The sequence below is a fragment of the Pseudochaenichthys georgianus genome, chromosome 12, assembly GCF_902827115.2.
Source record: "Pseudochaenichthys georgianus chromosome 12, fPseGeo1.2, whole genome shotgun sequence".
NCBI classification, from domain to species: Eukaryota; Metazoa; Chordata; class Actinopteri; order Perciformes; family Channichthyidae; genus Pseudochaenichthys; species Pseudochaenichthys georgianus.
In genome coordinates this window covers 13,050,281-13,194,459 of record NC_047514.1, presented here as the reverse complement: position 1 = coordinate 13,194,459, position 144,179 = coordinate 13,050,281, and the positions used below count along the sequence as shown (strand labels likewise).

Below are 144,179 nucleotides of genomic sequence, written 5' to 3'. Positions count from 1 at the left end.
ATGACATTTGACAGACCTCTGCACAGACAGGCAGTGGGGGTGGCGATGGGGACAGAGGGCAGGAACGGCCTGTTCTGCCGCTGTCAGCAATGAATCTCCATATTGGCCATACATTGGCGCTGCAGTGAGAGTGCTGGGTACACCATGCTGCGATTGCATAACTGCTGCTCCTGAACGCACCCCTCCCACATGCTAAAGCCGCTCCATATCACACGGGCAAAATATTTTGGCCAGCTCGCCTCTATCCCTCGCAATTCTCGGCTCGCAGGATATCAACAAAGCCATCCACCTTAACCCTGAGCTGAGACAGAGCTCCTTAAAGCAAAAATCAATCGTCTCAATCAATCAAGCCACTGTTATTATTGAAGAGCTGGACATTTGCTAAACCCTTCTCCTCATGAATGTTCTATGAGGTCTGTGTCAGCCAAAGAGATGATGGTTATAGCGTTTTAGTTGTCTGCCTGTGTGCAGCTCTGCTTTGTTGCTGTGGGTAAAACATAGACGAGAACAAAGAGCACTTGGCTGTAATGAATTGCGAGGCAAAATGGCCGATGTCTGCCATGAATGGCAGCGGGCTGAATTATTAAAAACAACACCTCCCCACATACTAACTTAGCACTTTCTGCACCTGAAAAAATCATTCTGTCATCACACAGAAGCCTATGGAACAATTAGATGTAATCACAGCTGTAAATATAACACTTACAGACAAATATCATTTCTATATCTGAATCCAGGTGAAAGACATGTAGATGCGTTTAAATCATAGCATTTACATAGTGACAACCAACTGTATGTGGAATGTGAAGGAGATATCGTCAATTATTTAGAAAAATGATTGTAACCCCATTGAGAAAAGCATGCAATAATACAAAAACAACCAACACAAAGACACCAGAAACATAAAAACAAGTAACACACCAATTCCTATCCGTCATCTGCATTTATACAGTACTACACTAAATACACTTTTCAAATCACAAATATGCCACAGAAGCAAATCCCTCGGTCTTTCAATAACACCCAATATTTCTCTGAATCCATGCAAGTGCCATGTTTCTCTGAGCTGCAACCAACACACATCGGGGGATTTGTCCTCAGATCACGCTAAGGTCATGACACGTTATGCAATCAAAACACAATATCCCACGCGGGTCAGATCAGAGATGTGTAGCGATGCTTTTGACCGGCCGAGGCATGAATGTGGATACACATCTCCACATAGCTGGCATACCTGACATACTGCTGGTATGTGGTGTGTCGGGGCACCATCAGACCAACACACGGCTCACAGACAGAGGGATGGATGAATGGACAGCAAGAGACAGATCTTCATTGAGAGAAAAAGAGGGAGAGGCAGGCATGGAGACAGACTGATGGGCAGGGTCTGACTCATTCAGAACATGGTGCCCTTCTCCTGTGTGAGTGTGATGGAGACGGAGCAACACAGTGGGAGTGTGAGAAGATAGGAATGTTCTTGGCGTGTGCAGCGGTGTGTGTTTTCCTCTCTTCAGGTGTGTGTCAGTAGTTTAATCTGTAACATAACTGATAGTAGACACATTTAAAAATATTCCTTTCAAGGCTCCTATCTGTTTGTTTGTGTGTGCGCTGGAATGTAAAGGGTGGTGCCGAGGACATTGTGGGGAGTCTTCTGAGGGTGAGAACGATCTAGGATGTGTGTGTGTGTGTGTGTGTGTGTGTGTGTGTGTGTGTGTGTGTGGTGTGTGTGTGTGTGTGTGTGTGTGTGTGTGTGTGTGTGTGTGTGTGTGTGTGGTGTGCTGTGTGTGTGTGTGTGTGTGTGTGTGTGTGTGTGTGTGTGTGTGTGTGTGTGTGTGAGGAATTTGCTGCTGAGACAAACTCCTCGGCCATCCCTGTGGTCAGCTCTCCTCTTCCTCCTCTCACTTGTGATGATGAGGTCAAATGCCTGCCATGATTTCATTAGAGTAATAATTCCTGTTCGGGGAGAGGATCCAGAGTTATGTACACACACACACACACACACACAACACACACACACACACACACACACAAACACAAACACACACACACACACACACACACACACACACACACACCACACCAACACACACCAACCTAACTCCTACAGGCCAAAACACAACACCACACACACACACACACACACACACACCCACCACACACCACACACACAACACACATCACACACACACCACACACACACACACCACACATCACACACACACACAACACACATCACACACTCATATAGTTGTGTTGTGTGTGTGTGTGTGTGTGTGTAGTGGTGTGTGTGTGTGTGTGTGTGTGTGTGTGCCTGTGAAAGAGCTGCAGCACCGTGTTAATATGGTGGATGGGTCGGAGATGAGCTCCTTACATAATCACAGGGCTCTGTCGATTAGGGAGAAGAGGCTGCGTCAAACGGCCCATCAGCAGGCGGCCTTGCATCAGTTATCAGCCCTTTTCATAGCACTGTCACAAATGAGAGGGGAGATTTAGCTGCTTCATCTCCCCAGGCTCCTCCTGCAGACTGTTTGCCTTATCAAATCGACCCCTGCCCAAAACCAGACAGACACAAACTGTTTATATCCACAAAGTGTGTCTAGACGTTTAATATACAGGTATGTGATGATTTTTGAGGCCAATACCAATATGGCTATAGGAGAGTTTTAAATAAATCTTATTAAGGATGTATCGACTTTTTGCAGATGTACTGTACCTCCTGTATATTATTCTGGCAGTTTCAACTGTCTAACTCTAATTCAATCCATCAATTCTTATAGTTTGAAATGAATGAAAGATCAAGTAACACTCTTTCAATTAAACCCCAGCTAGGAAAACATCAATATGATATAAGATACTTATTATATATGGTATTGTCTAAGGAGTTGGATGCTTATATGATGTTTTAGTTATTTATTTAGGATAGTAATACCAAAATACTAAATATTTTATTTATGTAACATATTTATTCTAAATTAAACGTTTTTGATTTAAAAAAAAGAAATAAAAAAAAGTATGCATATTAAATGTTGACTAGAAACAAGAATCAGTCTAAAAGGGGCAACACTTGGATTTAAACCAGTATCATAGAATAAGTAAACAGTATCCGATCAGAAAGGTAATGGTACTTAAACGTGTTACAGACATGTTTTTTTTAAATGCAGCCTTAATTTACAGTGTTGTTTTTCTTTTTTTTTCCATAGGTTTAAATGAATGTGTGCAGGGAATTTACAAAATAGGTTGAATGTTTTATGTAGAATTTTGTAGAAACAGTGGAACACAGTCATTGCATTGAATATCAATTTGATTATTTTTGCCATCTCCCGTAAAGGGATTTCATATAGATTCAACTATAACATTGTGATATAATGACAATGTTGTCTTTTTCTCGTCATACAGATCGAGTTATTGCTGTTCATTTTTGAATGCACTATGAATGCTTGCACCAAGGCCATCACACATTCATTCAGATTTTTTCTCTGAAATGTTTTGCATAACTATCTTTTAAAAGCACCAATCATCTCCCCAGAAACATATCCCCATCTTTATAGAACGCGTATGAAGCATACTACGTGTGTGAGAGGATGAAAAAGAGGCTATTTTGAGAGAAGAGTTGCAGCACTGGAGGAACACATTCGGTGAGATTGTGAGTGATTCTCGCTAACAGCTCTGTGTGTTTGAGATTGGGGCGTACGAATATGTCAACAGATTCATTGAGAGAGGATAAAGGGGGTAAACAAATGTCTGCTTGCTTGCCCAATATGGCTTGTTGCATCACGTGGAAGTAATAGCCGAAGCACCTCCGCCTGTACGGTACATCTCTCTCAGTCGGGGTGAATCTTCAGCAGGGGTTGGGGACAGGAAACCTCTGAGAAGTGCATAGATAAACAAACTAAAAATAGAAAACCAAGACCAGCCCTCCTCTCTTTCTCTCTCCCTCTCCTCATCGCCATGTAGGTCACCTCCTCTGCACAGTTTCTTTTTTCTCTCTAATGAATCATCACTGTTGACAGCCGTGAAGAGAATACAAGATGTGTCATCCTCCCTCCTCTGCTGGTTGGCAGCTATTGTTTTGGTCAAGGAAAAAAAAGACTCCATCAATACACTTGATCCTTTTTTCATAATCCACACACAGTTACGATAGAAAACCCTGAATGCAGAGTGTAACCTGTTCCCACACATGTTAGCCTCGCACTGACGCAACTAAAGACGTGCTGACAGGAAGCAGCAAGTACAACAAGAGCCAGACCGCAACATGTGTCACAATCACCTGCTCTCACCACACACTCTGGCTGACTTGAATGACTATCACATTTTAAACAGTCTTTATTTTTGAACCAATCATTATCGAAATGTAGTTATTTTGGGAGCTCACATGCAGAATTATGGACATCACTAATAATCTTCACTAAACTGAATAAAACAAGTCAAGCTGCTCTCTGTTATACTGGACAATCACTGGTGCCATTTTGTTGGGAACATCTTTATAATTCTCTCTAAGAACTGCCCTAAAAAAAATAATTCATAATGTTCTGAGTTGCATCACAGATATAAGAGGCGCAGTCGGTGTGCTGCATTTGTTATTGTTACGCCTAAGCACAACACATATCAACATAATCTTCTGACTTTGTGGCAAACTGCATGTGTTTATTCCAAAGAGAGGTGAGTCACAAAGCGTGTGTCGACATGATAATCGGCTCACTCTTTTATGAAAGACACCTGGGCCGAGGCCAATATGCAAAAGTGACGGCCTCTGTCATCACTCATCTCATTCAGCTACAATAGATCCTTTCCAAGTTTCTGAAATATCACATCAATCATACACAGAAGCAGTAGGTCAAAGTCAAACTAATACTTCAAAGCTAATATTCTTTTCATGAAACACAATGGAAATGGCACACCTCTACCTAGCATGTTATTAACATTTTCCAATGTTCCAGATCTCTGTGTGGCATTTGAGACATTTGCAGTTATCAAAGCAATTTATTTTATAAATCTCTCTACTCTTTTCCCAGGATGGACGGAAGGATTCCTGAGGACACGGTATGAGTCTGATTAACTGAAAAAGGGGAGCCAAGCACAGAGGCATCCTTCAGACTGTTATCACTGGGAGGACTGTTTGAAAGGAAAACCCTTCACCACAACATCTGAGGAATTCAGGAACCTTGGAGCCTGAAGGAGTCGTTCTAACAGCTTCCTGGAGCATTAAAGGACACCTCCCTGTTTCTTATCAACCAAGCCACTGAGAAGGTCACACAGGTCACCTGACCAAACTGGACTAATAGCAGAGAAAAGACTGGAGGGTTTTCTTTCTTTCTCACACACTCAAGTCAATATGTAACACACCCCCAGCAAAAAACAGGAAGTTAAGCGAGTGTTGAAGTGAGAACCACATGTAAAAGCTAGTCAGAGGCAGGCCACAGGATATAGTTTGGGACAATAGCTCTCAGAGCTTTCTGTACTGCCTGAACTCAGTCCCCACCATGCTGTGAATGCAGAAACACACCAACCTGTACTGTATGTATTTATGTGAGCATCTGTGTGCATATGAGATTATTTATTAGTGTCATCACTGAGTGAGAACATATCATTGTGCTAAAGTCGTCCTTGTGTGTGAATATATGTGTCTGCAAATAGCCATCAGAGACGACTGCACAGCAACATCAGCATACGTGAGTGAAAACAACAAAATAAGCTACCTTTAAGTAGTCAACACTGGTCGGATACTGTCAACTGGACTCTTAAATCATCTGCATTCTGCACATATCAGCAGTGACAGAACAAGAGCTGCAGATTGCGGTGCTCTGGCTAAGCTCTTCTATCAGTCTTCATAAAGACACAGGCTGAACTCGCACAAACCAGGGGGGATCTCTGGGGAAAACATGAGGCAACCATCCGTCCCCATGTTCCCTCTAATGGCTGACTTTACCGGAAGAGCCTAATCTTTTCCACCTTACCAGAACCAGGCGGGGGGGGTGTCCAGCGCTGACTAGAGCTGCAGTCACTCTCTCTACAACCTCCAAGAACGTGTGAATGTCCTGCCTCAGATTTCAGCCGTCGCCATCCCCATGGACACCGTGAAGATCATCCAGTCGGAAAGTTCCCCAGAGAGTGTCCCCAAGAGAGTTGCCCGTGCCCGTCACCCAGCCGCGCTATGCCCCGCCCCCAGAGTGGCGTGGACGGCGGAGGTTGAAGGAGAGATCATCGTCAACCAGGCCTGCAAGTGCGACATGACCCTGGACATCACAGGGTCTCCCCGGGCCATGTTGTCCCCATCTGTGCCCGTGACTCGCAGGAAGCAGAGCTTCCTGGCACAGCGCAAAACCAGTGCCACACGAAATCTGCTACCACCAGTTCCACTAAAAGGTGGAAGACGTCATCGCAACCAGTACGTGCTGCGCTCGTCGTCCACCTCCTCGTCCACCTCCTCGTCCTCCTCCACGTGGCCCGTCATGCCACTGCGAGCCCCTGGACTGCCCCACCGCGGTCACACCTACAACTTCGCCGGAAAGCGTCCGCGCATCCTCTCCTGCCTGCACTCGGTGTGTGAGGAGTGCCTGCAGATCCTCTACGAGTCCTGTCCCAAGTACAAGTTCATCTCCTGCCCCACGTGCAGGCGCGAGACGGTGCTTGTTCACTGACTATGGCCTGGCTGCTTCTGGCCATCAACACCAGCATCCTGAGCCGCTTGCCCTCCGACCCCAACGGGCCCGTGCAGTGGGGGGGGGAGGCCGACCGCAGCTGCTACCAGACTGTGCGCCAATACTGCCAGTCAGCCTGCACCTGCCAGATCGCCACCCCTTGTCCTCCTGTGGCATCATGTAGACAAGGGGGGGACACTGCAGGCATGACTCGGACTCAACGCTCCCCTCCCCACTACCACTCTTATTCGTCTATAAGCTATTCCCGTTCTGCCAACTCCCCTCTCACACACACATTCAGTAAATAAATCCCTCCACAGATGTTATCTCTATATATTTAATAGCACAGATGGATGCTATGTGGGACTAATGGATACTGATGGTTCAATAAATAGTAAATAAATGTATTTTATGTATGGACTGGAATCCTATTCACCCTCTCTTGTTTGGTTGGACGTGTTTGTCATTGACATCTCTTCACATGGGAAGGCCACGGGAGGTCTATCCCCCCAACCTCGGTCAATTGAGATAAATAAATGATAAAAGGAACTCTGGGTGGCCTTATCTGTCAAGCTACAGAACGGATTATGGGCTTTCCTTTTTCAATTTAGACGAGTAAACTATGAATCTGGTTTTAGGGGGGTCTTAAATATGTGAAGACTCCTTGAAAGTAACCAAAAACCATGAAGGCCATCTCTTAATCGCACACTTTTTTTGCAATTGAGATGAATGTGGCTTTGATGCTCCAAAAATTAGTTCAGGTTCAGAGATGGTTTTCATTGTATTGGGAGTTATACCACAAAACTCCCTAATTCAGTCCCCTCATTTATCAATCAAAAAATCACCAACAAGTTTGTCATTGTAAAATCATTATGCAGTATTTTGTATGTTTTGGTCAAGATATCCTTTTTCAGACTAAAATTTGGGCTCTGGAAATCTAAAACAGGCCTTTTCTGACATTTCAGGGATTTCATATTTAATAAGATGTCATTAGATATTTGCAGAAATCCACAAAGTCAAAATGAAGGAGAATTTCAAAGTTATTTTCAAGTGTATTACTATACAGTGCATTACTACTGCTTGTTCGCCAATCTTTTAGCTTATTACAGAAACAAGTTTGATGTTTGGACGTCAAATATTGCAGTGCTATCAAAGAACGGAGAAACAACAGTAGAAGAAACATTATTGATCAGTATAAAAAATATAATACAGTCGACAATAAATAAACGATGGCAATTGCTTGATCCAAATAGCTGAATATGAAGTCAGTTCGAAAGCAGTGTCACTTCTCAGACCTCTGAAGTAACAGCTTCCTCTTCAGAATTGAAACACAAATATCCACACAGACGCTCTGGTCCGTTTACACGGTTACAGCCTTCGTAGTCTTCCTCCTGAACAGCTGGCTCAGCCGTCGTCGGGCGGAGTTTCTCTCAGATGACTGCATCTGTTGGCTGCAGAGATTACAAAATAATTTAACAGAGCTAAAGCAGGCCACTGTAGAAAGTTGGAAGCAGCATGTAAAGGTTTCATGAGCGAGGGACAACATGTTCAGGAGGAACAGAAGCACAGGCTGAAAATGAACTCCCCCCAAAAAGCCCTCTGCATCTACTGTGCATTAGCTCCGGACCACTGCGTCAGGGTGGCAGGCTGCCATGTTGGAACAGTACACACATTTCCTCAGAGCATCATGCATCATATGAGATTAATAACACTGCCCCCCTTGAGGTCACAGCTACAAACACACTGTCTCACCCCTTTGAATCTCTCAGGGAAGACTCTCTTGTGAAAGAGCCAAATTTCATCTTCCAGTTCTTGTTGGTTTTAGGCTTCTCTTGTTTTTCAGACTCCTGAAAAGACACAATAGAATATGCATTGATAAAAGTAAAAGTATATTATGAGGAAGAAAGAATGTATATAACTCACTCCAACAATGCAAATGGAATACTGTTATTGCTTTAGCTGTATTTAAGTACAAATGATGTATTTATGTGTGTTTATTCGAGTGTCTTCTACCTGAATTTCCTGGTCATCCTCTTCCTTTTCCAGCAGGTCATCTTTACTCCGATGCTGCCCTCTGCAGTCTGCATTCTGCTTTCCTGCACCAATCACACACACAATAATGAATATATTTTGAAGACTGGAAGAATATATCCATGAAAAAAACAAAACAAGAAAAGGTGAAAGTAGATGATATGGTGCACTCTGACTCACTTAAATGCACTGATGAAATATTTGTCTCTGAAGCCGATCTCTGCCGAAAAAGTCTGTAAGGATGATCTCTACGCTGCTGAGGTTCACTGGAGATTTGCTCTGAACTTTCTTGAATTTCACAGGAAATCATATCCTCCTCGGAAGGTTTAGAGTCACTCTGACAAGCGTCGAGAGCCTGAAAGAAAGTCATTGGCATTTTTGTATCAGGTTTTGACTCATGTGAGCCCTCAGGCAGCAGGAAGACATGATGTCATCACTAGCTTGACAAGCCAATAACATGTAAACTGTAACAACTTTTTATTGCCTTGCTAATATGTGATACATTAAGGTATTCACCTGGCTCTCCTCCAGGTCTTGATGCTCCCGCAGAGCATCCGTCTCCATCTGTAACGCTCGGCTGTGCATCTGCTGTTTGGCAATCTCTTCTAACATTTGGCACACCTGCTCCAAGTAAAGGAGCCCAGGACTCAGCTCGTTCCCCTCCTCTGCACCAAGGTCCTGCACACATCATCAAGCAGAAAAAGCTTTGCGTTAAATGCAATGACAACACAATGTGTACACAAGTTGTTATTCAATGTTGCTCTTCAAACACTCCAGGATAAATTGCAATAATGTGGGCTAAGTACTCAATAGAAATTGTTAGCACGGTGAGGTTCAACATTATAACCATTGCTTTGTCATCCACAAGGTATCGTTGTTGTGAACATTTTAGCATGCCTAAGTTAGCATTGAGCTCAAAGCACCATTGTGCCAAAACACAATATTATCAGCAGAATGTCCGAACATTTTGAAAAATATCAATCACAATCTAAGTTGAATGTTCTATCTGACAAACAGTCCAAGCCTTAAATATATTCAATATAATATATTGTAATAAGTTTATTTATCACTCCCTAGTTTAGAAAAGAACACAACACAACATAATTAGAGATAATGATCCAAAAAAAATGGTACTGACAATAGTTATTGTATAACAGTTTCAACTTTATAATATCAGAATATATATATATATAATATTTTTGAGCAATGCCATTTACTTTTACCTTCCCATGAACCTAATGACCAACTTTGAGATGAACAATGCGATCCTCGGCGCGTATGACAGAAAATCTAGAACTGACAATGTTTCTCATGATCTATTATGCATGTTCCCTGACATCACATTAACTTTTGAAGAGAATATTAGAAGTATAATTGCATTTAATTACAGACTTATCTATAGATTTACAGATTTATATAATTGGCTAGTCATTAGGGTTAGGGTTAGGGTTATATACCTCATACAAGGCAATGGAAAACATTAACAACCTAATAAGATAAAAACCAAACAATTAATCATGTTTTCAAAATATGGCACTGTGAAGAGGAGTGGATTCAATGTATTTTTACTTTGTTGGTCAGAATAAAGTTAAAAAGTCAATTCATCTGGTTGACAACATGTCTGTCACATAATGCAGGAAACCCCCCCCAGAGTGCTCAGCTTCCCCCGCACCACATCCATTCCTCTCGTGCCTGTGGGGCTTAAGTCACCTGGGCAGACTGGTTTATGATCCCTCGCACCGCAGACGGGCTCGTGACAGGTCGCGAGCATGAAAGAGACCCTGTGTGTGAGTAATGACATGCCTATCCTACTTTTAAATTTGAGAGCAACCGGATTTGTTGGCACCCTTTAACTACTGTAAAAGTAGACGCCTTGTAGCACTTCTGGGACTTTCGTTTGAACTTTCCTTCAACATTCACAAGCCTGTGTTTTGCAAGACCATACATGTTACTGTGAAACTAATGTTGCCCCGAAACTAGTCCCAAGGAAGAATCATGAAACAGAAACTGAAATTTGGCTCCTCCCCTTCGCAAATAAATACATAATTCTTGGACATTTTAAAACAGTTTAGTTTGTGCCATAAACAGAATCTCACCTCTGTTCTGGTCTGAACTGACGGCTTTATACAACTCGCAGACCTTGGCCGTATGTATGATTCTGAAAACTGCCTTGTGGGCACTGCTGAGTTCGCTGTCCTCCAGTGGCTAAAACTCTCCGACCTTTGACCTCTTAATAACTCCGATGTAGGCCGTTTGGATACAAAAGATGCTCCAGGTCGCCACCTGAGCACCACATCCGCTGTGAGGAGGTCTTTAGGGTTGTTCTGCAGACATTTAGAGTCAGTCTTCTTTATTGCTTGCTCCAATTTTAATTCCAAGGCTGTGGAGCTCTCCTGGGCTCTGCTGGGTCGGAGGTGCGGGGAGGAAGAGGAAGAAGAGGGAGGCACAGGAAAAGAGAGGATAGGAGACTGTGATGTTGAGTCGCTTTCTCTTTCTGGTGTAAAAGAGTCTAGTTCTGCATGATCTGCTGAGACAGAGGAAGGGGTAGGAGGTAAGGATGTGACAGAGCTGGCTGTCTCCACTCCAGAGTCCACAGATTCTGTGCGTATGTTCGTTCCCACGTCAGATGAACGCATAGAAGGGTCTTCATAATTATTTCCAAGCCATGCTGAGTCCGAACCCTGCGCTCCCTCGGTTACCCATGCCTCCATGAGGTTTCCAAAGCTCCTGTAGAGATTCATCTTCCCTCTGTGTCTCTGTGCTACTGAACAGCAGCGGGAGAATGAACAAGACGGCCTACGTAGTCTTAGCTCAGGTGAGGTAGAATTCAAAACATCCCGTCTGATCCGCCTCTGTTGCTTCACCACGCCTCTCCCCATCAACTGTCCTGTCACAGCGCAGAGCTACATGTCCGTACTCGCTGTCTGCTGTCAGTTAATCCTGGGAATACTGACTCATCGGCACCTTTATTGGAAATGTTTGATTTACACCTGTAAGAAACATAACAAGAACAAGCCTTGACATGGACACATAGATGTATATGCTGCATTCACTGGTGACATTCAGATTGAAATAATACAAAACATTTACATTTTATAGAGCTTTTTTGAGAACAAGGTGTTTCAAAGTGTAAACAATGGTATATGTAAACTCACAACACGTCTCAGAACTGCCTTGAGAATGTTTCCCACAACTTGATATGGTAACAAAATCACTCCTATGACCTACATGAATCAACATACCTAACCTATTCATTCATGAGTGTCAGAATATGAGAAGGGAAACACAATATGTTGAAATTCTTCAGTGGATACAGTATACAGCATTATGGTATGTGTGTGACGCGGAAACAGTAAACTCTGTTTCGTCATTTAAAAAAAACAAGATTTATCTGTGAATGCAGGAATGTGTAGAGTGGACACTGCTGTCTGCAGATATGATCTACATTCCCCGGCTGAGCAGCATCTGATCAAACACGCAGGATCATTCACATTCCTGAAAAAACAAAAGAGCTATTTTGAGTCTGTGCCCACAGTCACATAATGTTGTCCTGATGAAAGGTAACAATTGTTCGAATTCTTTCAGCATTTTTTCCTAAGCAGACTTACAGTATACATCCATTATCTTACTGTACATACAGCAACAACATCTGTGATACATTCCTATGCAAGTACAATTAGCCCTATCTTCCTGTGATGTTGACCCCAATCAATGCATCCATGTTTACAGCAAAGTGTACACTATAACTTGTCTTATTTGAACAGCTTTACAATTGTCCTCTATGTTAGATAAACATAGATAGTATGGGTTTATATATATTTTAAAATGTGTTTTAAACGTTACACATTATGTTCATATCAATACTACAATTAAGGATACTGAGGTTGTCATCTCTTTTTTTTGTTAAAATAAATAACACATATTTGATGTTTAATGCTCTCGACTTGTAAGAAATGGCGTTGAAACTTTTCAGTGTATTCCACTGTATAATTCTCTAAACGGAATTGAACAAAAAAATCGAAAGTGAACTTTTAAATAAAAAACGTATGTAGTGTAAGGGGACAGTTACAAGGAGTCGGATGGGACCCACTTGCAAGCCTACATTGGGTTGCTCATCTATCGAAGGAGTGTGCAAAAGGAGAAGCAACAGAAAGCCTTTGGTATCTGACACTGGAAGGGCAATATTTCGCTTGTTGACCCCAAACACAATACATGTAACTGTCCTTGATAATATCAATAATTTTTTTAAATGTCAAAATTGTATTTGGAAATAATATTGGTCCTTTAACAACAGCAAAAATATCTTACTTTAACATTTTATTTCAGTGAGATGTATGGTTATTTATACATTTTTCGATAGTCACATAATAGGAATTCTGGATGTATGAAGGGGTCTGTGGGGGGGGGGGGTATGTCAGGGTAATGTTTTATTTAAATGATTATTTAAGTAGTCAACAAAGACACCTAAAGCACCAGAAACATACATTTTGGTTAACATTGGGAATATTATGATTTTCTTGAGTTTTAAACTACTGGGGTCAAATTGACCCCCGAGGATAAAGGGTGTAAAGAAGATCTGAGGATAACAGGAGGGTTAAAAAATATCTAAAATGTTTGCTTTAAACCCATGGGCTGCATTGGTACCAGTCTATGATTGGTACAGTAAACCTTCCTTCTCCCCGTAATACCACATGACGTCACTAGAGGGCGTCGTTGAGCATGTCTCAAGAATAAAAAGTAGTGTACCGTCAACCACACTCCCTTTTAACACTAATCACATCACTGCAAGTGATGTTATTTAGTGTTTGTCAGTCTGTCCAAATGGAGGACTTAATCGAGAACACAGCATCTGCTTTGGTAACTTTTCATGAAGATATGTTGGACGATGCAGCAGGTAACACAAGCTGTAAACCAGAGTTATATTATTGCAATATTTGACAGAAATTAGATCCAAAGAAAGTTATAAAAGAGGGACAGCAGAAGCGTCAGTAACATGTGAGCTCCATCAGTGTGTGTGTGTGTGTGTGTGTGTGTGTGTGTGTGTGTGTGTGTGTGTGTGTATGTGTGTATGTGTGTGTGTGTGTGTGTGTGTGTGTGTGTGTGTGTGTGTGTGTGTGTGTGTGTGTGTGTGTGTGTGTGTGTGTGTGTGTGTGTGTGTGTGTGTGTGTGTGTGTGTGTGTGTGTGTGTGTGTGTGTGTCTGACTGTAGCAACCAGCAAACACCGCGTGCAAGAGGGCGAGCTGCTTCAGCCTGATCAACATGGAGAAAAACGTCCTGCTGACACCTGATCCACATTATATCCCAGGGCAGACCCGGCGGCAGACATACGTCTCTGGGCGGGAATTTGATTTACCAAGGGCGGGCGGGCCCACCCCGAAACTTACATTTCCCGGGAAATCTGAATTGCTCGAGGGGATTGTCCCAAAGGAGATTTTTTGAAATACTAACATAAAATACACATTCTGGTACTCTCTTGAGAAGAAAAATAAATAAATCTATTACTACACGACATATTTAAAAAAAAAATGAATGCCATTTTAGTTTTCTGTTACTTTGTTCTGAAAGCTGAACCTGCTGCTCCTCACTGAAGAGGGAAGAGGCTGTGTGAATTACTTTACTTTGTGGATAAGGGTGGATAGCCCCCATTGTTCTGTGTGTCAAAATGAAAGACAGCCCACACACCTATCAATCATCAAACCGTGGGGTCTTATTTCATTACGTGTTTTCTATCAACACGTAATGTTGTATCGATGTATATAGAGATGTACTACAGCAAAAGTATTCTCCGTCGGGACTTCCTGCAACAACACCACGCCGTTATTCTGATTGGCCAGAAGACATTATCAAAGATGTTCTATTAAGAAGACGATCACTACGTGACAAAAGTTTTCAAAACCGTTTCTAGTCTTCGGTATTTCCCATAGACTGTATATGGACGTAGTGTCCGTGACGTCACCCATAGGATTCTGCAGAGTTGCCGTGAAGCCATTAGTAGGCGGAGTCGGCCACTAACGGCTCGACTGTGACGTCAGAGTCTAATCCCGCCTGCTCCAAATAAGGGCAAAGAGGCGGAGCCGAGGCGGGACCTGCTGCCTCCGAACTGGAAGTAAACAGAGCTAGCTCAGGCTAAGAAGCTAAGCTAACATGAAATACATGCATACCAAGTTACTGCTAACAGTGTAGTTCCCCTATATAAACGTTACATTCATAATCAAATGAGACAATCTGCAAGAGAATTAGCTATATTTTGTTATTCTTAATGCTTGTCATTCACACGTTGAGAAAAGACGGACTCCACCGCCCGGATCTAACGGAGCCGCAGTGGGCTAGCTCCGGGACGCCGGCTGGAGCTAGCCCCCTGCGGCTCCGTTAGCTCCGGCGGCCACCACCGGGATAATTGGGTCCCCTATTAACATTTGCTCCCGTTTAGCATTATGGGCGTCATAGCCATAGACTATAAAAGTCTTACCCAAGGCTGAATCATAAACTAAAGTGTATATGTAGGCCTAAGCATAAAGGGTTACGTCCTTAGCTGGCTAATAAGTAACAAGCTAAGCTACCAAGCACACAAACACCTGCGAACGGGGTTAACATGTATAATATTATCATTTTAGACTTCTTGGAAGTTCTGTTAGTACATTCATGCGCACAGCACGACATTTGAATTGTCTGGTATTTGTAACAATATTCCCTAAAAGGCACAATCACCAAGAACACGGCTAAAGCTAAAGGGTCAAGTACAGTACTATGACTAACTAACGTTGTAGCCTATATGGTTGTAGCCTAGCAGAGTGGACAAGTTGCTGTTAGCTGACAGTGAGGCATGTACGTGTCCATCAACGTGACCACGCCCTAATGTATGCAAAAACTTTAAGACCTAATATAAATAAAAGGGTCGTGTTAGAAAACAATTCACTCACAGATTCATAATCATGAAGGTGGAATCTAACTATATCGATAATAATATTTATTGCATCCATGGGTAGAAACATGTTTTTTTCTGCTGTAAAGTTGGACATTTTAACATGGGGGTCTATGGAAATTGCTCCTTTCTGCAGCCAGTCCCTAGCGGCCCATGTATGAACTGCAGTGTGTGGCACTTCCGTATTGGCTTCCCGGCTGTTCCCCAGAGTTTGCCGCTTGGTATTTCCAGACAAGTGACTACTGAAATCAATCTTACTAACTGCTGTCTGTGCAATTTACTCCGCGCGAGTTGTCGGGCTTTATTTTGCTTACTTTAACATCATTTTTCATGGTGGGCTAAGCCATTTCTTGGTATGGCTATACCCAGTATACCCTGGCGCCGCCACTGAACATAATCATAAAACAATTAAAATGTTGTATTCAGCCCTGATTTAAACAGCGGGCCCAAATCCTGGATGGGCGGGCCCAAAACCTGGATGGGCGGGCCCGGCCCCATGGGGCCCGCCCATGACACCGGGTCTGTCCCAGGGTAAGTCTCCTGCCACGAGATTTGGTTAAAAAAACAACTTAATAAAGATAAGGTTATCTAAGAAGCATGGCTGTTCAGCGTTTAATGATCTGTATTAAGGCTAATAAGGAGTCATTGTGGCGCAGTGCATTGGTGTTCTGATCAGGGGAGCACAGGTTCAAACCCCACTGCAGTCAGCATGTCGTTGTGTCCCTGGGCAAGACACCCCAAATTGCTCCTGTGGGGATTGCCCACAGTATTGAGTATGTAAGTCGCTTTGGATAAAAGCGTCTAACAAGTAACAAATGTAATGTAAAATTGGACAACCATTTTTTTATTTAAAAAGGGGTTGTAAATTTGTCCCCACCTTTTTTGAAGTTGTTATTGTAATTTACGGAATTATTAAGAAAGATGTTTCTGTAAATTCATCCCCTCAAAAACGGAATTTCTCTTTATACTCATTGTCACAGAATGTGTGTCTAAAATATGTGTAAGTGATACATGAAGTTCTATCTTCTTCTTTTTTTACTGAACACCTGCTTTGGAGGCCCTCAGATGCTGCAGTGTGTGTTTACCCCTGCCGCCCTGTTGTGTTCAGGTACGCAGGGTATTGCCCACAGCTCAAGTACAGAGTGGGGAGATCCTATGGCCAGCTCACAGCTGAGCTGCTGACCAGTCCCCAGGAAACACTCTGATCAGCTGGTCCTGGGCAGGGGTCATGTCACCTCCACAGGCACACTGAGAAGCACCTCTGACAGTAACTTGAATAGGATACCAGGATACACAGGCAGGTATCACACTGGGGTCAACAGTGTAACTGTACACCTCATGGAGAATAATGTCATATTAGGAACTTAGTAACATTTTACAAGATGTTAAGGACATTTATAATGTTAAATAAATATAATTCTGGCAATAGGCTGTACAATTGTTGTTATTCACAGCACAACAAGCTGAGACTACTAGAACATGAGAATAATGTGTGTCGAACTTCTAAATGATCAAGTAGAGCAGTTAAGTGGACCAGGTTTAAAACACGAGATAACATTCACCAAACAGCCATACTTGCAGAAATGTAATTTCAAAGTTAAAGTCCTTTTATTTTATTATGTACACATGCATTTTTGCAATGCATTTTACAGGATCAGTTCAACCAAATTCCTTCGTATCTTTCTAAAAACAATGGTGCAGTCGCTTTGCATTATCCACAGCACTATTTTATTTGATATGAGTAGTACCAATGTAATACTTTCATTTAAAGCTCTTTAAGCAGTTCCAGGGACACTTTTTCCAGAAGAAGGTTGGTGTTAACTTTGTTTTAAATTTTATATTTACATATATTCACTGCTGTGGTATTGTAGTGAAGACAGACAAAGAAAAAACACAGTGAATGAAATCCAAAACTATTTTCATTGCTTGGCAGAAATTCAGGTGAAACTGATACTGTATCTCATTTGTTGCTGTTTTAGGCTTCATTCCAAAAAGCCAGAACTACTTTGCCTGCACCTACTCAGAAACATGCCGTAAGGCGCTGTCAGAGTTTCACCAGGATGGGCGTGCCAAGATCCAACGGGAATCGACAGAGCTGCCAGCTGTTGTCAACTACACCAACACACAGGTTGAAGTAACTCTCTCTCTCTTTTAAACCCACCCGCATGCACACATACATGTTGACATTGCACCTCTGAATAGATTCACTCTTGTTTAATTATCCATAGTGGAACTCTAGTGTCAGATCACTGTAATGTAAACCACCCTGAAACAGACCGAAGCAGAACTGGTCAGCTCTCCAGAAGGGCCTGACACAGATTCACCAATTCATCTGAGATTCACATGAATAAACAGAACACAGCAGTAATCCACTGTCTTATTAATGTGTTCTGTTAACTAGCACAAAGTTACTGTCTTCATTTATTTTGCAATAGGTTTAAATTCAACTTTTGTTCATTGGCATTACATTTACTTGAATATAGAATTTTAGCTGGTTGGATTTCTGAGTCATTTGTGTTTTTAACTGTTCTCTGTTATCATTTGGCTCAGAAACCAAGACCCCACTTGAGAGAAATCTCCAACAGGCCCTTAAAGTCCTTCACCCCCACAGGAAAACCATACTTCATGGATGATGATAACCCACACAAGTACTTTAAAACAGGTACATCAGAGAACTTAACCATTTGTTTCCTTCAAAATGCATTAGGCCACTATAGTTGATATGAAAAAGTTGTTATAGAGAACAATTGCCAATTTACACATCCATCAGATACGTAAAAGGATCAAATTATAATTTTTATTTTGGTCTCCACTTAGAGGGAAAATTAGGCTGTTTATATTTTCCTAAAGTACTCTAGAAGCTCACTGTGATGTCTTTTAAACAGGTTTTACAGGGCATGTGCCAACATCTTGCTTCCTAATTGGCAAAGGCTTCCCTGTCACTACAAACCAGGCACTGGTCCAGTTTGGGAAACAGCAGCAGACTGATCCCACTTCCCTAAGCATCCCGGGAAGGAGGGAAAGTAAAATAACTCCCATTGCTACCATCTATCCATAAGACAGGGGTGTGGTGCCATCCTTCACAGGACACATCCCAGGTCAGTGTCAGTGCTAGCAACACATTTGCCTTGTATCGGCTATTTTATAAATAGTATTGAAGAGATGTAATCTCTTAGCATCAAGTTTAAGCATTTCTCCCTCTGTGCCATCCCACAGGGTACCAGTTCATGTATGGACAAACCTTTGGCCAACTTTCCCAGAATGCACTGGAAAAGAGCGGCATCAAGAGGAACCGTCAGCCAAAATCATAAAACTATCCACTTCAATACAAGGAACATTACTGGCAAGATGAAGTTGTGACATGATTAGCTCCATGGCATAATGCCGAAAGCCGCAAAATAAAGCAAAAGTCTAGACAACTTGAAAGGATATGGCGTTCCACTAAACTTGAAGAATCTCGTTTAATTTGGCATATTACTCTCAATGAATATAAGAAAGCACTGCGTAAAGCAAGAGCAGCCTACTACTCTTCATTAATAGATGAGAATAAGAATAATGCAAGATTTCTTTTCAGCACTGTAGCCAGGCTGACAGAGAGCCACAGCTCGATTGAGCCTTCTATTCCCATAGCACTCAGTAGTAATGATTTTATGTGCTTTTTTAACGATAAAATTGTTACTCTTAGAAACAAAATTAATGACCTCTTGCCTTTGACCAGTATAGTGTTATCAACAGCTCCCGGAAACGTAAGTTCTAATATTACACTAGATAGTAAACTAGAATGCTTTTCAGCCATAAACCTTGAACAATTACATTAAATGATTCTCTCTTCTAAACCATCAACGTGCATGTTAGACCCAATTCCAACTAAGCTGTTGAAGGAAGTTTTTCCATTAATTAGCACTTCTTTATTAAATATTATGAATATGTCTTTATTATCAGGCTATGTTCCACAATCATTCAAAGTAGCAGTGATAAAACCGCTTCTTAAAAAGCACAACCTCGATCCAGAGGTTTTAGCCAACTATAGACCTATTTCTAATCTTCCGTTCCTCTCAAAAATTCTTGAGAAAGCGGTCGCAAAACAGCTGTGTGATTACTTAAAGAACAATGATTTATTTGAAGATTTTCAGTCTGGCTTTAGAACACATCATAGCACAGAGACAGCTCTGGTTAAAGTCACAAATGACATTCTAATAGCCTCAGACAAGGGACTTGTCTCTATTCTTGTTTTGCTCGATCTCAGTGCTGCATTTGATACTATCGACCATGATATCCTATTGCAAAGACTAGAGCACTTAGTTGGCATACAGGGAACTGCTTTAGGCTGGTTTAGGTCCTATCTATCTGAACGCTCTCAGTAAAGTACGTGTCAGCGATGAATCTTCCACGCAAACCAGGGTTAGCCATGGAGTGCCACAGGGCTCAGTGCTCGGACCTATTTTGTTCACATTATATATGCTTCCGTTAGGCAATATTATAAGGAATCATTCTGTAAACTTTCATTGTTATGCGGATGATACTCAACTATATTTATCAATCAAGCCTGATGAAATTAATCATCTAAATAAAATTCAAGACTGCCTTAAGGACTTAAAAACGTGGATGACCTTAAACTTTTTGATGTTAAACAAGACCAAAACTGAAGTTATTGTACTTGGCCCGAAGAATCTACGAAACAAATTATCTAAAGATATACTAACTATGGATGGCATTAATTTGGCCTCCAGTGAGACTGTAAGGAATCTTGGTGTTATATTTGATCAGGATTTATCCTTTAACGCCCACATAAAATCAATTTCAAGGACCGCCTACTTCCATCTACGTAACATTGCAAAAATCAGGCATATCTTGCCTCAAAACGATGCAGAGAAACTAGTCCATGCATTTGTTACTTCTAGGCTGGATTATTGTAACTCTTTATTATCAGGGAGTACCAAGAAGTCAGTCAAGTCGCTTCAGCTGATTCAAAATGCCGCAGCTCGTGTACTAACCAGAGTTAGGAAAGTACAATGGGAGCCAGAGCCTTTTCTTATCAAGCTCCACATTTGTGGAATCAGCTTCCAGTTTGTGTTCGGGCGGCAGACACCCTATCCGTTTTTAAGAGTGCGCTTAAGACCTTCCTTTTTGATAAAGCTTATAGTTAGGGCTGATTAGATTCAGCCCCTAGTTTTTCTGATATAGGCTTAGTTTGTCGGGGGACATCTTACTTCTTCCTTCTCTCTGTCTATACCTGTGAACTCTCATGTTCCGATTAACCCAGCTTCCCCAAATGTCTTTCTTTTTGGTGTTTATATACGCCGGGATCCGGAGTCATGGATGATCCTGCGGTCCTGTGTCCTGGATCGCGAGCCCTGGATCGCGAGTCGTGGCTGTGGTCCTGGATCATCGGTCCTGGATGGATATCCTCGTGGATTCATCTTCCTATTATACACACATGCATTTCCAAACATTTGGACTACCTATGTTGCAAATGTAGTATCTTTTCAATTTACACACGGCATCTATTGCCTCTCTGAAGAACCAGCACCTTACCGTGGTAGAGAGGTTTGTGTGCCCTGATGAACCTGGGGGCTGTGTTGTCTGGAACCTTGTGTTCCTGGTAGGGTCTCCCATGGCAAATTGGTCTCAGGCAAGGGGCCAGACTAAGATTGGTTCAAAAGACCTCATGAAAGGAAAAACAAGAAGTGAGGATACCCGGCCCGGAGGAAGCCCGGGGTCCCCTTCTGGAGCCAGGCCCAGAAGGAGGACTCGTCGGCGAGCGTCTGGTGGCCGGGCTTGCCACGGAGCCCGGCCGGGCCCAGCCCGAAAAGGCAACGTGGGCAACACCTCCGCTTCTCTGTCCCGCGGGCCCACCACCTACGGGAAACATCGATGGGGTCGGGTGCGCTGCCAGACGGATGGCAGTGAAAGCGGAGGGTCTCGACGGACCAGACCCGGGCGGCAGAAGCTGGCTTTGGGGACGTGGAACGTCACCTCTCTGGGGGGGAAGGAGCCGGAGCTTGTGCGGGAGGTGGAGCGGTACCAGTTGGATCTGGTTGGGCTCACCTCTACGCACAGCGTCGGCTCTGGAACCTTACTTCTGGATAGGGGTTGGACTCTATTCTTCTCCGGAGTTGCTCAAGGTGTGAGGCGCCGGGAGGGTGTGGGGATACTCACAAGTCCCCGGTTAGGTGCTTCGTTGTTGGAGTTTACCCCAGTGGACGAGAGGGTCGCCTCCCTACGCCTGCGGGTTATGGGGGGGAAAACTCTGACTGTTGTGTGTGCTTATGCACCCAACAGCAGTTCAGAGTATTCGGCCTTCTTGGAGACCCTGGAAAGAGTCCTGTATGGGGCTCCTGAAGGGGACTCCTTAGTCTTGCTGGGAGACTTCAACGCACATGTGGGCAATGATGGAGACTTGGAGGGGCGTGATTGGGAGGAACGGCCCCCCTGATCTGAACCGGAGTGGTGGTTTGTTACTGGACTTCTGTGCTAGTCATGGATTGGCCATAACAAACACCATGTTCGAACATAAGGATGCTCATAAGTGTACGTGGTACCAGAGCACCCTAGGCAGAAGGTCCATGATCGATTTCGTTATCGTATCATCGGACCTGAGGCCGTATGTTTTGGACACTCGGGTAAAGAGAGGGGCGGAGTTGTCAACTGATCACCATCTGGTGGTGAGTTGGGTCGAGTGGCGGGGGAAGCCTCTGGATAGACCTGGTAAGCCCAAACGTGTAGTTCGGGTGAACTGGGAACGTCTGGAGGAGGCCCAAGTTCAGGAGGCCTTCAACTCACACCTCCGGCGGAGCTTTTCGGGCATTCCTGTGGAGGTTGGGGACATTGAACCAGAGTGGTCGGTGTTCAAAGCCTCTATTGCCGAAGCCGCGGTGGGGAGCTGTGGTCTCAAGGTCTTAGGTGCCTCAAGGGGCGGTAACCCTCGAACCTCCTGGTGGACACCGGTGGTCAGGGAAGCCGTCCGACTGAAGAAGGAGGCCTTCAGGGATTTGTTATCCCGGGGGACTCCCGAAGCAGTTGCAAGGTACCGACAGGCCCGAAGGGCAGCAGCCTCATCCGTGGCCGAGGCAAAGCAGCGGGTGTGGGAGAAGTTCGGAGAAGACATGGAGAAGGACTTTCGGGCGGCACCAAAGTTGTTCTGGAAAACTGTCCGACACCTCAGGAGGGGGAAGCAGGGAACCATCCAAGCTGTGTACAGTAAGGATGGGACGTTGTTGACCTCAACTGATGGAGTGTTGGGACGTTGGAAGGAACACTTTGAGGAACTCCTGAACCCGACAACTCCGCCCTCTATGTTAGAGGCAGAGCTGGAGTATGACGGGGGATCAACGCCAATCTCCCGGGGGGAGGTCACTGAGGTCGTCAAACAACTCCACAGTGGCAAAGCCCCGGGGGTGGATGAGATCCGCCCGGAAATGCTGAAGGCTCTGGGTGTTGAGGGACTGTCATGGTTGACACGTCTCGTCAACGTTGCGTGGAAGTCGGAAACGGTACCGAAGGAGTGGCAGACCGGGGTGGTGGTCCCCCTTTTCAAAAAGGGGGATCAGAGGGTGTGTGCCAATTACAGAGGCATCACACTACTCAGCCTCCCCGGGAAAGTTTACTCCAAGGTACTCGAAAGGAGGGTCAGGCCGATTGTCGAACCTCAGATTGAGGAGGAACAATGCGGATTCCGTCCTGGTCGTGGAACGACGGATCAGCTTTTTACTCTCGCAAGGATCCTGGAGGGGGCCTGGGAGTACGCTTATCCGGTCTACATGTGTTTTGTAGACTTGGAGAAGGCGTATGACCGGGTTCCCAGGGAGTTACTGTGGGAGGTGCTGCGGGAGTATGGGGTGAGGGGGTCTCTACTCAGGGCCATCCAATCTCTGTACTCCCAAAGCGAGAGCTGTGTCCGGGTCCTCGGCAGTAAGTCGGACCCATTTCCGGTGAGGGTTGGCCTCCGCCAGGGCTGCGCTTTGTCACCAATCCTGTTTGTAATATACATGGATCGGATTTCGAGGCGTAGTCGTGGGGGGGGGGGTCTGCAGTTCGGTGGACTAAGGATTGCACCACTGCTTTTTGCAGATGATGTGGTTCTGATGGCTTCATCGGTCTGCGACCTTCAGCACTCACTGGATCGGTTCGCAACCGAGTGTGAAGCGGCTGGGATGAGGATCAGCACCTCCAAATCTGAGGCCATGGTTCTCAGCAGGAAACCGATGGACTGTCCACTCCAAGTAGGGAATGAGTCCTTACCCCAAGTGAAGGAGTTCAAGTATCTCGGGGTCTTGTTCTCGAGTGAGGGATCAATGGAGCGTGAGATGGGCCGGAGAATCGGAGCAGCGGGAGCGGTATTGCAGTCGCTTTACCGCACCGTTGTGACGAAAAGGGAGCTGAGCCGGAAGGCAAAGCTCTCTGTCTACCGGGCCATTTTCGTTCCTACCCTCACCTATGGTCATGAAGGATGGGTCATGACCGAAAGAATCAGATCGCGGATACAAGCGGCCGAGATGGGTTTCCTCCGCCGGGTGGCTGGTGTCTCCCTTAGAGATAAGGTGAGAAGTTCGGTCATCAGGGAGGGACTCGGAGTTGAGCCGCTCCTCCTTCGCGTCGAAAGAAGCCAGTTGAGGTGGTTCGGGCACCTAGTTAGGATGCCACCTGGGCGCCTCCCTAGGGAGGTGTTCCAGGCACGTCCAGCTGGGAAGAGACCAAGGGGTAGACCTAGGACCAGGTGGAGGGATTATATCTCTTCGCTGGCCTGGGAGCGCCTTGGGATCCCCCAGTCAGAGCTGGTTGATGTCGCCAGGGAAAAGAAAGTTTGGGGCTCTCTGCTGGAACTGCTACCCCCGCGACCCGACCACGGATAAGCGGGAGAAGATGGATGGATGGATCTATTGCACGTCTGTCCGTCCTGGGAGAGGGATCCCTCCTCTGCTGCTCTCCCTGAGGTTTCTCCCATTTTCCCTTTAAACTGTGGGTTTTCTTCGGAAGTTTTTCCTTGTACGATGTGAGGGTCTAAGGACAGAGGGTGTCGTATTGTCATACTGATATTCTGTACACACTGTGAAGACCACTGAGACAAATGTAACATTTGTGATATTGGGCTATATAAATAAACATTGATTGATGATTGATTGACATGAGTCAAGTTTAAGAACTATTTAGGAAATCCTCATGACATGAAACGCATGAATAAACATTTGTAATGTTTACTGTTGGCATACAAAGAAGTCTTTATTGACAGACTTTGATTGTCACTGGCATTAGAGGAAACATTCAGAAGTTGAGACAATGATGCTGGGTCAAATTATTTCACAGATTGCACATAATTACATTAATGTTCTATATATAAACACACGTTCTGTTCTTTCCTCCTTATTAACTAACCTCTAGTCTATCAAAATGTAGCTGACATACATTAAAGTACCTGAAACAGCCACCAGATGGTTTATATTGTGCAACTTAACAAAATTCACTGGAAGACATCCTACTGCAAACTATTTCCACACTTTCAGTGCCAGAAAATGTACAAAACCTAGCTCTTCACCAATAAAAACATTAAGGGGGAGTTATAGGAAGAGATATAGGAAGTACTAAAGCACCTTTTTAACTCATGCAGAACATCCATGCTGGGGATTTGCTCAAACAGGCTACAGGAAACCAAACACCACTGACTATCCATGAGGCTGGTGTGTAGGATATTTGGCACAATTACGAGTGTATTTTCTGGCTTTTTTCCCACCTAAAGATAACATGTACAGCTATGTAGAGAATGACAGATATGTAAACACTGATTTTCCCCCTAGGGGGATTAATAAACGTTCTTCTTCTTCTTCTTCTTCTTCTTCTTCTTCTTCTTCTTCTTCTTCTTCTTCTTCTTCTTCTTCTTCTTCTTCTTCTTCTTCTTCTTCTGCTTCTTCTTCTTCTTCTTCTTCTTCTTCTTCTTCTTCTTCTTCTTCTTCTTCTTCTTCTTCTTCTTCTTCTTCTTCTTCTTCTTCTTCTTCTTCTTCTAAATAGATAATTTTGCACCACAAGAATGTCCAACAGGTCAAAATGCACATTTCATGATTTATAATTGCCTCTAGGGAATATAAAGGATCAGTTTTTGAGGTTGAAATTGCAAATGGAGGAATGACCCTTAATCATCAAGCTGCTTCCCGGTAAAGATCTCTGGATCTTCTGTGGAAATGATGCTACAGTTAGTGGTGCTCCACCAGCTTAAAATTAATTACTTTTAACTGGATAGTTTAGGGTTCAATGTTGCAACCTGACTTATGCTGCAATGCTCAGCCTGATGAATAAGGGCCATTGCTAAAGCTGTGATTCATTTAATGTATGTGCTTTCGGTTCAGTTGAGCAAACTATTATCATGCAGGTTATTACAGTAAATAAGCCCAACTCTGTCCTCCATCCACAGAGGATTTAGTTTTCAGTAGTCCTTGTTAGTCTGAGCTTGCTCCTCCCAGCGTCATTGACCTGATGGATTGAGCCAACAGTCCAAGATGGGATCTGTCAAAATTCAGCCAGTGCGATGGTCGCCTGGACCTGTGAAAGCAATGATATATATTTTTTTTAAAGTAGTAAGAAAATCACACAGCAACATCTTTACCAGTTATCACGGCTGGTTCTTACCTTCTGGTTTGTGCTCCACTGTGACTCTGGGAAACTGTCTCTGTCTTGGTGGAAGTATCAGCGGCTCCAAACAGTTTGGCCCAGCGCAGCCCACCCTGATATGGACTCTCAGCCTGGACAAATGTGGTCGCAATTGGGGCCTCATTTTCCTTCTCTCCCATCCTGTCTTCATGCCTGCTGTCCATACTAATTTGAGACCAATTTTCTGCACAATTCTGTCTACAGTCCTCCCCTTCAACCACACCATCCACAAGGTCAGGCATATTCGACCACCACTCTTGAATAGGAGCTAATGGACTCCTGTTAGTCCAATTCCCTTCACAGTCCTGCTTGATGCAATTCTGAGACATAGGAGAGTCTTGGCAATGAAGGCCTGTCTGCTGTGAAATGTTGTTTTGCTGACTGTGGCTGCTGTAGGTCTTTTTGTCGGCTTGCAGTAGTGGCCAGCTGGTCACTAGGAGGGCTGAGCATGGCTGAGGAGGAGAAACACCATGCTCCTCGGAACACAACTGTCTGTTACGTAACATTCGAGGCTCCAGGAGCAAGTTGAGGTCAAAGGGCATCACAGTGAGCGGCTGCAGCAGAAGCAGCAGCTCCTGAAACAAGGGCTGACACTGACCCAGGGACATGGACAGGAAACCCCATGAATGGTAGTATGTCGTCACTAAATCTGTGGAGAAGTAACAGGTGTAAACAAAGATAGAAACAAATGCATTAGTGATCTAAAACTGGGCTAAGTGCTATTGATAGCATGCTAACATGGTCAATACATTCAGTGGGGAACTTGAATCATATTTCATGACAGTCCTTTCAATAGTTGTTGAGAGGTCTGAGGGTGGACCATTTGCCAGGATATGTATTGGCACTCACCTGTTTGACTCTGAAGGTGACTGAGCCAGAATTCTAAAGCTCTCAAGCTGAAAGAGAAAACAAAGAAACCAACACAGGATTATAGCTTACATTCATTCATTACCTTTGAAAGTGTGATTAAAGAGTATCTTACTTAAGCAGGCCCATGATGAAGGCTCTCAGTCTCATGCATTGGCTGGAGAGTTGGGGAAATGGTCTGATTTTGGAGACCAGGCTGTGAAGGACCTTGGTGGATGGACCTGTTTGAGACCAAAAATACTTCATCAACAAACAGTTTACTACAAACAAGCTGCTCCATCGGTATGCCACTATATTCATGGCACTTCCTTTGAATCCTCTTCACTCTTATGCATTTACCTATCCTAGTAGAGACCTCCACAACACCCCAGGAGTGATTGCGACGCTGCCCAACAATGAAATCCAGCTTGTGATCCCTAAGCCCATCCTCTAAAATATTCTGGATCGCCGGACACAAATGTTCGAGGACCAGGCCGCCGATTTTGGGACTGCATGAGCTGTTACCCAGTCGCATCTGCAGCAGAAGGAAATAAATATAATACAATATATTTCCTGCTGACACAAGTTATTTGACTCCTGTCCTGCAGTGTAAGTAATATCAGTTTGGCGCTTTTCCATTGCGAAACATAGTTGCTTAGTAAATTCAGACCTTTTCTTCAGGGTCTCTGCTGCTGCCAAAATGTGCCATGATTAAATCCACGGCCCTGCTCACAGACCTCAGCAAACCTGGGGACATTGGACAAGGAGAGACATTGGAGATTGATGTATTACAATATACAATATGTGTTACATTGTAAATGCTATATTACGTCATTTCAGTGTATCATTTGTATGTGAAAACGTCCAGTGTGGTGTAGTGTTTGTTAATTGTTATGTACCTCCCTAAGGACTGGATGGAAATGAACTATTAGTTCAAATCTGGGATCTTTTCTGAGATTAATTTATTTGTATGCATGGTTCTTGTTTAAATAAATATATAAATATAAACATTTCGAACCAACCTGTTTCCAGTACAAATCAATTAGTTTCTTTATTTGTGATTCTATAGCTGTAATTTCGATTGTCTGGTCACTTTTAGAAAATTATTTAAGCATGATTATTTGTATTGGAAACAGGTTGAAATGATGTCATATGTTGTACTCGTTTAAAGAAAATAGGACTCAATCATGAACACGCTCCATACGATTTCCACCTCCCTAACTGGGTCACTGCATAGAAACATGAGAGATTTCTTTCAGGGTTCATTATCATATTGCGGAAATGTGAAAGTGAGCCAAAGATAAAAGAGTCCATTTTAGCAGCGTTCCTCATTCACTTGCTTTCCCTTGCCTGGCTTTCCTCATCGCATATTGGCTAGCCTCTGCAAATGTCATGGTCAATTCTTTATGCATGTTGATGCTGCCTGCAGTGCTGCACCACACTGATGGTTCACCACAGCGTCTCCATCCTTGGTTATCCATCACAGAAGGCTCACATTTATCGAATCAAATGTGCACGTGTGGGCCATATGGAAACACTAAATGAATATGTGTGTCTATAAATAATTAGTACTGTTTCTACTGCATCGTTCTCTCCTCTTGTCTTCTCTTGAAGCGTGCAGTCGCACACACATAGGCTACAGAGCAGCAGGCTTAGCCAATCCCGTGCAGGGAGAGTTAAAAATAGGTCATGTTTGAGAGGAAGCCCCTTCAGGGTATTGAAAGCACAGTGACTTGTTTTTTTACTGTTCTCAACAGCTCATCACTGGCTAGACAATCCAATCAAGAAGGAATCCAGTCATTGCCGTTACTGGGTGACTTTGTTTTACTCCATTATGATTTCAATGTTTTTCCATGTAATTAATATGTTTTACACAAAATATATATCAGTCATTCAGTGTCCTCACCTCTCCTCTGAAGATGGCTGATAGACATGGACTCATAAGATGTATCGGGTGAGAGGCAGAACTCTGTGGGCGGCCTGTCACTCAGGATCAGAGTCTCGCTGTGTTGATTCTGACTCTGCTTCCCACTGAGCCCAGCAGAGAGCTGGATTTGCAGCCCAGAAGAAGCCATGGAAAACAGAGAACTCAAATAGGAAAGAGGAGCTACAGAGGAGAAGGCAGCTGTAAAACTATTATCAAAAAAGCCAAAGTCAGCTGCAGGTGCAGCGCGGCACCGAGGGAGCTCCTGCTCAGGTTGTACGGCTGTGGGAGGAGACAGGGAGGCCTGCAGGTTTGGGTGATGGGTGTCAGTGGTCAGGAGTAAAGTGGGTGGTGTATGAGAAAATGTTGAGGGGGTCTGGGTCTGATAGGGACTCCTGGGCTCTGTCTTGGTTTGGCCCTGCTCAGGGGTGAGGTTAATAAGGTCCTGGTAGGCGGGACTCTTAACAAGGTGGGACTTAAGTGGGGCTACAATCAAATTTGAAAAAGTGGTACTCTGAGGTGGGCTTGTGTTATCTTGAACCAGTCTCGACGGTGGGCTGTAGGTTGGATCCTGGCTGCTTTTTAATGTAAATGGACTTGGGCATCCTTGGCCTCTGCGGGACTGGCTCCATGCTTGACTGAAGCACTCTGGGCTCGGCGTGCAGGTGGAGCAGGTGTCGGAGCTCGAGGGAGCCTCCAGGAAGATGGGGCAGTGGTTGCCCATTGGTGATGCCTGCAGATTAGAACAACCTTGGCTGCTTTTGCCCTTGAACTTGTGGCCTGGTTGAGAGCTCTTGCTGCTCTTCTGGTTTATGTACTGCTCCAGAAGACAGCCCAAGTGCTGCATCTGGGGTTTGCCTGCAGGGACCAGAGAAATAGGCTGGATGGGCAGCGAGGTCGGTCTCTGGGCCTTACTGTAGCGCACCACTGCATTTTCCAATGAACATGCCCCTTAGATGGAGATAGAGGATAAGACAAATTATTTAGACAGATGTTAGATTCCCTTAATACTGAAATAAATACAATGTAAGCAATAAAGACATAAAAACACTATTTGTATCGCTTTACCCTTCTCAGTAGCATCAGTTTCACAGTGCTCCTGGTGCAGAATCACAGATGGCTGCGTGGACGCAGTGCTTGTGCCTTGGCATTGACTGCCATGTGGGCTACACTGGATGGGGCACAGTGAATAGGGTGATTGGTAGAGAGGGTTTTGGAAGCTGTACGATTGCTTCTTTCTGTAGAGGGATCTCTCAGAAGAGGTCGTGGCAACTTGGTCATCATGGGTCTGAAACTCAGAGCAGTCAGCATGTGCGGAGGGGAGCCTCTTTTCCTTTTGGAGATCCTCTTCTTCCTGATGATGAAAAATATAAAGAACTGCTTAGGTTTACACAAACAAATCATAATGTAGTTTCACAGAAGATGTTTATAGAAAATCTATATCTAGGAGAAGAGCTGTTTTATTACAACATTACCTTCATGACTTCTTTGTGTTGTGCTTCTTTCTTATGGTCAACAGAAAAGTGCTCAGAGGGAGGGAAGGGGCTACTTCTGCTCTGACCCTCAGGACAGCTGGTGAGGCTGGACCAGGCAGGACTGGGAGACTGGGAGGAGAGGTCACATGACACAAGCTTGTAGTACTTCTGGTTGGTCTCCATGGGCAATGTGGCTTGGCTTTGCAGGCAGGCAGCCAGGTCTGATACCTCGAGCGAGGAGAGACCCGGGGGGGGCGGCTCCAGGGAGTAGAGATTGCAGTTTGAGTCGAGACCTTGAGGAGACCAGCAGGAAGCAGAGGGCGTTGTGTCAGCTTCCTCTTTAGGGGGAGAATTATCTGCCATGTTATCATGTTGGAGACCCTCTGCTGGAGTCTGAGGAACAGGTTGGAGGTTGAGGAACACAGACCCCTCAGAGGACTGATAGGGGTGAGCTGCAGGACTGCTGAGGTCATGCGGTGTGGCAGGGTTGTTGCTCCTGTTATAGATAGTGCAGAAATTAACCAGGACGCCATCAGAACTGTTACAGGAAGAGTCACTGACATTCTCTGTGTGAGTGTTGGAGAAAAGCTCTGGAGAACATTTGTGTTGGCGGTGGATGCAGCGGGACATGTTATCCTTCCGTCTGTCTGAATCCTTCTCTTTATGAGCCCTGATGCCAGATCTGCTCACATGGAAGCACTGGCATTGGGTCTGCAGTGAGTCCTGCTGGTGGAGCTGGTTAGAGATCCACTCATGGTCCCTCTCAGCCCCCAACATGGTTCCTTCATTGCCCCATTCACCGCCCATGTCCCCGTGAGATATAGCACCATTACTTAGAGGCCAGTTGGAGTTCCCATGCAATACAAAAGACGAGTCCTCGTGATATCTGTGTAGATTATCACCTTCACTATCTTCCTCTTCCTCATCTTCATCCAGCGTTCTGTTTGGTAGGAATGAGTTGTGTGAGCGTAGGGTGTCTCTAGCTCCAGAGTTTTCCTTCTTCAGGTGGGAACTGGCCTCCTCCGGTGACGAGTGGGAGTCGTCCCTCCCACTGCTGTCGCTGCCCCCCTCCTCCTCCGCTCGGTCCTCGATGAAACTGCCATGGCTGCTAGAGAAAGGTCTTCGGCCCCCGGTGAACGCATGTTCTCGGTTCAGAGAGTCTCGCTCTGGGAGGGACACTGCTCGGGTCAGACCCACTGGGCACAGCCGGCCGGGCCTCTTGGCCGAGCTGCACAGGGCCTGGACAGGAAGCTGCCAGGTGGGGAGCTGGACCACAGGGAAGTGGCACGCTATCAGGGTGTCACCTGAGTGACTGGATGCTCCAATCATATTGCTGGATCAGGCTGGATCATGGAAACGGTCTCCATCTTCCAAAATTGGAATCCTTAAAGAAAAGAATTGAATAAAATCAGTTATTAATACAATACTGATTTAAATGTTTTATCAGAAATTAACAGCATATTTTCAGCTTTGGAGGGAGATGCATACGGTAAAAGACTATGTGTGGATATACAAAATACATATAGATAATTACTATCACTGCTACTGCGTAAAAATTGGGCTCTTTATGTGATAATACAGGCAACATTCTTAGCAGTTAGACTCAAGTTTAGACCTAAACTCTGTCCAAGATCCAAGATCAGAGGTACCTTTATAAAGCATGTATATTTAAAAGAAAATGTCTGCATTGGTATATGCATATGAATTGTTTATGTTGATCTCCCTCGGGATCTGCTTCTTGGTGTTTGAACTCAATGGCCCTCCTAGCTGTAATGCTTTGTCAGGCTTGAATCTTCAGGGACACAAGTTAAGTGCATCTTTAAAGTTAGGGTAAAACATCCCAACAGAGTTGGAGATGAAGATGAACCATAAAGCACAACTGCAGGCTGCTGGTGTCTGAGTTTCCCTCACTTCACATCACTGGTCCTGCAGCCAGAGTCCTACTGTGTTGTCTGCTTCTGGCCCTCAGCACAGCCTCCCCTCCATAATTCAGTCAACCATTAACAGAGCCCTCCTCTCGCTGCCTGGGCCAACCACAGTCCCTCTCAGTTACTCAGCTGCTCTGTAACTAGGGCATCTGCACTGCAGTGATGCTCCACTGGCCCTGCTAACAGTAAATACAATTTGACATCAGTGTAGTTAATTTAACATGTTTTATACGCATTTGAGCTGACCTCAAAACACAGGCAGAAAAAGAATGATTACCATCCCTTCATTAAACAGCTATGAGGGCCGCTAAAAAAAATTATGTAAAAGCACATCAAATATTTAAACACTGGGGATTGTCAAAAAAGTGATAATGAATGTTGCTAGGATACACCATTTACTGCGTTTTTGCCCTCTGTAATGTTATATGTTGAAGATTTTAACAAGACTTGTGTTAAGAAATTCATTATTTTAGATTTTGTTTTGGGCTTCATGTCCCACATCACAAGGCGGGGGGGGCACAACGTGGGTAAACAAACAACATCTGTTACAGATTACCATGAAGAGGTAATCCTCTTTAACATCACATGGCAACAATAAACAACAGCCTTACCATGGCAACAGAAATAAATCACATTGAAATCTGCTCAGAGGCAAATAACAATCTCAACATTAACAATATACAAAGTTGCTTATGGACTTGGTGAACCTTTCTATAAAGCCTTAATATAAACAACACAAATACATAAAATATATGTAAAATAAATCAAATGAAATCATATTAATTTAAATGTAAATGTGTCTAGAAAGCTATTAAATAACAACAACAGACTAATGTTTGCCTTTGGTTGTGTAACTTCACAAAGCTCAGGAGGAAGTGCAGGTAGGAGCCTTAAGCAAGACACTAAATCCCCAAATACTCTCAGTATAGTTGTTTGGACAAAACTGTCTTATTTTATTAACTAATCCAGAAATACAATATACACACATTTCTGTGGAGCAAGTCCTGCTCTTCTCTTTTTGATATAATCATTTTAAATCCTTAATGCTATCTCAGAAATAAGATTAGTGTCTCCGCTGATGCAATATGTGGGAATATATTGAATCTGTATTGTTCCTGTCCTTGCTGATTTTCAACTGTCCAGTAGTGCGATACCACATGAAAGTAGGCCAGTGTGACCGCCTAGTTGTCAGCAGAGGACTAACATTATCACTGCAAAGCGGATGTGACTCTTGCCTATTATTATCACGGCTGGAGGTCCCCCCGCTTGCAGCTCTTCCCCCTGGGCACTGGAGCAAGCTGAGATGGTTGTGATTAACTGAGCTGGATCATGGGAAACGTCTGTCAGGTCATGTCAGGCCGCTCACATGAAAGATGGGACTGTGTGGTTCTGCTGAAGCAAAGAGTCTTAGGTCCACTGTGGTTGTTTCTGTGCTTGAAGAAATAATAAGATGTTGATGCTGATCTCTTATAATAAGATATCATTACATTTATTCATGTAGTATCAAGAAATATTCATGATATGAAAAGCTCAGTAAGAACTCAACATAACATGATCATATTTGATGTTTAACCTGCATCTAGATTAATGACACACAGACAGGTTGAAGAGGAAGGTCACAAATGGACTATATGTGTGTGCGTGTGTGTGCGCGTGCGTGCGTGTAGTTAAAATGAAATATTCAAAGTGGCTGAAGTAGGACAACATGTCAGACACAAGAAGAGATGCACACATAATAAAATAACCACCCATAACAGAAGTAGCATCTATTTATCTCTTCCACAAACACTATCAAATAGACTTTACCACAAATTAAGTAAAACAATAGAGCAGAATCAGTTGGATAATTGACATCAAGGAAAAGTAAATAAAGCTAAAAAAACACTAGCACTTGTGCATTTGGGCCATTTCCAACTTGTATCCTGAAATGCTTGAATATGATCACTTACTTGATAACAGTCGTCAGTCAAAGGCGATGTCCTCCATCTCCTTCCAGGTGAAATAAATACGGGGTTTGATGCAAAAACATGCAACCAAACAAGTCTTTAAATAAAAAAACACGCTAGCCTACTCGACGCAGTTCTCCCATCAAAGATGCATTGGAAAGCTCATACTCTCATCTATATTAACGGACAACCGCCATTTAAATCTTTAGGTTGGTTTCAGAGAATAAATAAGTGTATCATAGAGTAATTTAAACCCGGTTCGACACCGGGGTCCGTACAGATAGAGCGGACCCCACGCGCTGCTCCAGACACAGCTCAGCATCCCGGGGGTATTACGTCACGCAGGCTTCAACCAATGAGGAGGGAGAAGTGCCTGCCAATCAAGGTATCAAAACATCTGGCAGGCAGAGTTCAGTTAAATAATAATACAAATAGACATCATTATGAGTTTTAAATTGCACATTTCCCTAATGATATGATTTCCTATAATTTTATAATGATTGAGAACAGAAACACACATAATTCATTACACCAAAATAATATTATGGCCATGTTATCAATTATAAGAGACCACATTCCCAACTGGTCACCAACGTCAATATCACAAGGAATAAGATTAGGGTTGCAATAATAATTTTCATTAGTGAATAATCTTTACTTTATTGGTTATAATTACTAATGGTTTCATAGTTTAGTGAAAGGTCAAACATATGTCAATTTCAAATCCTCTTTTTTAGAAAGACTGAAATCAGAGTCTATTGGCAATTTTTCACTATTTTTGCTTGAAAAAGACAGTATAAGTAGGCTACTAGAAAAATGAACCCCCACCTCAGAACCAACTCATTGTACAATGCATTTAGAACTATCCAGTGAGGCCTTTTATAAATAACTCTTTACTATAGAGTTAAACATTGTATCAGTAATATTTTATAATCAGTTTACCACAGATATAGGTAAAATCACAAATGAGCTGGTGGCACAGTCATCTCCCTAAACCTGGTTCAGATCGCCCTCCAGTGGTGAAAAAGAACAGACTTCAGCTTTTGATGCATCCATTTTCTAGGAAGGTTGTAAGATGTATGACACACGAATCCCTCGATTAAAGGTAAAGCATCAAAGCATAAAACAGTGCATGTGTGCATTAATTCCAGCTTGATAAGAAGGAGGCAGCCTCACTAAATTAACCTTGTTACCTGTTTCAGTGCTGGAATGAGTCTAAAACATTCATTCATGCAGAGCAAACATATTTTTAAATAAACAGATCAGCTCTGCTCATAAACAAGAGCAGGTTTAACACATGTTTCCTCTGACCCATTCATGTCATGTTTCACACAGATGGGCCATTTCTTTTTTTTCACCAACCAACATAAACATCCATTGCATTAAAAGAGTAGAATGAATTGTGAGGAACATTTTTAATTTGTTCTGAACTTTGTAAAAAAAAAAGAATGTGGACATACAACCTCTTGTAAAAAAACATTTAAGTGTCTATATTGTTCACACTATTTAGAAATACAAATATAATAATAACAAGAACAGATAAAGTATATTTATATTTTCTTATTTAAACATTTCAGCATGTCTGATAATGTACTGCAATTGTTATAATGCAATTGTAAGAAACGATATTGCTCTAGATGGAGCCATTTTTATTTGTTTGTGTGAATTCTGCATTTACAGCTTTGTTTTTCTGCAGCCAGATCAGAGAACTTGAACTGAATGCACAGTCAGGAGAAGCATCAGCAGGTCTTCAGTTCAAACCAGATTATTACAACATTAAGGTGATTTATGATTCATCTTGAGACTGGTCACTTGGGTCCATTAGGCAGATGTTTGTTTTGTCACATTGAAGGGGTTTTATCTGTGTTTCCTCTTCAGAAGGAACATATATGTCTCCTGTAAAGATAAGGAGCAACTTTATTGCAGGGTCATAACTGTCTGACTTTGTCCAAGCCATGCAAAACAGACGTGTACAAAACTTCACACGCTGCACAAATACAGCACAGAGAAACGATTGCATGTTAAGTCTGTGAAAACTCCAACCATGGTCACATGTCTGTTAAATATCATTGAATGTTATATCTTATTTCACATTAGCGACAAAACAATTAAGAAATACAGACCCTAAAATTGTTAATGAGCAACACATCTTCGTAATGTGAAAGTAAGTTCCAAAATGGGTCAAATGTCTGATTATGTGTACAATTTCAGAGGAGTGTTGCCGTACCTGCAGTAGTTTGTGCCACACTCTGAGTGGTCCCTGCAGCTGGCCCCCACAGGCTTCATGCTGTTCCAGCGCCACAGGAGCGACCGCTTGGTCCGCTGTATCAAACCATTCCAGTCTTGAGGCACAGGCGCTGAATCCACCTGCAATAACATATACGATTGTTATAATAGCTGTGATGACACGCATGATTGATGGTGATCGAATCAGAAGACATTATGTTCTTTATTAGCAGAAAATAGATCAAATAAACAGTAACAGAAGGATATTAACCCATACACATACCTGGATGGCACATATCAGAGACAGAAACATTGAAAGAACGATGATCTTTTCTTGAACAGTCTTCATGCCGTTCGCAGATCAGGTTCAAGAGAGTAGAAGTTCTGCGGCGGGGCTGGTGTGTTGTGTCATGCAACGTGTATTAAAGGCTTTGATTAGGGTTTGGGAGGAGTTAGCTGTTGACAGATATCAAAGATTAATACTCCAATTTAGCTACTTTAATGACTCAGGCTGAGGTTTAGGAGCTGATCTGAAGTCATTGCCAATTATGCAGACCTCGTTAAACAGTCGAATGTATCCGTTTTATAATGACAGACAGAGTCAAAGTTTATCTAGAGGGAGCCAAAGTACACTTTAACCCTGCAATTGAGGACAATTCCACGTCGGAGAGTTGTAACTGAAACCTCAACATGGGTCTCGGTTGTAGAAAATGTATCCATCCACCCATTTCACCCGTGGAGCTACATGATTTTGACTGTGGGAGGATGCTGAAGGAAATCCATGTGAACGACACAACAACTCTATAGTAGAGATTGCTAACTTTTAAGCCATTTTAGTGAGAGTTCTGGCCAAAGTGGCATCTTTTTTGACCAGGCCAGTGACCTGCAGGAATCTGGCTTTCCCGACAACCTCACTGCACCCGGACAATAAATAGTGCCACTAGTGTCAAGTAGAAATAGTTCCACACTAGTATATCAAGTAAGAACATGGAGTGAACACAATATACATCAATTTATTTGTTAACAATTGAGGGTACATTTCAACCTCAAAATGTGTTCAAAGCAGCAATGGAAACGGGCTGAAATGCATAGTATAAAATAAAGTAGGTCATTTAGGATGTTGACCATCCTAAATGTAAGAAAAATGTATGGAGTAAAAAAAATATAATGATGCATTATCATTATGTAAAGCTACATCTATGAAAACGAAAAATGTATTTAAAAAAATCTGAATATCAAATGCAACCATTATTTTACTTATTTAAAGCAGGTGTGATGTCAGTTTTTCAAAATACTACGGTGCACAACTATTAGTCATATTGGTTAATCTGTTGAAATCAAGAGAGGTGTGTGAGTGTGGTTGTAAGTCTCCATGGATGTGTGTGTGTCTGTGTGTGTACTAAGGTCATGTGATAAGTATCCGACTTTCTACATTTGCCAGTAATAAATTAGTCAGACTAATCCCTGAAGTTTGTCATTAAGAACATTCTTGCTTAACTGCAGGGTGACATTATACCAACTATTCACTTTATCAAATCATCTTGTCAGGAGGAAACACAAGGAGAGGGTTTAAAGCACAGCAGGTTTATTAAAGGTTGCAGCAAATGTTAAGACAATGTTCAGCTTGTTAGATATTTGACCTATTGACCTATTATGTAAACAGTGATTACATATTGATTGTTACTTTGTATGGGTAGCAGTGTAAACAATAATCTGTAACATGTGAAACGAAGACCACAGCAACATTAAAACAAGTCAGCCTGTCAGTTGTGTTTGTGAAGTAGTGGTTATTCAAATAGCAAATTACACATTGTAATGACATTCTACAGTACTTAGTTCTGGACACAAAATCTATTTCATTTGAATCCAATAGGCTGTTGCCAAAGAAAATAAAGAAAAACATGTATTTTTTTATCCAGATCCTAAATAAAGTAACAATAATCAGATACAATAATGTTATTTAGACGTGCAGAATTGAACCATATCATTTATGGACAATTCGTGGTGGTTAAAAATAAATACATAACTTTCTCTTTTGCAGTGTCAGTAGCATCAAGCTATCAGTAGGAGAACTCATGGAGACATCAAATCTAACATGGTGCTTTACACCATCATGGGACAAGACATTGTACCTTGCACAAGACATGCAAGTTCCCTTTACACTGCTTTTGTTGAAGTAATACACATTACGATATTTGCATATATTGGGATTAAGTGGATTTCCATTTAAGGTTACAACAGACTAAGAGTACATGGTATTAAAAGGAAGCCGAGATGACTATATTCATGACATCAAGAATAAAACATTATGCCAGCAGTCGTTTTACACAGCTTGACCTTGTCATTCACTTAGAGACAATATGGAAAAGTGAAATGTTGGTGTTAAAAAAAAGAAGGATGTGTCTCTTGCATTAAAACAGTGTTGCTAACTTTCTTCCTATACTGATGCTTCAACAATCTCACTAGAGCAGGCTGAAAACAGGCCTATTTTATAAACACACGCCGACAGTATTCCCTTAACAGTATTTCAGTTCTGCAGGCATTCATATCATGGACACACTGTCTCTCTCACTCACACACACACACACACACACACACACACACACACACACACACACACACACACACACACACACACACACACACACACACACACACACACACACACACACACACACACACACACACACACACACACACACACACACACACACACACACACACACACACACACAATATGGACTATAATCAATCAGTGACATTATATTTTGTCATATCATATCAATTACTGGGGGTTTGTTCATTTCAGAGCCCATAATTAAAAAGGTATAAAAGACAATCTTTAAGATTTAAAAAAAAAAAATAGGATTTCATCATCAATACAACTTACTTGTAAGGGAGACATTAACCTCATCCCTGTAACAAACCTCTTCACTTTGTTTTCCTAAAAACATTGGATTAAAAAGCTGGATAAAAGATGTAATTTTGGTAATTAATTGAGTTATTACTCTGGGGTTACTGGTAGGAATTGCAGCTCCATTTAACACGTGAATTATTATGCAAATATGGCAGTCCTCCTTCTTTAAACGTACGGTTTGGTGCTATGACGAGAGCAGGGGCTGCCGTTCAGCTGTGGTGCTCTGAAAGAGAAAACACACACAAAAGAGTTACCTTAAGAAAATTATGAAAACCATGTCCGTTTATTTACATTTGCACATAAATATCTAAAAAATGTTATGTACAATAATACATATTCTATAGAAAAAAATATATAATGTATTTTTTTTTTATTGATGGGCAACGTTTATATTCTCACTCTTCTGTTTTATGTTCTATTTTGAGATGTTTATATTGTTTAATTGTTTATTATTACTCTTTTTATTTTCTAATTATGTGCAATACTTTGTTTTAATGCTGCAACAACAACAAAAATCCCAATTTAGGGTCAATAAAGTTTATCTTATCATATTCAACTTTGGCAATTGCCACTTCAAATAATATTAGAGTAAATGATTTATGCTCTTTTTCAACATAACCACTTGGTCTGAAATGATTATTCAATTAATCAATCATTGATCGCAAGAATATAAATAATTATTGCTAACAATTCTGTTAATTGTATTTTTTTAAATAAATATCTTTGGATTTCAGACAATAAGTCTGACATAATGATTTATTTTGACACTCCCTAGACCTCACTATGAATCTATAAAAGAAAAACATTACTAACTGATTTATTCTGAATGAAAATAATAGGTTTCTGCAGCTCTAACGACCACACAAACTCATGAATGTCCATCTGAAGCGCTCACCTCGGAGACGTTCTGCCGACACATCAGGAACATGAAGATTCCTCCCATAATGATGGCGATGCCGATCAGAAAGAAGGGGATGTTCTCCACCACGTGCTGCTCCACGATTATCTTCCTCAGCTTCGCGGCCGACGCGTCGTCAATGACAACGCTCTGTGTAGATGGTAGCAGAGAGAGATTCAGCACAACCAACAAGACGGTAGAAAAAGAAAAGCTAGGTTATCGATGTAAGTAAAAAGTATTTCTTATTCTGCCATTTAATGTGTGCAATTAATGTCTAAATTATTCTGTGTTTGTGTACCTCATTGAGATAAACCACGGGAAGGATCACTGTCCTCACGTTTCCTGTTTGACTGAAGGAAAAAAAAGGAAATTATTCAAATGTTTTGCATTTCGTTCCTATAAATTAAATGAATAAATGGCAAAAATACATTCAGACAGCTGTTAATATTGCAATGGCTCTCCGTTTAAAGTAAGTATACATTTAGTTGTCCTACATATCATTTGACAACTTGTACATCTATTATTGACTAGTGCTGCTCAATGGTTCAATACATATTTTATATCTTTTTAACAGAACACCAACATGTAGTTCAGTTTAATATCTCTCTATTTATTGCTGATTGTTATTCAACAAAGTGATTGGATATTTTCCACATAATGTGCAGCCCTTGTCTAGACTCATATTACATCAAGATTGTTTTTTCGTCAAGTAGATCCACAAGCCACGAGCGTCCAAGAGTCCATTCATAGTGATGATGCTGGCATGATTGCTTTACTGTTATTTTAATGGCAACCCTTTCCTGGACCTAGGTAGTCATACATCTGTCACCGCTGCATTAAAGCCAACAAGGGGGTGCCGTGACGTGAGACTGATGAAGATGTGAGCTGATTACCTGAAGTAGGAAATTTTCTCAACAAACACGTTGACCTGGAGCCGTTTGGCAGCTTGAATAATGATTCCAGTTAGCTGCAAAACAGAATGACATTTGTTAGGAATGTATGGTTAAAAGACACACCTGTCAATCCTGAGGAATGAACATTTATGGCTCATTATAACATTTAGCAACACAACATATTTGCCAAGACACTGTGTTGTATATGTTTGGGGACAGGTGGCGCAGTGGTCTGTGTGTTTGATCATCAGATCAAGGGGGCGTTGGGGAACTCCAGTTCGAAACCCGCTCCCACTCCACTGCGTCAGGCCGTTGTGTCCTTGGGCAAGACACTTCACCGGAATTTGCTCTTGAGGGTATTGTCCACAGTAGATGACCATTACATATCTGTATTTGTAATGTGTATTTGTAAAGCGCTTTGAGAGTAATTGATAAAGCGCTATAATAAATATAAGGATTATTATCATTATTATTATAACAGCTAATACTGCACATACAACAGAGATGCATCTACAAGAGGCAAAGGTAAAATCATAGCCTGATGCTGGCAGCGGATGAGGGTTATTCTACCAGGGAAGTCGTACAGGGCACCACAACCCAGTATTTATGGCAAAAGTCGCAGTACTTTGACCAATCCCAGTGATCTCATGCAGTCACAATGGAGATGATCATATAACCAGGAGAAAACTAGACAAAACAGTAGCTTAACAGGGTTCAAAGACTGATTTCAATAATAATGCCACCACAGTACATGTCTGAGTTAACTAAATATAAGTGAATTCAATTGCAACAAAAGTGTGATTCAGAAATGCACGCTGAGCAACGCAAATGGATTAATGTTCTTCTGCATGTTTCTTTCCTGAACTATTTTACTGTCTTTGATAGTAGTGCATCACAATGTATATTTACTTTTTTCTGAGACTAAACTTCAATTTACAAGATGACACATTCAAAGCTATGTCAAGGAAGACCTGTAAAAATCAGCATGAAGAAAAAAGTTAAATAAATACTTCATGCAAAGCAAACACTACATGGCTGCCGGAGAGAGCCATGAAGAAAGCCTACAACTGAACTTCATTAAGATGGTAGCATATATCTGCAGAAATTGAATTTCCGGGTTATACACGTATAAGGATGAACAATAGTGCATCAACACTTTGTGCTACTGGAGTGTTTTTCTCAGTCTGCTTCCTTTTATTATGGATTTATTACTGGCTCAACCACGTTATTACAGAATTACACATGATAAGAGCTGTTAGAGCTTATCTTTGGCGACAGCTCCGTTCCACGTACCAATGCTTTCATTTTTAACCGATTTTACTACTGCTTTGTGGGTATGGCAAGGGCTGGGCTGGCAGTCACAAAGCTGAGATACTTCACCATCTAGTGGTAAACATTAATGATACTGTTTTTTTGTAATGTACGTTTTCATAGCAGCTTTGTACATTTGAACTATTTTTTACAACCTGAGTATATAAAGTAAAGAAAGAGTTTAAACATTGTGTACACGGATAATTGTCACGGTTTTCTTTGAGTTTAATAAGGAGAGAGTTCTGGTCTGTATGCTGTATATCCAGTCAACCTTGAATAAAGGTTATTTTATGTTTAAACCATTGTCCGTCTGCACTTTGGATGAACCTGCTCTGCTCACCGCTACTACAACTACATTTCCAAAGTCCCCCTCTACTCAAAAATGTGTTTGTTACTTTACGGCAGAGGTGGGGACTCGAGTCACATGACTTGACTCGAGTCGCATATTTTTTGGCTTGAGACTTGCTTGACTAACATTGATAAAAGACTTGACTTGACTTTGACTTGGTATTCATGACTTGAGACTTGACTTAAGCTTGAGATAGATGACTTGAAAGGACTTGACTGTTTAAAATTCAATATTTGCGTTTGTTTTTGTAGTGAGATATGTGGAGTCTATTTTTATATAACATTACAAGATTCTTATTATTACATTATTTGCTTATTGTATGTGCTGTGATTTAGGAATAAATGGACCCAATCACCCCCCCCCCCCCCCAAGTTTTGATGGGGTGGACAGGAACGTAGGGAAAAGTTACATGAGAAAGTGTTTAGCTTGCAATATTGAAAGTAGCAAGTTCAGGTGCAGAGACTGAGAGAACACAAAGAGGTAGTCAGAACAGCACATCGCACCGGCCTTGACTCTGTATGGGAGCCGCGCTCCCCCGCAAAGCTAGGAAGCAACATTATGGTTTCCCGCTATATCTGAAGAAACGTTAGAGAAAACAAATTACGTATGACAGAGTAGGGAGGGACTTTGCCAGCCGGCCGAATGATGATTGGAGGATCGTGTTGCCAAGAGACTCTATCTGAGTCTGTGCACCAACCAAAGAGAACCAAGTCTAAACCGCGGTATCTCTTCAACTAGTCTTGACCAATAATAAATGTACGGGCAACGCCCTGTGTAATAAAATGTATTGTCGCACGAGGTTCGAGGCTCTTGACGGATTTGGTGGTTACAGATTACAGCTTTGCTGCCTGTGATTCCCAGAGACGTGATGAGTCCTTGGCCAAGTAATATATATATTTTGCTCTCTTTACAATAAATAGTTAAAGGTGACCTATCATGCAAAATGCACTTTTGTACGTCTTTTATACATGAATATGTGTCCCCGGTGTGTCAGGGAACTCACCAAGTGTCAGAAAACACAACCCTCTCTATTTTCCTCCATACCCAAATCTCTTAAAAAGGGGCTGCAATGGATCTGATACAGACTGATCCAGATTTGAACACTTCTATGACGTCACAGAAGTGGCGCTACGGCTATTGAGCCAATTCCACCAATCAGGAGGAGACAGCCACGGACATTGCCGTTCGAAAGCGCTGGAGACGCTGTAGTACATATGCCAGGCCTGTAGATGGTGCTGTTCTCACAGAATCAGCCCATGAAAAGACTGGGGCCATTTCTCAATCGTGAGGATGCTTGCTTGGTAGCACATGTCTTCCGAGGCCGTTTCTCAATCGCGAGGATGCTTGCTTGATAGCACATGTCTTCCGAGTCACTTCCTTCAGAAGCTAGGCAAGAATCCTTCCTGGCATTCGGAAAACGAAGAGTGGAACAGGCTAGCAAGTGTGCAGGTGTGCGTCATATGAGAGGCCCCGCCTTACATTTTCCGCCACAGATTTGGGGAAATTGGTCCGTGCGCAAAGCATTGTGGGGATTTGAAGGACGCAAAGTTTACCCATGTGCAACCTCGAAATTACCCCCAAACCAAGGACGCGGCCTCGGTGGAATTCCAAGTATGCTGGAGATTGGAACAGTCCTTCGGCGGCACTCAATGACGTAGCATCCTTGAAATATTGGCATGGCAGCCAGTTTCCTCGAGATTGAGAAACGCCCAGTGTTAAATTGAGCAAAATGAGGAATGGCTAAAATGCATGATCGGTTTGGTATTTTGAAAAATAAAAAGTATACATATGCCTTATATAGGTATGGTCCTACACTATATTATTCAAATATAGCATGATACCATGATATAGAAGTTGTCTGTATTTTCTGGAATTCTGAACCCAACAGATATTACGTTTAGTTTTTTCGAAAAACGTGATTATAGCGCCATGCGCGCAAACCTGGCAACCCACTAGAAGGCTGAGTCTCAGTTAACATGGCAGCGGCTAGCTTTACTCCAAAAATAGTGAAGTTTGAATTCAAGGATTATTTTGTCGATGACGGTAATAAGAAGAGAACAGCGGTATGCAGGGTCTGCAGCATAAAGATCAGTGACACGACCACCACAACATCCAACTTCATTCGTCACTACAAAAAAAAACACAGAGAAAGGTGCGTGCATGTGTTGTGTTAGCTAGAAAGATAACGTTAAGTTTAAGCTACGTTAGACTTGGTTCCAAATCGATTAAGCATTGCAAAGAGAAGACAAAACGGTAAATTAACACTAGAACCGCCAAGGGATTCATTTGGACTAACCCTGATACTGACAGGATGTCAGGAAAGGGAGAGAGAGAGAGAGGAAAAGAGATGCCTCGTTTATTTCCCCTGTGTTATCATCAGAAGTTACTGTAAACTTTTGAATAATGTAGTTCATCTACTTTTAGTAGTTTGTTTAAATGTTTTGATTATGTTGTTTTTGTTTGTAGAAGTGCATCATTCCTTGATTTATTGTAAAATGAATCTGAACTTTTTGATCTGTTATGATGATAAACTGAAGCAATTTCTAAATTAACCCAATTAAGTGAGTTTTAAATCGTCCTACTTAGTTTATAAGGAAATTATGAAGAGGAACAAATTAAATGATATCTATGTAGGTGCTGACGCTGTTGGCGGTTCTAGTGTTAACAGACATTTAAATTAAAGTGGACCTATCATGCTATATTTGAATAATATAGTGTAGGACCATACCTATATAAGGCATATTTATACTTTTTATTTTTCAAAATACCAAACAGATCATGCATTTTAGCCATTCCTCATTTAGCTCAATTTAACACTGTCTTTGCATGGGCTGATTCTGTGAGAACAGCACCATCTACAGGCCTGGCATATGTACTACAGCATCTCCAGCGCTTTCGAATGGCAATGTCCGTCGCCAAGACACTCTCACTCCATAATCGTCCAGGAGCGACGCTTGGTCAGGGTCCCGTGGCGTGCAGTTTGTGTCAGCAATAAAGATAACACCATTAAACAGTTACACAACATAACAGAAATAATATCGATAGCAGCGTCCCTAGCAACCACCTTGGTAACAATGAAAACGTTGTATGGACACAATTTCCTGAAGTAATCTTCGTAATAACTAGCAAACTAAAGATCATGTACATCCACTGCACACATAATCTGAAATAATAACTCATATTTCTCGCATCAAATTACATCAAAACGCATTTTAATGGCCAAACTAACTTTAAAATAGGCATTTTCCACCGAGAATAAAACGAAGTTCGGCCATGTTTTTTTTTTCTTCAGGGAGAAATTTGAAGATCACATGACATAGACGCCAGCCATTGGAATGAATGGAATTGCAGTTGGAGGTCAACCAATCACAGAGCTTGAGAACTAATCACGGAGCTTGTCAAACAGAGCACATGGTGTAGTCCTAAACGATAGCTGGGGATTCTGGGTAGTGTAGTGTCTTCTGCCATCCTTTACTCCGAAAAAATATTTGTTTCTCCGAATCGAAGGGGAAAAATACAAAAGCATTGCACACAATTGAAATCAATCAATGTTGTGTAATTAACAAGGATAATCTGGTGTTTTTTAGTAGATGAGTAGTGCAGATATCACTGTAAAATCAATCGACAGTAAGGGGAATACTGACTTCCGGGTGTACAATTCTCCGTTATCCAATGGGAATGGACGCTCACATTGCCTTTAAGGGCAGCCGACACAAACGAATGCCGTGCTTCCATGAGCGTCAAATCCCGCCGCAGATGGGAATACATTGAAATCAGTTGAAAGCTATTTGCATCCCTTTACGACCCTGACCAAGCGTCGCTCCTGGATGATTATGGAGTGATAGTGTGTTGCCGTGGCTGTCTCCTCCTGATTGGTGGAGTTGGCCCAATAGCCGTAGTGCCACTTCTGTGACGTCAGAGAAGTGTTCAAATCTGGATCAGTCTGTATCAGATCCGTTGCAGCCCCTTTTTAAGAGATTTGGGTATGGAGGAAAATAGAGAGGGTTGTGTTTTCTGACACTTGGTGAGTTCCCTGGAACACCGGGGACACATATTCATGTATAAAAGACTTACAAAAGTGCATTTTGCATGATAGGTCACCTTTAAATATGTGTAATGGCAAATGCCATATATTATTTTCTTACCTGGAATTCTGCCATTTTGAACAGACTTTTTGATTGAGTCCTAGCTATATTGGCTGCAGTTCTAGGGTTAATATGAATCTAATATGATTGTCATCGGTCTAAATTAGATTTCAAATTATTAACTGTGTATGTAATGAAGATCATAGTGTGGGTTGAATCCATTTTCATAACCACTGTCTTTTAACTGATTTAAATGCAGGAACTGGGCTTATTCATCAGAATTTCGTATGACTTGACTTGACTTGCTTGACCTGAGCAATGACTTAACTTGACTCTCACCACAGTGACTTGAGACTTGCTTGATACTTGTAGGTCAAGACTTGAGACTTGCTCATGACTTGCTCATGACTTGCACATGTAGGACATACTGCTTTACGGTAATGTTCAGTCATTGTTAAGAATGATATACACCTGAACGTATCAAATGGAAACTTGACACCTTCAGAGCACACTCACTGTGAATGGACTCAGTAAAGTCAGATATCTTTTGTCTTTTAAAATAAAACGTTTTTGTAAATTCACGAAAAAATACCAGACACAAATTACTACTTGAATATTTTAAATATCTTATAGCCTGTCTGGAGAGAATAATTAAAGTTGAGATAATTACCGGATTGATATCAATTGCAGTCTGGTGCTGCTCCTTCTTAGGCCTCATGCCGAACACATCCTGAACATATTTCTCATCGGCCTGGTAGAAGTGAGGTGTCGACATTACGATGGGAGCTCCTGAACACACAAACCATTCAGTTAGTAACATTATAGAAACCACTCAGCTGAGCAGGTTCTTTAGAAAGCTGTTTCGTCATGAGGAACAGCTTTCTAAAGAACCTTTTCCAATGGTGTGACGATAAAGTGTTATTCTGGCTTTTCCTTAATGCACTTCCTACCTTGTTTACACAGGCTGACATTCAGAACGCCAGAGCCCAGGCAGTTTCCAGCGGGGACACAGAAGCCGGCGTTGGCAGGGTTCACGGTGTGATTAGCAAACACCTCGCTAGGGGGACTGAAGCGATACCCAGGGATCCCCTTCACCGTCACATCCTCCTCATACAGAGCGTACAGAGACCTTGGAAACAGATGCTGGTTAATCTATGCAGACACAAAGCAATTATGTGATGCTGGAAGTGAAACAAAGGGGGGTACACACATGTGGTACATTGGCGTGTGGTGGTATGTGATTTAGTGAAAACATGCACAGCACAAACAAGAACCAAAAGTGTTTAAAGGAACATGTGGATGCCTCACAGGCCTGCTGTCAGTTACTTGAGCCACTCTCACTTCTGATGTATGAAGAGCTGATTTAAATGTTTTAATCTTCACTAAATATGTAGTAAGTGTACAGTGACCTTATTTTTGGCCAACCAGTCAGGCTAAAGGAATAATCCTAATCCCACATCCAGACGCAAATAATGCAGAGGGAAAAGTTTAGGAATGGATTTTTTTAGGAAGACTGAGGGGGAAGTGATTTCACTAACCAGCTAATGTCAAGCAGATAAGACCAGGAAATGTGACTCAGCAGTAGAGGAAGCAGAAAACAATACCTAATTGAAAGCAGCATTATCTAAAGCTCTGCTGCTTCAGTCGTTTGCTTCCTACAAACCAATATTTATGTAATAATTTATATTTGTTACTTGTTTTTTTCATTATTTACAGATTATTATTTGTGCATGTGCTGTAAATATGTAAGTCCTTAAAACAAACTAAATGATGCTTTTAAATGACTTAAGAGGAGTAAGCTAATAAAAAAAGAGCGAGAAAACACTAAAATAAGACGTGGGCTCATGGGTAGGCTCATCTGACTGTATATAAGAACATCCTCTAGAATATTATCTAGGCATTGAAACATCAATTTATTATAATTCTACATGCCCAATACACACATAGACACATTTTAGCCTACTAGCAGCATGGTCTCTTTAGAAGTCAGTAAAACACTCTGCGGTCCACTCACCTGCACAGGTCAGAGGAGAACATGTAGAGCGTCTCATTCTTGGTGATGACGGGATGGAAAGATGCTCCATTGGTTCCATTGATCATATTGCACTCATCAGATGTCCACCAATCCAGTTTGCTGCACACACAGAAAAACACAAGTACAATAAGATCATTACAGTTTTCTTTATCAGTTTTTCATTTATGAATTTAAAATCATGTAAGGTTTAAGGCATTTAGAATACCCAGCACCAATCCCTTTAATATCTGTTCCTTTGTCAGTTTGATTAAAGATGAACAAAGCAATTTGTTAGGCAAAATTATGTAAAATGCTGTCAATGGTGTGGGCTTGGAAATAATCAGGACAAAATATGTTGAAGGTCAGAAAAGATTGGGTAATGTTGCTGCTCCTTATTCAACCCAGTCTCACGGCATTTCGTGTTCACCAACACAATTTTTAATCTATTGATTCGTGTTCACCATCACGATTTGCCCCTTTTTTTCGTGTTGTACAGCACGATTTTAAAAGCAATGTATTTCTACTGGTAACGTGTTTTGTGCCTGCAGGCTGCAGCACGTCTTTTTCTCCGGTCGGGTCGTGGAAGGCCGGAAGCTGTGTGGTTCATAAAAACATGTTCTTACTCAATATCAAGCCACAATTATTGCTTTTATTTTAAATCGTATAATTTCGGACTTTTGTTGCCGTCTGTGAGGAAAATAAATGGGGCTCAGAGCCTCAGGATACTGAAATCTGTATTTTTAAATATTTCTTTCCTTCTAATTTGTTATTCTTTTCAAAATAACACACTGTTATTTACTCACCAATAACACACAATTATCCTTGCTTTTATTTATTGGTTTAATTCCATAATCTCTGGCTTTTTTGGTGTCCGTCAGGAACTGAATTTCAAAATAAAAATAACCGGAAACAGACGTAGGCCTATAAGGGACATTTCGAACATCATTGCGATTGTCAACATTTCTGAGTTTAGGATGGCCGAAGACACTACACTACCCGTAATCCCCAGCTATCGTTTAGGACTACAGTCCTTAGGCAGAGCGTCAAACAGCTGTGTGAAATGGAACGAAACCACGCCAGATTATCCAAAACTGGAATCGAACACCCCCCCAGAACTACACATGCTGGCTATTGTGTTTCGCAAAATGTTCTATGGGAAGTCTCTACTGAACGTTTTCGTTTTTCCCACAATTAGAAGTTGCCATTATTAAACACATTGGTGTTATCAAATGTAAAACATATAATTAATAAATGGGTGAAAATCACTTGTGTCCATAATGCGCAGCATTAATATATACCCACATGACAGCTCATTGCTACTTTGTAATTCTACTCCACTACAATTCAGAGGTTAACCTGGTATTTTTACTCCACTGCATTTATTTGAGTTACTTTGCAGATTCTGATTAATTATGTGAAATATATAAACAACCCTTAAATCAGACTTTACTTACACCTGAGTAAAATTCAGGTAAGGTGATTGTCAACTGCCAACAATCAGGAGAGATATTTGATAGTTGGTGCTTGAGAAGACTAAACATGTATCTGCAATTGACATGAATGGAAACAAGTAATAAAGTATATTCATTACTCGTTATTCTCTACTAATAGTTAATTAAAGATTGTATATTATGGCTATTTTGCACATCCCTTTCAAGATTTTCAAAGGTTTATTGACATATCATACACAACTACGGTGTAGTTATGCAATGAATGAAAAACTTGGGTCACAGGTTCCTCAACAGTGCATTACAAGACATCTATCAATATGTGTGTACCTCCACCATTAAACTGTCATATTCTGCACATTTCTTATTCTATCTACATACATAAGAGTATAATTAATGTGTATAATATCAGTTAAAATAAGTGCTTCAACATAGTTAACATTGCAGGAAAGCAATATATTAGACGTTAAGTACTTTGTCAGGCTTAATATTTAATGTTTAAATAAAGGTTAATCCGTTTTTCTGTTTTGCACCTCCTCCTATTAATATCTTTGTACATCCTGCACTAAACTGTTTTATTGTAGAGATCACTTATAGTATCTTCTTGATTTTTTATATTCTATATTTATACTTTCCCCCTATGAAAGTATGTACTCTTAATATTTTTTTAATCAAATATAACACATAAAAACAATAATTCAATAACGTGCTTTAACCACTAGGAGGTGCACACAAGGTACACACAGCCATAATAACTTTGTATTATTAGTGTGTATGTACAACATCTGAAGATGTATAGTTTTATGCATGCTTTCACATCATTTTACAGCATATTGCTATACTATTTCAGACTCAGTATTTACATTCTTACATTCAAAGAAAATCAGTAATATCTTTAAAAACTACAGTCCTTTTCTATCAGCTGTGCACCGTTATGGTGTAAATATAACCTATCTATGAATTAGATCAAATGTAAAAGTCAGCCGAATTAGTGTTGATACGGCAAGGAGACGTATTGTGTGAAGAGAAATTGAAGATGTTGTTTAATTGTTGATATATTTATGATCCACGTCAAGTATTCAGTTTCGGCGCCATTTCTTCCAGTTTTTCCAAAGGTCTTCTCATCAGGGCTCTCTAAATAAAGAACTACGGCAGATCTGTAATATGTAATGCAGCCGAACCGTGTATTACAATGCCGTTATGTGATGATTATGTGATGACTTTTATTATTTTATACTTTTAAAATGTTTTCCGGATTTCATATAATATAAACACCAACTCCCAGCATGCATTGCGGCTAACACATCCAATCAGCGAGCTTAAAACCATAGCTGAGGATCTTGGGTAATCGCTCGAAATGCCTACGTCTGTTTCCGGTTATATTTATTTTGAAATTCAGTTCCTGACGGACGCCAAAAAAGCCCGAGATTATGGAATTAAACTAATAAATAAAAGCAAGGATAATTGTGTGTTATTGGTGAGTAAATAACAGTGTGTTATTTTGAAAAGAATAACAAATTAGAAGGAAAAAAAGATTTAAAAAATACAGATTTCAGTATCCTGAGGCTCTGAGCCCCATTTATTTTCCTCACAGACGACAACAAAAGTCAGAAATTATACGATTTAAAATAAAAGCAATAACTGTGGCTTGATATTGAGTAAGAACATGTTTTTATGAACCACACAGCTTCCGGTCTTCCACGACCCGACCGGAGAAAAAGACGTGCTGCAGCCTGCAGGCACGAAACACGTAGAAATACATTGCTTTTAAAATCGTGCTGTGCAACACGAAAAAAAGGGGCAAATCGTGATGGTGAACACGAATCAATAGATTAAAAATCGTGTTGGTGAACACGAAATGCCGTGAGACTGGGTTGCCTTATTCCTCAACAGTAGTATTTAATGAGGTCAAGGAGGAGTGTGACATTTTGGTGTTTATGCTAGGCTAGGCTAACAGTTTCCTGGCTGTAACTTAGTATTACTATTTACAGTAACGGCCCGTCCACACTACAGCTTCAAAAAAAGCTTGGAGCTGGGCGTGTCTGAAGCTCGACCAACAACCAATCACATGAATCTCCCGCCCCTGACACACAAGCAGCGGTTTGATTGGCTAGAGCTTGTACTGGCATATGATTTGATTGGCTGACGCTTCCACCGAAAGCTTCAGAACCTTCAAAAGTTGAACATTGCTCAACTTTTGCAGCCTGAAACGCCAGGAAAGCTCCGCTCTGCTTCCCACAATGCAGTTCGGCGAAAAGTGACGTCACCCCATTCAAAGTGAATGGGCAGAAGCGTTGGAAGCTTCTTTCAATGCCGCTGTGTGGACGGGCCGTAACTGAGCGAAAGGTTAGTGGCTTCAAAAAAAGGAAATAAGTATAACTCTCTGACAGACACAAAGGAAAGTTGTGAATTAATCAGAGGAGATTAACAATGGTGTGGCTTTTTGAAATGAATAGCTCTGATTAAAGACACTTGTCAATTGTGATAAGACAATGTCAGGAGAAATCTCTCAATGTTATCAAACAGGGTGAGATTTGATCACATGCCTGTCCTGTACTGATATAATCATGAGACCCAACTCTCATCCATTGAAGCTGCATGTAATCAATGATTGTCACTGATTAGGTCTCATTCATTCACTGTCATTGTTAGTTGCTCAAGGTGAGTTGAGACAATTACCTTTCACCTTTCCACGTATCCACTCTGGCAAAGTCCTTGTAGTTCTGCTGGCCAGTGAAGAAGACATACTCCCCATCGTTGGAAGCATTGGTCTGTAGGGAAGAAAAGGAACATTTTCAACAAACAGCTCAAACAAATAGCAACTCTTGATTTTCTGCAATTTTAATACAATTTCTTTGCAATTATCTCATATAGTTTATACCATTTTAATGATCAACAAACTCTGGACAAAGTGTACAATATCAATATATTAGTTGTTATTGTTATTTTCTTTTCCTGCTTGTAAAGCGTCATTGAGCACCAGGAAAAGCACTATATAAATACATGCATTATTATACTTGACCTTATAGAAGAGTCCAAAAACATCATCCAGGGTGGGTTTTAAAAGTTTGAGGGCTTTGAGCAGGGGGTCTTCATATCCCCACAGCAGCTCTCCCACTGTGCGTGTGGTGAAAAGGCCTTCGTTTTCAGACTTCATGTAGGAGGAGATGAAGTTTGCAAAGTAGAAATTATCTTTGAATTGCTCCATCACCGTCTACCGGGGAAAAAAAGAAAGACAAACTGCGTTGTAAAGCGATGAATGACAGAAGTTCTTTGAAGACAAATGGGATGAATCATTTACTTGAATCACATTTTTTATAATCTTTATGAGAGTTCACTTCACAGTAGCACAACAGCACATATTATCAATCCTATACCTACAAAGCATCATGTACTGTTATATCTTTGTAACAATAAAAGGAAAGCATATCTACTGTAATGAAGATAAATGGCAACATCGTCTCATACATTTTGGGGGAGGGGAGACAGAACATTTTTGTATATAATTAAAAACATAAATTGATGTAACCTGTGAGTCTGTTGTTACACTATTTGAGTGATGTCATTCTTAATTGTTTAAAAAATAATGTTAAGAAGATTTGTTATCCATGGATCTTTAATACTTTACCTTTAAAGTATGAGGACAACTCATTATTAAAAAATAAAAATAATATTGTGGTTGATACACAATACAACATTAATAAAACAGTATCATATTAAACAACACAAGCAGTAAATGGATCTGCAATGCTCACAATTGCAGGAATGTTGACCGTCCTGATGAGATCACTCTCTGGACCCCGGGACATGTCTCTCTGAAATATGTAGGTCTTTGTGTTGACAGATGCTACTTTGGTGCCATTTTCCTGAAAGTCCACTTGCTCCATCGGCCGGTACTCTCTGTGTAGGAAATGACAGCAGCTGGGTTATAACTGGCTTTATGGTAGAAAGATGTTAACTCTTAGTTCCTTGTTGCAGCCAAATATTTAAAGACAAACAATACAACAATACACTAGGTTGGCCTATTATCTTATTACAGTATCTGTATCTCATACTACAGAGAAGAGGCTATTGTTAAATAATTATAGAATTCTGTACTGAAACTATTAGTTCTGGTTTAAATATTGCATAAAGAAGGAAGAGGTTTCCATTGAAGTCATTGAAGTCAAAATAAGGTTAAATCATCTTTACAGTCAATACTGACTCCTGACTATTCAGAACGATTTGTAATGACCACGAGTAAAAGGGAAGTTTTCCAACCAAGATACGATATTACTTTATTTGTCAGATCAAGTCTGACATTTGACTTGCGTCACAGCAGCTCCATCAACAGACAAATATCCAGACAAAAATACATGAAACACAAACAACAAACATTTAACATAACAGCCCAATCAGTCAGAGATAAGCTGCTCAAAGAGCCTTCAGCGTGCATTTGATCTGGGATTTAGCTCTGTATTTACTGTGAGGATTGACTGTGAGTGAGTGAGATGCACTATAGTCATGCTTTTTATGTTAACTCTAATCGAACATGATGATCTGAGGCAAGGATACCAATTACAACTTTATAAGCAATGTATTTGATTAATTATTGAATATAATCGATTAATATGTTGACTTATAGTCTTACATTTTACACTAAAGTGAAAAATGTATTGTTGATGCATATTATGATTTCATGTTTACAACTGCCCTGCTTATCTATTTTTCAGGTTCTTCCTTTTGTGTTTTACCTAATCTAATCATCACCTCTTTAACACCTTTCTGCATTGATGATATCGTCAGATTCTATTTGATTTGACAGAATCAACAATTGTGCTTCTTAATGGCTTTGTGGCTTTCTTTTACTGTGACATCTGCACTTCTGGTTTATGAAATAGACGACCAGAGTAATTAGAGTATTTTTCCTCACCTGTATGTATATGGTCCGATCTCCAGCACAGCAGGCCGCTCTCCATCCAGCACCTCCAGGGGGTTTGTCAGATTGAAGAAGTAAAACTGCATGTAAATAGGGGCTGGTGGATTCTCCCAGGCCTCAAACGCCTCCGTGCCATTCTTCAAAACGACTTCCTATGGGGAACAAAGAGCATTGGGTTATATGTACTGCACAGTTGAGAAAAATGTGCAACTTCAGATGCATATTTAGCTGACTAAGCTGTCCTCACATCATATGACAAAGGCTGCTGTAAGTGGTTGAATCACAATATGGATAACCAGGCAGGATATGATATGTAATAAACATTGCAATGACGTACGAATTTCACAAATCTAAAATAAGTTATTTCAAAAGTCAAATATAAAAGTGTGCCAGATATATATCTGTTATAGATTTGAATATGCGAAAAACCCCACCCAAAACAGCTCAACACTTCTTCATTCAACTGGCTAAATAATTGTCTATGAGTATCGGGAGATCGCTGGCTGTCAGAGCTTGCTAACGTGATGAGTAGTGAGAACATCAATTCCTTAATGTTAGCCATTGGTAAAACATTCAATTTTAAAGCCAGATAGCCAAATACCTAATGTTAAAGCTGCCCATCAGACACACCATACTGATCTCTATGGCAGAATCGAAACTGTCTGCCATTTCGTCACAATAACAATAAGCTAACTCACAATAACCGTCACCAAAATGTCTAACGTTAAATAGTTAGTGGTCATCTAACCATAACGCCTACATAAACAAGGTTTCCCAGAATAAGATGTTTCAGAAATCATACAAGGCATACCTTTTTAACCACCGACTGTAGGATATGTGGAAACACGTTAGACAACACCAAAGAAATGCCGGCAATCAAAAGTAGAATAGAAAGAACTCCGGTGCTGTAAATACAACATGATTTCAGTTGCATGATGGAAAAGCAGACAGATATGTAAAGGCTGTAGCTCTCACTGACATTATCTACGGTCTGTGTGTAAGCGCTGTTTTTGTTTTGATGGCACAGGAACTTTCTGGGTGAATCAAAGATCCGGAGTGAAATACTTCCCTGTTACCACTTCCGGTTTCTTCGACATTCGCGATCTTCCTGGAGCACGAGCCCTAACAAACGCACTACAGTGATACATTTGGAGTGTCCCCTTTTAATGGATATCGCAATTTATGATGTAAAATGTGATAGCTGCCAATAAACTATTTAATGAGAGACGAAATAATGTGTCCACTATTAGCTGGCTGTTAGGGTTAGCTAAATAAAGGGGAACATATCTTTCTTGTAGGTAAAGACTCTTTGTTTTTAATCGCATGACAGTTACGTCATTCATTAAACCTCAGTTGTATGTGGATCTCTCCGTTTCAAACATAGGCTACATGATTACATACAAGACAAAATAAAACAAGCTAAAATTGAGCATTAAGTGACTTACTAATTATTTGCAGTTTTTACATGAATCAAGGAAAGTTCAACTTCGACTGTGCTGTTCTTGGGAAGACACTTTTTGTGAGCCGTTGGAGGTGAAACATTTAAATACAGTCCAACAGTTATCCTGTTTGCATAGTCATGTTGAAACTCAGGGTATAGCCAGGTCATAATGTCAGTGTAAACAAAACCTGAAGATTTCATTGCACCATTGTCTCTGTTTCTTTAAGACATGTCAAGCTGCGTTTAGTTCAATACTGATTACCAGCAAACAACCAAACATTCACACACGAATTGAATTGATTTATTGAAAACAAGGGACAGTGTACATTAAGTGTGCATCAACATATTAAAAACATGTAAAAGTACTCGAATTAGCCAAAAGGCTAGTTTTCATCGAGAGTCCCTTTGCCAGATGGTGATAGACATCCTGAAAGCAATAATACAAATACCACAACATTGTTATACCATTGTACATATTTACGATAGATGACATCACTATTAAATATTAAATACATTTTCATAATACAGAACAACAGTGTAAGAGATTGTTTGTCCACTAGATGTCACTGTCCTGACATTTACTAATATTTCGTGCCAATGTTGTGCTATAAACTGGAGCCATATCTGTTGAGTCAACATTTCGTAATAAAAGGGACCACACCTTGGCTAAGCAGACTAATCTATGAGCAGGTATCTCTGTGCCATATTGTCTCTTGTCCCATTTCCATTTTTCTGATTGTAAGACATACTCATAGGAAATATGTTCAGATTTGCCATTACTATCTGACTATAAGCTACCAAAACACATTGTATATGAATGATACCCTTAACACATGTTGGCGTTAAATCAAAAACATTTGAACATTAGCCTCGTTTCTGTTATGTGATTGTGATGTGCTATATGTGACATGTACTGTACGTGTGTTGTTTATTGTTCTCTTTTATCCTCACACTTGTCTTTCCTCCTTTTTATTTTATTTTAATATATTTTCTTATAACAAATGCTGTTGATATATTGTCATTTTAATGGTGTCTATTACCATCTGGCCGGGGACAACACCTGGAAATTAGCCATGTCGGCTAAAGCTGCACCATTGACTGTTTTTGTGACAGTTAATCGATGGGGACTGTCCACGACACTATAAATAAATAAACTAAACTAAACTTTACATTAATAGTTTGGGTTAAATATGACAGACATACAGAACGTGCAGTAGCCAAGTTAGGATTATCCGACATACCAAACATCACCAATACAACTTGACTGCTCAGACACGTCCTTACCTGCTTGAATAAGTGTAATTGCAGTGCAGTTGCAACATTTATCATCATCATCATCATGACGTGTTCGATTGGCAGTTTCTTAACCTCAGGCATGACTATACTGCTTTAACACATTGTGATACTACTATATAAAGCCTGTGAACATGTTTGTATTGTTTGTTCTATGGATCCTTTGCATTATGGAAAATGTATACAGGGATGTAAAGTTTGAATATCTTTAATATCCTTTATTTTTGTCCTCCAAGTTGATGGAGGTGCAATAATAATTTGCTGGAATACCACCTTACATAGCTATAGCTTTATTAGTTGTATTAAATAGATAATACATAGAAAAATAAACAAATAAATAGACCAACATAATATTGAATGGTTTGAAACAAGTGATAGTTACTCCACACAGAGTGTTTTGAATGACAGAATCCATTACTGGGGGTGTCATGGGAGTTCAGGGGTCCAATCAAAAACCTAAGAAATAGCCTTTCAATTGTGGTACATCAACAAAACGTTAAATCAGTAAAAGAGTAAGGATTTTATGATTCTAATGTATTCTATTCTAGCTGTGTGAGTGTGGTTTTGTGGGAAATACCCCTTCAACCAAACGTGAATGGGGCACAATGGATAACTGAAGAGGGCTCGCTCGCCGCGGTCACGAGAGCACTGGGGGAGTGACGTCACCACCCTAAACCGGGCACCAGCCGTTGAGTTGAGTCCCGAGCGAGAGACAGGCAGGAATCCGGGAACAACTTTTAATGTATGCGGGCCGAGCCGGGCCAGTGTCTCGGGACGCACTGTTTCCTCCTCCTTTATGCATCCTTCTGCTCGACTAAGCTCAACTACGGCTCGTTGTTTTCTCACCGGCTCGGTAGACAATCTGTTTTTGGCACAAAACGCGGTTGTGTGTCAGTTTCTTTTTATGTGTCCAGCCCTCCTGCGACTCCAGGACATAACCGGGTAAGTGTGTCCAGTAGTTTCACATCATGTTAGTAGTTGTTGGTCGGAATGATGTCAAGGCATTTTAAACAAAAGCGTCACAACTATCCAAGTGTTTGTAAGTCTCGGTGGTAAGTTAGACGCTGCTGTTACAAAGCGTTCAAACTCATTGTTTGTGTACAATGATGCACGACGCGCGCATTTGATGCTTTTTGTGCTAATTGCTAAACGAGTTGCAGCTTTGCCCGTGTTTGTTTGTGCATAGGTTCATGCATAACTTCCATTGTTTGAGGGCAGTATGCACATATGCACAGGTAGCTAGCTACTTAATAAACCGTGGTTCGTGCTCGACTATAGATTCAGTAGTTAAAGTTAAATGTACCGTCCAACATTGACAGAGACAACACATTAGTTAAATATCTCTATTTCAGTTTTTTCGATTCGCTTCATAGAGATCTTCACATTCCACAATTGCTTTCAATTGTTGTTTTCACACATTTGTCATTGTTGTGCTGCTGACATTTTTGACACTTGGAATACATTTGACAGAAAATGAAGATGTGCTTTATGAATGTGCCATGCAAATGTGTGTTAATCTGTATCTTGAATGCTGCCAGTTATGGCTGTCCTTGAAGCACCCACCTTTCAAATCCTTAAACACATCAGTATCTGCCCACATGAAGAGTCTGTGAAAATGGAACAACTGTTTCTTACTTGCTCTATGTTTCTGCTAAGCCCACACATTTTTTTAAATACAATTTCTTTAGGATTTAAGTGCCAGTTATCATGGCAAAGAGGTTCAATTTGCTTACATAGTTGAACAAATACAAGCAGACATAATGAAGTAAGTGAGTAGTTTCATTTTGACTGGTATGATCACAATGATATCTTTCGAGTAAATCACTGACCAGATCATTTTAGGCATGACAATGTGGAAATTGTTGGAGGCAGTTAACACGCAAACATGTATTTCACCAGACAAAACTACCAATTGATTTGGGAGGAAGAAGAGAGAACTGTAAAAGTATACCGAGTATAGAGCAAGACTGTATGGTACAGAATAATGTGATCAAATTTATTAGGAACACTTTGTACACATTTGCTTTTGTCACTACTACAGTACTACAAGTGGTGCTCCTAAAGAGGCTTTAATACACAGCATATTTTTTTATATCCGAGGTAAAAGGTAATTTATCAAGGCTGTAGATTATTGCCACTGTACATCCCTGCATATTTACACCTCCAATTGACTGTAACTTGTATGGATATAGTGTCCCACAATACCTGATAAATCAGTTAGTCTAGTCTTTCTGGAATGCTAAATCACATTTGAAATGGAGCTACTCGTCACTAATTTCATCATGTGTCTTTTTTTCTTCACAGCCTTCCCTGAGTGATTGAGTGAGTGACTGCATGGACCAGACTGAACATGAAGAGCCTTAAAGCAAAGTTTAGAAAAACTGATGTAAGTACTATAACATGTATTCGCGGCTGTGTGAAGTGTGTGCGCGCAACAATGTGTGCACATGTGTATGTCTGCACGGCTGAGTCAGTGTCTGTGTATGCATGCCTTGTGCAGTTGTGGGTGATTTACTGCAGATTTTCTCAACCTTGGGGTCAGCAGCATTGCTTTGGGCTATTTCTGAAAAAATAAATAGACTGGAAAAACAAAATAGAGTTCAATTACGTGACGTCTGTGTAATACTTATGGAACTTCCTTCTTGCTCTTGTAATCAGAAAGTGTGCCTTGCTCACGTTCCCATGATAACTTGTAAACTCTAAATGCTGGTGTCATGAGAATTGTAGGTCCTCAAAACAGGATCATGAGTTTGATAAACCCTGATTTATGGTGTTAGCGATATGACATAGACTATTATACAGACATGTTGATGAGTCACTCTGGAAGGTGGAGGACTCGAGAGGTGATTAAAATATTTTTGATTAAAACTACAAAAACACGAATATCCTAAGATACTGTGACTCCGTGCTGCTCCAGAGGAGGGTTTGACCCTGATGACTATGAATCAGTCTTTTGGGAGGAATATCTCCGTGTTGGTTCAGTCATTCATTGGGTCACAGTCAAAGATACTCTACACTCACAGGAAGTGAGGCGTCTCCACAGCGTCTGACTCATCTGTTGTCACAGTGACCGTAATGACACGGAGCCAAAACGCAGACAGGAAAAAGCTGGCGGGTTGGTGGATGAATGGGATAAGTTTTAGGGGATGTAGGGAGTGTCAGAAGTAGACAAATGGAGTGAATATTGTCTACTAAATGAGATACTTGGTTTACTCAGACAGTTTCCATGAGATTAGGAGTGTGTGGCAGGGCAGGATGAGGAGCTCTGGTTAGAGAGAGAGAGAGAGAGAGAGAGAGAGAATCCCAGCTTTTACTCAATTATAGCTACAATATACTGCAAGGCATAACTAGTGCATGCATGAATGCGTTGAGAGCCAGGCCTCTGCGAGTGGAGATCAAAATCAATTCGAGAGAGAGAGAGAGAGAGAGAGAGAGACCCACCTATAGATCATCTGGAAGAACATCACATGTAGAGTTACAACTCTTTGTAAGGAATACTCAAATGTCTATGAGCAAAACATTGGCATTTCATCTTTAACAGCCTGCAATTTTATACGATTCTACGGCCTAATATTAGTAAATTATTGCAACTATGTGGGGGAGAACAATAGTGTCCATTGTTCTAGAGAATGTTGAGTCCAGCATCGGGCAGAAAGGTCACAGTAGAACCTCCTTAGCGTGTGAAATGTATCGTGGCTGTTTCACCTTTACTGGGTGTTTTAAACCGGTGTTGTTACAGTAGGAGTTGTAAACTGTTTGATATAGAGGCTTTTGGAGGTGAATGCTTATCCTCGCTGAAATAGCCAGTCGTAGGCGGCATGAGAGAAGAAAGGGAAGAGCGGTGGATGTGAATGTTGCTTAGAAACACGACTGAAGCCATTCGCAGTCATGTATGCCTTTGCAGACCTCCCACACGCACTGTCGCACTTTGATTGTTTTGATATCTGATAATGTTTCAGTTTGTCTTTTCATTGTGATGATCCCCCGTTTTCATTTATGTGCATTTATATGTGTATACTGTTTAAGGATCAATTGGACTTTTGTGCTCTTCCAGTCATATACACAATTAAATACGTTTTTCTGTTTCTATTTTAGACTCTATTCTCTCGAGCAATTTTGTGAAATACAGTACAACATTGCATTCTTCTATTTAGAGGAGAGGTCCTGTTGCCCATCATAAGAAGCAACTTTCAGTGAAGTACATATTCATTTTTCATTAGTTTCCAGTATTGTAGTGCATACTTGGCGATTAAAATGAATGGTCACGCTTGTGATAAGCAGAAAAACATTTCACAGGCTAGCATGTTTTCCCTCTGAGCCAACATAGTCATTCCTTTGCTTTTTATAGAAACCCCGAACAACTCTAATAGAAAGAAAATATCTCTCTGGTTCTATTTCAGGCTGTGTTTCAGTGACCGATTTCTCAGGAATGTTCCCCCCCTAAACCCCAAAACCAGCACTTTTATTTTATTATTTTTTTACAAAATAACAGAAACTTAATGCTTTTGTAAATAGCTTCACAATGCAGTAGACATTTCCAGATAATGTGTAATGGAATATGTTCTTTAGTGTCAAATCTTCTCTAAATGGTTCACTCCGGGGAGCCACCTCCAGCACAGAGAGCTGAATGCATCGGGCAGCCAAACCTCAAACACCTCCGGTACAACAAGAGGCCTAAATAAGGTAGAAAAAGGGCTGGAGAGAGAATAGGACGTGTGATCGCTGTGATATCATACAGCCAGGAAAAGGGCTAAATGTGGAGCTGGATGATGTGGGCCTTTTTCTTTTTTTTTAAATGATGAAAACAAGCCTTTCCTTCCAGATTATTTTTAAGTTATGCTGGTTATTTGTCTTTGACATTCTAGTAATTTGATTATCTGAAAGTATGTTTGGAAATACCATGCGAACTAAAACTCTAGAGCCAGGCCGACTCAGCAGAATGTTGTGCAAGGTTTAGTAGATCAGCTTTCTCAAATGCTGCCCTGTGATTTTACTGTAAGGCTAAGTTGTGCAAAAACACCACCTCCGCATATTTATATACTCATGCATTTCCAACCTTGACATTAAACTTCTTTATTACTGCAGAAAAAAACAGATTTTTATCCACATTGAATTTGCCTGTCAAAATTCTGTGCATGCCGGTACCTAAAAGGGAGGGAACACCAGTGTTGCTTTATCAGCAGGTGTGTACTGTGTAGTTACACAAGGTCAAAGTGAATCGGAGGAATTGTTTAAAGTGTGTGTGTTTGTCCATGTTGCTCCGTGTGTGTTCTGAAATGTGTGCATGTCTATCTGCCAGACTCAGTGTCTGCATTTGAGTGTTGTTTCTGTTTCTCTGTCTCCCTAAATACGACTTTGGAATATATCATTGACATTTTGGGATTTGTTGGTGGATCATTTGGGCTAATCCTGTTTGATGAAACATTTGGTGTAATCAGGGAGGTTTTATGTGTGTGAGAGCAGTGTTTAAGACAAGCAGACGCTGTAATCTGGGATCTGGGAAGGGGGCTGGCGATTAGCCACAAACAGACTTACAGGCATTTTGGTTAAAGCATGTCTAAAATAAATCTGCTGTCAGAGATAATTTAACTTTGACCTGCTCTGATGATGTCAGTAAGAATGTTTTTCTTGTGTTCGAACTTTCTTTTTGTAATGTTAAGTTACAATAAAAGAGGACCACAATACAAGAAGACCAAGATTCTGTGAGATAATGTCTTCTTTTTCTTCTTCTTGAGTGTGCTTTGATTTGGTTGGTAGAAAGTTAAGGACTCTTTAAGTCTAAATTGGCCAATTTTAGATTTATATTCAAACCTATTTGCTCAAGAACAAGTTAACAATACTACCAATCTGTACGAGCAGTGAAAAACTATTAGTTTTTTTAGGTTAGACCCCACGTTGAAAACCACTCATTTAGAAAAGCATACTTTAGACATAATCGTTGTTTTTGACACAACCGTAGTTCTAAAAAAAACAATCGCATGTAATTAGTCAGAGAAATCTTAATTAAATCTTGAAGCGTGCGTCGGCCCCTTGAGACCACATTAAACGACGGTCCCTGCTGTTTGAGCAGAGCTGCTCTCAATAAGTTAATTTGCTCCCACTGTTATCTTACTCTCGGCCCCTCACTACCATCCCCCACACTCTTTACAGGCTGTTGTGCACATAACATGTCTGCGTTTGTTATTGTGTATTCTTTTGTGGACAGTGGTTCTGGGATTAAACCCTCTCCCAGCGCTTCATACTGTCACACTTAACCTGCTCCTCCAGCTTGCCAGACTAAGCAGGATTACTCTGTGTTTTTACACACAGACTTTCACATCTATGTGCATGGACCAGTATCCCAGTATATGCGCAGACACCCCCACCCCCCCTTGTTCACCCAGTCTCTCTGTCTAATTGATGAATGGATTATGCTGTCTCCTCTCACTCCACACAGCTGTTTCATAGCTTTAATTCATCTGAGCTACACGACATTGGGGACTACACTGAACATTTTACATTCATGTCTGGCACTTACAGTTTTATGTTGAAGCTGAATTTAGCTATGCAAATAATGGATTCCTCTTTATCAGCAGTTCTATAATGTGTTTGCTAACTGGAAAGCACAGCTAAAGAAAATCACATGCTGATCATCTGAAACCATTTTAAATATGCAGCGTGTGGTTGAAAACAATAAACTGTAATATATATCCCCTCCATACAGCAAGGAAAAGGTTACACCCTACATTTTCCATGAAAGTTGACACATACTGCAGACACAAAATAAAAATCATCATATAGTAACACAATATTGCAGCAGCCTATAATTATACAAGGTTTCTTTTGAACTGAAGCACAGCCACTTGGCTCGGTTTGATTTGGCCCAGTCGGACTTGGTCTGGCATGGAATAGTTTGTTCTGGCGGGGTATAGTGAAGGGTATTAGGACTTGTAGTGACAAAAAAACCTCAGGGCCAGCCCAGCATTAATCTGGTGGAGGAGGTGGAGGAAGGGTGTGTGTCTGTGGATGTGTGTGTTTGTCAGTTGTCAGCAGGGGATAGTACAGCAGTCAGAGGGATAAGTACGGCCCTGTTCACACACACTGCAGCAATTCATCCTTAAAAATACAGCATATTCAGATCCTACATGATTCCAACAGGAAGTGTACATTGATGTAAACATACATATGTAGCCATTTAAGGGATTATTCACAGAATTGATCAGTTAGATGTTATTAGGATGGTAGGGGAAGCGACCTAACATCCAATCACACATTGCGCCGTGGGTTGGTTTTGGAGCGGAGTGATTTATCGGTTTATTAGTAATTCGAATGTCAGAAAGCAGATCAGCAACTGCTATGATAATTTATGAATTTAGTCGATTTTTAAGCAAAAACACAGGACGTAAGCAGTAAAAGTAAATATTAGCCACATTCTATTTTGTCTTCTTCGTGAGAAACTAGAAGTCTCATGATGAAGAGTCCTAGTATTGCTCACAGTAAGTTACTGTACGTAGCATGTTGATGACCAGTGCCACTATGTTATGCCTGCCACGGTCAGATGTTGATTGCGGCAGCCACTTTGGTCTTTATTCTACATACTTAACCTCCATTATCTAGATTAACCTAGATAATACATGTTAACAAATAGGAATGACTGGTTTAATTTGTCCAAGGAAAGGCTGAGGAAAATAGCTTGGAACCTTTAGAAACATGGATCCAGTTAAAGCATGAACTGCCAACGGGATGTCTTTATGTCTTATCCCAAGCGTACATGAACTACAGACCTACGGAAAGGAAGTGTGCTCGTCGGCAATGATGCACTGGGCATGGTAAAAGCAGGCGGGTGTCATTCTTGCGTCTGAGCATGTTTGCATGCTCATTTATGTGGGTGTGTGTTTGTGCATGGGCTTGTTTGTTTGGTGGGGGTGTGGCGACAGGATTCAAGATGCTTGTCTGCTGCTTAGGTTTTTGTATTTATGTTTTAGGAGGATTTGTTTCTGAAGGTATATGAATCATTATGGGGTTATTTTTTAAGAAAACAGTGGTTTTACATCTAGAATATAGTGACTGAATGTCTCTTTGCGTGGTTCAGAATAACATGAAGTGATAGTGAGAAACATAACCCATCACTGATGCTGATGGCAACACAAAAGAGCGAGACACAATCAGATAAGGTGGAGGGGTTCAGTTGAAAGGTTGTGGACAAGATAAAGGAGCTATAATAAAGGGAGACAATGATAAAGGAATAATGACAAACAAGTACCGGATAAAGGAGGAAAGATTGTAGTTAATGGGAAGAAAGTGAGCTGGAGAGAAATCTTATATGAGCACGGAGGGCAGTCTGCCTGGACGCCCCGGTCGGGTTCAGACAGGGTTGTTTAGTTTGGCCTGCGACGAACAACTGGAACAATATTCATGCTAGGAGATGGATGGAGGGAGGGTTAGTCTCAGTTCACCTGAAAAAACTATGAGAACTTTCCTCCATGAGAAACTTCTGGCATTGCCCTGCTGTACTTCCTAGAACAGTTTTTGCTCGCACACATTTCAAAGATGTGTTTTTTATTTTAGTGCTGGAAGAAACAGGCATTTGTATGGAAACTTTTTGAAGTACACTAGCTATCAAGACAGTGTTTTTTGTTGTTGTTGCAGATTGATTTGTCCTTGGAGGTCAACAACAATTATTAGTGAGACGTGTGACCTGTATTATTTGAATCTACTTTGACTGTTTGTACACTGACGCCTTTGTTTATGAACTGAAGTGAGGGGTACAGTATATTTTTTGCCATACTCTACTGACTTTATGACTAGCTCTCCAGCGTAATGAGGTTGGTTGCTTTCCAAGTCAAACAGTGTTTATTTATAGGGCAGGAAAGGCTATTTGTGTCAGGAGGAAGTGTTGCGTGAGGGCTATTTTTTTTACTAGAGGTCTTCTTGCACCAATAAATGTCCAATTCCGGACTTCTGCATCAATCCTTCAGTGTTTACATAAGTACTTTTAATGAAAATAGTTTTCTTAAAATGAGTATGTTCAAATAGTTAAAGCAGTAAGATCATTTGGTCACAATTAAATTCCTAGACGGTGGCCTCATAGTATTCCTCTCACGACAAGTTGTTTATAAGAAGAGCACCAGAAAAGCAGTTAAAGGTAATTGGAGGGGTCAAAGGGAACCTTGACTAATGGGAGGGGGATTGATGGATGGCATGAAGAACATTTTGTTTTCCTTTCTCTTATATCTGTGGATTTTTCTGTGGAAAGACTGAGACTGAAAGAGACATTTAAACACTAAGATGTATCATATCTTTGTCTATGTGGAAAAAAGCTATATGAAGGCTACATGCTAGCAAAACACATCAGAATTTCAACTTGGAAAACAACTTTTGGTGTTTGAGTTGCATTGTGGGTAATATAAGTGGGTTGCCAGATTTTGACAAGGAAAAAAGTAAAGATGTGTCGGGTTTTGCAGCATCCATCTTGATCTTCCGTTGGCTGATGTTGAACATGGACAATGTATTCACAAGAGGATTGTTTGGCCATTTGGCTCTATAGAGATAATTAGATTTAACACTGACAGACTGGGAAAAGGGGAAAGAGAGAAGGGGAACCACGTGGCAAAGTTTCATTTTGGTACGTGGGCGTCCGCTTTACCATCTCCGCTATCTGGGTACACTGCTCATCCGTACTGAGGGTAAAAGACAGTAATTGAGGAGAGGGTGGTTCCAGCTAAATTGCAGTTTATGAAAAAGATGTCGAATGAGAAATGTTCTCATGATGTCCATTTATTTCATTATCTAAACGTGCAGCCCATGATGGGGTGTGTTGTGAACCATCTGGTCTTTGTTTAGTTCTGTACTAATATATATCTATTGTGTGGTGTGTGTGTGTGTGTGTGTGTGTGTGTGTGTGTGTGTGTGTGTGTGTGTGTGTGTGTGTGTGGTGTGTGTGTGTGTGTGTGTGTGTGTGTGTGTGTGTGTGTGTGTGTGTGTGTGTGTGTGTGTGTGTGTGTGTGTGTGTTGTGTGTGTGTGTGTGTGTGTGTGTGTGTGTGTGTGTGTGTGTGTGTGTGTTGTGTGTGTGTGTGTTAGAGGGCAGTAAGCGCTTTCAGCTGTGGCCTGAGAGAAAGGATGTATTGTTTGAGGACATTTGAGCATCTGCTTTGTTGCAGATAAGGCTTTTGAAGTTAACAGCCACTACTGATCAAAGGGCAGAGATATTGTAGTTGTGCCAATCTCTGTTTCCTTCACTTTTTGTTCTGTACATTGTTTACTCTTCCAACCTCTATTTTTTTTCCTGTCCGTACAGCCCTCCTCTGTTTCTCAACCATTCTCTCAAACAAAGAATATTCTTGAACCTGTATACTGTGGATGTTATTCCCCTGTGGAGTTAATCTATGCTGCTTGTGTGTTTTACCTCCCACCTAACCTACTTTTCTCTCGGCATCTATGCAGCTTTATCTCTCATCTCTGCATGTATCCCCACAGACAATAATAATCTCATTTACACAAGAGACACATCTGGTTGTGTGTGTTAATAACTGGAACAGTGGATCATGTTGTGTGTTCATGTTCACTCACCTCTCTGAGAACCTGTGAAAGGACTGAAACACAGTTTGTCTGCATGTATAGCCTAATAATCTTGTGCTTCTTTGGGTGTTTATTTCCATCTTTCCTCTCCATGCCCTTTAGCAAGTCATTCTCTAATTGCAATAGTTCTCGTGCTTCAGCTTTAGAAATACAAACACTCACAACCCTTTTATCTATTTCCATTTTGTTTCATGTCAAAGTTTTCTTCTTCTTGCCCTACAACAATAAGGCCTTTACTTCAGTCCAGAGTCCGATTTCCTGACAATTACCCCCCATATCGCCATGACATTTGTTAGGGTTAGGTTTCATCCCCAGAGTTTGACTACCATTGATGTTGCTGCCACCGTAGGGTCACATTTCCCTTAAACAACATCCCAAGACATCTGGATATGTAATTCCTGGATTTCTATGACATTTGTTGTGGATTTGTGTAGTCCTGCTTTTGCCTTTCACAAATTGTCCTAATCTTTAGATTTCCTGGGAAAGGATATGCTAGGTTCAGCTTTACTCCCTCACCTTAGTTTACATATTCAGTCCATTGACCATCTAGAGCAGGGGTGGGCAATTATTTTTCCTAGGGGGCCAAATGAGCAACTGAAAATATTTTGGAGGGCCGGGCCAAAATGCCGAACTCAATTATGCATAATATACATTTTATTTCTATATAAAAAGCAGTAAATGGCATTGTTTTGACCGCTGGTTAGAGTGTATGTTATTATTTGGCAATTAAAAGGTGAGGTTAGCTTTCAAAAATATCATTTATTCAAATAGAATTTCCAAAATGATAAACATTTTCAGTCACATTAATAAATAAGGGCATTTTGAGTTTCATGTACTATTGAAACAAGGATTTTCTTAGCTTTCTAAAGACATCACATCATCTTTGTAGCCAAAATAAACAAGACATATCACTGAACTGTGTAACTGTGTAAAGAAAAGTGTCCCAGTTTTGTAGCCTTTTTGACTTTACATGCCTATATTAAACATTTAATGTTTTCAGAACTGCGCAAAAAAAAAAAAAAGATCAAGTGTCCCATTTCACTTGTTATATTTCCACATTTTAGTGTTCTTCAGTTCTTTTTTTTCATTCAGTGTGAGAAATCCAGTCTCTGTTGAGCTTTAACAAGTCCATCAAAGTCAGGTTGAATGTCTGAGGTGGAGATGCGAAGCACAGCTGACAGATGTTCATCAGTGAGAGAGGATCTGTACCTGGATTTGGTAAACTTCATGACTGAGAATGTCTGTTCACATGTATAGGTGGATCCAAAGAGAACCAACATCTTCTGAGCATGTCTCCTCATGTTTGGAAAGTTCTCCTCCTTGAGAGCAGAGTAGAACTCTAGCAGTGATGCTGACTTAAAGTGCTCTTTCAGTAGTGAATCAGACTGCAGGTCAATGAGTTCAAGCTGAACCTCAGTGGGTGCACTATCAACACTGCAGGTAAAGGGAGAGGAAACCAGCTGCATTTCATCCTCAACCTTTTTGAAATCTTGAAAACGCCTTGAAAATTCATCATGCAGTGCTCCTAACATGGATGAGTACCTGTGCCGGTGATCAGCTGATGGTTTGACTTCTTTCAGGGTTTTCATGTGTTGAGATTGTTGCTGCCTAGTTGCCTTGAAATTAATTGCAACGTTGTCATGAAGGCTTTCACATGGCTCTGCATTTCATGAGCAAAAAGGCCCTTGCCCTGCAGTTGTGTGTTCAGTGCATTCATCATTGCAGTCACATCAACAGCAAATGTTAAATCTGCCATCCAGTCCTTATCAGACAGCTCTGGGATGGTTTTGCCTTTCATCTCACAAAACTCTTTTATCTCTGATTTCAGAACCCAAAACCTTTTTAGCACTTTGCCCAGGCTGAGCCATCTGACAGCTGTGTGGTACCTGACATCACCATGTTCGCTCTCTTGCTCCTCCAATAGTGAAACAAACTGCCTGTGCTTTAATGCTCGCGCTCTGATGAAATTAACTGTTGTAGTAACAACATCAACCACATGGCTAAGTTTTAGCACTGACTTGTACAACGCTTGCTGATGAATAATACAATGTATAAACACCATTTCTGCTCTGCGTTGAGTTCACTCACTTTATCTTGCATTCTTTTCAAAAGCCCAACATTTTTCCCTGTCAAATTCGGACATCGTTTACCTCGGTGAACAGATCACTCCCCGTTGTGGTTCCTTTCATTGGCCGCATTGCTGCCAGCTCCTCCGTAAGCTTGAAGTCGGGCGTTATCCCCCGGAGAAATATGAGCAGCTGGGCTGTGTCACGGACGTCACAGCTCTCATCCAAAACCAAAGAAAAAAAGTGGAAGCTTCCCACTTCACTTTGCAGCTGAAACTCCAGATTCTCTGCGATGTCCTCCACCCTTCTCGTCACGGTGCGGCGGGACAGCGGGATGTTTTCAAACGCTTCTTTTTTCTCTGGCCATAGCAGTGCTGCAGACTCGACCATGCACTCTTTTCTGCATGCAGCTTTGTAAAACAGCCTTGTTGTTTTTCTAGCTTTGCTAGTAAATCCGTTGATGTCCGCGCTCGTTCGGCATCAGTCAAGTTTTTGTATTTCGCGGCATGTTTCGTCTCGTAATGCCGTTTCAAATTGTACTCTTTAAACACGGCGACATGCTCCCCACAAACCAAACACACAGGTTTACCCTTGACTTCAGTAAAGAAAAAATTAGTAGTCCATATTTGTTTGAAAGTTCTGCTTTCGGCATCCACTTTCCTCTTTTTGGCATGAGCCGACATTTTCGCATTTTTCAGAGGTGACAAGGAAGGTAGACACGCATTTCACGTGCACAGTTGACGTGCACGATTGCCTGCACTGTGAGAATAAATGGGCTTCAAAATAAAAGCAATGCGGTTTTAGTCCACCCATAAGATAATTAGAAAATATGTTTTATTTTCTAATTATCATGTAATCTTTCGCGGGCCGGTCAGAATCATCCCGCGGGCCGTATTTGGCCCGCGGGCCGTACAATGCCCAGGTCTGATCTAGAGAGTCAAAATGCCGCATGGGCTCTTTGCTTAACTATTTTAAATTGGTTCTTTAAGCTTTTACCACAGGTGGTATTAAAGCAGCATCTTTCAATGAACTGTGTATTCCCCATCATACAAACAGGCAAACAGGACTACCCAGACAATTAAAAGTTAAAAAGAACAAACACCTTTTTATCTGCTGATCAACAAACATTATTTTTTTCTGATTCTGTCGGTTTTCTAAAGTAAATGTTTTTCTGTTAAAGTCCCCCTCTTAGCGGCTACACTCTCCAAACATACAGAATGTTATTTAGGAATGATGCTTTCCCAATCTGAGTTTATTTTCTCTTAAGAGAACCGAGGAAGTTCAGAGAGCAGAGAAAAAACACTGAGCAGACATGTTTACGTAAAAACCATTAGGTTAACAAACAGCCACACACACTTGAAGGGGATCCGATTTCTTTGCAATTTATTCTCATACTGTTTTAATGAATGGATGTTTGAAGATGCTAATCCATAATCTGTTTCAAGACTTCACAAGTTGAGGGAAAATGAACACATTTAAGACATGTGAGTCACAAGAAAGTGACCCATTTAAATATTACTGCAGAGAAACATTCACTAAGATCAATTCTCAGAAAACCAGTTCAATGTCTGTTTCTTTTCGTCCCTCAGCATGTTTCTACCAACTCATCAATTGTTTTCTCTTTCTCTTAAGCTTTCTCACTCCTTGTCCTCTCGTCCTTGTTTCTGCAGCCAGACTCAGGCCTGGACAAACAGGAAACACTTAGTGTTATCAGCAACTCTTTGTTTGTCTTAATGAGTGCAAAGACGGAGCGAGAAACCACACATTCGTACACACCCTGATAGCACTGTAAACATACTTATCGCGACCCAAGAAACAGAAAGAGAGGGGAAACCTGAAAGAGAGACAGAGCTGGAGGGACGAGGGACAGTCGGGAAACAGAGCTGGAAGCAGGACAGGAAGTGAGATCCTTTTCACTTCCTGGTGATACACACCAAACAATGGCGGACCTACTGGTTGATAATCACAGGATTAGTGACCCATGCATGACTTATTGCTGGTGCAAACAAGAGTTGGCTTAACCCATGCTGTCCAGTGCAAGCCAATGTAGGCTATAGGCCAACCAAAGTAATTTGAGAGAGAGTTGTACACTTTATTCATATGTGTGACGTTTGCACAGTAGTCAACATGCTCTTTGGTATGCATGTAATGATTGTTTTTCCAACATTGGCTATAATTAAAATGTTATAATATCCCTGGATCATATGACATGTGAAAATGGTAGCTCACAGGGAAAAACCTACAAAGAACCAACATATATTTTCTTTAGGAGGTTGTAAAGACCAGAGCAAAAAAAAAAGGGTATTATTGGAATGACATATGACAGTTCTTTTCGTCCAGCAAACAGTTAAAAACCCACCGATAATCAATTGACAAACACATAACACAAAGAAATTCAGCATTATCCTCACAATTGAGAAGCTGGAACTATGTAGTGTTTTAATAGGTTATCAAAATATTTGCTCGTTAATTATGATTACCGTAATTATCTGCCAACTATTTCATGAAAAAAATCCTATCATCTCATTTGACCCACACACAGAAAGCCTTTCCCATGGGAACCATTTAATAAGCTTCCTATCGGCTCCTCATTACTGATACAGTTTGCTTTATATATCAGCCTACTTTTAATCTTGTGTTATCTAGTGGAGATATTTGTATCGGTGCACTTCAAAGGCATGATACAACGCTAGCTATTTTAAAACAGACAACCAAAAACAGCCATGATGCAGGAATGGTTAAGAAAACTCTGGGAAAGACTTTGTTCAACAATCACTTGTTGTAGTACTCTGGGCACATGCTGATTTTGCACCATCTCTGCCAGCATGATTATTTCATCAGCCTCCCTGCGTTGTATTTGTGTACTTTTCCGAAAACTGGAGCAGTGCATTCCGCTCCACTTAAACCTGTCCAGTACAATGTCCTGTAGTCGAATGCCATCGGTGTCATGCTGCTCTGTCGTAACGACCCTTCATTCTTTGTTCAGCCTATTCAAATCACAAAGGCCATTAGGCAGGAGGATCATGTGATACAGTACATGAGTGTTTGCCCTTTAATTCCTTGTTGTGTTGTGGTTGGTAGACGCTCAAAGTCCCACATGCAGCTCTTGTTAATGAGACTACTAGCATTCACTGCAAATATTAACTGCATACGTGTGTGAGTTTTTGAGACGTTTAGTTTACGGTAATGTCTTGTTCCATAATCCTAATAAAGAGCAACCCACAAACCATTATTTGACCACACAAGTCACCTACCTGCATTGTTATGACAGTATGAATAGAAGCAACAAGCTAATTGTTCTATGGACAGACAATGTGTATGGAATGAGCATAAATGCTTCTGTGTACAAAGAGGAAGTCCTGCTCCATATCAAACAAGTGAAATGAACCATAAACACTGGAGAAAGGCACTTCTGAGACACAGATAAGTTGTGCAGGTGTGCTGTATGACTGGTTTCTCTGTAAAGCCCTCTAGGAATTAATAAATGACGTTACATATTTCTGTCTGATAGAGAAGAGGAGTGTTGACTCCTCTGTAGACACAGGGGAGGAGGTTCAGATGGTAAACTCATGGGTGAAAGCTTTTGTACGTTTGCACACTTGGATTGAAACTTTTGTTGTTCCGCAGTTTCTTGACTCGAAGAAAACTGACAACCAACCACAGCATGAACACATCTTTACTGAAGCGAGTATACAGAGAGTTGGCTGTCTAGTGTTACTGCTGGCAGTTTTGTAATATTCACGAACAGCTCTGAACAAAGACAATATACAGTACCTACTACCTAGTGCACTAGCTTATTCCTTTTTTCTGTTTTTGTTGTAACAGCACTCTAAACTTATTTATGGTCAGGTAACGGGTACACATCTGACTGCTCTATTAGGTTGCACAGATTTGTGTGGTCTACCATCTTTTATGGCAACTCTGCGGAGTCTCTTCTGGGTTTTTCTTTAAGTCTTGGGTGGGTATAACTTAAACGTACACATTGGTAACAGTTTATTTAACATTTTTTTATATCTTGTGTCAATCACCTTACATTTAAATATCCACCTTAAATGCAAATATCAAGTGTACATATAAAGTCAATTCCCACATTAAGTGACACCTCACTATCTGCCACATGTGACTATTCCCGTTTTTTAATTGTTATGTGTCGGAGTGGTTTGCTTTGCTGCTGTTTCCGGATCATAAAGGCACTCAATTACAGCAGGGACGCTCACATTGCCTTTAAGGGCAGCCGACACAAACGAATGCCGTGCTTCCATGAGCGTCAAATCCCGCCGCAGATGGGAATACATTGAAATCAGTTGAAAGCTATTTGCATCCCTTTACGACCCTGACCAAGCGTCGCTCCTGGATGATTATGGAGTATGAGTGATAGTTGTTGCCGTGGCTGTCTCCTCCTGATTGGTGGAGTTGGCCCAATAGCCGTAGTGCCACTTCTGTGACGTCAGAGAAGTGTTCAAATCTGGATCAGTCTGTATCAGATCCGTTGCAGCCCCTTTTTAAGAGATTTGGGTATGGAGGAAAATAGAGAGGGTTGTGTTTTCTGACACTTGGTGAGTTCCCTGGAACACCGGGGACACATATTCATGTATAAAAGACTTACAAAAGTGCATTTTGCATGATAGGTCACCTTTAAATATGTGTAATGGCAAATGCCATATATTATTTTCTTACCTGGAATTCTGCCATTTTGAACAGACTTTTTGATTGAGTCCTAGCTATATTGGCTGCAGTTCTAGGGTTAATATGAATCTAATATGATTGTCATCGGTCTAAATTAGATTTCAAATTATTAACTGTGTATGTAATGAAGATCATAGTGTGGGTTGAATCCATTTTCATAACCACTGTCTTTTAACTGATTTAAATGCAGGAACTGGGCTTATTCATCAGAATTTCGTATGACTTGACTTGACTTGCTTGACCTGAGCAATGACTTAACTTGACTCTCACCACAGTGACTTGAGACTTGCTTGATACTTGTAGGTCAAGACTTGAGACTTGCTCATGACTTGCTCATGACTTGCACATGTAGGACATACTGCTTTACGGTAATGTTCAGTCATTGTTAAGAATGATATACACCTGAACGTATCAAATGGAAACTTGACACCTTCAGAGCACACTCACTGTGAATGGACTCAGTAAAGTCAGATATCTTTTGTCTTTTAAAATAAAACGTTTTTGTAAATTCACGAAAAAATACCAGACACAAATTACTACTTGAATATTTTAAATATCTTATAGCCTGTCTGGAGAGAATAATTAAAGTTGAGATAATTACCGGATTGATATCAATTGCAGTCTGGTGCTGCTCCTTCTTAGGCCTCATGCCGAACACATCCTGAACATATTTCTCATCGGCCTGGTAGAAGTGAGGTGTCGACATTACGATGGGAGCTCCTGAACACACAAACCATTCAGTTAGTAACATTATAGAAACCACTCAGCTGAGCAGGTTCTTTAGAAAGCTGTTTCGTCATGAGGAACAGCTTTCTAAAGAACCTTTTCCAATGGTGTGACGATAAAGTGTTATTCTGGCTTTTCCTTAATGCACTTCCTACCTTGTTTACACAGGCTGACATTCAGAACGCCAGAGCCCAGGCAGTTTCCAGCGGGGACACAGAAGCCGGCGTTGGCAGGGTTCACGGGTGTGATTAGCAAACACCTCGCTAGGGGGACTGAAGCGATACCCAGGGATCCCCTTCACCGTCACATCCTCCTCATACAGAGCGTACAGAGACCTTGGAAACAGATGCTGGTTAATCTATGCAGACACAAAGCAATTATGTGATGCTGGAAGTGAAACAAAGGGGGGTACACACATGTGGTACATTGGCGTGTGGTGGTATGTGATTTAGTGAAAACATGCACAGCACAAACAAGAACCAAAAGTGTTTAAAGGAACATGTGGATGCCTCACAGGCCTGCTGTCAGTTACTTGAGCCACTCTCACTTCTGATGTATGAAGAGCTGATTTAAATGTTTTAATCTTCACTAAATATGTAGTAAGTGTACAGTGACCTTATTTTTGGCCAACCAGTCAGGCTAAAGGAATAATCCTAATCCCACATCCAGACGCAAATAATGCAGAGGGAAAAGTTTAGGAATGGATTTTTTTAGGAAGACTGAGGGGGAAGTGATTTCACTAACCAGCTAATGTCAAGCAGATAAGACCAGGAAATGTGACTCAGCAGTAGAGAAGCAGAAAACAATACCTAATTGAAAGCAGCATTATCTAAAGCTCTGCTGCTTCAGTCGTTTGCTTCCTACAAACCAATATTTATGTAATAATTTATATTTGTTACTTGTTTTTTTCATTATTTACAGATTATTATTTGTGCATGTGCTGTAAATATGTAAGTCCTTAAAACAAACTAAATGATGCTTTTAAATGACTTAAGAGGAGTAAGCTAATAAAAAAAGAGCGAGAGAAAACACTAAAATAAGACGTGGGCTCATGGGTAGGCTCATCTGACTGTATATAAGAACATCCTCTAGAATATTATCTAGGCATTGAAACATCAATTTATTATAATTCTACATGCCCAATACACACATAGACACATTTTAGCCTACTAGCAGCATGGTCTTTAGAAGTCAGTAAAACACTCTGCGGTCCACTCACCTGCACAGGTCAGAGGAGAACATGTAGAGCGTCTCATTCTTGGTGATGACGGGATGGAAAGATGCTCCATTGGTTCCATTGATCATATTGCACTCATCAGATGTCCACCAATCCAGTTTGCTGCACACACAGAAAAACACAAGTACAATAAGATCATTACAGTTTTCTTTATCAGTTTTTCATTTATGAATTTAAAATCATGTAAGGTTTAAGGCATTTAGAATACCCAGCACCAATCCCTTTAATATCTGTTCCTTTGTCAGTTTGATTAAAGATGAACAAAGCAATTTGTTAGGCAAAATTATGTAAAATGCTGTCAATGGTGTGGGCTTGGAAATAATCAGGACAAAATATGTTGAAGGTCAGAAAAGATTGGGTAATGTTGCTGCTCCTTATTCAACCCAGTCTCACGGCATTTCGTGTTCACCAACACAATTTTTAATCTATTGATTCGTGTTCACCATCACGATTTGCCCCTTTTTTTCGTGTTGTACAGCACGATTTTAAAAGCAATGTATTTCTACTGGTAACGTGTTTTGTGCCTGCAGGCTGCAGCACGTCTTTTTCTCCGGTCGGGTCGTGGAAGGCCGGAAGCTGTGTGGTTCATAAAAACATGTTCTTACTCAATATCAAGCCACAATTATTGCTTTTATTTTAAATCGTATAATTTCGGACTTTTGTTGCCGTCTGTGAGGAAAATAAATGGGGCTCAGAGCCTCAGGATACTGAAATCTGTATTTTTAAATATTTCTTTCCTTCTAATTTGTTATTCTTTTCAAAATAACACACTGTTATTTACTCACCAATAACACACAATTATCCTTGCTTTTATTTATTGGTTTAATTCCATAATCTCTGGCTTTTTTGGTGTCCGTCAGGAACTGAATTTCAAAATAAAAATAACCGGAAACAGACGTAGGCCTATAAGGGACATTTCGAACATCATTGCGATTGTCAACATTTCTGAGTTTAGGATGGCCGAAGACACTACACTACCCGTAATCCCCAGCTATCGTTTAGGACTACAGTCCTTAGGCAGAGCGTCAAACAGCTGTGTGAAATGGAACGAAACCACGCCAGATTATCCAAAACTGGAATCGAACACCCCCCCAGAACTACACATGCTGGCTATTGTGTTTCGCAAAATGTTCTATGGGAAGTCTCTACTGAACGTTTTCGTTTTTCCCACAATTAGAAGTTGCCATTATTAAACACTTGGTGTTATCAAATGTAAAACATAGAATTAATAAATGGGTGAAAATCACTTGTGTCCATAATGCGCAGCATTAATATATACCCACATGACAGCTCATTGCTACTTTGTAATTCTACTCCACTACAATTCAGAGGTTAACCTGGTATTTTTACTCCACTGCATTATTTGAGTTACTTTGCAGATTCTGATTAATTATGTGAAATATATAAACAACCCTTAAATCAGACTTTACTTACACCTGAGTAAAATTCAGGTAAGGTGATTGTCAACTGCCAACAATCAGGAGAGATATTTGATAGTTGGTGCTTGAGAAGACTAAACATGTATCTGCAATTGACATGAATGGAAACAAGTAATAAAGTATATTCATTACTCGTTATTCTCTACTAATAGTTAATTAAAGATTGTATATTATGGCTATTTTGCACATCCCTTTCAAGATTTTCAAAGGTTTATTGACATATCATACACAACTACGGTGTAGTTATGCAATGAATGAAAAACTTGGGTCACAGGTTCCTCAACAGTGCATTACAAGACATCTATCAATATGTGTGTACCTCCACCATTAAACTGTCATATTCTGCACATTTCTTATTCTATCTACATACATAAGAGTATAATTAATGTGTATAATATCAGTTAAAATAAGTGCTTCAACATAGTTAACATTGCAGGAAAGCAATATATTAGACGTTAAGTACTTTGTCAGGCTTAATATTTAATGTATTAATAAAGGTTAATTAGTTTGTCTGTTTTGCACCTCCTCATATCAATATCTTTGTACATCCTGCACTAAACTGTTTTATTGTAGAGATCACTTATAGTATCTTCTTGATTTTTTATATTCTATATTTATACTTTCCCCCTATGAAAGTATGTACTCTTAATATTTTTTAATCAAATATAACACATAAAAACAATAATTCAATAACGTGCTTTAACCACTAGGAGGTGCACACAAGGTACACACAGCCATAATAACTTTGTATTATTAGTGTGTATGTACAACATCTGAAGATGTATAGTTTTATGCATGCTTTCACATCATTTTACAGCATATTGCTATACTATTTCAGACTCAGTATTTACATTCTTACATTCAAAGAAAATCAGTAATATCTTTAAAAACTACAGTCCTTTTCTATCAGCTGTGCACCGTTATGGTGTAAATATAACCTATCTATGAATTAGATCAAATGTAAAAGTCAGCCGAATTAGTGTTGATACGGCAAGGAGACGTATTGTGTGAAGAGAAATTGAAGATGTTGTTTAATTGTTGATATATTTATGATCCACGTCAAGTATTCAGTTTCGGCGCCATTTCTTCCAGTTTTTCCAAAGGTCTTCTCATCAGGGCTCTCTAAATAAAGAACTACGGCAGATCTGTAATATGTAATGCAGCCGAACCGTGTATTACAATGCCGTTATGTGATGATTATGTGATGACTTTTATTATTTTATACTTTTAAAATGTTTTCCGGATTTCATATAATATAAACACCAACTCCCAGCATGCATTGCGGCTAACACATCCAATCAGCGAGCTTAAAACCATAGCTGAGGATCTTGGGTAATCGCTCGAAATGCCTACGTCTGTTTCCGGTTATATTTATTTTGAAATTCAGTTCCTGACGGACGCCAAAAAAGCCCGAGATTATGGAATTAAACTAATAAATAAAAGCAAGGATAATTGTGTGTTATTGGTGAGTAAATAACAGTGTGTTATTTTGAAAAGAATAACAAATTAGAAGGAAAAAAAGATTTAAAAAATACAGATTTCAGTATCCTGAGGCTCTGAGCCCCATTTATTTTCCTCACAGACGACAACAAAAGTCAGAAATTATACGATTTAAAATAAAAGCAATAACTGTGGCTTGATATTGAGTAAGAACATGTTTTTATGAACCACACAGCTTCCGGTCTTCCACGACCCGACCGGAGAAAAAGACGTGCTGCAGCCTGCAGGCACGAAACACGTAGAAATACATTGCTTTTAAAATCGTGCTGTGCAACACGAAAAAAAGGGGCAAATCGTGATGGTGAACACGAATCAATAGATTAAAAATCGTGTTGGTGAACACGAAATGCCGTGAGACTGGGTTGCCTTATTCCTCAACAGTAGTATTTAATGAGGTCAAGGAGGAGTGTGACATTTTGGTGTTTATGCTAGGCAAGGCTAACAGTTTCCTGGCTGAACTTAGTATTACTATTTACAGTAACGGCCCGTCCACACTACAGCTTCAAAAAAAGCTTGGAGCTGGGCGTGTCTGAAGCTCGACCAACAACCAATCACATGAATCTCCCGCCCCTGACACACAAGCAGCGGTTTGATTGGCTAGAGCTTGTACTGGCATATGATTTGATTGGCTGACGCTTCCACCGAAAGCTTCAGAACCTTCAAAAGTTGAACATTGCTCAACTTTTGCAGCCTGAAACGCCAGGAAAGCTCCGCTCTGCTTCCCACAATGCAGTTCGGCGAAAAGTGACGTCACCCCATTCAAAGTGAATGGGCAGAAGCGTTGGAAGCTTCTTTCAATGCCGCTGTGTGGACGGGCCGTAACTGAGCGAAAGGTTAGTGGCTTCAAAAAAAGGAAATAAGTATAACTCTCTGACAGACACAAAGGAAAGTTGTGAATTAATCAGAGGAGATTAACAATGGTGTGGCTTTTTGAAATGAATAGCTCTGATTAAAGACACTTGTCAATTGTGATAAGACAATGTCAGGAGAAATCTCTCAATGTTATCAAACAGGGTGAGATTTGATCACATGCCTGTCCTGTACTGATATAATCATGAGACCCAACTCTCATCCATTGAAGCTGCATGTAATCAATGATTGTCACTGATTAGGTCTCATTCATTCACTGTCATTGTTAGTTGCTCAAGGTGAGTTGAGACAATTACCTTTCACCTTTCCACGTATCCATCTGGCAAAGTCCTTGTAGTTCTGCTGGCCAGTGAAGAAGACATACTCCCCATCGTTGGAAGCATTGGTCTGTAGGGAAGAAAAGGAACATTTTCAACAAACAGCTCAAACAAATAGCAACTCTTGATTTTCTGCAATTTTAATACAATTTCTTTGCAATTATCTCATATAGTTTATACCATTTTAATGATCAACAAACTCTGGACAAAGTGTACAATATCAATATATTAGTTGTTATTGTTATTTTCTTTCCTGCTTGTAAAGCGTCATTGAGCACCAGGAAAAGCACTATATAAATACATGCATTATTATACTTGACCTTATAGAAGAGTCCAAAAACATCATCCAGGGTGGGTTTTAAAAGTTTGAGGGCTTTGAGCAGGGGGTCTTCATATCCCCACAGCAGCTCTCCCACTGTGCGTGTGGTGAAAAGGCCTTCGTTTTCAGACTTCATGTAGGAGGAGATGAAGTTTGCAAAGTAGAAATTATCTTTGAATTGCTCCATCACCGTCTACCGGGGAAAAAAAGAAAGACAAACTGCGTTGTAAAGCGATGAATGACAGAAGTTCTTTGAAGACAAATGGGATGAATCATTTACTTGAATCACATTTTTTATAATCTTTATGAGAGTTCACTTCACAGTAGCACAACAGCACATATTATCAATCCTATACCTACAAAGCATCATGTACTGTTATATCTTTGTAACAATAAAAGGAAAGCATATCTACTGTAATGAAGATAAATGGCAACATCGTCTCATACATTTTGGGGGAGGGGAGACAGAACATTTTTGTATATAATTAAAAACATAAATTGATGTAACCTGTGAGTCTGTTGTTACACTATTTGAGTGATGTCATTCTTAATTGTTTAAAAAATAATGTTAAGAAGATTTGTTATCCATGGATCTTTAATACTTTACCTTTAAAGTATGAGGACAACTCATTATTAAAAATAAAAATAATATTGTGGTTGATACACAATACAACATTAATAAAACAGTATCATATTAAACAACACAAGCAGTAAATGGATCTGCAATGCTCACAATTGCAGGAATGTTGACCGTCCTGATGAGATCACTCTCTGGACCCCGGGACATGTCTCTCTGAAATATGTAGGTCTTTGTGTTGACAGATGCTACTTTGGTGCCATTTTCCTGAAAGTCCACTTGCTCCATCGGCCGGTACTCTCTGTGTAGGAAATGACAGCAGCTGGGTTATAACTGGCTTTATGGTAGAAAGATGTTAACTCTTAGTTCCTTGTTGCAGCCAAATATTTAAAGACAAACAATACAACAATACACTAGGTTGGCCTATTATCTTATTACAGTATCTGTATCTCATACTACAGAGAAGAGGCTATTGTTAAATAATTATAGAATTCTGTACTGAAACTATTAGTTCTGGTTTAAATATTGCATAAAGAAGGAAGAGGTTTCCATTGAAGTCATTGAAGTCAAAATAAGGTTAAATCATCTTTACAGTCAATACTGACTCCTGACTATTCAGAACGATTTGTAATGACCACGAGTAAAAGGGAAGTTTTCCAACCAAGATACGATATTACTTTATTTGTCAGATCAAGTCTGACATTTGACTTGCGTCACAGCAGCTCCATCAACAGACAAATATCCAGACAAAAATACATGAAACACAAACAACAAACATTTAACATAACAGCCCAATCAGTCAGAGATAAGCTGCTCAAAGAGCCTTCAGCGTGCATTTGATCTGGGATTTAGCTCTGTATTTACTGTGAGGATTGACTGTGAGTGAGTGAGATGCACTATAGTCATGCTTTTTATGTTAACTCTAATCGAACATGATGATCTTGAGGCAAGGATACCAATTACAACTTTATAAGCAATGTATTTGATTAATTATTGAATATAATCGATTAATATGTTGACTTATAGTCTTACATTTTACACTAAAGTGAAAAATGTATTGTTGATGCATATTATGATTTCATGTTTACAACTGCCCTGCTTATCTATTTTTCAGGTTCTTCCTTTTGTGTTTTACCTAATCTAATCATCACCTCTTTAACACCTTTCTGCATTGATGATATCGTCAGATTCTATTTGATTTGACAGAATCAACAATTGTGCTTCTTAATGGCTTTGTGGCTTTCTTTTACTGTGACATCTGCACTTCTGGTTTATGAAATAGACGACCAGAGTAATTAGAGTATTTTTCCTCACCTGTATGTATATGGTCCGATCTCCAGCACAGCAGGCCGCTCTCCATCCAGCACCTCCAGGGGGTTTGTCAGATTGAAGAAGTAAAACTGCATGTAAATAGGGGCTGGTGGATTCTCCCAGGCCTCAAACGCCTCCGTGCCATTCTTCAAAACGACTTCCTATGGGGAACAAAGAGCATTGGGTTATATGTACTGCACAGTTGAGAAAAATGTGCAACTTCAGATGCATATTTAGCTGACTAAGCTGTCCTCACATCATATGACAAAGGCTGCTGTAAGTGGTTGAATCACAATATGGATAACCAGGCAGGATATGATATGTAATAAACATTGCAATGACGTACGAATTTCACAAATCTAAAATAAGTTATTTCAAAAGTCAAATATAAAAGTGTGCCAGATATATATCTGTTATAGATTTGAATATGCGAAAAACCCCACCCAAAACAGCTCAACACTTCTTCATTCAACTGGCTAAATAATTGTCTATGAGTATCGGGAGATCGCTGGCTGTCAGAGCTTGCTAACGTGATGAGTAGTGAGAACATCAATTCCTTAATGTTAGCCATTGGTAAAACATTCAATTTTAAAGCCAGATAGCCAAATACCTAATGTTAAAGCTGCCCATCAGACACACCATACTGATCTCTATGGCAGAATCGAAACTGTCTGCCATTTCGTCACAATAACAATAAGCTAACTCACAATAACCGTCACCAAAATGTCTAACGTTAAATAGTTAGTGGTCATCTAACCATAACGCCTACATAAACAAGGTTTCCCAGAATAAGATGTTTCAGAAATCATACAAGGCATACCTTTTTAACCACCGACTGTAGGATATGTGGAAACACGTTAGACAACACCAAAGAAATGCCGGCAATCAAAAGTAGAATAGAAAGAACTCCGGTGCTGTAAATACAACATGATTTCAGTTGCATGATGGAAAAGCAGACAGATATGTAAAGGCTGTAGCTCTCACTGACATTATCTACGGTCTGTGTGTAAGCGCTGTTTTGTTTTGATGGCACAGGAACTTTCTGGGTGAATCAAAGATCCGGAGTGAAATACTTCCCTGTTACCACTTCCGGTTTCTTCGACATTCGCGATCTTCCTGGAGCACGAGCCCTAACAAACGCACTACAGTGATACATTTGGAGTGTCCCCTTTTAATGGATATCGCAATTTATGATGTAAAATGTGATAGCTGCCAATAAACTATTTAATGAGAGACGAAATAATGTGTCCACTATTAGCTGGCTGTTAGGGTTAGCTAAATAAAGGGGAACATATCTTTCTTGTAGGTAAAGACTCTTTGTTTTTAATCGCATGACAGTTACGTCATTCATTAAACCTCAGTTGTATGTGGATCTCTCCGTTTCAAACATAGGCTACATGATTACATACAAGACAAAATAAAACAAGCTAAAATTGAGCATTAAGTGACTTACTAATTATTTGCAGTTTTTACATGAATCAAGGAAAGTTCAACTTCGACTGTGCTGTTCTTGGGAAGACACTTTTTGTGAGCCGTTGGAGGTGAAACATTTAAATACAGTCCAACAGTTATCCTGTTTGCATAGTCATGTTGAAACTCAGGGTATAGCCAGGTCATAATGTCAGTGTAAACAAAACCTGAAGATTTCATTGCACCATTGTCTCTGTTTCTTTAAGACATGTCAAGCTGCGTTTAGTTCAATACTGATTACCAGCAAACAACCAAACATTCACACACGAATTGAATTGATTTATTGAAAACAAGGGACAGTGTACATTAAGTGTGCATCAACATATTAAAAACATGTAAAAGTACTCGAATTAGCCAAAAGGCTAGTTTTCATCGAGAGTCCCTTTGCCAGATGGTGATAGACATCCTGAAAGCAATAATACAAATACCACAACATTGTTATACCATTGTACATATTTACGATAGATGACATCACTATTAAATATTAAATACATTTTTCATAATACAGAACAACAGTGTAAGAGATTGTTTGTCCACTAGATGTCACTGTCCTGACATTTACTAATATTTCGTGCCAATGTTGTGCTATAAACTGGAGCCATATCTGTTGAGTCAACATTTCGTAATAAAAGGGACCACACCTTGGCTAAGCAGACTAATCTATGAGCAGGTATCTCTGTGCCATATTGTCTCTTGTCCCATTTCCATTTTTCTGATTGTAAGACATACTCATAGGAAATATGTTCAGATTTGCCATTACTATCTGACTATAAGCTACCAAAACACATTGTATATGAATGATACCCTTAACACATGTTGGCGTTAAATCAAAAACATTTGAACATTAGCCTCGTTTCTGTTATGTGATTGTGATGTGCTATATGTGACATGTACTGTACGTGTGTTGTTTATTGTTCTCTTTTATCCTCACACTTGTCTTTCCTCCTTTTTATTTTATTTTAATATATTTTCTTATAACAAATGCTGTTGATATATTGTCATTTTAATGGTGTCTATTACCATCTGGCCGGGGACAACACCTGGAAATTAGCCATGTCGGCTAAAGCTGCACCATTGACTGTTTTTGTGACAGTTAATCGATGGGGACTGTCCACGACACTATAAATAAATAAACTAAACTAAACTTTACATTAATAGTTTGGGTTAAATATGACAGACATACAGAACGTGCAGTAGCCAAGTTAGGATTATCCGACATACCAAACATCACCAATACAACTTGACTGCTCAGACACGTCCTTACCTGCTTGAATAAGTGTAATTGCAGTGCAGTTGCAACATTTATCATCATCATCATCATGACGTGTTCGATTGGCAGTTTCTTAACCTCAGGCATGACTATACTGCTTTAACACATTGTGATACTACTATATAAAGCCTGTGAACATGTTTGTATTGTTTGTTCTATGGATCCTTTGCATTATGGAAAATGTATACAGGGATGTAAAGTTTGAATATCTTTAATATCCTTTATTTTTGTCCTCCAAGTTGATGGAGGTGCAATAATAATTTGCTGGAATACCACCTTACATAGCTATAGCTTTATTAGTTGTATTAAATAGATAATACATAGAAAAATAAACAAATAAATAGACCAACATAATATTGAATGGTTTGAAACAAGTGATAGTTACTCCACACAGAGTGTTTTGAATGACAGAATCCATTACTGGGGGTGTCATGGGAGTTCAGGGGTCCAATCAAAAACCTAAGAAATAGCCTTTCAATTGTGGTACATCAACAAAACGTTAAATCAGTAAAAGAGTAAGGATTTTATGATTCTAATGTATTCTATTCTAGCTGTGTGAGTGTGGTTTTGTGGGAAATACCCCTTCAACCAAACGTGAATGGGGCACCAATGGATAACTGAAGAGGGCTCGCTCGCCGCGGTCACGAGAGCACTGGGGGAGTGACGTCACCACCCTAAACCGGGCACCAGCCGTTGAGTTGAGTCCCGAGCGAGAGGACAGGCAGGAATCCGGGAACAACTTTTAATGTATGCGGGCCGAGCCGGGCCAGTGTCTCGGGACGCACTGTTTCCTCCTCCTTTATGCATCCTTCTGCTCGACTAAGCTCAACTACGGCTCGTTGTTTTCTCACCGGCTCGGTAGACAATCTGTTTTTGGCACAAAACCGCGGTTGTGTGTCAGTTTCTTTTTATGTGTCCAGCTCCTCCTGCGACTCCAGGACATAACCGGGTAAGTGTGTCAGTAGTTTTCACATCATGTTAGTAGTTGTTGGTCGGAATGATGTCAAGGCATTTTAAACAAAAGCGTCACAACTATCCAAGTGTTTGTAAGTCTCGGTGGTAAGTTAGACGCTGCTGTTACAAAGCGTTCAAACTCATTGTTTGTGTACAATGATGCACGACGCGCGCATTTGATGCTTTTTGTGCTAATTGCTAAACGAGTTGCAGCTTTGCCCGTGTTTGTTTGTGCATAGGTTCATGCATAACTTCCATTGTTGAGGGCAGTATGCACATATGCACAGGTAGCTAGCTACTTAATAAACCGTGGTTCGTGCTCGACTATAGATTCAGTAGTTAAAGTTAAATGTACCGTCCAACATTGACAGAGACAACACATTAGTTAAATATCTCTATTTCAGTTTTTTCGATTCGCTTCATAGAGATCTTCACATTCCACAATTGCTTTCAATTGTTGTTTTCACACATTTGTCATTGTTGTGCTGGCTGACATTTTTGACACTTGGAATACATTTGACAGAAAATGAAGATGTGCTTTATGAATGTGCCATGCAAATGTGTGTTAATCTGTATCTTGAATGCTGCCAGTTATGGCTGTCCTTGAAGCACCCACCTTTCAAATCCTTAAACACATCAGTATCTGCCCACATGAAGAGTCTGTGAAAATGGAACAACTGTTTCTTTACTTGCTCTATGTTTCTGCTAAGCCCACACATTTTTTTTAAATACAATTTCTTAGGATTTAAGTGCCAGTTATCATGGCAAAGAGGTTCAATTTGCTTACATAGTTGAACAAATACAAGCAGACATATGAAGTAAGTGAGTAGTTTCATTTTGACTGGTATGATCACAATGATATCTTTCGAGTAAATCACTGACCAGATCATTTTAGGCATGACAATGTGGAAATTGTTGGAGGCAGTTACACGCAAACATGTATTTCACCAGACAAAACTACCAATTGATTTGGGAGGAAGAAGAGAGAACTGTAAAAGTATACCGAGTATAGAGCAAGACTGTATGGTACAGAATAATGTGATCAAATTTATTAGGAACACTTTGTACACATTTTGCTTTTGTCACTACTACAGTACTACAAGTGGTGCTCCTAAAGAGGCTTTAATACACAGCATATTTTTTTATATCCGAGGTAAAAGGTAATTTATCAAGGCTGTAGATTATTGCCACTGTACATCCCTGCATATTTACACCTCCAATTGACTGTAACTTGTATGGATATAGTGTCCCACAATACCTGATAAATCAGTTAGTCTAGTCTTTCTGGAATGCTAAATCACATTTGAAATGGAGCTACTCGTCACTAATTTCATCATGTGTCTTTTTTTCTTCACAGCCTTCCCTGAGTGATTGAGTGAGTGACTGCATGGACCAGACTGAACATGAAGAGCCTTAAAGCAAAGTTTAGAAAAACTGATGTAAGTACTATAACATGTATTCGCGGCTGTGTGAAGTGTGTGCGCGCAACAATGTGTGCACATGTGTATGTCTGCACGGCTGAGTCAGTGTCTGTGTATGCATGCCTTGTGCAGTTGTGGGTGATTTACTGCAGATTTTCTCAACCTTGGGGTCAGCAGCATTGCTTTGGGCTATTTCTGAAAAAATAAATAGACTGGAAAAACAAAATAGAGTTCAATTACGTGACGTCTGTGTAATACTTATGGAACTTCCTTCTTGCTCTTGTAATCAGAAAGTGTGCCTTGCTCACGTTCCCATGATAACTTGTAAACTCTAAATGCTGGTGTCATGAGAATTGTAGGTCCTCAAAACAGGATCATGAGTTTGATAAACCCTGATTTATGGTGTTAGCGATATGACATAGACTATTATACAGACATGTTGATGAGTCACTCTGGAAGGTGGAGGACTCGAGAGGTGATTAAAATATTTTTGATTAAAACTACAAAAACACGAATATCCTAAGATACTGTGACTCCGTGCTGCTCCAGAGGAGGGTTTGACCCTGATGACTATGAATCAGTCTTTTGGGAGGAATATCTCCGTGTTGGTTCAGTCATTCATTGGGTCACAGTCAAAGATACTCTACACTCACAGGAAGTGAGGCGTCTCCACAGCGTCTGACTCATCTGTTGTCACAGTGACCGTAATGACACGGAGCCAAAACGCAGACAGGAAAAAGCTGGCGGGTTGGTGGATGAATGGGATAAGTTTTAGGGGATGTAGGGAGTGTCAGAAGTAGACAAATGGAGTGAATATTGTCTACTAAATGAGATACTTGGTTTACTCAGACAGTTTCCATGAGATTAGGAGTGTGTGGCAGGGCAGGATGAGGAGCTCTGGTTAGAGAGAGAGAGAGAGAGAGAGAGAGAGAGAATCCCAGCTTTTACTCAATTATAGCTACAATATACTGCAAGGCATAACTAGTGCATGCATGAATGCGTTGAGAGCCAGGCCTCTGCGAGTGGAGATCAAAATCAATTCGAGAGAGAGAGAGAGAGAGAGAGAGACCCACCTATAGATCATCTGGAAGAACATCACATGTAGAGTTACAACTCTTTGTAAGGAATACTCAAATGTCTATGAGCAAAACATTGGCATTTCATCTTTAACAGCCTGCAATTTTATACGATTCTACGGCCTAATATTAGTAAATTATTGCAACTATGTGGGGGAGAACAATAGTGTCCATTGTTCTAGAGAATGTTGAGTCCAGCATCGGGCAGAAAGGTCACAGTAGAACCTCCTTAGCGTGTGAAATGTATCGTGGCTGTTTCACCTTTACTGGGTGTTTTAAACCGGTGTTGTTACAGTAGGAGTTGTAAACTGTTTGATATAGAGGCTTTTGGAGGTGAATGCTTATCCTCGCTGAAATAGCCAGTCGTAGGCGGCATGAGAGAAGAAAGGGAAGAGCGGTGGATGTGAATGTTGCTTAGAAACACGACTGAAGCCATTCGCAGTCATGTATGCCTTTGCAGACCTCCCACACGCACTGTCGCACTTTGATTGTTTTGATATCTGATAATGTTTCAGTTTGTCTTTTCATTGTGATGATCCCCCGTTTTCATTTATGTGCATTTATATGTGTATACTGTTTAAGGATCAATTGGACTTTTGTGCTCTTCCAGTCATATACACAATTAAATACGTTTTTCTGTTTCTATTTTAGACTCTATTCTCTCGAGCAATTTTGTGAAATACAGTACAACATTGCATTCTTCTATTTAGAGGAGAGGTCCTGTTGCCCATCATAAGAAGCAACTTTCAGTGAAGTACATATTCATTTTTCATTAGTTTCCAGTATTGTAGTGCATACTTGGCGATTAAAATGAATGGTCACGCTTGTGATAAGCAGAAAAACATTTCACAGGCTAGCATGTTTTCCCTCTGAGCCAACATAGTCATTCCTTTGCTTTTTATAGAAACCCCGAACAACTCTAATAGAAAGAAAATATCTCTCTGGTTCTATTTCAGGCTGTGTGTTTCAGTGACCGATTTCTCAGGAATGTTCCCCCCCTAAACCCCAAAACCAGCACTTTTATTTTATTATTTTTTTACAAAATAACAGAAACTTAATGCTTTTGTAAATAGCTTCACAATGCAGTAGACATTTCCAGATAATGTGTAATGGAATATGTTCTTTAGTGTCAAATCTTCTCTAAATGGTTCACTCCGGGGAGCCACCTCCAGCACAGAGAGCTGAATGCATCGGGCAGCCAAACCTCAAACACCTCCGGTACAACAAGAGGCCTAAATAAGGTAGAAAAAGGGCTGGAGAGAGAATAGGACGTGTGATCGCTGTGATATCATACAGCCAGGAAAAGGGCTAAATGTGGAGCTGGATGATGTGGGCCTTTTTCTTTTTTTTTAAATGATGAAAACAAGCCTTTCCTTCCAGATTATTTTTAAGTTATGCTGGTTATTTGTCTTTGACATTCTAGTAATTTGATTATCTGAAAGTATGTTTGGAAATACCATGCGAACTAAAACTCTAGAGCCAGGCCGACTCAGCAGAATGTTGTGCAAGGTTTAGTAGATCAGCTTTCTCAAATGCTGCCCTGTGATTTTACTGTAAGGCTAAGTTGTGCAAAAACACCACCTCCGCATATTTATATACTCATGCATTTCCAACCTTGACATTAAACTTCTTTATTACTGCAGAAAAAAACAGATTTTTATCCACATTGAATTTGCCTGTCAAAATTCTGTGCATGCCGGTACCTAAAAGGGAGGGAACACCAGTGTTGCTTTATCAGCAGGTGTGTACTGTGTAGTTACACAAGGTCAAAGTGAATCGGAGGAATTGTTTAAAGTGTGTGTGTTTGTCCATGTTGCTCCGTGTGTGTTCTGAAATGTGTGCATGTCTATCTGCCAGACTCAGTGTCTGCATTTGAGTGTTGTTTCTGTTTCTCTGTCTCCCTAAATACGACTTTGGAATATATCATTGACATTTTGGGATTTGTTGGTGGATCATTTGGGCTAATCCTGTTTGATGAAACATTTGGTGTAATCAGGGAGGTTTTATGTGTGTGAGAGCAGTGTTTAAGACAAGCAGACGCTGTAATCTGGGATCTGGGAAGGGGGCTGGCGATTAGCCACAAACAGACTTACAGGCATTTTGGTTAAAGCATGTCTAAAATAAATCTGCTGTCAGAGATAATTTAACTTTGACCTGCTCTGATGATGTCAGTAAGAACGTTTTTCTTGTGTTCGAACTTTCTTTTTGTAATGTTAAGTTACAATAAAAGAGGACCACAATACAAGAAGACCAAGATTCTGTGAGATAATGTCTTCTTTTTCTTCTTCTTGAGTGTGCTTTGATTTGGTTGGTAGAAAGTTAAGGACTCTTTAAGTCTAAATTGGCCAATTTTAGATTTATATTCAAACCTATTTGCTCAAGAACAAGTTAACAATACTACCAATCTGTACGAGCAGTGAAAAACTATTAGTTTTTTTTAGGTTAGACCCCCACGTTGAAAACCACTCATTTAGAAAAGCATACTTTAGACATAATCGTTGTTTTTGACACAACCGTAGTTCTAAAAAAAACAATCGCATGTAATTAGTCAGAGAAATCTTAATTAAATCTTGAAGCGTGCGTCGGCCCCTTGAGACCACATTAAACGACGGTCCCTGCTGTTTGAGCAGAGCTGCTCTCAATAAGTTAATTTGCTCCCACTGTTATCTTACTCTCGGCCCCTCACTACCATCCCCCACACTCTTTACAGGCTGTTGTGCACATACACATGTCTGCGTTTGTTATTGTGTATTCTTTTGTGGACAGTGGTTCTGGGATTAAACCCTCTCCCAGCGCTTCATACTGTCACACTTAACCTGCTCCTCCAGCTTGCCAGACTAAGCAGGATTACTCTGTGTTTTTACACACAGACTTTCACATCTATGTGCATGGACCAGTATCCACAGTATATGCGCAGACACCCCCACCCCCCCTTGTTCACCCAGTCTCTCTGTCTAATTGATGAATGGATTATGCTGTCTCCTCTCACTCCACACAGCTGTTTCATAGCTTTAATTCATCTGAGCTACACGACATTGGGGACTACACTGAACATTTTACATTCATGTCTGGCACTTACAGTTTTATGTTGAAGCTGAATTTAGCTATGCAAATAATGGATTCCTCTTTATCAGCAGTTCTATAATGTGTTTGCTAACTGGAAAGCACAGCTAAAGAAAATCACATGCTGATCATCTGAAACCATTTTAAAATATGCAGCGTGTGGTTGAAAACAATAAACTGTAATATATATCCCCTCCATACAGCAAGGAAAAGGTTACACCCTACATTTTCCATGAAAGTTGACACATACTGCAGACACAAAATAAAAATCATCATATAGTAACACAATATTGCAGCAGCCTATAATTATACAAGGTTTCTTTTGAACTGAAGCACAGCCACTTGGCTCGGTTTGATTTGGCCCAGTCGGACTTGGTCTGGCATGGAATAGTTTGTTCTGGCGGGGTATAGTGAAGGGTATTAGGACTTGTAGTGACAAAAAAACCTCAGGGCCAGCCCAGCATTAATCTGGTGGAGGAGGTGGAGGAAGGGTGTGTGTCTGTGGATGTGTGTGTTTGTCAGTTGTCAGCAGGGGATAGTACAGCAGTCAGAGGGATAAGTACGGCCCTGTTCACACACACTGCAGCAATTCATCCTTAAAAATACAGCATATTCAGATCCTACATGATTCCAACAGGAAGTGTACATATTGATGTAAACATACATATGTAGCCATTTAAGGGATTATTCACAGAATTGATCAGTTAGATGTTATTAGGATGGTAGGGGAAGCGACCTAACATCCAATCACACATTGCGCCGTGGGTTGGTTTTGGAGCGGAGTGATTTATCGGTTTATTAGTAATTCGAATGTCAGAAAGCAGATCAGCAACTGCTATGATAATTTATGAATTTAGTCGATTTTTAAGCAAAAACACAGGACGTAAGCAGTAAAAGTAAATATTAGCCACATTCTATTTTTGTCTTCTTCGTGAGAAACTAGAAGTCTCATGATGAAGAGTCCTAGTATTGCTCACAGTAAGTTACTGTACGTAGCATGTTGATGACCAGTGCCACTATGTTATGCCTGCCACGGTCAGATGTTGATTGCGGCAGCCACTTTGGTCTTTATTCTACATACTTAACCTCCATTATCTAGATTAACCTAGATAATACATGTTAACAAATAGGAATGACTGGTTTAATTTGTCCAAGGAAAGGCTGAGGAAAATAGCTTGGAACCTTTAGAAACATGGATCCAGTTAAAGCATGAACTGCCAACGGGATGTCTTTATGTCTTATCCCAAGCGTACATGAACTACAGACCTACGGAAAGGAAGTGTGCTCGTCGGCAATGATGCACTGGGCATGGTAAAAGCAGGCGGGTGTCATTCTTGCGTCTGAGCATGTTTGCATGCTCATTTATGTGTGGGTGTGTGTTTGTGCATGGGCTTGTTTGTTTGGTGTGGGTGTGGCGACAGGATTCAAGATGCTTGTCTGCTGCTTAGGTTTTTGTATTTATGTTTTAGGAGGATTTGTTTCTGAAGGTATATGAATCATTATGGGGTTATTTTTTAAGAAAACAGTGGTTTTACATCTAGAATATAGTGACTGAATGTCTCTTTGCGTGGTTCAGAATAACATGAAGTGATAGTGAGAAACATAACCCATCACTGATGCTGATGGCAACACAAAAGAGCGAGACACAATCAGATAAGGTGGAGGGGTTCAGTTGAAAGGTTGTGGACAAGATAAAGGAGCTATAATAAAGGGAGACAATGATAAAGGAATAATGACAAACAAGTACCGGATAAAGGAGGAAAGATTGTAGTTAATGGGAAGAAAGTGAGCTGGAGAGAAATCTTATATGAGCACGGAGGGCAGTCTGCCTGGACGCCCCGGTCGGGTTCAGACAGGGTTGTTTAGTTTGGCCTGCGACGAACAACTGGAACAATATTCATGCTAGGAGATGGATGGAGGGAGGGTTAGTCTCAGTTCACCTGAAAAAACTATGAGAACTTTCCTCCATGAGAAACTTCTGGCATTGCCCTGCTGTACTTCCTAGAACAGTTTTTGCTCGCACACATTTCAAAGATGTGTTTTTTATTTTAGTGCTGGAAGAAACAGGCATTTGTATGGAAACTTTTTGAAGTACACTAGCTATCAAGACAGTGTTTTTTGTTGTTGTTGCAGATTGATTTGTCCTTGGAGGTCAACAACAATTATTAGTGAGACGTGTGACCTGTATTATTTTGAATCTACTTTGACTGTTTGTACACTGACGCCTTTGTTTATGAACTGAAGTGAGGGGTACAGTATATTTTTTGCCATACTCTACTGACTTTATGACTAGCTCTCCAGCGTAATGAGGTTGGTTGCTTTCCAAGTCAAACAGTGTTTATTTATAGGGCAGGAAAGGCTATTTGTGTCAGGAGGAAGTGTTGCGTGAGGGCTATTTTTTTTACTAGAGGTCTTCTTGCACCAATAAATGTCCAATTCCGGACTTCTGCATCAATCCTTCAGTGTTTACATAAGTACTTTTAATGAAAATAGTTTTCTTAAAATGAGTATGTTCAAATAGTTAAAGCAGTAAGATCATTTGGTCACAATTAAATTCCTAGACGGTGGCCTCATAGTATTCCTCTCACGACAAGTTGTTTATAAGAAGAGCACCAGAAAAGCAGTTAAAGGTAATTGGAGGGGTCAAAGGGAACCTTGACTAATGGGAGGGGGATTGATGGATGGCATGAAGAACATTTTGTTTTCCTTTCTCTTATATCTGTGGATTTTTCTGTGGAAAGACTGAGACTGAAAGAGACATTTAAACACTAAGATGTATCATATCTTTGTCTATGTGGAAAAAAGCTATATGAAGGCTACATGCTAGCAAAACACATCAGAATTTCAACTTGGAAAACAACTTTTGGTGTTTGAGTTGCATTGTGGGTAATATAAGTGGGTTGCCAGATTTTGACAAGGAAAAAAGTAAAGATGTGTCGGGTTTTGCAGCATCCATCTTGATCTTCCGTTGGCTGATGTTGAACATGGACAATGTATTCACAAGAGGATTGTTTGGCCATTTGGCTCTATAGAGATAATTAGATTTAACACTGACAGACTGGGAAAAGGGGAAAGAGAGAAGGGGAACCACGTGGCAAAGTTTCATTTTGGTACGTGGGCGTCCGCTTTACCATCTCCGCTATCTGGGTACACTGCTCATCCGTACTGAGGGTAAAAGACAGTAATTGAGGAGAGGGTGGTTCCAGCTAAATTGCAGTTTATGAAAAAGATGTCGAATGAGAAATGTTCTCATGATGTCCATTTATTTCATTATCTAAACGTGCAGCCCATGATGGGCAGTGTTGTGAACCATCTGGTCTTTGTTTAGCTGTTCTGTATACTAACTCTCTTATTCTCTGTGTGTGTGTGTGTGTGTGTGTGTGTGTGTGTGTGTGTGTGTGTGTGTGTGTGTGTGTGTGTGTGTGTGTGTGTGTGTGTGTGTGTGTGTGTGTGTGTGTGTGTGTGTGTGTGTGTGTGTGTGTGTGTGTGTGTGTGTGTGTGTGTGTGTGTGTGTGTGTGTGTGTGTGTGTGTGTGTGTGTGTGTGTGTGTGTGTTAGAGGGCAGTAAGCGCTTTCAGCTGTGGCCTGAGAGAAAGGATGTATTGTTTGAGGACATTTGAGCATCTGCTTTGTTGCAGATAAGGCTTTTGAAGTTAACAGCCACTACTGATCAAAGGGCAGAGATATTGTAGTTGTGCCAATCTCTGTTTCCTTCACTTTTTGTTCTGTACATTGTTTACTCTTCCAACCTCTATTTTATTTCCTGTCCGTACAGCCCTCCTCTGTTTCTCAACCATTCTCTCAAACAAAGAATATTCCTTGAACCTGTATACTGTGGATGTTATTCCCCTGTGGAGTTAATCTATGCTGCTTGTGTGTTTTACCTCCCACCTAACCTACTTTTCTCTCGGCATCTATGCAGCTTTATCTCTCATCTCTGCATGTATCCCCACAGACAATAATAATCTCATTTACACAAGAGACACATCTGGTTGTGTGTGTTAATAACTGGAACAGTGGATCATGTTGTGTGTTCATGTTCACTCACCTCTCTGAGAACCTGTGAAAGGACTGAAACACAGTTTGTCTGCATGTATAGCCTAATAATCTTGTGCTTCTTTGGGTGTTTATTTCCATCTTTCCTCTCCATGCCCTTTAGCAAGTCATTCTCTAATTGCAATAGTTCTCTGTGCTTCAGCTTTAGAAATACAAACACTCACAACCCTTTTATCTATTTCCATTTTGTTTCATGTCAAAGTTTTTCTTCTTCTTGCCCTACAACAATAAGGCCTTTACTTCAGTCCAGAGTCCGATTTCCTGACAATTACCCCCCATATCGCCATGACATTTGTTAGGGTTAGGTTTCATCCCCAGAGTTTGACTACCATTGATGTTGCTGCCACCGTAGGGTCACATTTCCCTTAAACAACATCCCAAGACATCTGGATATGTAATTCCTGGATTTCTATGACATTTGTTGTGGATTTGTGTAGTCCTGCTTTTGCCTTTCACAAATTGTCCTAATCTTTAGATTTCCTGGGAAAGGATATGCTAGGTTCAGCTTTACTCCCTCACCTTAGTTTACATATTCAGTCCATTGACCATCTAGAGCAGGGGTGGGCAATTATTTTTCCTAGGGGGCCAAATGAGCAACTGAAAATATTTTGGAGGGCCGGGCCAAAATGCCGAACTCAATTATGCATAATATACATTTTATTTCTATATAAAAAGCAGTAAATGGCATTGTTTTGACCGCTGGTTAGAGTGTATGTTATTATTTGGCAATTAAAAGGTGAGGTTAGCTTTCAAAAATATCATTTATTCAAATAGAATTTCCAAAATGATAAACATTTTCAGTGACATTAATAAATAAGGGCATTTTGAGTTTCATGTACTATTGAAACAAGGATTTTCTTAGCTTTCTAAAGACATCACATCATCTTTGTAGCCAAAATAAACAAGACATATCACTGAACTGTGTAACTGTGTAAAGAAAAGTGTCCCAGTTTTGTAGCCTTTTTGACTTTACATGCCTATATTAAACATTTAATGTTTTCAGAACTGCGCAAAAAAAAAAAAGATCAAGTGTCCCATTTCACTTGTTATATTTCCACATTTTAGTGTTCTTCAGTTCTTTTTTTTCATTCAGTGTGAGAAATCCAGTCTCTGTTGAGCTTTAACAAGTCCATCAAAGTCAGGTTGAATGTCTGAGGTGGAGATGCGAAGCACAGCTGACAGATGTTCATCAGTGAGAGAGGATCTGTACCTGGATTTGGTAAACTTCATGACTGAGAATGTCTGTTCACATGTATAGGTGGATCCAAAGAGAACCAACATCTTCTGAGCATGTCTCCTCATGTTTGGAAAGTTCTCCTCCTTGAGAGCAGAGTAGAACTCTAGCAGTGATGCTGACTTAAAGTGCTCTTTCAGTAGTGAATCAGACTGCAGGTCAATGAGTTCAAGCTGAACCTCAGTGGGTGCACTATCAACACTGCAGGTAAAGGGAGAGGAAACCAGCTGCATTTCATCCTCAACCTTTTTGAAATCTTGAAAACGCCTTGAAAATTCATCATGCAGTGCTCCTAACATGGATGAGTACCTGTGCCGGTGATCAGCTGATGGTTTGACTTCTTTCAGGGTTTTCATGTGTTTGAGATTGTTGCTGCCTAGTTGCCTTGAAATTAATTGCAACGTTGTCATGAAGGCTTTCACATGGCTCTGCATTTCATGAGCAAAAAGGCCCTTGCCCTGCAGTTGTGTGTTCAGTGCATTCATCATTGCAGTCACATCAACAGCAAATGTTAAATCTGCCATCCAGTCCTTATCAGACAGCTCTGGGATGGTTTTGCCTTTCATCTCACAAAACTCTTTTATCTCTGATTTCAGAACCCAAAACCTTTTTAGCACTTTGCCCAGGCTGAGCCATCTGACAGCTGTGTGGTACCTGACATCACCATGTTCGCTCTCTTGCTCCTCCAATAGTGAAACAAACTGCCTGTGTTTTAATGCTCGCGCTCTGATGAAATTAACTGTTGTAGTAACAACATCAACCACATGGCTAAGTTTTAGCACTGACTTGTACAACGCTTGCTGATGAATAATACAATGTATAAACACCCATTTCTGCTCTGCGTTGAGTTCACTCACTTTATCTTGCATTCTTTTCAAAAGCCCAACATTTTTCCCTGTCAAATTCGGACATCGTTTACCTCGGTGAACAGATCACTCCCCGTTGTGGTTCCTTTCATTGGCCGCATTGCTGCCAGCTCCTCCGTAAGCTTGAAGTCGCGCGTTATCCCCCGGAGAAATATGAGCAGCTGGGCTGTGTCACGGACGTCACAGCTCTCATCCAAAACCAAAGAAAAAAAGTCGAAGCTTCCCACTTCACTTTGCAGCTGAAACTCCAGATTCTCTGCGATGTCCTCCACCCTTCTCGTCACGGTGCGGCGGGACAGCGGGATGTTTTCAAACGCTTCTTTTTTCTCTGGCCATAGCAGTGCTGCAGACTCGACCATGCACTCTTTTCTGCATGCAGCTTTGTAAAACAGCCTTGTTGTTTTTCTAGCTTTGCTAGTAAATCCGTTGATGTCCGCGCTCGTTCGGCATCAGTCAAGTTTTTGTATTTCGCGGCATGTTTCGTCTCGTAATGCCGTTTCAAATTGTACTCTTTAAACACGGCGACATGCTCCCCACAAACCAAACACACAGGTTTACCCTTGACTTCAGTAAAGAAAAAATTAGTAGTCCATATTTGTTTGAAAGTTCTGCTTTCGGCATCCACTTTCCTCTTTTTGGCATGAGCCGACATTTTCGCATTTTTCAGAGGTGACAAGGAAGGTAGACACGCATTTCACGTGCACAGTTGACGTGCACGATTGCGTGCACTGTGAGAATAAATGGGCTTCAAAATAAAAGCAAGGCGGTTTTAGTCCACCCATAAGATAATTAGAAAATATGTTTTATTTTCTAATTATCATGTAATCTTTCGCGGGCCGGTCAGAATCATCCCGCGGGCCGTATTTGGCCCGCGGGCCGTACAATGCCCAGGTCTGATCTAGAGAGTCAAAATGCCGCATGGGCTCTTTGCTTAACTTATTTTAAATTGGTTCTTTAAGCTTTTACCACAGGTGGTATTAAAGCAGCATCTTTCAATGAACTTGTATTCCCCAATCAGTGAAGGCAAACAGGACTACCCAGACAATTAAAAGTTAAAAAGAACAAACACCTTTTTATCTGCTGATCAACAAACATTATTTTTTTCTGATTCTGTCGGTTTTCTAAAGTAAATGTTTTTCTGTTAAAGTCCCCCTGCTCTTAGCGGCTACACTCTCCAAACATACAGAATGTTATTTAGGAATGATGCTTTCCCAATCTGAGTTTATTTTCTCTTAAGAGAACCGAGGAAGTTCAGAGAAGCAGAAAAAACACTGAGCAGACATGTTTACGTAAAAACCATTAGGTTAACAAACAGCCACACACACTTGAAGGGGATCCGATTTCTTTGCAATTTATTCTCATACTGTTTTAATGAATGGATGTTTGAAGATGCTAATCCATAATCTGTTTCAAGACTTCACAAGTTGAGGGAAAATGAACACATTTAAGACATGTGAGTCACAAGAAAGTGACCCATTTAAATATTACTGCAGAGAAACATTCACTAAGATCAATTCTCAGAAAACCAGTTCAATGTCTGTTTCTTTTCGTCCCTCAGCATGTTTCTACCAACTCATCAATTGTTTTCTCTTTCTCTTAAGCTTTCTCACTCCTTGTCCTCTCGTCCTTGTTTCTGCAGCCAGACTCAGGCCTGGACAAACAGGAAACACTTAGTGTTATCAGCAACTCTTTGTTTGTCTTAATGAGTGCAAAGACGGAGCGAGAAACCACACATTCGTACACACCCTGATAGCACTGTAAACATACTTATCGCGACCCAAGAAACAGAAAGAGAGGGGAAACCTGAAAGAGAGACAGAGCTGGAGGGACGAGGGACAGTCGGGAAACAGAGCTGGAAGCAGGACAGGAAGTGAGATCCTTTTCACTTCCTGGTGATACACACCAAACAATGGCGGACCTACTGGTTGATAATCACAGGATTAGTGACCCATGCATGACTTATTGCTGGTGCAAACAAGAGTTGGCTTAACCCATGCTGTCCAGTGCAAGCCAATGTAGGCTATAGGCCAACCAAAGTAATTTGAGAGAGAGTTGTACACTTTATTCATATGTGTGACGTTTGCACAGTAGTCAACATGCTCTTTGGTATGCATGTAATGATTGTTTTTCCAACATTGGCTATAATTAAAATGTTATAATATCCCTGGATCATATGACATGTGAAAATGGTAGCTCACAGGGAAAAACCTACAAAGAACCAACATATATTTTCTTTAGGAGGTTGTAAAGACCAGAGCAAAAAAAAAAGGGTATTATTGGAATGACATATGACAGTTCTTTTCGTCCAGCAAACAGTTAAAAACCCACCGATAATCAATTGACAAACACATAACACAAAGAAATTCAGCATTATCCTCACAATTGAGAAGCTGGAACTATGTAGTGTTTTAATAGGTTATCAAAATATTTGCTCGTTAATTATGATTACCGTAATTATCTGCCAACTATTTCATGAAATAAAATCCTATCATCTCATTTGACCCACACACAGAAAGCCTTTCCCATGGGAACCATTTAATAAGCTTCCTATCGGCTCCTCATTACTGATACAGTTTGCTTTATATATCAGCCTACTTTTAATCTTGTGTTATCTAGTGGAGATATTTGTATCGGTGCACTTCAAAGGCATGATACAACGCTAGCTATTTTAAAACAGACAACCAAAAACAGCCATGATGCAGGAATGGTTAAGAAAACTCTGGGAAAGACTTTGTTCAACAATCACTTGTTGTAGTACTCTGGGCACATGCTGATTTTGCACCATCTCTGCCAGCATGATTATTTCATCAGCCTCCCTGCGTTGTATTTGTGTACTTTTCCGAAAACTGGAGCAGTGCATTCCGCTCCACTTAAACCTGTCCAGTACAATGTCCTGTAGTCGAATGCCATCGGTGTCATGCTGCTCTGTCGTAACGACCCTTCATTCTTTGTTCAGCCTATTCAAATCACAAAGGCCATTAGGCAGGAGGATCATGTGATACAGTACATGAGTGTTTGCCCTTTAATTTTCCTTGTTGTGCTGGTTGGTAGACGCTCAAAGTCCCACATGCAGCTCTTGTTAATGAGACTACTAGCATTCACTGCAAATATTAACTGCATACGTGTGTGAGTTTTTGAGACGTTTAGTTTACGGTAATGTCTTGTTCCATAATCCTAATAAGAGCAACCCACAAACCATTATTTGACCACACAAGTCACCTACCTGCATTGTTATGACAGTATGAATAGAAGCAACAAGCTAATTGTTCTATGGACAGACAATGTGTATGGAATGAGCATAAATGCTTCTGTGTACAAAGAGGAAGTCCTGCTCCATATCAAACAAGTGAAATGAACCATAAACACTGGAGAAAGGCACTTCTGAGACACAGATAAGTTGTGCAGGTGTGCTGTATGACTGGTTTCTCTGTAAAGCCCTCTAGGAATTAATAAATGACGTTACATATTTCTGTCTGATAGAGAAGAGGAGTGTTGACTCCTCTGTAGACACAGGGGAGGAGGTTCAGATGGTAAACTCATGGGTGAAAGCTTTTGTACGTTTGCACACTTGGATTGAAACTTTTGTTGTTCCGCAGTTTCTTGACTCGAAGAAACTGACAACCAACCACAGCATGAACACATCTTTACTGAAGCGAGTATACAGAGAGTTGGCTGTCTAGTGTTACTGCTGGCAGTGTTTGTAATATTCACGAACAGCTCTGAACAAAGACAATATACAGTACCTACTACCTAGTGCACTAGCTTATTCCTTTTTTCTGTTTTTGTGTAACAGCACTCTAACTTATTTATGGTCAGGTAACGGGTACACATCTGACTGCTCTATTAGGTTGCACAGATTTGTGTGGTCTACCATCTTTTATGGCAACTCTGCGGAGTCTCTTCTGGGTTTTTCTTTAAGTCTTGGGTGGGTATAACTTAAACGTACACATTGGTAACAGTTTTTATATTAACATTTTTTTATATCTTGTGTCAATCACCTTACATTTAAATATCCACCTTAAATGCAAATATCAAGTGTACATATAAAGTCAATTCCCACATTAAGTGACACCTCACTATCTGCCACATGTGACTATTCCCGTTTTTTAATTGTTATGTGTCGGAGTGGGTTTGCTTTGCTGCTGTTTCCGGATCATAAAGGCACTCAATTACAGCAGCAAGTTCCACCCTTCCTGATATCCACAACACACGATAAGAAGATAACTGGCCACTGTGTTGAATAATATATACAAAGAACTCTCCAAGTTCCTTTTACACTCACTTTGAAGGTTTCAGTAAGACTTTCAGTTCTTCCACCACTTCTCCAGTGTACCTATTTTTGGTATTGGAATGCGTCGTTGCCCTGCATGCGGCTTGAACAACACATGACTGGCCGTATGAAAATCATGAGACTTTTCCGACCGGCTTACTTCAAATATAGCACCCCGATGTGAAAACAAGGAGTCGTAAACACTTCACCATATGGGATATGTCCTTTTTATAGCTGTAGTTGTTTCCTGCTGTGTCATGTTTCACTGCTCATCAATCATAGCCTCAGACAGATGAACATTCTCTGACTTCTCTGATCCACTTTCACTAACCCCACAGTACATTTTGTGAATTACTCTGCGCCACAGGCTTTCCTCTAAGAAATAGTTTAGCAGAGGTGAAATGGGTGATATAAGTCCATATTCAGATTGTCTAATGATCTATTCAGTGAGTAGAAAGATGACAGTCTTAACATTTACTTTTCTGTGTGAAATGGTTACTTTTTTTTTTCTGAAGGCAAAGTTTTATTAAATTGCGTTGATTTAAAAAGGAAATGTTTGCAGGAGTACAGAAAACATTTCAGTTGAGGTAACCCACAAAATGTAAAACTTATTCCCAGAAATCAAAAAATAATATATATATGTAATGGACCCTCTTGTTGACAACATTTGTGTATTTTTAGACATGCCTGCATGCACAATTATGATTTTGTATATGTGGTATATCTTTTTAAAGGATGGTGCTTTAACTCGAATCTGCCAGTGTGTCTCTTTTTTTGTCTTCTATGATACCGTTGCTGAAATTCATCAAATACTTGTTGCGTCTTAAAGGAAGGTTTTCCCTGATCCTGCCTGTATTTTGTTGAAAGTCTAAGCTGTTCTTGGAAGTACTCAGTGTAGTATGCTCATCACAGACATGGAAAAGCACCTGGTGGATTCATATATCTTTTCCACATGTCTCTGTCAGTGCTCAGCTGAGGGTTTTTATGTCCTATCTGTTATTTCCAGTCTGTTAGAAAAGGTTCTCGTCTTACACGGCCTCCTGAATAGCATCTCACCTCTTGCTTTAGTGCTTTGAATCACATATTTCTCCGCTCTTAGTTATCTTGGAATTCATTTCAAGTTCACAAAACGCCAACATTGAAGCATTAATATTCCATTACGAGTCCACAGTGATGTCTCTGGTGCAGGCTGCAGAGCTCCGCGGTCATCCTAGCAGCTTCAGTGACAGAAGGGACTTTAATAGCCTAGCCTTTTTCCACCAGCTGTGCAAAATGTATTGCAGTGATTGCACTTGGGTGTTTGCCACAGAGGCAATTAACACCATGTTTAAAATGGGGTACAGTTTGCCACCACAAGTATTTCTGGAGTCAGAGAGTTCACCCTCTGATCACGTGAAGGTCACTAGGCCATCGGGTCAGATTTAATACTGTGCTGCGTCCTCCTGATATGCACAGATGGTGTCAGAGAGAGCTCACTAATGAACCTGGGGTGCCAACATGTTTGGTGTGCACAGATTTAGTTCTCCCCCTGCTCTGTTATCAAGTTAAGGACACACATTTACAGCATGCTGCTTTAATAACACATTTTCTCACTTTTCTTAATGTAAGCTCACCTTTAAATACGTCACTACTTCTTGTCTACTTTGACAATTGCAATTGTGGTTGATTATAGTTTGTGAGGCATTGTAAAAATTGTGTTTTTGTAATGTGAGTTTAGTTTTTATGCTAGATGTAGAAGCTCTTAAAGCTTACTGTGCTGTATTTGCTGCCATTAGCTTGCAGTCTCTCTGAGATCAGTCTTTCATGGTTGAAGCTTTCCAGTAACAACTTCTCTCTATCCGACCAGCCTGTCAGTTATACAAATGTGGGGCCATTTGGTTTGTGCATGTGTTTCAATTGGCTGTGTGTGCGCTCTCACAAGTGGAGACACATGTTTTGTGTGGGCCATAGCAACGCCAAAAAATCATTATCTGAGAGAAATTGCTCACATTAAGGTCATCGCACCCATTTTGCCTGCACAGACTTGCCAATCTCTTAACGCCTGTAAATGTCTAATGATGCACAATATTGGAATTTTAACATTATTATCATAGATAAGTAAATGACTGATATAACCTTTCTTTGAATAGTTCAGTCAAAGCAATGCACAACAATATGAACGGTTCTTAGGTCTGCTGATGATGGTGGTGTTAATCATATCTTTCTCTCACACATTTTCCACCTTAGGCCAATGAGTGGAACAAGAATGACGAGCGCCTGCTTGCGGCGGTGGAGCACGGCGAGGCGGAGAAGGTGGCTCCACTCCTCGCCAAGAAGGGTGCCAGCTCCGTAAAGCTGGACAGCGAGGGGAAATCAGCGTAAGCATTCTTATTGTTATTTACAAAAGGATAAAAGGAAGATGGCTGTGAATATATTTAGCAATCAATTAAATTAAAATGTTACCATAATTATAGAGTATGCAACAGCTTCTGTAGGATGTATGCGGTAGGTGCTAGGGGAAGCAGCTTCAGTCAAAAAGGAAAAATATTTAGATTCTACGACACTAACAAGGTTGCTAACTAAAACCAGAGTAGAACAAGATGTCCAAATGTCCAGTTTGCAGACTGTTAAGTAAGATAAAGTGCAGCTTTTAGATAACTACATGTACGTGCGTCTCAGCTCACACTTTAATAGCAACTTGTTTTAATAAGAAATAGGGTAATTGTGGTAAAATAAAAATGGGTGATTTAATTTAAAAGAAACCTTATCCAGCCCTGGTAATTTTTGTGTTTTCCTTTCAGTTCTAGGATTCTTGGACTTATGCAACCACTTTCACGCTCCACAGCAACATGTTAAAAATGAATGACCAATCTAAAAATATAGCTTTATTTTTAAGTCCCTGAAAGGTTGACATTTTCCAACATTCATTCAACCTCACTGACTATCAGTGTTGTGAAATCCACTTCATTTCTGCAGAGGGGGTGAAGCGCGTTGCCTCACCAGTTGAGATTGTTGATAACACAGAGGCTCAGTGTTAATATTTGACCTCCTTTCTTTTTTCTGAAACGCAACACCCACTGACCTCAATGTGTTTAGCAGCTCACGCAGAGCCAGCAACATCAAAACCCAGGAACAAATGCAAGGAGAAAGAAATGTGTAGATTCTATCATGCTGAGACCAACACGCAGCCGTTTTAATTTCATCAAGAGCTCACATCCCCAACCTTTTGTGAGTCAAAGGCAGAAACACGCACACAAATCCACACTCGCAGGCTTTGTAAATGATGATGAATGTGATGTTTTGGGATCTCAATGCTTCAATCTGTTCATGGCTCGCAAAGGAGGAGTCTACAGTATCTCTATGGGGATAACACCTGATTGAAAGGCATGTGGGCATAGTTGCCGTGTGTTAGTGTGTGAGTGTGGAACCCATGCACACACCAAGGGAATGCCGGGCATGTTTAGTGATTTTTTTCTCTGTGCATTCTGCTCGCTGACCTGGAAAAGGGGTTGTATTGATTTTCTCTGCACACATACGCACAAACAGACACTAATGTGTAAGAATAAAAAGTTGTGGTTTTACAAAGGGGAAGGTGCTCTATGAGTAAAGTCGTTGTACTTTGTATGATGACAATAAAGATATATTATATTCTGTTTTCCCATCATGACATTCTCAAAGTTAATCTAAATCTAGGAAATATGTAAAATAGCTCTCATGCAAACGTCTTTGTTGTTGTGATTTTATAAAGCCTGACTTTGTTGTGTGTGTGTGTGTGTGTGTGTGTGTGTGTGTGTGTGTGTGTGTGTGTGTGTGTGTGTGTGTGTGTGTGTGTGTGTGTGTGTGTGTGTGTGTGTGTGTGTGTGTGTGTGTGTGTGTGTGTGTGTGTGTGTGTGTGTGTGTGTGTGTGTGTGTGTGTGTGTGTGTGTGTGTGTGTGTGTGTGTGTGTGTGTGTGTGTGTGTGTGTGTGTGTGTGTGTGTGTGTGTGTGTGTGTGTGTGTGTGTGTGTGTGTGTGTGTGTGTGTGTGTGTGTGTGTGTGTGTGTGTGTGTGTGTGTGTGTGTGTGTGTGTGTGTGTACAGTCTTCATGTGGCGGCTGCACGTGGACACACAGACTGCCTCTCTGTCATCCTGGCCCATGGAGCTGACCTGTCAATCACTGATGCTGCAGGTATGTACTGCAGTTTATAAAGTAAAGATAAAACGTCTAGGGATGGTTAAGAATTTCAGCATGCTACCATTATTTTCATACTAATGTAATGTGAGTCCAAAAGTCCTACTTCCAAGATGTGTTTGTGTGGTCTTCTCCTACCTTTCATTTTATCAAATTTGGATTAATATATTTCAACTATGCCCTGTCTTTTATTTATGTTCAGGTTTAAATCCGTTGCATCTTGCTGCCAAAAGCAATCACATCGAGTGCTGCAAAAAGCTCATTCAGGTAAGGTGGATGGAATCAAGAATGCTCTTAAAAGTACCAATTACACAATAAAATGTACTTTTCATACTAACTGCCCTTAAAGCAATGTGACAATTTGGTTCAAGCCATGCTTTTTTACACTACAGTCCATCATAAGATACATAGTATTTTATTACATAAAATGACTGGACAGTATTTGTGCACTTTCAACTAAGTGAGAAATATGCAGCTGAGAATGTTTTCGGGCCACTCAGCAGGACTGTTCTCGGACACATTGCTTTGTGTCTCCAATAAGGAATGTGTGAACGCAGGAGCATGAGCTGTTGGAAACCTCCAGTACCCTCTGAAGAGTCACACTGTTGTGTTGAGATGTCTGACAGCAGACCGTTTCACTGGACCATTCCTTCAGTCTGCTGATTGTGTGTGTGCATCTGCGTAGATCAGCAGACCGCAACAGGACGAGACACACACACACACACACACACACACACACACACACACACTCACACTCACACTCACACTCACACTCACACTCACACTCACACTCACACTCACACTTTCACTTTCACTTTCACACACTCATACTGCTCTAATCTGCTGACCCAACTACCCCATGATAGTTTGGTACACATGTTAAAGCTCCAAACACCTTTCTGCCCCTGTGCCCCAAACGGCTGGTACGGCTGCAATCTAACAGCACAGGAAGTTGCAAACTGCTAGCTGTTTGTTTACAACTGACAATCAATAAAGTTGTTATTCCTAAAATGTCACACAGCTACATTTTTGAGGAAAGTTTTAAACCGTTATGATAAATGTAAAAAAAGAATCAAATGATCATACAGACAGAGCAGGTTGATGGAGAGTGGAGACTAAATCACAGCAGTTACTCGCATAACTAGAGTTTTACAAAGAAGATTTTGATTCTTAATAATGAATGAATCATTCGTTTGCATGTCTAATATGTTTCTGTTTCCCCTCCAGAGTAAGTGTCCTATCGATGCAGTGGACAGTTCAGGGAAGGCTGCTCTTCATCACGCTGGTAAGTGTCTCAGCGTCCTGAGAGTTAATAAACAAAACTGGTTTTATTGAAGATTAGACTGCTAAGACAAGAACGTGGGAAAATATCTTGTGAGATTAGGTTTGAGCTCTGATTCTATTTGGGTTAAATCCTCTACAATATTTTGAGAGTGATTAAGCGTAGTATCATCCCAGTTTGTTGTCAAAGGTTCCCACAGTGCTTAGCTGTTCATTCAATCCGAACTCTCTCTTACACACCTTATCATTTATTTCTTGAGCCTGATCATGTGCAACCCATCTTTTCTTTTATTTGGTCTTTTTGAAATCAGAGAAGAGGATGAAGCAGATGCATATCTAAATGAAATCCTAAGGCTAACTGCTATAGACCACACTGCTATCTGTGGACTTCTTTGTTCATCTTTTCATGGCTGACTTTCTGATTGTTTCTTTTAATCCTCAGCTGCCAGCGGGAACATCCAGACCGTCCAACTGCTGTGTGAACTCAAAACTCCCGTCAACCTAAAAGATGCAGTATGTATTTTTACTCCCTCTTTTTTCCCCAGACTTATTTTCCTGGCAGGATAGTAAGGGGGCCTGAAACGGGATAAAACCCACAGAAAACGGTTCATTCAGTGTGATTCATACCCCTCTCTAAATTGTTATTTCCAGAGAGGAATATGTTCAAGAGAGTTGAATGCTTTGGGTTTCTTTTTCTGGAAATTACCAGACAATTGGTCCCGTGTTGCAATTATCTTCTGTAAAATATCTTATTTAACTATTATTATTTACTATTATGTCCCTTGATTTGCTTTCTAAAGAGCAGAGGTAAAACGATATTTGTTTAAAGGTGGGGTAGGTAATTTTGGAGAAACCAGCTAGAATTTGAAAATACACAGCCGGAACAAATCTGCCACTTCCTTACAGAGGCCCTCCTCCAACACACACGAACGCGCACATGACCAATAAGGGCACGAGATAAGTTTGTGCACAGATGGAAGGCTGACAGGCAGGTAGGCCATCCAGTTACTTTTGCCGGGCCGGCTAAAATGATTGGTCGTACTTTTTACAGTACTACGGCTTCCACAGATGACATTTTTTATGGATTTTTGTCAAAGCACTTAATATATTCATTGCTATCGGGATGTTAAGAGCATTCCATGGAATATAACAAAAAGTGTATCTCGAGCCGGTTTCTCAAACTTACCTACCCCACCTTTAACTGTTTAAATCTACAATATGAACGATACTCTTTAACAGACATTTCCTCTCATTTGTCCTTATAGATGGAATAATATTTCACAGTGTGTGTGTGTGGGTGCCTGTGCATTTATGTGTGAATGTGTGTGAGGTAGGGGGTCAGGGTACTGTGGGAACTTTGCTCTCAAGCCACAGACATGTGGTCTCCATTGCAGTGATGCACCATGCCTGTGGTTTTAACCCGTGTGTGTGTGTGTGTGTGTGTGTGTGTGTGTGTGTGTGTGTGTGTGTGTGTGTGTGTGTGTGTGTGTGTGTGTGTGTGTGTGTGTGTGTGTGTGTGTGTGTGTGTGTGTGTGTGTGTGTGTGTGTGTGTGTGTGTGTGTGTGTGTGTGTGTGTGTGTGTGTGTGTGTGTGTGTGTGTGTGTGTGTGTGTGTGTGTGTGTGTGTGTGTGTGTGTGTGTGTGTGTGTGTGTGTGTGTGTGTGTGTGTGTGTGTGTGTGTGTGTGTGTGTGTGTGTGTGTGTGTGTGTGTGTGTGTGTGTGTGTGTGTGTGTGTGTGTGTGTGTGTGTGTGTGTGTGTGTGTGTGTGTGTGTGTGTGTGAGTGAGAGCAAGTGAGAGAACAGAAATAAGGAAGAAGCGAAGAGAATGTGTTTCCTATTTATTTCCCTTTTTATTATCATGCCACAGCTGGCCTGCTGGAGATAAACACACACACACACACACACACACACACACACACACACACACACACACACACACACACACACACACACACACACACACACACACACACACACACACACACACACACACACACACACACACACAGTGGTCTCTAGTAAAGGCCGACATGTTAAGATGTTCTGTGTATTTCTAATTAAAATGAATTGCCCCCTCGTTCTTGTTCAAGCCTTTGACAAGTTGTATGTTGTGGCTTTTGAAACTGGTTCATGCTACCACTGTAAACCACTGGCTGTGAGGATTTTAAACTAAATAATTGTGTTCCTGACATCCGATACAGTTGGAGCCAGCCTAACCACATATTCCTTCTGTGACATTTGCAATATATCTTGCCAATCAATCATAAAATTGTTAAGCAGGTTTTCGTAGCTTAACGACAATGCTGTCCGCTGTACACATAGACTAATAACCACAACGTGTGGAACATATGGCTGTTTGTGTTGTGAGCAGAACAGGCCAGCTTGTTAGCCTCAGGCAGACATCATGGCTGTAACTCATATCTATACTTGGTCTATATTTGACTTAAATAAACCCACAGCAAGATACAGTGTATAGAAAGAAACACGGGAACATCTGCCAGGTTTCTCAAATGTCAGACAAGGAATGTTTATAGAAAATCAAGTAAATGTAAACTTAAATTCTGCTCAGACAGTGGTAGTACAGTATATAGTGTAAACGCTTCCTTATGTTTTCAGTTGGAAAGAAATATATTTCTCAATTACTCTGAGAAAATCCAGCCTTGATACAATTCACAGACGTGTCCCGTTTATTCTTTGGCATCTATGCGTCCGGTATGAGTGGGTGAAGGAGTCTTGGAAGACTACAAATGTGACAATTTGGAATAAACATGATGGTACTTTATTCTCTAGACAAGTTAGTCATGTAGCTTGTTTATATACAGACTATAGCCCTGTCTATACTTTAACATTTTAGGCTGATACTGATATCAGTATTTGGTAAACATATATATGCGCCTATAGTAGTTTGGTTCAATGTATAATAATCTCGGCTAATACATATCAGTCTGAATGATTTATCTGTCTAGCTGAACTGCAGAGTGTTTAACAAGTATTGCTAGATAAACAAAATAAAGAAGTCTGGCAATAAAACTATCTGAACTGCTGATCAGGTATCATGTGAGCTAGTAGTACAAAGTGAAAGCGCGTATGTCATATAGCGTTCACAAAGGACAATGTAATAAAACATTTGAAATCTGTAGGATTGTTGATTTCTTTAGTTTGTATTAATGTTAGTGTTATTGGTGTGCATACTACTTTGCAGTGTGCTGTAGTCTCATTGTTAATCATAGGCGAATGAGTTCTACAAAATGAAAGTATGCACATTTATTGTAGTCATTATGGTAAAAAATTAAACAGGCATGATCAGGTTCTAGGCTGGTCCAGTGGACATCCACATACCAGGAAGTAGCCTAGTGAGTGATTCAGTTTCAGAAGGAGTTTTAGCAATGATTCCCCACATGGGATTGATGACCTTGTACGGCGAGGCAGGATACAGAAGGAAAAAGAACAATTCTGGCTGTAAATATTCCAGACTTTTTTTCTTTCTTTCTTATTTTTGTAGATAGTTTTACCTCTCCCGGCCTCCAAAGTGATTAAATTAAAAATAAATCCACTAATTTCATAAAATATGACTTGGGAAAAAAAGTTTCTAAAGTACGTCACATATACTTTATATATATATATTATATTAAGTAGCGATCACCACAGAACTTTTAATATATAATGATTTTTCTTCTCTTTGAAGTTTATCACTGGTCTATTTTTTCTCCGAACAAGTAACAGGTTGAAAGCCAATTTAGACTCTTTGTGTGTTTTTGTGGCAGTTTTGATAGTTATTGTCCCATTAGGAGTGGCGCTGCTGCATCTTAACAACCTGTTAGCTTTCGTTCAGTATACTACTATTCCATTACAAGACAATCCTTTGCGCCACAGTGAGATAGATCAGCTAGAATCAGAAGAGTCTGATTCCGATTTATCAATATAATCATGTGTGTATCTCCTCTTTTATGCTTACATTATATTGGAGTCTGTCCTCCACAAAAACAGCCAGTTTTCTATGATATATTTGTGATGTGTTTACTTAAACCAGCGATGGAGTGTATTCATTGATGTGTTATATCAGTCTATCCTATCATTTGTTATTTCTATTGAACAAGTATGATCAAAAGGGGGGAATGTAGTGGAAATTTTTATTATTATCATCCTTATTATTATCCTTATTATATCTTTCATATGTTTAAACCAAATGCTTCTTATTTCCTCTTGTTGTGCTTTTACCATTATTATTCTATTATATTCTCTTATGAGTTTCCCAGTCTCTGCAAGGCCACAGCTGTTTCAGCAGACTGGGAGACTCATACACAGTCAGACACATCACGAACTTCCCTGCTCTGAGAACCGTTATGCTATCTACTCAAGGCCACTGGGTGTCTCATAACAATCTCCCCGTGTGAACAGGGGAGTTATAATATTCCCACTCTTTCCTTATATAATCTCTGCTTTTTCATTGTCCTGCGCACTCTCGCGCAGACTATCTTATACTCTGTGCGACTTGTGACATTATTCAATCATTATATCGTGTATTTGAAGCTTCAAATAAATAACCAAAAGACAGCTTTTCTCGATTCACCATTTATTTGTTATGATCATTTGACTTGTACTCTCCAGCTGTGTTGGGCCCTAGATTTCCATAACAAATGGCGTCCCATTTAACAGGCCCATGTTTGTGCGTGCTGGCTTTGATTGGCAGGCCTCCTAAATGATGACACTTAGCTGGGATGGCTGCTGCTCCAATTCTTGACATCTTTGCCCTCATTTGGTAGTCTGGCTTTAAACTGACAAGATGACAGCACGTTTGAAACATAATACATAGTGTATACGAACATTTATACACCTGTGCTCTCACGTTCGTCCACACAGACACTAAGTCTATTACCCTGAAATGTCTGTATTTTAGATTCCTGAGAAGAAACACAGACTGAGCGGAGCAGACACAGGGCTGTTAAAGTATTTAGCAGAGCTCAGAGGAACCCACAACATAGTTTGGTTCTCTGTGGTGTGTGCAAGCAGCAGCCTTGTATTATAAAACACAGAGCCGTGCTGACACACTTTATGTTTTCTTGACATTCTTGTGCTTTTTTCCCCACAGTTGAACATGACTGGATTTGTTCCACTTTGGTTAACTTGCATGTAATTATAAATGACCAGTGTAAATGTCTACACAGTTTAATATAGAGTTCCTTACCTGTTGTTTAACGATTAGTGAAGATGAGGTTTTTCTGCACTAAACTTAGCCTTCTGGCAGCAGCTCCTTCCATGCTGTACACTGCCATCCAAAAGCCCGGCCAATCACATGAGTTAGATTTAGGTCATAGAGGTTTAAGGTTAGGTTAAATGTAATGCTTGGGGTTAGGATCTGTCAAAAAAATGTGGGATTACTTTTCATAAAATACTGCCTCAGTTGGTGAACCTGGGGCAATGCACTCCACTGAGTCAGCCTATTCATTTGGGAATGTAAATAATATATAATCCATAATTAAAATCTATGCCTCCTCAGAACACAGAAAACATTTGGCTTTTCTGTTTACCTGTCAGGAACATCCAGTCCTCTTTCACATGTCACTCCAGATAACTTATGAGGTGTTGGGTTTTTGATCCCTCCATTATATGATTGCAATCATAACTAATGTTTGTATCGTCTGTTTGCTCTAAAGGACGGGCTCACTCCTTTGCTGTTGTCAGCCAAACATGCGCATGCTGAGGTGTGCAGCACTTTGCTGGACTGCGGTGCTGAAGTCAACACTTTTGACAACAGCGGCAGGTACAAACACAGTCAAGAGAGATGACTTATTACAGACACTTGCAGATGTTGCATTGGGGATGAATATTTGTTATTTTCTGCGTTGCAGGACGGCCCTGATGCTGGCCACTCAGTCCGGCGCTCTCTCTGTGGTTGAAGTGTTGATCCAGAGAAGAGCAGATCTGACGGCTGCAGATTCACAAGGCCACGATGTCTTGCACTACGCCAAGCTGTCGGGCAACTCTGAGATCAAAACCCTCCTCACTGCCGCCCTGAACAGCCATCAGGGCCTAGGTAAATGTTATGCAAAGTCACACACACACACACACACACACACACACACACACACACACACACACACACACACACACACACACACACACACACACACACACACACACACACACACACACACACACACACACACACACACACACACACACACACACACTCTAAGTTATAACTGCATATAAGTATATTTGCTAATTGATTCATTTTACATGCAAAAATAGCTAAAATATGGAGATTTCCTGCTTTTTTCTGTTATCACATTAAAATAAATATGATTGAGTTTTTTTACATTTAGGAGACAAAACGTTTTATCAATTGATTTAGCAAATAGGCAACTAACAAACATATCACCCATGTGGTTGAGATTTGTATCACTCTGGTTTCAACGCTAAGTCAACACTGCCACCTGGAGTTATCCCACTAGTATTGTTTTTATTTTACTTCACATGTTTGGTGTTAGCTGTTTTCTTTGAATGCAATGTCAAATGTTTTAGAAATATTTAAAATATCTAAAGAGAAAGACATCATTATTTATTTTTTGCGTGTTTTCCCTTTTCTCCTTTGACAGATACAAAGTCTCCTAGGAGTCCTCAGGTAACACACCAGCATGGAATCAGAGTTACTAAAACACCTGAACCTATCAATTACATTAGTAGTGGATGAGTCCAAATATTTGTTTCCATCTGATTCATAGTGATGGAAATCTAAAGCCAAATTCCATTTAGTTTCTGTTGTGTAGATGCAACTTATTGATTGTAGTTTAGAAGCAGCTTTTCTTCGGTGTCAAACTTCTCAGCCTGACAACAGTATTTGAGTTGCTATTTTGGAAAACTAAACTCAAGTCTTACATCAGCTCTCATTGATGGACCCTCCTCTTACTAACCAGCACTGAACCCTTCCTTTCTCCTTCTCTCTGGTACCCCTCCTTCTCTTCTCTCTTCACTGGCTCCTCAGCATGATCAAGTAACTAAACTAAGTGATGAACGGATCACAACTCCCAAAAAAAGAAAAGCACCTCCACCTCCTATTAGCCCACTGCAGGTAACGCATGTCTCTTTGTATCTGCTTCATCATCATGGCACTCTTTATAAATGCATGTCTGCAGGTTGTTTATACAATGAATAGTCAGACCTGTATCTACCCGGTGTGTTTGATTATTAGTCAGTCCCTCATTAGTTTCAAGTTTTGCCAAATTATTTCACTCATGTTTTTCTTTATTTAATGTATGCACTAACAGGCCTTGTGTTCTCCAGAGTTTAGGATTGATAAACGTTCATGATACAAACATCAGATCATAACCATCCTATTTGAATTGTTTTGAAAAGAGTTCAACAATTGTTGGCCTTTTCTCAACAAAATTATAACAAATACAACATCTAAAAATAAGTCTTCCTCCTTCAGAGCTCTGGGCCCTCCTCTCCCTCTGTCCTAACTTCCAGTGGGACACCAGGATCCAACACAAGTGACACTCCCAAAAGATTCAACTACAAGGTAATGAAAAGCTTTAAAACATGACAACTTCAGAAAGGCAGGGAGGATTTTCTATTTTTAATACATTTAAATAAACATACAATTATTTAATTATACATTGTTATTATTTACTCTTAATAGGGAGAAGGGAACAAGCAGGAGAAATAATTATTTTAATTATCAAAAAGTCAACTTTAATGTCAATCAGTTTGTGTGTACAGACAGAGAGATCGAAATAACGTTTCCAACAATGCCAATATACATACAAATGTTTACAAATGTTTATATATATATATATATATATATATATATATATATGCAATCAACAGACACATTTACATTTTATATAGTAATTCCAAGAACTTAAGCAATTTAAAGTTATAAGTACAGTTTGGTATGATATATTATAACACTCTTAGACAAGATAATCAGAAAACCAAAATAAATATCAATATATGAAGTTAACCTTCCCTCAAATAAACAAATAGTGATTGGTTAATAAATGTCGTCCTTGATTAAAACTGCACTGTTTCCTTGTGATTTTTCAATAAAGGTTTGTGTAGTTTGAGATCAGGTGTGATGTTGCAAACATGCTAGTTTCTCAGGAATGACAAATCAAACCTTTCACATTCTTTGACTTCAACTCCAGAGGGAGACATTTTCCTACATAATTAACTAGTGATTTATGATACAGTAGCATCTCATGGACCAATTAGCGAAACTCTTGCCTTCACACCCTTTTCCCTCTGTTAATTTTTCCTCCTCCTCCTCTTCTCACCTTTACTTTTCTCTCCTCCCACTCCTCTTTACCTCCACTCCTCCTTGCTCTCATTTGAAAGGAGGATGAGGTCAGGGGTACGACGCTGAGAGCGGAGGTTGAGAAGCTCCATGAGGAGAGAACCATGTTGCTGGAGACCATCGAAGACCTGAAGCAGTCGGTGGAGCAGACGGGCCCCGACCCGGAGACAAAGGTGATTAATGACTGATCAACACTTTAGTGACTGTAGTATATCACAGGTGAGCCCATTGGAAAACAGATGTGATGACTTTTCAGCTTACGGAATGACGTCAGAGTTTTGGTGTGAGAAGCAGAGCATTTATCACGTAGAGTACAGCACATGCACCGAGTATAATTATTGGTGTACTTACATATTGTAATTTAATGTTTTACCAAAGCATACATATGTTTTCCTATTTGGATGAAGATAAAGATGGGTGCTTTGCACGGTGGTTTTGATTCATTTTGAGCTATTGTGTATAAATCACAAGTTTACTCACTCAAACTAAAAGCCGATGTAACTGTTAAAGAGGGTGCACGTTTCCAAGGCTCCCACAAAAACATTTTTTACTACTAAAAGTCTTTGTTAGAAATCTTATATCAACACTGCCTTTGTCAGTGTAATACAATACTTTGACAAAAGACAGCTGTGTACTGCTGAACCTTTTCACCTTGGGCATTCTTGAAGGAGGTCTACCTAAGCTTTATACGTGTCACAACTCGTTTTGTTTTTCAGAAGGCAGCTAGTGGTCCTTAACGTTGCTGTTCTGTCTGTGTGTGCCTCTGCATGTGAATGTGTTGACAGGTCGAGCAAGGTTTTACAGCATCTGTAGCGCTGGTTTCTACTCTGCAAGCGAAGATTGCTGCTCTCACCTTGGAGAAACAGCAACTTGCAAACAAACTCAAGGTACTACAGTATGCAACCCATTCATTAACACACGTGAGTTAACCGTAAACCGATGAATGAACATACTCAAATTCATAAGCTGAGCAACCGCTGCAGTCTTTATGTAAGAAGCATAAAACCTAAATTATAGCAACAAATCACACATTATTTTGAAAGTTCTGTTTTTATTCAGAAATAACACAATATATAATATTAGGTTTATAAATATGCAGGTCACCCTTGAAAAAGAGATCTTTTGATCTCACCTGGTTAAATAAAGGCTACAAACAAATAGGTTTAAATAGTCTGAGTTAGTCACACACTGGATGTCTTTTAAAGTAAGTGATGTCAGTACAGATTTACTCTAAACTTTGATTAATTACCAATTTATTATCGCAGACGCTAATAAAATATTGCTGCTTTTCTTGGTCCCCTCTGTAATTGCTTTGGATAAAAGCGTCTAACATGTAATGTAATGACAATTTGAAAAGTTCGCCGGCAAGTACTTGCCCAAGTTCTCTGTGCTTTGTTAGTGGGTTTCTAATTTGTTCAATTCCTCACCTCACAGAAACATCCATCCCTCCAGGGAAGCGAGGACACCAGTCGTCCAAACAGCATGACCTCCAACTCCTCCTTCCACTCCACCCAGGATGATTTTGAGTCACTGCCACATGTGGAAAGGGAAGAAGCGGAGAATGGAGGAGGGAGCAAAGAAGAGATCCAGCTGTTGAGGCTGGCGCTAGAAAGCGTTCAAGTAACACTGCAAGAAACTAGGAAGGAAAACCGCTTGCTTCATACCCAGCTGAAACCTGAGCGAGAAGGAGAGGAGGATGAAACCCGCAGGGAGAAAGGAAGAGAGGAAGAGTTGATGGAGAGTCTGGCGGAGCTTCAGGCGAAGCTGACAGACACTCAGGAGAGATACCACCAGGCTGTGGAGGAGGTGGAGGAGCTGAGGGAGCACATGGGAGGTGAGACGGATCAACAGGAGGTCCAGAGATGCACATCGTCCACACTAGAACAGGAAGTAAAGCAGCTGAGGGCCCTGCTCGTCCAATCAGGATCTGAGCTGGAATTGGCAGCTCAACGAAGCAGACAGCTGGAGGAGGCGCTGAGGAGTGTGAAGGAGGGGGGGGAGAGGACTGTACGGATTGAGGAGCTGCACAAGGAGGCACAAGAGGAGATAAGGATCCTTCAGGTGAATATGGGCCTCGTTTCCTCTGTGAACATTAGTATGACTGAAAGGGGAATCCCAGCAATTTCACACATCAAAGTCAGGTTACAGGTCTCGGGATGTTCCACTGCAAAGAAGTAGCATCCAGTGGCTGCTCAATCTGTTGAGTTGAGTTGGCACTTAGCCGGTTGTAGCTGAAAATGACCAATTTTAAAATGAATCAAATCTGGAGGTGAGACATTAGAAAGAAACAAGCTTACCAGAGATCAAGAGCTGGCTGAGGCTACATAAGGCCTACCATTACACAGCTGACTCTGATTAAACTCTCAGTGGTTGAGTTGCAATCTGGGTAATGTAGGCGCCAGGTTTTTGCAGGAAGAATATGTGCAAAATGACATTTGTTGTGTTTCTGCTGCATTGAAATCTAAACTAAATGTGTGAAATGGCTTCAACTTTGACTTCTATCCCACTTATGTTACGTCCGTTACTTCTTGGATTAATTGACAGCTTTTCCTCTTGAATTGACCCCGTCTCCTTTGTGGCTGTAGGAGGCTCTGAGGGGCACAGTGCCAGTTGAAGCTGCAGCTAAAGACTTTGAAGAGATGAAGGCTGAGCTGAGCGAGGTGAATGCTGGGTTGCAGCGCCGCCTGCTGGAGCTCTCACACTCCTACAGCGACACCAAGAGCCAGCTGGGTGCTGCTCAGAAACAGCTGTCTGAGGGCAGCGCCCCCTCATCCCCCTCCTCAGAACAGCAGCAGGTCACAGTGCTGATCAGCAAGGTGGAGGAGCTACAGACGCTGCTAGCTGAGACGGAGAAGAAGCACTTATCTGCGGGAGAAGAGATTTCTCTGCTGAGGCAGGAGGCCGAGGCTCAGGCTCAGAGCTCTGTGGACCTCGCTGACCACACACAGGTGATGTCATCTCTGGGAAACGCCATCAAAGAGTTGGAAAGCCAGTCAGAGGCCCTGAAGGAGCAGCTGCAACAGAAAATCCTGCAGGTGGAGGATCTTCAGAAAAGGTGAGGAAAAGTAGGATGTCACAGGTAAGTGACAGATGTGTCTTATCCTGCTGTTAGTAGTGACTTCAGCTGGATGCTGAGGTAGAGTTGGGGCTCATGAAATTACAAATGCAGTGCAGGAATGTAAAATATGTACATTTACCTAGATGCTTTTCTAAAAAAATGTTTTAGACTTTTACTAGAGTGTTTACATTTCATGTTTCTCATATTGAAGTGATAAGCTGATAACGTTGAGCCTGCAAGAAGTCTAACGGTCACTGGCCAAACTAATTAGACAGCTTTAAAGTGTTCTTGTAGTGGAAGTTCTCACAACATGGTTCTTGTGCGTCTTTCAATAAAAAGGCTGTCTGCAGCCAAAGATGGCACCCAAGAGGATTCAGCCTCCCGCATGGAGCAGGAGAGCAGGCGAGAGCAGCTGGAGGGCGAGGTGAAGCGCCTGACGCAGCTCCTCCAGGGGGCCCTCAGGAAGCAGGACGAGATGGCTCTGGAGGCGGCTGATGCATGGCAGATGGTGAGAAGAAAGACATCAGATACAAAACAACTTTTGATTTTGACTGTTTATTGTCTTCATACTATGTATGTCTTAAGACTGACCTAACTCAATGTATCCATCAGGCCCGGGACAACCGAGCAGAGCTGGAGGCCCTGCAGGAGCTGCTGATGTCCAGGGAGAAGGAGAACCAGGTGCTGACCAGCAGGCTGGCTGAGGCCCAGGATGCAGTGTGTCAGCTCAAACAGCTGGTGGAGAACCACGTGGCCTCAGAGAGAGAGAAGAACAAGAGGGTGAGGAATAATCCTGTAGAAAATGTGGGAATACCTCATCTCCTCGAGCAGTACTCTGTCTGACCAACACTTCTTTAGAAATGTGATTCTGCAACTGGTCGTGTTTTATGGCACGAGTCCACTTTAGCTTGAGACTGTCTAATCAGGGCTTTGTTGTGTTTTAAAACATTTTTATTTGTTTTAACAATATCTCTTTAAAAATATGTAATAGCCAGCAATCTTCTATAAAATAATGTCTCATTATTTCTCAAGACTCGTACAAAAATATTCCCTCTCTGGCCTCAACTCACATGTAAGGGATAATGTGCAGCGAGGCGGTCATTACAGTATGGGTATAATAACCCGACAGGCAGATCAGCACGAAGGGTGTTCTTTTCCCCATAATGACCGCCTCGCTGCACATTATCCCGCTTATTACATGGCCACATTCTCAACAAAGTAACGATATGACTCAATATTAATGGAAATGCTTTTATAGATTTAGAAAATGTTTTTATTGATTTAAAAAATAGTAGGCTATTATTGATTTTAAAATGACATGCATCTGCTAATAAAAATAGTCCGTTGTTACCGTTTGAACTACGTAGCAACGGCAGGAGCTGCTTCGATAGCGTTTTTGCAGACCTTTTTGATTACAGATTTGAAGACATCGCTGCTTGCTTTAAAAGTAGCACAATTCATTATGTCAAACCTTGGAAAGTATCTAGATATCCCTGCCCTAATGCCAAAGTAACTGCACACTGAAGATGTTTTGCCGTTTGATGTCTATGTCTGGACCGCTGTGTAAAAAGGAGGGTTTCTTCCCCGTTACTTCTCCGCTGTTTTCTTGTCCCAGGACTTGTTTGTGCAGATGTGAGCGTCCTTAACAACGGTCAATAAGTCCTTGACAGCGGTCTGTCTGTTCTGGATTAACAACGTGTCACATGTTCAGAATCGAGTATTCAACTAAGCCATGTAATAAGGAGGCATAAGTAATGAATTGAGACTGTTTTATAAAGATTCCAGAAAAACTAACCTGTCATTTCCCCCCTCTCAGATAGATGACCTGTCCCGGGAGGTGGGGAAGCTGAAGGACGCTCTGAACAGCCTATCACAGCTCTCCTACAGCGCCGGCTCTCTGGCCAAGAGGCAGCAGCAACAGCAGCAGATCAACCAGGAGCTGGAGACCATGCAGCAGCAAATCAAACAGCTACAGTACCAGCTGACTGTAAGATATGATCTCCACTTTTTCTTAGTTTCAAACCTCCTATTCTATTGACAATACTTAAATGTGAAAGTGAAAACATGTGTATTTACCTCATTTTATCTTTGTAGGAGTCAAAGAAGCAGCACCAGGAGATAGTGTCCGTCTACAGGATGCACCTCCTCTATGCTGTCCAGGTAAATCCATCTATTAGTTTGCTTAAAGCTACGTTTTCATCTCAATGTGCTAAACATTTTTTATATATAAATAATACTAAATATAATACTCAGGATACAACATTGTCCCACCCACTTGAACCTGTGATCTGCTAGTGAGCTTGCTTGACCAATCAGCACCAAGCAAACCACTACTGGAATCTAATGTCTCAAATAGTAGGCTTTAAAATACATATTATTAGTACATTTGTATGAATGAACATGCAAAACAACTTTGCAGTATTCAACAGTCAGTAATAGCCTTAGATATCATTTTGTAATTGGGTAACTGTAATCTATGTCTTCAGGGTCAGATGGACGAGGATGTCCAGAAAGCCTTGAAACAGATCCTGATGATGTGCAAGATGCCAAGCCCAGCCAAGGAGACCTGCTAAGACCCCCCCCCCCCCCATATGGTCTGGTTTCCCACAAGCATGAACTGCTGCTGTTAGCACATTTCCTCCCGTCAGAATTCACACGGTGCTTCGGCCAACACATGGTGCCTCTGAATAAACCTAGAGTATTAGTTAATGAGGAGTAGGTTTACAGTCGTGTTCATTGCCTTTGCTAATGTCAGTCGGACAGATAGAGACCTTATGATGGGAGACGTTTTTGGGAAAGCCCTGCCCTGCCCAGCACAGATACTTTGCATCATGGTGGTTCCCGACACATTTAAAGTCTTAGTATGTGCAGTAACATTAAATCACATTCAGCCGTGTGTGTGTATTTTGACAGGAACATACATGTCATTTTCTGTTACAATGTGCGCTTAGAGAAAAAGAAACAGTTGGCGCTGCTGTTGCTAGTATCTATTTTATGATACAACAGTGTTAGTATTATTTTACTTGTCCAAAGGTGTCATGGTTGTCAACATTTTCCTGATACAAACTAAATTATTTGTGCCCTCTTAACAATGCATGTGACTTTGCTTAACACCAGCTCAGAAATGAATTGATATTTGGTCGCACTTGTATGAAGAAAAGCATGATACTGTTTGTATGGCTCTCTTCCTATTGGCACAACAAATATATAAAAAGTGTATTTTACTGCATTTTATTACCATGCCATATTTTCTAAGATACTGTACTTTACTGAAGAGGTTTGATAGCTGTATTTTTGATGGCCTTGTTCTGGATTAGTTTATATTCCTGTTATTATTCATAGAGTTTACTGAAGTTAAAAACGGCAACACCCAACAGTAAGAGATCCATATGTGTGTCCGTTTCACAAAGAGGATAGTTAGTTGGTAAAATGTTAAGTACTTACAATTTCTCTCGTCTTTTTTTAATCTTTCACGTTGGTCTTTTGTTTAGAAAATCCTTACTTGAAAAACATGCTAAATGAGTTTGATAAAAGAAAGTGTTCTGCTGTCACATGCCTGTAATCAGTCTCTTCCTGAGGAGTACTGTTAGTCAGTCACACATGCCAATTTCACCAGCTGTACTTCCTTCATTAATTTATTTACATGTACCAAGAATGTCAAGGTTCTGTCTTTGTGATACTCCCATCTCATTCAGTGTTTCATTGTAGGTACAGATTTACACTGTACAGAATATATAACTGATAACACCACACTCCTTTGCCTTAGTACTGTACTTAGAGCCATCTGCACTTAGGGATCATCTCTCTTGAGATTATTAAGAACAAACCCAACGCTGGTTACGGCTGACTGAAGCTTTCTCCCACTTGTGTTTTACATGATTTACAGCTGACTGAGATTTGTTAGACCCTGAGGAGAGCTTTATGTCAAGGTTTTTAAAATATCATAAACCACCTTTCTCTAGGCCTTGGCTGAAATGTGTTGTGAGAAGAAAGGGGAAAGAAATTACTCTTCTGTTGGTTGTTTCATCACTAACGGTTTTGAAGAGATATGAAATAAATGCTTGTTTGCCAACTGCTTTGTTGCCCACATAAACATTTTCAAGATACTGTTCTATCCTTTGTCTGTTTTTATTTGTTTGGCGTAAAAATGTGATTATTGAAGTAAGTAAAGTAATACAGTAACATCTTATTTTGTGAAGCTTTGAGACAAAGATAGCCAATTTAATCTCAGAAAAACCAGGCAACAGTTACTTTTTTTGTGATTTGACACTTAAATGTGCACAGATCCATGCTACACTCGAGGACTGCAGGAACCAGTTCTTAACTGTGAAACAGAGGATTCAGAGTGTTAGGACAGATGGTGTTAATGAACGTTTGCCAATAAAGACAGAGGCTGTTCCTCTGTCAGCGAAATGTAAAGCCAGAAATTAAAGACTCAAATCAGATTTAGTGTTAGGTGAAGCAGAAGAGCGGTACAAACTAAAGAGGGATATGACCACTAGGTGGCAGCATTTACCAAAACTCGTCGAAAATATGTTGAGAAAAAGTCCGAGTATAGTACGTTGAAGTATCATGAGAAAGTTCATAAAAATATCATACATAGTGTTTTTCATCCAATTGCCTCAAGACCTTATGTTATCCTCCACACTAGGCCTCTGAACATATACAATTGATGATCACCACTTGCATTGCTTTTTTAGTGATGTATTCAACAGTGAAACACCCATGATGTTTTTTCAATTGACCGCCATAGAAAATGAATGGGTATGAGTGTATTAGGTTCATCCTGCAGATCACACACACACACACACACACACACACACACACACACACACACACACACACACACACACACACACCACACACACACACACACACACACACACACACACACACACACACACACACACACACACACACACACACACACACACACACACACACACACACACACACACACACACACCCCTTGTGCTTATGTCCCCCCACACCTTCCAGACAAAACAATTTACTCTTAAATTACGGGAACCTCTCACTTTCTCACAATAGTTTTATCCCAGCAGCTATTGCACAAATTAACACATCATAGGAGGGTCACACAGATGCCTATTTTTAGTCATGTATTTGTGAATTTTGAATGTCCATGTTTGTACTAGTGTTTTCCTTCTTAAAATGTTTTTAAAACATTTTGACATTCGACGGAGCAGGGTATACTTGTACTAGTCCTTTTATTAGAGATGTTTGTGTTTGTTCTTAGTGTCAGGATGGAACCCTTTTCAGAATCTACGGGTACAAATAAACACACACACACACACACACACACACAAAAAACAGCAAATATATACATACTATAGAATTTCGAAAATGTCATTAATATCTAGTATAGTATGTCGAGAAAAGTCATAGAATAGTATGTTGAAAATTTGAGAAAAAAGTAATAGAATAGTATGTTGAACATTTGAGAAAAGTCAGTGTATGTCGGAAATATAATAAAAATTCTAATTATAGTTTGTCGACAAATCTATGAAAAAGTCATAGTATGGAATGTCAACATATAAAAAAACTCTGAATATAATGTGTTGAAAACTTGAAAAAATTATTCGGATAGTATGTTGAAACTATTTTTAAAGATCAAAATATAATAAGCCGAAAATGTTAAGAAAAAATAAATGTTATAGTTTGTAGAAATAACATTTCGAAAAATTCAAAATACAGTATGTCTACATTTTCATTAAAAAAGTCTTAGTGCAGTCTGTCGGTAACTTCATCAAAGATTCTAATTGTTGCATGTCGAAAGATTCATGAAAAAGCTCATTCCTTAAAACAGAAGCCTCAGATTGGGGAGGTTGGGAGGGGTTAAGGCGAGATAGGAAGGGTTTATTTCAAGCTTGTTGTGCAAATAAGTTATTAGGGCTTTTTTTATCAACTAAGACTTGTTCGAAAATATGAAAAAGAAAATACATAGGGTATGTTGAAAATTCCATGAAAATGTTGTAATATAGTATGTTAAACATGTAATTAAAACATTCGTTGTACTGTATATCAAAAATGTCAGCAATAATATCAAAGTGCAGTATTCTGAAATGTTCAAAAAAGTCATATTAATATTTCGAAAACCCCCCAGTGGATTTTGCGGCTGTGTTGTTTACCTGCTTTGTAGTTGTCTGCTTTATGCTGGGTTGATACCTCATTTTGAACACACGTGTTAATGATAATTGTTATGACTGAATTGTTTAGAGAACAAAGATGGTCTATTCTCTTTATCTAGCCTCTCAATGTCAATCTCCACGTGCACCAGATTGGTGCATTTAACTTTGAAATGTAGATTTGCTTGTTGAATTTTTCTGAAATGTATGGCACTTGAAAAGGGGTGTATATTTTAATATTGTAATATCATAAGGTGCTAATGCACCCCTCCCCCACTGTCGATACATAGCCCACCCGCATGAAAGAGCCAGTTTAATCCAGGGTTAGGCCCACCTTCCTCGATGTCAACTCTCAGTCTCCTCCTTCAATGTCCACTCGGCTTTGTTTTCAGAAGTCCTGCCAGCCGACTGGGTCATTTATCGGAGTTCTGTTTCCTGCCCTGTGTTCCAGCCGCTGGGCACACACACACACACACACACACACACACACACACACACACACACACACACACACACACACACACACACACACACACACACACACACACACACACACACACACACACACACACACACACACACACACACACACACACACACACACACACACACACACACACACACACACACACACACACACACACACACACACACACACACACACACACACACACACACACACACACACACACACACACACACACACACACACACACACACACACACACACACACACACACACACACACACACACACACACACACACACACACACACACACACACACACACACACACACACACACACACACACACACACCTACCTCTGCCTTTACACAACAACTTCCTGTCAATTTAGCTTTCCCACATGTTGGGCCCTCAGGATCTGGTGTGTGATCCTAATCCAGTTGAGGCTTTATCTGTAGTGAGTAGCAGGATGAACTCCCACGGAAATATTCAATTCGGCGTTATTTGACGAGGATCTGGAAATATGGATCTGTTATATAATAGTTTCTGTTGCTTATTAAAGGAAGACATTGAAATGTCAGTTTGAAGTTAAGTGTCCAATCTATTCTCATGGTAGCTATTCTGTCACTGACACACCTCCCACAAAAAGGACAAAGACAGACAGCTTATGATAAATGAATACAAAAAGTAAGTGACTTGATTCAGGTATTAGGATGATTCTGGGTAGAGATAAATTAGTAAGAAGAGTGAAAGGTTTAAACAATGTTAACAAGTCGTGACAGAAGGTAAAAGCCCAGGAGAGGAAGAAGGAGCCATTCGGGGGGGAAATGAGAAGAGGTTGTGGCCAAGAGGAAAATCACAGAGAAGGAGTGAGACACGTGTATATTCTGAATCACAAGAGGGGTGATTAATCTGCCTCTAAGAGACTCCTGTGAACCCATCAAATCTGTCAGGAGCATGAGAGGTACAGGCTTAAGTGGAGGAAGAGGATGTTGATGATGAAGAGGTTACTTTTCTAGTTTCATGAAAACCATGACTCACTACTGATTTAGCACGGCAGCAATAAAGTAGAGCACTTTAAGCTGCCAAGTCACCACTTTGGGAACGTTTTCTACATTTTATGTCCGTGTTTTCGCTAACTATTTGTTTATACTGTATATTTCATATTAATCAAGGTTTGTGGGCTTAGTAAATATTTCTGAATGGCTTCTCTCTAATCTGCGTCATCGGCCGTATGCTTGGTCTCAGTGAGCAGGCCTGCGTTATCTGCTCAACTATCTGCCAGTATGTGTTGTTTGTGCTTTTACTTAATAAAGTGTTATTTCCCATTTTATAATACATCTGGACTGGGAATTTATTATATATCTGACACATTTGCAGAAAATGGTTATCAACATGCACTGTGAATGTGTGTGTTAAAGGTTGTGAGACCCAGCTAAAGGTCTGAAGTTCCCGTGCCTGGTGACATGTTCAACGTGTCTGTGCTGCAGCTGAACTCTGCCTCTGATCAAACTGTGGTTACTTGTACCCACAATCACAATGTAATATAAAAAACACTGTTAAAGTGCATCAATCTGCTGTGGTTGCATTTTCCTTCACCATGGGGATTATACAGTTTGTCATCTGGGCATAAAGATCATGTCATGCATGTCTGTGATATTAATGACATGTTCCTGTGGTGGGACATAACACAAGAATGTCAAGTATAAAGACTGCTGCAAGCATATCAAAAAAGAGACTTTATCAAACAATGGGAATATACCGTAACTCAGGGGTGTCCATATTCTTTTTACTGAGGGCCACATACGAAGGGCTTGGCCCCTCACTATAGGTATATTGCCTCATAAATAAAGTTAGCAAAATCAATCAATCGAGATAAATTCTTCTGGATAATTGAATATTCTTTTAAAAAAAAAAACAGCCTATCACAGCTGTCCATTGGGTTTCATTATTTTGTTCTTTAAAACAGAAGCCTCAGATTGGGGAGGGGGGTTGGGGGTTAAGGCAAAAATAGGAAGGGTTTATTTCAAGCTTTTTGTGCAAATAAGTTATTAGGGCTTTATTTTTATCAGCTAAGATTTGTTAGAAAATATTTTCAACTTTAATTGGCTGAATTTATTTGAAGATTGGGCTTATTAACACATGGATACTATGTCATATTTTTGTATATATTTAAGAAGTACATTATAAGACACGCACAAGTTTCAGGTGTGGGCCATTGTACTTTTAGAATTAGCAGCGGGCCAATTAAAAAAGGGACAACGTAGTTCGGACACCCCTTCCGTAACTGAATATCTGAAGTCTGCCTTCATGGGGCAGTGTTGAACTATCTACATACTAATATGCACTACCCATAGTCCCATTGTCTATATACGCTATGTGAGTCTGCATCTACAAATGATTATTTATTTGTTCACTATCTGTTACTACAGTTATATTGTGACATGTAGCTGTGCCTAAGTGGCTCTTTTGGCATCCAGGCTCATATAAACAGTGTAGAGGGGGGGGGGGGGGTAGTATCTCAGTCATTTCTTCCATGGTAACTACTTGCGTTGTTGCGCAGTCATGTTGTAATCAGGGAACTTTTCAGTGTCACTGATCCAAGGCTCTCTCCACAAAAACATTGTTTGTTTACATATTTATTAATGGGAGGTCTTTGAACGGGAAATAAAAGGATGACGCTTTTCCAATATTCTTTCCTGGCAACACATTTTCGCCAACTGTCATCACATCACAGCCTTCACCTAATCTCTCATTTCACATATCTCTTCTTTCCCGTATCTTTTTCCTTCCTCCTTGCCCTTCTCCTGCTCTCCCTCTTTCTATTCATTTCTTCTGTCTGCTGTACATCTCTATGGTTTGTCAACATTGTTTACACGCTTACGTCCTATCTAATATGATTGTGTAATTATCTGGTGTGTTCAACATGTTGTCGCTGTGTTCAGCCATCAGGCCACCGAGCCGTCAAAGGCTCTCAGTTTGTGTAACGCAGGCTGGCCTTGAAACAAGACCCCGCAGTAGACGAGTGGAGGGGCGTAAGAGACGCATGCAGCTTAATTGCTGCAAGATGTAACCTCGCCTCCAGCCTACTGTGGCCCACAAACACACTCACACACATTCATGCGCATGAAAGCACGAGTATACACGCATACAAAAAAGAAAAGGCATGCAAACACACAATCAAACATGTGTACACTTAGTATATGCAGGAAAGAAAAAAGCAACTGCTCTGAGCGGGTTACAAAATAGCTAAATGTGTTGCTAGGCATCGGGGAAAAGGCAACAATCTTAACACATGTTGTGTTTGTTTGCTGGTTAAAAACAAGGCTCTACTGCATAACTATCCTTGGATTCAAAAGTGCTTCTCTCTGAAAACCAAATGGAATAAAACCAAATGAGTCAAATCTATGAGTCTCGTTTCCTGAAGGCATCTTAAGACGGTCGATGAACCAAAGTCTAATCGGTAAAAGATGATATTGATTCAAATATGCCTTTAAGTAATCTGCATTTGGCTCCTAATAGAATCCCATGAAGAAATACTGAGCAGAAATGATGAGAGCGATGAGAGAGACAGGAGAGGAACTCTGGCCTGATTTGATCTTTTGTACGAGGATCTGAAGCCACAAAGGGAATTGAATTACAACATTATGATATAATACTTCTTGAATTGCTAAATCCATTTCATGTTTGGGGGAAATGTAATGTAGTCAGAAACAATAAGAATCTGTGACCGTGCTCAGCTGCATAGAGAATCAATTGGATAGGTGAGTGTAACAGTACACTGGAACATCTCCTCTGGGAAAACAAACATTTTATCATTCAAATATAACATAAACAAAAGATCACAAAAGAATGCACTAAATTCAGCCTCGTCTTGATTGTCACTCAGGGCGGCGCACCAGGATGACATCACAGATTACAGCTTGGCTCTCTGGTTTCTCGTATATTCAGTTCCCCTAAAAAAGAGATGTGACGGTGCTGCAACGTGACGATAGGAGATGTGATTTGTGTAATTGAGTGGTATTCCCCTGACATCTGCCGCACCATCTCCCTGGTGCGTTCACTGACATCACGGAGCTGCTGGCGGCAGTAACCCAGGTCACTGAGATACTGTTACACTCCGACTGTGGAAGACCACAGAGAGGTTCACCGGCACAGAAACACTGAGCCGTGTGCAGTGAATATCAGCGAGAGCCATGCTTATGATCAGATAATTACAGATTGGGAGTGTGTCCGTCTGTCTGTGTGTATTTAGGACAGAAGGACAAGTCCACTCCACTTGTTCCAAAACAGGATTCAGAGCATATTTCATCACCGAGTAACATATTTCTATCTAAAAAGTCCCAATTCTTCCCGTATGTTGTGAAGTGTTCTTTTCCTCTGTCTAGATGTGGGATATTTGGATGCAATCCCTGATCTGAGAGACTTTTGGCTACAGATCCGAACCCCAGAGACGTTTATTTCTGCATCTGATTTAGCCCAGAATGATTGCAGCAATACTGTCTGGAGGTGGGGTAATAACAGTGGGCAGAACAAGGCCTTTGATCAGGCCATTCTCTCCTTTGTGTTTTACATTATGGCATCTTACAAATATGTTAAAAGTGTGTCCCAGGGCACCTACACTTTGTAAACCAATCATATAAGACAATCTAATTATATGATTACATGTTAAAAGTATGTGGATGTAAACATTTGGCTGGGAGACATGAAACTGAAGAATGTGGAGGGGGAAGGTTTGGTACAGAATATCGATGCTAGATCATTTGAAAAATAGGTCAGGAAATAGATCTTTATTTAGCTGGATAATAGCGCTCACATTATCTTTCCCAGGAGTCCTTCGTATTCCAAACAGACTTTTCATATATCACTGGAGCGTATACCTGCGCACTGAAATAGTGGAGACCCCGTGATTTAATTACCTCTTCTGCTCCCACTCTAGGCCAGGCTTCCCAGCTTCATTCCCTCGGCCTCCCCACATCAGGATCCGATGAGTCTAACTGGAAACACGTGGTCCACGCTGGCTCCCCCGACAGATGGGACAATATCATATTATTAATGACAGAAAGAGAGAGACAGAGGGGGGAGAGAGAGAGCAGTGGGGAAGGAAAATCCTCTGTCCTCAAAGGCTTGCTGGTCTTAAATAGCTCAACACTGAGCTGCCGACGCTTCTGAGGAAGTTATTATAGGAAGGCAGCACGTCTGTGTTTGCATATGGAATATCCTCTCAATCTAACTCAATACTCAGCAGGCTTAGACCTGTGTCACTGCTCTGAGATCTGCTGAACTCTGGACCCCACTGCGCACTCATGAAGGGCTGAAAGTATGCGGACACATCTTTTGTGTCATTTTGGCTCTGAGTCTGTTTTTCAGTTCAGTCTAGTTCTTAAAGATAATGTTATTATTACAGCTTACATTGATATTATAAAATAATATCCAACTTGGCTGCAGGTTAGAGAAAGCCTTCTCCTGTTTCCACACGACAACCCCCACTTACTGCTTGAACTGAAAAATGGACAGGAAACGAATTACTTGTGTTTCTGAATTTCCAGAACTGTAGAATAACAAGTTGGCATTATATCAAGATCGGACAAACAAGATATTTGCTCGTCGAATTATGAACATGCAGTCACAGCCACTAAAAAACACAGCTCGATTCTTACAATCGACTGTAAGTTACTCAACTTGTACCACCCAACATAAGGACTTGACCTCACTCATGCTCTTGTGTATGAAAGGGAGTTTTCAAATACTTTTAGTCTGCAAGGTATTAGCTTCATTTAATTATCATTTAATGATGTCTACTGCTTAAAGGGAATATTCCTAAGCAGCCTGGCCCTGGACTGCAGAGAAAACATCCTGGTGCTACAGGCTGAGTCACAAAGGCTGGATTTCCCTGCACCAAATTACTCCGGGGGCCTGAGGCCATGTATCCCGCCAGCGCAGGAAACACTCGCATTTACAGAACTTGGAGGTATGGGGGTGAACTGGGGGAGAATGGACATGACCTCTTACCTTTTAAGATGAACTCTTTTGGGTGAAACATAGTTGTTTCTTTGGAATAAAGCTTGGGTGTCCATATACCTTTGTGTATGTTGGTGCAACAAAGTCATTCCTCTTAAACTGAACTGCACAGGTATTGTGAACATAAGCACACACGCTGAGCAACAATTAGGTCGTGTGATGCTTTAATGGCTTCTTTCACCCCCAGTCACCACTGATTCACTTTGTATCAAAGTTCCGGAAACTACATAAACTGAGTCAAACTTCCAGAAAACATCTTGTTTCTCTTGTTCATTTGCCTTCTCTCACACAAACACGTACAGTGCCTCAGCATAAACTCAGGAAGGGGTCTCTGAGTTTACAGCCGAGTGACAAAGAATTTACAGGCCTGCAGATCTAAGTGTGCATGTGAGTGTGTGACAGAGTGTGTGTGAGAAAAAGAAGAAAAAGGTCTGACACTGGTCTAAGACTGCCTTATTAAAAAGGTGAGAAGTGAGTGCAGTGTCTGGAGGAGGGGGTTCATTGTGCTCTTAAAAGAGGACTTCAAAGGGAGGCTGGTGTCAGGGCTGAGGGGCATGGGAGCGAGAGGTGATGAAGAGGAAGAGGAGGAGGAGGAGGAAAATATAATGTAACTAATGGAGGGGCTCATGGGAATATCTGTGAAAAAGTTGAAGCCAGGGGAAGGTGGGGTCGGCGTTATACCAATGACGGTGCTGCTCTGAAGAAGAGAAAAAGGATGAGGGACAAAGACATTTTTGTCTTCAAGGAATTAAAGAAATAAAGCCCAGTCCACCATTTTGATCTAGACTGAAATATCCCAACCACTGTTTGATGGATTTCCCTCACATTTGGTATAGACATTAATTGTGCCCGAAGACTGAATCTTATCGAATTTGACGATGCCTGATTTTTAATCCAGGAACATAAGGGTTTACTTATCCAGGAAAATATCCCAGTATTTCCTGCATGAATTGCCCCAAACTGTTTTTATTGCATTCAGGGTTCAAAGATGATGTGCCCTCATAACTTTGGTGAGGTTGAAATGTGTGGTTTACAGTGAAATATCGTAATGACTATTGCCATATAATTGGGTATAGCCGTTCATGCACCCTGTAATTATAATACATTATGATCTCTTAACCTTCCTTCAAGTACCAATCTTTGGTCCAATTCTTATCTTTATGACATAATACCTCCATTCATCAGCCTTGGTTGCACTTTGATTTTTAGACATAATTAGCAAAAGTTTAGACAAGAAAACTAATGTAGTGAACATGCTAAACATCAGCAAGTTATTAAGCTCAAAAACACAAAGGTGCTTAAGTGCAGTGTGGCTGTAGTCTCTTTATCTTGTTTTCTTTTCGAGTCATTTGAGTAAATGTGGATAGAAAATAGTGGATAGTATACATGAGCAGTGTTGGGTGTAACGCGTTACAAAAGTAACGGAGTTACAGTAATATATTACTTTTTGCTGTAACGAAGTAATGTAATGCATTACTAATGAAATGTGGGTAATATATTACCCGTTACAATCAGTAGCGTAGGCAGAAATGTACTTTAGGGAGGGCCTGTAAAACATAGGGTGGGCCAGATTTTTCTTCTGCGCATCAGAAGCTAACAACAATCCCCGCCGGTACCGGTGGCAGATTACTTTTAGAATACTTTTGGAATACTTTCTTTTTCCATAACAGATGGGTATGTTTTGGTGAACAGGAGACACGTATTTTACTGTTTTAATGGCTTATCAAGAGCACAAACACAACATCTTGGTGTCATTCTGGACAGCTCTCTCATCTGCACCCACATAAAAAACATCACCCGGACTGCATTCTTTGTACTGTCTTAAAACCTTTCCTTAGAATATGTTATGAATTGTAAGGTGTCCTTGGGTGCTTTGAAAGGCGCCCCTAAATAGTATAATTATCATTATTATTATTATCTGAAACGATGTAATAACTTTTAAAACTTTTTCCAGTCACTTGCCCCATGCATTCAGCAGCAGCAGGCCATTCACTTTGATTTTATCCCGTTATAAATTACTAATACTAATAAAGGACTGGCGTATCTATAGCCAGTTGAGTAGCACTTGAAATGTTTGGCTCTATGAAACCTGATGTACTTATATGATTCTGTTTTCTTCAAGGTTGTGTCTTCCTGGTCGAATGTACTTATTGTAAGTCGCTTTGGATAAAAGCGTCAGCTAAATGCAATGTAATAAATGTCATCATTTCGACAATAAAGAAATGCTACATAAACGTTATCTTGCACATTTTAAATAACCATCTCCGTTTCTAACTTTCAATATATTTTAAAAGAGATCTCTCTCTCTAATCTGCGTGCGGGGGCGGGGCCTCACAGACACGCTGCATGCATCTTGCTCACAGACATGCTGCAGCGCTGTGCAGTGTGCACACAGTTCTGCCGGTAATGAATATTACATTTTGTGAGGAAACTTTTCCACCAATAATTCCAATAAGTATTCCAAAATGTATTCACTTCAGGTTTACGAAAGTAACTGTATTCAGATTACTCGTTTTTCAAATGTAACGCCAGCTGAATACACTTGATTTTTGTATTCTGATTACATAACGCCGTTACATGTATTCCGTCACAACCCAACCCTGTGTATATCTCTCCGGACTGTCCACCAGCAGATGAAAAACACCCACCTCTCCGCCTCTTCCAAGGGTCGAGGGAACCGTGCGGCAGAGTTTCCGTTAACATTTCTTCTGACAGCCCAGCAGCAGGAGAGGTGGGGAGAGGGAGAGGTGGGGAGAGGGAGAGGTGGGGAGAGGGAGATGTGGGGAGAGGGAGATGTGGGGAGAGGGAGGCGGGGCTATTTCATCGTTATCAGAACATGATCGTATAGATCGCTGCTAGTTGAGGGCAGTGGGGGCTCTTCTTGGAGTCTGGCTTTTTAAAAAAAACAAAGTTCAAACTTTGAGCCATCATTTATTTTGCAGAAAGCTCTCTGCCTCTCTCACGTTATTATGGCACGCGCCGGAACCAAGAATCAGTTTGTTACCGTAAATGAGTTCGGTTCAGAGGATGAAGCACAAACAAGACTAATTAAACTCGATATTTGTTCACTTGAATTTCACTTTGAATTCTTGGATATTCTCAATGGGTGAATACTTTTTTTTAATAATAATAAAAAATAAATAAATAAATGTATTTTTTTATTTTTTTTTAAATGACACCGAAGCTTTCTCAGGGTGGGCCAATGAGTAAACTGGGTGGGCCTGGGCCCACCCTGGCCCTATGGTGGCTACGCCACTGGTTACAATGCCCAGTAACGCAGTTGCAACACATTTCAACCCGAAATTAAATGGTGTTTTGTTTTTTAAGAATGTACTAACAGAGACATTCCGACACCAGACAAATTGTGCAGGTAGATTAGTAAACCTGGTGTGTTTACCCTTCAGGCTTCGTGTCGGGATCTTCGGGGCAGTTTATGCACCCTCTATTCAAAAAAGAGAACGGAGCGAAAAATACAAACAACAAATTGTGTCAGGTGCGCGTGACCTGCTCCGCTGCGCGTGCATCATTTCCAAAGTGCTTCCACAGCAGTGACACACACCTGTGGATAATCATTTATACGAAAATAACTATCACGAAACGCCAGCACCACTGCATCTACCCTCCGTTGTGGACACTAGCTTACTCCCGCCTGACTCGCCCCCAGAGCAGCAGTCTTCGTCTCCCCAAACTACGCCGCCCCTCTGCGACCCGCAGGTGCCAGGATACCACGGCAACACAGAGCCTGCCCAGGTATATCTGGTACCCGCCTGTACAGTGGGGTTATAGGCGGTCATTTTGCAGATCGTGGTATAAAAATAGACAAGGGAATATTCATGTGAAAATAGTGCCATATTCTGCCATGCCTGTAGAAATGTTGGGTCAAACAAATGCATACAATAGCACAGATTCCTTCACCACGAATGGCTACAAAACTATCTCATATCCCAAGCTTATCAACGAGCTGATGTTGCAGCTGAAATGTTCTCCAGGTCACAAAGTCAACCTCATATGATGATGTGATACCAGTTTTCAAGCACAGTAAATATTCTCTTCCCAGAGTATATGATGGGACCAAAGTGATGATACATGGTTTTAATAATACTTTTGCTTTTCAATGTTTGCTATTTCAAACCATGAGCTGGTTTAAATAATATGTGCCTTGATTTGCAATATGTTCTCAGTTGTTTTATCAGTACAGTTTTGAAGCTGTTGTGCTTTTCTTTGCCACAGTCCACTTTGGACTATATGAAATATTTCAGGATTGCACTTTTAACTCACTTGAAATGTTCTCACTTGCTTGGTTTCAAAACATAACAAATGCCATAATCTGTTCATTGGGGACCATCAATGCTATTTTTCATTGCTGTTGCCGGCCACTATTGCTCATGTAAACCTACTACTGCTGCGCCCCCTGTGATCTCAGAGGCACCCATTTTGGTCTGGAACCGGGCCTGTACACGGCCATTTACTAAACAAAATACAGAGACCATTCCGTGTCCTGTTATTGTTTACTTCCTGTCTGCCTTCTTCTGGTGATTCTTCAGTGCTCCGTCTTTTAACCTCTTTTCCTTTCTCTTTCTTGATCCTCCTTAGCAACCTTTATTATAGTCCTTGACAGCAGTCTGTACTGCTGTATTAACAACGTGTCACATGTTAAGAAGATACAATCAGAATCCAGTATTCAACTCAGCTGTGTAATACAAGTTGTTAGTAGCCTTAAGGGCCTACAGTTGTTATGCTACAGTATACCACATCAACCTTCACTGGATGTATAATGAGCTGCACTAAAATACATTTCAGCATTTAAAATACCTAGCCATTCTTTTGCGGTTATTTTGGTGAAAGTTATTCAAAAGTAACTAAAGTAGTGTAACTCATTACATTTCAGAGACAGTAATATTGTAATGTTACTTATTACTTTCAAAAGACAGTAATACGTAATATGTAATATATTACATTTCGGAAGTAACTTGCCCAACACTGTACATGAGTAGCCTGGCAGTATACTCTTAGTCTTAATAAAGTACAACCATCAAAATTGCTGTAAATTAAACGTATTCAATCTACTTTATATGACATGACATCAGGCAATATCAAACTATAATCAAACTCTCAAAAGGTCCTACTACTCATTAATATTCATCAGCAAATCTAGCTCTGTAAAATGACAAGAAAAGCGTTGCTATTGGTTACAAAGTCAACATAAGTAACCAAAATGTTACATATTCTACCCCTTTCATTGATTTAACAGTTACAGCACCTCTCATTAGCCGTGAGCCCTCGTGCCCTCTGACCTGCTGATTAGCGTTAGCTGTTAGCTTAATGTAGCATACATGATTGGACATTAGCCTTGTTCTAATTATCCGCTCTAACAGGCAGCTTTATAGCAGATGTAGGAGTGCAGCGCAGACTAAACACTGCAGAGCCAGAGGAGACAGATTCTCCGATATCACTGCTGGAAACCTCTCATCTCCATACCAACTTTTATAAAGACCAACCAAAACAGCTGTGTTTTTCAACTAATGCTTCGCATTTCTGGTAAACCAAAGAGCCTGAGGAATTACTAAAATACATTTCACTTTTACATCCATTAGCTTGCTCTTTCCAATAATTAATTAATTTTCTCAGAAGTATTTGGCTTCTACCCTAAAAAAGATATCTGATGTTAAAAAAACGTGACATTGTTATATGAAAAACAACAACATTATAATGGCTTCCAAAGAAAAACAAATGCACACCTGCTACCTTGGCTTGGGGAGTAAAGGATTACAAGTAACAGGATCACATCATCAGGATACATACAAAAGTAATTGATGTATATGTTCTGTAGACTAGGAGGAAGCTTGCTGACTTCACAGGCAATTTTAATGGAATTTAAACTGAACTAATTGTGTCTCCACGATTTACGGTTAAGATACATTTGACGTCTATGAAAACAAAAACAGTTTAATGTACAGTTGAACCATCTTGTGCTCTGTTGGAGAGACAAAACATTGACTCAAATATGCTTTAAACTGTCGCCTCACAGGGGCAGGTCGCATCGGCGAGAAAAGAGATGTTAAAATCCTGGAGAGCAGAACACGGAGTCGACTTCAAGGCTCTCGCAAGACCTGTTCAAAGAATGCTTAATATTTCCAGTTCACATTTCTAATCAGCATTAGAACTTTTCAAGTGATTCATGGTCCATCCATGTTATTTCACCTGACACTGATTACCCTACTATTGGACAGATGCTTTTGTAGCTTTTGCGCTGAGGGATTTGACCCAACCGCAGCACCAAAAAATGAAAATATAATGTGTAGCTGAATCAACTTGGCCCTCGGCGCTTATGTGTCTTCTTCCATCTTTGAGAAACTATTTCAGAGCTGTTTAAGCCATTTGTATTGTGTAATGATATGCTAGCAGGTATGCCATCAAAGACCTAGAGACTTTCTTGGAGCACGGAGCATATTATAAAAATAATTGCTGTTCAGATGAATTTAAAATATTCTATATTTTCTATTTTTATGTCACCTGCCTGTTGATCTTCTCTAGTTTAATTGCATGTTTAATGATGTATAACCTCATACGCACAGCTTTAAAAGCAAAACACTGCCCAAACTTATGTGACTCTATAATGTTGGCCTCCGACTGAGGTATTCCCTCCCAGCAGCCGTCTGACAATAATTACAATGATTCATTTAGCTTTATTACAAAACAGACATCTCTCTTTGTGTGTGTCTTGGCCTGGGGAGACTCAAGTGTCTCTAAGTGACGGCTCTTTAATTACAAGCACAAACAAAGACACCACGTACATATGTTCTGGTTTACTGTAATGAGGGAGACACCAGCAAGAAACTAATGTCGAAGCACAAAGGATTACTGTGAAATACATATCCATTTCTTTCTTTTTTTGGAAATCTCTGCCCCACTGTAAACACCAATCATCAATTGTACATTCAGAAATCCTATCCGCTGATATTGCTTTGATCCTGGCTGTTTCTGTGGCACTGAATCTACATCTACTTACGCTAAGGGATTAGATCAAAAGATATCTGGCCCTAAGATTTACTTCTCATCAGAGCCGTACAGCAGTTTAACCGTATGTTTCTGATCAGTTCAATCAATCACCTTTATTTATCTGGGTAAGGTTAATTTCTCACAGTGACAAAAACTAAACAAAACACCAGCTTTTTCTACCGTGTCATGCTCTCTGTCTCTGTCACTTGCTGGAGCTTTGCTTGTCAAATGTTCGAAGGAGAGAAGGGTTGGATTACAAACCAAACTCAGTCTGCGAGCCAGAGTCAGGTACCGGGCCAAAGGAGCCTGAGAGCGGTATGCACACATGTACAAACTCTTATAGTGCATGAGGGTATGCACATTTGTCCGTACGATTGAGTGTGTGTGTGTGTGTGTGTGTGTGTGTGTGTGTGTGTGTGTGTGTGTGTGTGTGTGTGTGTGTGTGTGTGTGTGTGTGTGTGTGTGTGTGTGTGTGTGTGTGTGTGTGTGTGTGTGTGTGTGTCCAGAAACACCAGGCAGTGTGAGTAATCTATTAGCCTTTGGACGTCTCACATCAGGACGTCAGAGCCTGTTAGTAAATGATTAATCAACATTATTTGGGCTAATGCTGTCTGATAGCATTTTCCTAGAGGCTCTGGAATTTGTCTTCACAGCTGGACTCTTACAAGATCTCTCTGCTCTGTAGGGAGTGACAAAAGAACAAAATGCTGCAGTGTTGCAACAGTCGAAAACCGTATTGGCCAGTAGAAATTACCTGGTACTTTATATACTGTGTTTCATTTCAACTCCCAAGTTCTTCAACAACACAAGATGGCAACTGGAATTAATAATAATGATTAAAATATAATAATAGCAGACTAAAAGTAGGTTTTATTACTTTTTTCTGAATCATTATAAACAGTTTTCCTGTCCAAGAACTGTTATCTTGTCATGTGGTGATAAATATATCACAAGTGGTGATATATTTTGTTGCATTTAACCTTTCTCTTGCTCTTTCTCTCTCCATCTTTCTAAGATAACAACTTCACCACTTGTCTTTATCTCCCAGACAAATTGTTCTCGTGACATCATTGCTTGTTACATATAACACAGCCCACCCACTATTCCCCGAACCCCCCCATCCGACACACATCCCTAAAAGCTTTAGCTCATTGGCTCCGTTTATCACTGTGATCCTCTTTCTCATTCTTTTGAATGTTAACAATATGTTATAGGTCATACAGTACGTGTAGGAGAAATCATAAACAAATTCAAAAGCCGAGTATTTATTATCCCTGGCACTCTTTTTTAAAAACCTCCTCACATCAAGAAGACTCCTCTTGATTTCACGCCAGTGGCTGGATATGCTAGAAGTGAGGGACAGGCGTATATAACGGCAGACATCCTGACAGATTTATCACTGCAGAGAACACTGCATCTGCTGCTGGGTTATCAGTGGAAAGAATGAGCCTGCTGGAGAGTGGAGTGTTGGATTGATTTAAATAGACAGACAGAGAGCATGTGGGTCTCCTCTTCCATTGAGCTCTCAGGGCTGGTGCGACCCCCTGCTGGAGGACCCTACATGCTGAACAGACAGACTGTTAGGCTGCCTTAATCCGTTAACTGTTACATTTTAAATCAAAAAACATTTATGGAAATATTTACTATTGGACATGAACATATTATTTGGCAGCTACTTCGAAATGTTTTATTTCTTTGAAATCTAACAACATGAAATCTAACAACATATATATATGTATGGAATTTCTTGTCAAAATGTGCTCCTGGTGTATGCTTTATCAGAAGAAGACTGGACTCACAGAGAGCACGGACAAAAGTTTGAAGATGCAAAACCAGCTTTTTAGTGCAGGAGGTAAAACATGATGACATAAAAAATGGATCGACTGCGATATCAAATCTATTAAAATCATACTTTTCCCTTAACAAGGCTTCAGTACAATGTCTTCACGCTGTTTTTTTAAATGACATGCAGCTTGCTTTTCTACATTGAACAACACCAAAAACACTGAATCCATCAACTGACCGCTTCAATGCTCAACAATTTAATTAAAAAAAACATAATTTGTAACCTAAGAACAAAAGCATGTTTTGACGCCCAACAATGTGGCTAATTAGCAACGTAACAATAAAACTGTTGGCTGAGCAGACATTGCTATTATTTGGTTCTAAACATTTTGTAGTCATAGTGACAATAATGACCGGGTCATGGAAAAGTCATGGTAGAGAGTTTTGTTAGAATTTTGAATTTCAGAGGATTTCTTATGATTATGTGACATCTTTTGAACCAATGGATTTTTTGATATAATGGGTAACACTTTTGTGCAATTGTTGTGCTGTTTCTTTCACTGTCTCCATGTGTTGCCTCCGTTTATGAATGCCTGATTTGGCAATGTTACTTTTGGGTTCACTCTAAGCTCTCAATGCATCTGTATTTGGGCTGAGAAAAATGTTGAACATTGTGATTATTCTTTACGAACTTCGTGTAATATTGCTTAAAATGAACAGAGTTTCAGTGGACCATGATCCAAGTCCCTCCTGTTGAGGGAGCGGATGTCTTGTCTGGGTCCAGTGGAGAAGTCGATGTCAGGTTCAGGATTAAAAGCCATAATCAGACACGATATAATGAGGTTTCAAACCAGCAACCCACTGGGGAAAAAGGCCTATAATCCCTACCAGTGAAAGGTTGAGTTGTCATCGAATCATGTGTGTTTGTTTTAGGCTCAGCAGGAGGGTTACAATGCTGTTAGTTCCCAAATGCAGTCAGTTGCCTTTCACAAGGGACAAGTTAACTGTCAAGGTTTGATATAAAACTCAGCTTCTAAAAAGACTCTTAAAGAATAGCTGTTATTTGGTTAAGCCCTTTTGTCTTGAGAAACAATAAATCAAAGAATAAGTATCCAAAGGTGTGTTTTTTGTAGTTTGCCTGGATAAATAAAACTGATTCATCAGTCAGGTCATGGACATTATAAATAAAGAGAAGTGCAGAGAGTCAGACAGATAAAGATAAGGAGTGAGGTAGATATATTTTCCTTGTCTGCGTAGAAAGAAGGTACAATTTACAAGTTCATTTGAAGATGGGAGTTTTTCTTGGTTTAGAAAAACAAACAAAAGTAAAACCAGACATCTGCTTGTGTTAGCACGGATACATCCTGATCAGTCTTGAAAGGATTTCAAATCCAATCTTTCAGTTCTCCAAGCATTCACCCTTCTGCCATCTGAAAGTTGTGCTCGTCTCACAAATCCACAGCTTGCTTGCACATTTGAAGGAAATACTGTAATGCCTTCACTCGAGGCCTACGATACAGTATGTGTGAAAATACACTTGTAGTCCTCTCCTGGCAGGAGGACTACAAGTGTTTATGTTGAGTCTGCCGAACATCCCAGAATCAGGTTATGAAGGCAAGGAGACCAATTTGTTGAACAATTTGCTGTTAATTTTCCGACAGCAGCAGGTGCTCAATGTGTCTCTGATTACACAGATGACTTTGTATTCAGCTCAGCTGTGAGTCCATAGCTAACATAAAGATGCTAAGCTTATGCAAGCTCATTAGTCTGAACATAATATGCCTCCCTTGAGGCTTGACAGATCACATCAAAGATACAGTGCTGACTGCATTCAATCTCTGGGTTTTATTGGTATCCTGCTAAATCTTAACAGAATGTGTTGAGCTGATGTACGAGACTGAGGCAATACAATGCTATTTATTTATTATTTGTGTCAGAGGCTTTCATGAGGTCAACAGGTTCACATGTACTTGGCTGATTTATTATAATAATAATAATAGATTTCATTTGTTAGCGCTTTTACAGGTGCTCAAAGACTCTTTACAGATATAGTGAAGGGAAAAGAAAAGGAAGGAACAACAAATAAATATATAGTTAAAGTTAAAGTCAAATAATACAAAAACAATCACACATTAAAAGCCAGATTGAAGAGGTGAGTTTTTGTGAGTTTTTTGAAGGTGGTGAGGTCATTATAACCACCAAGGTATACGCAAAGAGAGAGTTGGCAAGCCAGAAATACAATATGGATCTACTGAGGACAGACAGAGCATTGTCGATGGTCTCTGTACATTGAAATTAATGCGCAGGCTACCATTTTTCAAGCATTCTAACATAGACAAGAAAAAGCAGACATGAATTAAAGTTACAAGTGCCAAATATTGTACTATTTATGTACAATTGAGGCCACAATTATTAGCCCCCCAGGAGATATGGAACATTTTCCTAAAATTCTTCCAATGTTTCCAGCATTGATAAAACTTGATATAATCAAACATTCACCAGTGCTATTTAGTAGCTTTTGGTGCATAACATACATTTTTAGGCTTGCTT

General features: G+C 40.5%; 7 protein-coding genes and 1 pseudogene across 9 annotated transcripts; 3 read left to right on the top strand and 5 right to left on the bottom strand.

Annotated features, from left to right (window-relative positions):
- Positions 1–1,403: 1,403 nt before the first annotated feature.
- On the top strand, positions 1,404–6,834 carry rnf208 (ring finger protein 208). Its single transcript, XM_071205082.1, is given in 9 exon segments — positions 1,404–1,457; positions 5,991–6,110; positions 6,112–6,163; positions 6,166–6,332; positions 6,334–6,376; positions 6,379–6,626; positions 6,628–6,654; positions 6,656–6,791; positions 6,794–6,834. Coding segments are annotated over 9 exon segments (876 nt in total). The 3' UTR covers positions 6,823–6,834.
- Positions 6,835–7,980: 1,146 nt separating this feature from the next.
- Positions 7,981–11,387, bottom strand: LOC117456492 (uncharacterized). Its single transcript, XM_034096403.2, has 6 exons — positions 10,766–11,387; positions 9,186–9,347; positions 8,850–9,024; positions 8,652–8,734; positions 8,391–8,485; positions 7,981–8,089 (listed from the first exon to the last, which is right to left on the bottom strand). The coding sequence occupies exons 1-6, from the start codon at positions 11,378–11,380 to the stop codon at positions 7,999–8,001; spliced, it is 1,221 nt and encodes a 406-aa protein (XP_033952294.1). The 5' UTR covers positions 11,381–11,387; the 3' UTR covers positions 7,981–7,998.
- A 2,541-nt stretch (positions 11,388–13,928) lies between these two features.
- On the top strand, positions 13,929–18,943 carry cimip2b (ciliary microtubule inner protein 2B). The gene is given in 8 exon segments (XM_034096489.1): positions 13,929–13,975; positions 16,700–16,783; positions 16,785–16,888; positions 17,571–17,725; positions 18,142–18,253; positions 18,477–18,689; positions 18,808–18,839; positions 18,842–18,943. Coding segments are annotated over 8 exon segments (849 nt in total).
- Positions 18,944–24,802: 5,859 nt separating this feature from the next.
- Positions 24,803–34,652, bottom strand: LOC117455796 (AP-4 complex accessory subunit RUSC2). Of its 2 annotated transcripts, none has more exons than XM_034095369.2 (10): positions 34,352–34,652; positions 30,475–31,858; positions 30,068–30,353; positions 28,982–29,950; positions 27,746–27,822; positions 27,436–27,610; positions 27,212–27,317; positions 27,079–27,125; positions 26,209–26,878; positions 24,803–26,121 (listed from the first exon to the last, which is right to left on the bottom strand). In XM_034095369.2, exons 2-10 carry the CDS (start codon positions 31,801–31,803, stop codon positions 26,019–26,021), a joined length of 3,762 nt encoding a protein of 1,253 aa, XP_033951260.1. In that variant the 5' UTR covers positions 31,804–31,858; positions 34,352–34,652; the 3' UTR covers positions 24,803–26,018. The 2 variants fall into 2 exon arrangements, with proteins under 2 accessions (XP_033951260.1, XP_033951261.1); XM_034095370.2 differs by lacking the exon at positions 34,352–34,652 and adding an exon at positions 32,386–32,433.
- A 1,244-nt stretch (positions 34,653–35,896) lies between these two features.
- On the bottom strand, positions 35,897–37,449 carry LOC117456625 (liver-expressed antimicrobial peptide 2). Its single transcript, XM_034096557.1, has 3 exons — positions 36,858–37,449; positions 36,576–36,715; positions 35,897–36,244 (listed from the first exon to the last, which is right to left on the bottom strand). The coding sequence occupies exons 1-3, from the start codon at positions 36,921–36,923 to the stop codon at positions 36,223–36,225; spliced, it is 228 nt and encodes a 75-aa protein (XP_033952448.1). The 5' UTR covers positions 36,924–37,449; the 3' UTR covers positions 35,897–36,222.
- Positions 37,450–38,142: 693 nt separating this feature from the next.
- On the bottom strand, positions 38,143–56,444 carry LOC117456153 (lysosome membrane protein 2-like). The gene is made up of 12 exons (XM_034095916.2): positions 56,219–56,444; positions 55,402–55,559; positions 54,245–54,389; positions 53,512–53,703; positions 53,169–53,260; positions 49,042–49,161; positions 47,978–48,156; positions 47,698–47,816; positions 41,283–41,356; positions 40,688–40,739; positions 40,387–40,539; positions 38,143–39,714 (listed from the first exon to the last, which is right to left on the bottom strand). Exons 1-12 carry the CDS (start codon positions 56,339–56,341, stop codon positions 39,676–39,678), a joined length of 1,446 nt encoding a protein of 481 aa, XP_033951807.1. The 5' UTR covers positions 56,342–56,444; the 3' UTR covers positions 38,143–39,675.
- A 15,948-nt stretch (positions 56,445–72,392) lies between these two features.
- Positions 72,393–84,766, bottom strand: LOC117456559 (lysosome membrane protein 2-like; annotated as a pseudogene).
- A 2,446-nt stretch (positions 84,767–87,212) lies between these two features.
- On the top strand, positions 87,213–124,318 carry rai14 (retinoic acid induced 14). 2 transcript variants are annotated; one of them, XM_034095624.2, is made up of 21 exons: positions 87,213–87,436; positions 88,799–88,880; positions 105,653–105,783; positions 107,484–107,572; positions 107,778–107,842; positions 108,803–108,860; positions 109,299–109,369; positions 114,510–114,616; positions 114,705–114,889; positions 115,455–115,480; positions 115,841–115,927; positions 116,288–116,377; positions 117,196–117,327; positions 117,940–118,041; positions 118,589–119,215; positions 119,740–120,209; positions 120,552–120,720; positions 120,825–120,992; positions 122,029–122,199; positions 122,307–122,372; positions 122,699–124,318. In XM_034095624.2, exons 2-21 carry the CDS (start codon positions 88,845–88,847, stop codon positions 122,783–122,785), a joined length of 2,937 nt encoding a protein of 978 aa, XP_033951515.1. In that variant the 5' UTR covers positions 87,213–87,436; positions 88,799–88,844; the 3' UTR covers positions 122,786–124,318. The 2 variants fall into 2 exon arrangements, with proteins under 2 accessions (XP_033951515.1, XP_033951516.1); XM_034095625.2 differs by lacking the exon at positions 115,841–115,927.
- The last annotated feature ends 19,861 nt before the right edge of the window (positions 124,319–144,179 follow it).

What these genes read in the sequence shown, in the direction of transcription:
- LOC117456492 (XM_034096403.2), bottom strand. Translation starts at nt 11,380, where the DNA reads ATGGAGGCATGGGTAACCGAGGGAGCGCAGGGTTCGGACTCAGCATGG. An exon ending in CAGTTCAGACCAGAACAGAG is followed by an intron (nt 9,348 to 10,765) that starts GTGAGATTCTGT and finishes TGATGTGTGCAG; the next exon opens with GACCTTGGTGCAGAGGAGGG. An exon ending in AGGATGACCAGGAAATTCAG is followed by an intron (nt 8,486 to 8,651) that starts GTAGAAGACACT and finishes GTGTCTTTTCAG; the next exon opens with GAGTCTGAAAAACAAGAGAA.
- LOC117455796 (XM_034095369.2), bottom strand. Translation starts at nt 31,803, where the DNA reads ATGATTGGAGCATCCAGTCACTCAGGTGACACCCTGATAGCGTGCCAC. An exon ending in GCAGAGACCCTGAAGAAAAG is followed by an intron (nt 27,611 to 27,745) that starts GTCTGAATTTAC and finishes CTTCTGCTGCAG; the next exon opens with ATGCGACTGGGTAACAGCTC. An exon ending in AGTGGAGCACAAACCAGAAG is followed by an intron (nt 26,122 to 26,208) that starts GTAAGAACCAGC and finishes TTGCTTTCACAG; the next exon opens with GTCCAGGCGACCATCGCACT.
- LOC117456625 (XM_034096557.1), bottom strand. Translation starts at nt 36,923, where the DNA reads ATGAAGACTGTTCAAGAAAAGATCATCGTTCTTTCAATGTTTCTGTCT. An exon ending in CTCTGATATGTGCCATCCAG is followed by an intron (nt 36,716 to 36,857) that starts GTATGTGTATGG and finishes ATGTTATTGCAG; the next exon opens with GTGGATTCAGCGCCTGTGCC. An exon ending in TGTGGCACAAACTACTGCAG is followed by an intron (nt 36,245 to 36,575) that starts GTACGGCAACAC and finishes TTATCTTTACAG; the next exon opens with GAGACATATATGTTCCTTCT.
- LOC117456153 (XM_034095916.2), bottom strand. Translation starts at nt 56,341, where the DNA reads ATGCAACTGAAATCATGTTGTATTTACAGCACCGGAGTTCTTTCTATT. An exon ending in CGGTCAACATTCCTGCAATT is followed by an intron (nt 53,704 to 54,244) that starts GTGAGCATTGCA and finishes TTTCCCCGGTAG; the next exon opens with ACGGTGATGGAGCAATTCAA. An exon ending in GATACGTGGAAAGGTGAAAG is followed by an intron (nt 49,162 to 53,168) that starts GTAATTGTCTCA and finishes CTGTGTGTGCAG; the next exon opens with CAAACTGGATTGGTGGACAT.
- rai14 (XM_034095624.2), top strand. Translation starts at nt 88,845, where the DNA reads ATGAAGAGCCTTAAAGCAAAGTTTAGAAAAACTGAT. An exon ending in GGCTGCTCTTCATCACGCTG is followed by an intron (nt 108,861 to 109,298) that starts GTAAGTGTCTCA and finishes TTTAATCCTCAG; the next exon opens with CTGCCAGCGGGAACATCCAG. An exon ending in AGGAGATAAGGATCCTTCAG is followed by an intron (nt 119,216 to 119,739) that starts GTGAATATGGGC and finishes TTGTGGCTGTAG; the next exon opens with GAGGCTCTGAGGGGCACAGT.